At 42.7% G+C, this 144,179-nt stretch overlaps 1 protein-coding gene and 1 non-coding gene across 2 annotated transcripts; one reads left to right on the top strand and one right to left on the bottom strand.

Annotated features, from left to right (window-relative positions):
* The first annotated feature begins 29,625 nt into the window (after positions 1-29,625).
* On the top strand, positions 29,626-143,967 carry CREB3L2 (cAMP responsive element binding protein 3 like 2). The gene is made up of 12 exons (XM_069461286.1): positions 29,626-30,073; positions 98,895-99,111; positions 110,661-110,836; positions 112,288-112,375; positions 115,264-115,448; positions 117,438-117,584; positions 119,348-119,406; positions 121,021-121,089; positions 134,270-134,369; positions 134,655-134,781; positions 136,497-136,713; positions 138,547-143,967. Exons 1-12 carry the CDS (start codon positions 29,972-29,974, stop codon positions 138,620-138,622), a joined length of 1,563 nt encoding a protein of 520 aa, XP_069317387.1. The 5' UTR covers positions 29,626-29,971; the 3' UTR covers positions 138,623-143,967.
* On the bottom strand, positions 83,728-83,834 carry LOC138377672 (U6 spliceosomal RNA). The gene has a single exon (XR_011231837.1). It is a non-coding gene; the product is annotated as a U6 spliceosomal RNA (small nuclear RNA).
* Positions 143,968-144,179: the final 212 nt, after the last annotated feature.

Raw genomic sequence — 144,179 nt, 5'->3', positions numbered from 1 at the left:
TTTTTGATAGAAACAAGTTCTCACTATAATGTTCAGGCTGATCTCAAACTTCTGGCCTCAAGTTATCCTCCTGCCTTGGCCGCCCAAAGTGCTAGGACTGTAGGTGTGAGCCACCACACCCGGCTCTTCAGTTGTGTTTGTGCATACCAATAATGAATTATCCAAAAAGGAAATTGAGAAAACAATTCTATTTACAATAGCAAGAAAAAGAAAAAATAAAAATTGGAATAAACTTAACCAAGAAGGTGAAAGATCTGTACATAAAAAACTATAAAACATTGATGAAATAAATTGAAGAAGACTTAAATAGATGGAGAGAGAGCTCATGTCCATGGATTGAAAGAATTAATATTATTAAAATGTCCATACTGTCCAAAGTGATCTATAGGTCAATGCAATCCCTATCAAAATTCCAATGGCACTTTTCACAGAAATAGAAAAAACAATCCTAAAATTTGAGTGAAACTGGCTGGTCTGAATACAGTGGTGTTTACAACTAATTGATCACAACCAGTTATAGATTCCTTTGTTCCTTCTCCACTCCCACTGCTTCACTTGACGAGACTTAAAATACAAAAATAAAAAAAAAATTTTTAATTTGAATGAAACCACAAAAGAAACCAAATAGTCAAAGCAATCTTGAGCAAGAAGAAAAAGGTAGAGGCATCACACTACCTGACTTCAAAATATACTACAAGGCTAGGCGTGGTGGCTCATGTCTATAATCCCAGCAAAGGCAGGAAGATCACTTGAGTCCAGGAGACCAGCCTGGGCAACATAGTGAGACCCTGTCTCTACAAATAATAAAAAAATTAGCTGGATGTGATGGCACATGCATGTAGTCCTAGTTACTAGTGAGGCCGAGGTGGGAGGATCACTTAAGCCCAGGAGTTTGAGGCTGCAGTGAGCTATGATGATGCCACTTCAATTCAGCCTGGGCAACAGAGCAAGACACTGTCTCAAAAAATATATACACAGGGAGTCCCTGTGTTACAGACAACCCAAATTACGGCGTTACACACTTACCAATGGGCTCCCAAGGCTCCCCATAAGGATAATTATAGTTTAATAATTAAATTAATAATTCAGGAACTAATTGCTTCTGCACATGTAAACAAACCCACATGGCATAAGCAGTTTGTTGGCACAGCGTCTTTATGCTAGCGGTTAGTCTCTCTCACAGATAGACAGAGAAGCAGCTGATAGAAATAGAAGAATATGAAGAACCAGAAGATCCAGAGCAAAGAAAGTTTAGGCCAAAGAATTAGCTGAAGCCATTCGTCTCACTGAAGCAGGATTTGCTAAGCTTGAGGAGCAAGATCCTAACACCGAGTGGTTTCCAGGGGTTTACCGTGCCGTTAGTGAGAACATCAGCTGCTGTAAGGTCATTTATGATGAAAAAAAGAGAAAGGCTGTGCCAACAACCCAAGATACCTTTTTCAAGAAACCAACGTCGGTAGTAACCTCCGGCAACAAAATCAAATCCTGATTCTCCGGCACCCGCTACATCATGATCTTCCAATTAATGTTAACCTACCTTCTTGCTTCAAAAATGTCCCTTCTAGTAAGCAAGAAGGGGCAACACCAGGTGAATGTTAACCTTTAATATTCTTTTTTGAGATTTCTCTTATGTCCTCGCTAAACTTTTTGTATAAGTTTGTTTTTATGTTCTGTTTGTTTGAATTAAAAGAAACAGCACAACAGTTTCTGTAACTTATTATTACAGTATAGGGGTATTATTATAATTATTACAGTGTTACACTGTATTATTATTACCACATCTAAGACATTATAGTACTATTATTATTATTATCATGTATTGTTCATCAGGGATCCCAGTTAGATACAAATCTAACCTAAAGACATTCTCAGATATGTATCTCATCCATAACCTGGGGACCGCCTCTATTACAAAGCTGTAGTAATCAAAACAGCATAGTATTAGCCTAGCATGGTGAAATGCCCCTGTAGTCCCAGCTACTAGGGAGGCTGAGACAGGAGGATCTCTTAAGCCCAGGAGTTTGAGGTTACAGTGAGCTATGATTGTGCCACTGCACTCCAGCCTGGGTGACAGAGCAAGACCCAGTCTCTAAATAAATAAATAATCAAACAAACAAACAAACCAACATGTACTGGCATAAAAGCAGACAATGAAAAGGATTAGAAAGTACAGAAATAAATCCATGCATTTACCGTAGATTGATTTTTGACAAAGTTGCCAAGAACACAGAATGGGGAAAACACAGTCTTTCAATAATTCGTGTTGGGAAAATTGGATATCCACTTGTAGAAGAATGAAATTGACCTTTGTGTCATATGATATACAAATACCAACTCAAAATGAATTAAAGACAGATGAAAGACTTGAAATTGTAAAACTACTAAAGGAAAACAGGGAAAAAGCTTCTTAACATTGGGCCAATATCAAGCCTTAAGGCCACGTGTGAACTTCTAGGTCCTGAAGATGTGGCCTTTTGGTTGAATCCAAATTTTACAGAACAAATCCTTTTATTAAAAGGGGTGCAGCAGAGAAAAATGAAGCTTTTCTTGCCTCCTTTGGTGGTTAAAAAAGAACAATCTTGAAATCAGAAGGCTGCAGGTTCCCCACCCCTGGCTCTGGGCAATGATTTTTTAGACATGACCCCAAAAACACAGGCAAAAAAAGCAAAAATAGACAAATGGGATTTCATCAAACATCAAGCTAAAAAGCTGTGCAGCAAAGGAAACAAAGAGAGAACAGATAACCTATGGCATGGGAGAAAATATTTTCAAGTGATACATTGTTAAGGGGTTAATATCCAAAATATATAGAAACAAATAATAACAAGAAAACAAATAACACAGTTAAGAAATAGGCAAAGAACCTGAACATACATTTCTCAAAAGGAGATATACAAATGACCAAAAGACATATGAAAAAATGCTCAACTGTCGCGCCGCAGTTGCCAGCAAGTACGACACGACCAGTTGGAGTTCTTCCAGCAGTAGTTTAATGAGGCATCTACAACAGTTACATGGCGAGAGACCTCGAACAGGAAATGCAAGCTGCTTTTATAGCCCCGGATAGGTGTGTCCCACAAGCGTGTCCCACAGGGATAGGTGGAGGGCCTGACTATGCATGTCCTGGGCGGATACACTAGGAGGCCTAGACCGCTCCCCACAGCTCCCCCTTTTGTTTTTGCCTTATGGTGAACGGAAGCCCCAGTCCGGATCTAGGGTCACAGTTCACCAAGGGGCGTATGGTCACCACTCTTCAGTGCAATGAGCGAGAGCTCATGAAGGTGCAAGGGCTGACCACAAAACAGGGGTCGCGCGCCCTTCCCGGTGCAATGGGGACAAGCCCTCGGGGTGCAAGGGCCACGCCATGCTGTCAAGGGGAAAAGCGGTAGTTGCCGTCCGTATGTAACATGCTTATCCACACTCCAGGAGGAGAGCCCTCATGAAGGGCAGCAAAGGCTTGAGCCATGACCACTCGATCCCTTTGTTGCTGCCAACGGACACGCATGAGCATCCAGAACACGAGGCCAAAAGCAAGACATCCCAGCAGGCCCAGGGATCCAAGACCTGCCCATTCCCGAACCCCGTGTAGAAGCGACAAAAAGGTGGGGAGGAGGCCATCAGTAAGCATAGGATCTAACCGGGTAGAATTAATATGGGTGATTTCTAGTTGTAACTGAGTGGCTAGCTTGGAGAAATTGGCAGACCAAGAGCCCTGTAACAGCCGAGAAAGCTCTTTAGAGAGATTGGCCGCCTGGGAAAGGTTAGAATATGGGATCGAAGTAATACACAATCCCGGCAGTCGTCGCTCGCAACCAAGCTGGGCGAGCTGTACCAAACTGTCCACCTGTTCTTGAACCAAGTCCACACGTTGATTTAGGAGCATAATCCCTCCCGCCAGGTGTGAGTTGATAGAGCTTTGTGTGTCCAAGGCAGTTGCTACCGTTGCTGACAGGTTATTTAGGACCTGTGCCGTTTGTACGGCGCCCGCCGCCACGATCGAAGCGGCGGTAAGGGCCGCAGCGGAGGCCGCTGCAATAGCAAAGACAAGAGCTATCACGCCAAAGTCCCTACGATGTCGAAAGAGAACCAACGAATCCGGTGCGTCAACCGGCCAGGGGACGTACCGGGGCATGCGTGCAACCACGGCCATCCTGTGTTCTGAGGCATTCCAGCAACGTGTATACGTGCAGTTTACGGTTGAGCAGTTAAGGGTGGCCGTATGGTTTTCCAGGCGGGCCACAATCCAGATGAATGGAGGCCAGAGACAAACAGGCGTGGGACCGAAGGTCACGTTGGAAAACTGAGCGCCTGACGCAGCGGTCTCAAATGTTCACAGTTTTGTGTAACGCAGGCCACATCCCTGTCACAAAAGTCCCATTAGCAAAGGTCCCGTTGCGGGGACGCGGCCTGTCCACCCAAGCACCCGTCTGGTTGGCAAGAAGTATACAGGACAGGTTGCCGTTAGTCGGGATAATGGTAGTAAAGCACAAGGACCCAGCAAGGATATAGGATTCATTGCCGGGAACCGCTCCAGACTCGTTGGACCACGGGAGGTAGGGAAGTCCTAGGGAAGCATTGGTAATAAAGAACCGTGGGAATATCTGCGAATCATGAGACACCGGCAGGGGTCTCGGGAATACAGGCAGGATGGCCCAACGACGTTTCGCCCTGGACAGCACTCCCAGGGCGAGGAGGGTCATGGTCAGGGAAAGCAGAATCCGCCACAACAGCATCGTCGTCAGGAGCCGGCGAGGAAGCAGCAGGATGACTGAGGCGTCGCGTGAGGCGTGTCGGAACCCAGATAGGGTCCGGGGCGTCCTGTGGAAAAACACAAACAGCTCCCCTGGATCTGCTGAGAATCAGATCCGGTCCTTTCCATTGATTACAAAGCACATCTTTCCACATCACCCGCTCGGAAAGGGGGGGGCCAGGATCCACATGGCGATCTGCCGCCGAGCGACCACGGTCATCCAGCAGCAAAAAATTTAAAGTATATAGAGTAAGAGATAGGGCAGATTTGGGAGACCTGCCACCGCCCAAAGCCCCAGCCTCCCCCTTTTGTTTTTGTAAGTAGACTTTGATTGTGCCATGGGCGCGTTCTACAATGCCCTGGGCCTGGGGGTTATAGGGCAAGCCAGTGCGATGGGTAACGCCGAGATGGTGGCAAAATTGTTGAAAGGCCCGGGAAGTATAGGCCGGGCCGTTATCAGTCTTAAGGACCTCACGCTTGCCCCAGGCAGCCCATGCTTCTAGACAGTGCGTGACGACATGACAGGCGCGCTCTCCAGCTAAAGGAGTGGCGTGGATAATCCCAGAACAGGTGTCTACGGACACATGAACATAAGACAACTTACCAAACATGGGAATGTGAGTGACATCCATCTGCCACACCTGGAGAGGCCGAAGGCCCCGCGGGTTGACGCCCACGGAAGGTTGTGAGCGGAAAGGTGCACAGTCCGCACACTGGAGGACCACTTCCCGCGCAGAGGCGCGGGGGAGACCAAATTTAAGGCGTAAAGTACAAGCTGGGACATGGTACAACGAATGGAAGTTGCGGGCACTTTCCAAAGGAGAAGCAAGCCAACATAATTTCGTGGCCCGATCCGCCAGGGCATTGCCGGCAGCCATAGGTCCAGGCAAGAGCGAGTGGGCCCGAATATGAGTGATAAAGAACCTCGCACTGCGCGAGTGGATGGCTGACCGGACAGCACAGAATAAAGAGAATACCGTGCTCCGTGGGTTCAAGGCATGAGACACCTCCAACAACCGAACAGCCTGAACGACATAGACAGAATCAGAGACAATGTTGAGTGGTCCTGGGAAAGTACGGAGGACCAACTCAACGATGGCACATTCCACATGCTGAGGGGAAGAGTAAGGAAAAGAAGCGGTGAAGGCCTGGCCATTGACAACATAACTACCCGTACTATTAGAGGACCCATCAGTATAAACTGTAGTAGCATTGGAAAGAGGGTCAGAAGACGTGACACGGGGGAAGATAATCTGATGTCACAGAGCAAACTGAAGAAGAGGGTGCTTGGGGAAATGATTGTCTATAACACCAGAAAAAGAGCATCGAAGGACTGCCCAACTGTCTACCGAGGCACAGAGAATCTGTACTTGAGCTCTAGTATAGGGGCAATGGAGAACTGGTGGGGGAGGGGCGGAGGCATACGGAGGCGGGCGATAACGCTCCGCCTCATACGCCGCCACCGCCTCCTCCAAGTCCGCCTTATCGGCCGGAGAAAGCTCCGCCTCCCTCTCGCGAGACGAGGAAGAAGAGCGGGACAAAGAAGAGGAAGAAGAAGAAGAAGACGAAGACAGATGGAGGGCGGCCATTTTACAAGCCACGTCCTCCCTAGATAACGGGCCGGGCAACGGGCGTCCCCATTGCCTTCCTGAGCACCCTCCCTTGCGGGCGGCTCCCCGCTTTTCTTCCGACCGGGTTCTCGAATGCCCCGGCCGGTCCGGACCACCCTTATCCCTTTCTGACATACTATCTTGATAGTCACTCAGAGCTTGCTGCCCCTGCTGCACTTGAATACTACAAGGAGAGTCCTCTAGGCAGGTGTGCACCAATGCCCAAATAGGAAGGACGCACTCTCGAAGGAGCCCAGTAGCATGGGCACAGCGAAGGTCCTTCTCTAATTTATCCCAGCTCGGAACAGTGAAAGAGCCCGAGTGGAGAAACCATGGTGCCACACGATCTACTTCCTGCATAAAATGCCATAAGACACGCTCGGGGATTTTCAACTCTCGTGCAGCCAAAAGCTCCTGTAGAGCACGGAGCAGCTGGGTGCTCGGGGAATTTCCCATAGTGAAGCACGATCAAAGGTGGGGGTCCAACTCTACCTCTACTACTGCGGTTCTGAACTCACCTCTAATGAGGTCGTCTCCGCCTGGTGCGAGAGTTCCCGGGTTTCGGCACCACTTGTCGCGCCGCAGTTGCCAGCAAGTACGACACGACCAGTTGGAGTTCTTCCAGCAGTAGTTTAATGAGGCATCTACAACAGTTACATGGCGAGAGACCTCGAACAGGAAATGCAAGCTGCTTTTATAGCCCCGGATAGGTGTGTCCCACAAGCGTGTCCCACAGGGATAGGTGGAGGGCCTGACTATGCATGTCCTGGGCGGATACACTAGGAGGCCTAGACCGCTCCCCACACTCAACATTACTAATCATCAGGGAAATACGAATCAAAACCAAAATGAGATACCACCTCACACCTGTTAGAATGGCTGTGACCAAAAAGACAAAGAATAACAAGTATTGATGAGGGTGTGGAGGAAAAGGAACATTTATATCCTATTGGTGGGAATGTAAATTGGTATAGCCATTATGGAAAACAGTGTGGAAGTTTCTCAAAAAATTAAAAATATGATCCAGCAATCCCACTTCTGGATATGTATCCAAAGGAAATAAAATTCTTATCTTGAAGAGATATCTGCACTTCCATGTTCATTGCAGCATTCTTCACAATAGTCAAGATATGGAATCAGCCTAACTGCCTATCAGTGGATGAATGGATAAAGAGAATATACACACACATACACACCCTGGAATATTATTCAGCCTTAAAAAAGAAGGAAATCCTGTTGTTTGCAGCAACATGGATAAATCCGAAGGATATTATGCTAAGTGAAATAGGTCAGACCGAAGACAAATACTGTATAATCTCACATATGTGGAATCTTAAGAAGTCAAACTGATAACTAGAGAGTACAGTGGTGGCTGCCAGGAGATGGGGGGTGGCAGAAGTGAGGAGATTTTGGTCAAAGGATACAAAGTTTTAGTCATGCAACATGAATAGGTTCTGGTGACCTAGTGTACAGCACAGTGACTATATTTAATAATATTGTATTGTATGCTTGAAATTTACTAAGAGTAGATTTTAAGTGTTCTCATCAAACACATAAAAAAGATAACTACGCAAGATGATGAATATGGTAATTAGTTTGATTGTGGTAACCATTTTACAATGTATACATATATCAAAACATCACATGCACCTTAAATATATACATTTTTTTTTTTTTTTTTTTTTTGAGACAGAGTCTGGCTCTGTCACCCAGGCTAGAGGGCCATGGCATCAACTTAGCTCACAGCAACCTCCAACTCCTGGGCTCAAGCGATCCTTCTGCCTCAGCTTCCTGAGTAGGTGGGACTACAGGTGTTTGTCACCACACCAAGCTAATTTTCTATTTTTAGTAGAGACAGGGTCTCAATCTTGGTGGTCACAAACTCCTGACCTCAAGTGATCCTTCTGCCTTGGCCTCCCAGAATGCTAGGATTACAGGCATGAGCCACCACACCCGGCCAATATGTACAATTTTATTTGTTGATTATACCTCAATAAAGCTGGAACAAAACAAAACAAAACAAAAAACAAATCAGAAATTTTAGAAGACAACAGAAAAGCAAAGTTGGAAAGATTTGAAATATATTTTTACATTATATATACTGTTATCCATATGCAATAATTCTTTCAGGGTTCTTCTCAGGTATAGTAAGGGCAAAAAGTAATTCTACGTTGTTGAAAGAGTGACATTCATATAGCTAACCTCTGAGAATGCAGACTGACAATTTCATCAGGCATTGTTAAGAAAAATTATCTAAATTGGAAATCAAAAATCATACATGTCATAATGAGATTTTGTTTAATAAACTCATCTAATGATTATTTAATTCTCTAATGCATTTTGGTATTTGATAAAAATTTACATACTAGGTCTGACACTGTAGTTAGTCCCAGCTACTCTGAAGGCTGATGCAGGAAGGTCACCTGAGGCCAGGAATTTGAGGCTGTAGTGAGCTCTGATGGTGTCTGTGAGTAGCTACTGCGGCCCAGCCCAGGCAACATAGGAAGACTTTGTCTCTAAAAACAATCTACATACCGAATTTACATGTTAACTTGTAGATTTTGTCTGGTAGAAAAGATAACCTCAAAAGTTATATTGTCCTGTGGGGCAATAACCAGTTTTGTACCTAACTCAGCAATTTTTCCCCGTAATTTTTTAAACGCCTTCCTGCTGGATTACTTAAATCTTTTTGGAACTAGCTTTAGTATCTGTCTTTATCAATGGGTTAAATATTAACAGATCTTTGGCGTTTGTTCTTTTATATGAATCATCTTTTTAATGGTTTGAAAGTTACAATTTGACAGGGTATTTGAAGAGAGTTGTCCTGTCCTTAAATAAAAGGCCAAAATTTCAGGGTAAATACGTCAGGGTACATTTGTTTTAAGTAATCTAGTCAAAGGTCACTTATTCATTATATAACTCAGATCCCTGCACATTGTGAGAAACCTCTATACAGAGCAAGATTTGATGGCAGTAGAGTTTTTGAATCTCTCCAAATACCTCCATACCAGAGAGGGAGCAACTAGGAGGGCAGAGGAAAAAAGATGTCTGACATCTTCAATGCAATTGGGAAAAAGAACCCTCCATGACACTCAGGACACCAGGGGGTAGGGCCAAATGGCCTACAAAAAGCAGGATCCTATAGAACTCACTTAGATTTAAAGTCTACACAGAAGTAGTGGATGGAAGTGACAGAAGAATTCTGGGTCCACAGAGCTCCAGAACACAGAAGTGCTCTTCACTCCTATCACCAGGGGGGTGTGTGTGTGTGTGTGGTGGGGGGGGGGCGGAACTTCTCTGACTAAAAATACGGAAAGGCACATTTAAAGATGAACAGAAAAGAGATTTCAATCAAACCCTATATAAAGATGTTGAAAGGAAAACAAGAAAAGATGCAGGCCGGGTGCGGTAGCTCACGCCTGTAATCCTAGCACTCTGGGAGGCTGAGGCAGGAGGATTGCTTGAGCTCAGGAGTTCAAGACTAGCCTGAGCAAGAGTGAGACCCCGTCTCTACTAAAAATAGAAAAAATTAGCCGGACATGGTGGTGCACGCCTGTAGTCCCAGCTACTCAGGAGGCTGAGGCAAGAGGATCACTTGAGCCCAGGAGTTTAAGGTTGCTGTGAGCTAGGCTGACACCACGGCACTCTACTCAAGGAAACAGAGTGACTGTGTCTCAAAAAAGGTACTCGAAAGAAGGATGAAATCCATCAAGGTGAGTTAACAGTAAACCGAAGAGTAACTACAACTTACACAGGATGAGATAGAGAAATAATAGTGGCAGGGTCATTACAGGTGACTCACATTCAGTTCAGCACCCCAATGGGCTGATTCCTAAGGCCAATGGACAGGAAGGCAGGTTGGGAGGACCCAGGTGTGCAGAGTGAAGTACACACAGGGTTCAAGTGCACAATGAACCATCTTACTGATCACTCTGGAGAGACAGGTTCATAGGGCTCAGGGCATTTGTCCTAAAACTTTTGTGGTTTGGATGCTTCAAGGTTCACATCCTGTGATGTGATAATCATATCCCAAATGCAAGCCAGAAACACAGTTATCAAACCTATGGCTTTTGCTGGCTGCAAAAGCAATTTGTTTTTCATACTCCCCCAGAAAGCAATTTTTTAAATGTGATGCTTGCTTTATTGTAGTAGCCCCAAACTGGAAACATCCAAATGAAATACTCCATATCAATAAAAAAGAACGCACTACTGTTATATACAACATGGATAAGTTCACAGAAATAATGTTAAATGAAAGACACTAAACATAGAAGAGTACATACTATATGATTCCATTTGATTGACGTCCAAGAACAGGCAAAACTCATGTATGGTAATAGTAGGTGGAGTAATGATCCCTTGGGCAGAGGTTCATTGACTAGAAGAGCCTTCTGGGTGGCTGAATATCTCCCATATTCTTGCCTGGGTGGTGGTTACATGGATATGCACATTTGTAAAAGCCCATGAACTTGTAAAAGCCAAGTACACTTAAGATCTGTGTACTTGACAGCATGTATGTTAAACTACAACAAAAATATTTAATGAAAGAATTAATAAATACTGAGCTTGCATACAGGCACGTCTGTTTGCTTACAGATTGTATTGTGAAGTAGAAGATGTTATTATATTAGTTTTTTAAGGAGAGGGATCCTACTGCAACGTTCTAAGGTTGCCACACCTTTTGCCATGGTAAGCACCTATTTCCCAAAAAGGATTTGGGGTCCGTATGTTTCTGCTTGGCCTTAGACAATACAGAAGCTGGATTGCAAACCTGGCCGGTGCCAGCACAATTAAGTCCAAGTGTAACGGTATTCCTCAGGCAAGCAAGGGGGTATTGAGGTGCAGCGGTACAAATGGAGCATGCTTATTTGGTCCTTGCTTCTCTCTCTCTCTCTCTAAACAACTGGGTTTCTAAGTACAAGGTGCCCCTCCCGTCAATGCTGTCTCCTCAGTGTTCCAAAGCAAAAGTTTGTAAGATTAGTAACATTATCAAACTGTCTAAAGTATGTAAAATCTAGCCATGTAAATTAGAAAATCCTTCATTTTCTTCCCTATTTGTTCTGCAGTGGTGTAAATGTAGCAAATTTTTCATTAAAAAAACAAAGACTTGGAAAAATCATGAGGTTTTCAGTTGTACCATCTGTTGGATGTAGTATTACCATGTTTAAGAATCTGTATTCTTGAAAAATGCTGAGAGTAGATTTTAAATGTTCTCACCACAAAAATAATTTTGTCAAGTAATGCATATGTTAATTAGCTAGATTTAGCCATTCCACAATGTATATATATTTCAAAACATCATGTTGCACATGGCAAATACATATAATTTTATCTGTCAATTTAAAGGAATTAAAAATTTTTAAAAATTTAAAAAATTAAAAATAATTTGTGTCTTTTTTTCTAAAATATTTTAGCTGTCTGTTACTTTGTGTTTTTTAAATGATGGCTTTCTTGAAATATAATTTACATACCATACAATTAACCCAAAGCATACAATTCAGTGATTTTATGTATATTCACAGGTATATGCAATAATCATCACATGCAATTTTAAAATATATTCATCTCTGCACAGAGAAACCCTGTACATTTTAGCTATCACTTTCCCATCTCCCGTGCCCTTCAATGCTAAACTATCACTAATCTACTTTCTGTCTCCATAGATTTGGCTCTTCTGGATATTTCATATAAATGGAATCATACAATATGTAATCCTTTCGGTCAACTTCTTTCACTTAACATAGTGTTTTCAAGTTTCATCCTTATTGTGGCATGTATTAGTACTTCATTCTCTTTTATGGCCAAATATTATTTTGTTGTATAAATATATCATATTTCGTTTATCCACTCATGCATTAATTGACATTTTGGTGATTTCCACCATTTGGCTATTGTAAGTAGTGCTGCTATGAATATTCATGGACTTGTATTTGTTTGAATACCTGTTTTCAATTCTTTGGGGTATATACCTAGGAGTGGAATTGGTTCACATGGTAATTTTATGTTTACCTTTCTGAAGAACTACAAAACTGTTTTCCACAGCAGCTGCACATTTCTGTCAGCAATGGAGGAGGGTTCCAATTTTTCCATATTTTATCAACACATATTTTTCTATTAAAAAAATGTATAGCCATCCTGTGGGTAGCAATTGACATCTCATTGTGGTTTTGAATTGCATTTTCCTAATGGTTAATGATGTTGAGCATCTTGGCTTGTGCTTCTTGAGCATGTGTATATATTTTTGGAGATATGTCTATTCAACCTTTACCTATTTTTAAATATGTTTGTTTACCTTTGTTGTTGAGGTATAAGAGTTCTTTGTATATTCTGAATATTAGACTCATAAGATATATGGCTTGCAAATATTTTCTCCAATTCTGTAGGTTATATTTTCTCCTTTTTAATAATGTCCTTTGAAGCACAAAAGTTTTAAATTTTTTTTTTTTATTTAATTTTACAGAATCAAAGAGTCTAACAGTATATCTTGTTAGATACAGTATGTCCTCATAATGTATACATTATTTCTTGTACAATGATATGAAATAATATGGGAAATATTCATGATAAATTATTAAGTGAACAGTGCAAGTTAAAAACAATAGTTTCATATTTTTTTCCCCACCCCCCCTTTCCCGAGTCAGCACCTTCAAGTGTTACCACTCCCCAAACGGTGCGCAATGCACTCATTGTGTAGGCATACCCCCACCCCTCCCCCACCCCCCACCTCAGTCTGATGTCCAATTGGTGTCGTTCCCAGATTTGTATTTAGGTGATGTTCAGGGAAACCAATTTTCTGGTGAGTACATGTGATGCTTGTTTTTCCATTCTTGGGATACTTCACTTAATATAATGGGTTCCAACTCTCTCCAGGAGAACCATAGAGATGTCGTATCTTCATCATTCCTTATAGCTGAGTAATATTCCACGGTATACATATACCACAGTTTACTAATCCAATCATGTATTGATGGGCATTTGGGTTGTTTCCACATCTTTGCTATTGTGAATTGTGCTGCTATAAACATTCGGGTACATGTGTCTTTGTTACAGAATGACCTTTTTTCCTTTGGGTATATGCCCAGTAATGGGATTGCTGGGTCAAATGGCAGGTCTACTTGAATCTGTTTAAGATACCTCCATAATGCTTTCCACAGGGGTTGCACTAGTTTGCAGTCCCACCAGCAGTGTATGAGTGTTCCTGTCTCTCCACACCCACGCCAACATGTGTTGTTTTGGGTTTTTTTGATAAAGGCCATTCTCACTGGGGTTAAGTGATATCTCATTGTGGTTTTGATTTGCATTTCCCTGATGATTAGAGATGTTGAACACTTTTTCATATGTTTGTTAGCCATTTTTATATCTTCTTTTGAAAAATTTCTATTCATGTCCTTTGCCCACTTTTTGATAGGGTTGCTTGATTTTTTCTTGCTGATTTTCCTGAGTTCTAAATAGGTTCTTGTTATCAGTCCTTTATCTGATGTGTAGTATGCAAAAATTTTTTCCCATTCTGTAGGTGGTCTGTTTATTCTCTGGACTGTTTCTTTGGCTGTGCAGAAGTAAAGCAAACTTTTAATAACAGTCTCTCTTTACATATGACTTAAGGAACTTATATATAGATATTAGTAACATTTTTTTCTACTACTTGTCCCTAATAAATCATACTTGCTCATATATACCTCCAGCCTCTTTCTGTTCTAGTTAGCCAAAGTGTGTATATATAAGAGCACACAAAATTCAACTGAGTTGAAAAACAGTTGAAAGATTAAATAATCTGCCTATTTAGTATAAGATGGTCAAGTAGCTATAAGTGAAAGGAAATATTGCTGAAGAGAGTGAGAAATGGATAGTGGATTGACTATCAAGATGACCTCAAACTATTTTTAAATATTTCAACTTGCATGAAAAATCTTGGTAATTTTTTACATATATTGTATAATGTAAAAATTTTTTACATTTTTTACATATTGTATAAAAATCTATACAGCTACAGATTTTTAAATAGGATTGCAAAGATTAATTGAGATAATGTGTTGACACAGTGCCTGGTCCATGATGAGTATTACATTTTTGAATTATACTCAGTAACTGATATAATGTAGCAGAAAAGGCTCTAGAGTCAGACAGACCTGGATTTGAATCCCAGATCTGTGATTTATATACTATGACTTTGGACAAGTTAGGGAAAGAGCCTAGCATACTACCGAGACCTAAGTAGGCTTCCTGTAAATGTTCGGGACCTTTGTCCCCATTGTGAGGACAGACTGGGCATAGATTACTCCACACTAGAAATAATCAGTCAACAGTCCATTTGATTTGGCCTTCAATGTGGAGTACTGAGCTTTTTTCTAAAAGTGCTAGTAAAGCCAGTCTTCATTAGAATTGTAGTCAGATGAATCAGCAAAGCAACTTATTTCAAAATTTGAAGAAACAAGAGACAAAAGAGAACTTTTTAAATAATGCTATAGCTGATGAAGATTTAGCAATTGGCAATTGAAAATCTTGAACTTTATCATTTTTCCCTTAACCGTAAGTAGTCCATCTTCAAGGAGAAAGGATTGGAGAATTTGACATAGGTAAAAATGAAGAGGTTCTGAAGAATCGAATTATTATTGCTTTCTTTTCAATAAGCCACACTGTGATATTCATTTGTTTGGCACGTGTTTGCACACGTGTGTTTCCTAGGTTAGGCATTTAGGAAAAACATACATTCTGAAAGATGGCATAAACACAAAAAAGTTTATTCAAATGTATTTGTTGAAAAAGAGAAACACTGGAAGGACAAACTAGAAACAAATAAAAATAGCTCCATCTGGTGGAGATGATGGCGATGTGCAAAGCCACAGTGGAAGGCTTTGGAATACAAGCAAATCTGAGTATGTTTTTTTAACATAGTTTTCACCTTAAAAGTACATATTTTACATATTTTAAAAATAAAATTAGATCATAAAAGGAAAAAATTAAGTCTTAAAATAGAAAACAATGGAAACAAATTAACTTAACTGTGTGTCAAATTGGTAGCTGCGTATAGGAAAAACAGTTTTCCTCCATGCTCTCACTCGTAACACTCGATGCTTCCAGAACACTTTACTTCTGACACCAGTTGTGTGGGCGATTTTTCCACATCAAGAAATTCTCCAGTTCTCTGTGGATACCAACTAGGTGTCCTACAACGCAATTCAGTTCTGATGCTGTCTCCCTGGAGCTGTTCACGTGCCCCCCAGGTTACGCTTCAGACATCAGTCACAAGTGGTGGGTCATCAGCTTGTGCATAACCTCTGTCTGACCGGGCTACAAATCAGAGGTTCCCCTGACCCACTCTTCAGATTCACTCATTTTCCAGAGTAGCTCATAGAACTCAAGAAAACAGGGATGTCTACCAGTTTATTATAAAAAATATGATAAAGGATGCAAATGAACAGCCGGATGAAGAGATACACAGGGCAAGGTTTGGAATGGTCCTGAGAGCAGGAGTTTCTGTCTCCATGGAGTTGGGGTGTAACACTCTCCCAGCACATTTATGTGTTCACCAACTGGAAGCTCTCTTATTTTTTTTGGGACAGGGTCTCGCTCTGTTACCCAGGCTGGAGTGCAGTGGTGCAATCACAGTTCACTGCGACCTCCAACTCCTGGGGTTCAAGTGATCCTCCTGGCTCAGCCTCCTGAGTACTTAGGACTACAGATGCATGCCACAACACTTGGCTAATTTTTTAATTTTTTTGTAGAGGCGGGGTTTTGCTATGTTGCTCAGGCTAGACTTGAACTCCTGGCCTCAAGTGATGAATCGCAAGGCTTTTAGAGATTTTTATGGAGGCTTTATTGCATAGGTATGATTGTTTATTAACTCAATCTCCAGCTCTTGTCTCCTCCCTGGAGGATGGGGAATGAGGCTAAAAGTTCTAAGCTTCTAATCATGGCTTGGCCTTTCTGGTCACCAGTCCCCATCCAAGAGCCCACGAAGAGTCACCTCATTAGAACAAAAGATGCTCCTATCACCCAGGAGATTCCAAGGGACTTAGGAACTCTGTTATAGGAACTGGAGTCAAAGACCAAATATTGGAACAAAAGATTCTTCCATCACCCCAAAGGTTTTGGGAGCTCTGTGTCAGGAACAGGAGGCAGAGATCAATGTATATATATTTCTTATTAATTCACAGTAACATAAGCTCAGAGAATAAAGAATTTTTCAAGAGACTTTCGGACACAGAACCCTGTACATCATTAGTGAGATATAGATTAAGGATTTTTTAAAAAAGGAATGCAAGAGAACTATAAATAAGTCTGACTCTTCATTCAGTAGTTTTACTTTTAGTAGTACTGTTGGTATTGTAGGTTTGAAAGTATTTTAGCTAGATATTTTCACAATTTCTGATCAACATTGTATTGGAAGTCTTGGGCAATATGGTAAATAATGGTATAAAGATCAAAAAAGAAGAATTAAACTGTCCTTATTTTCTGATGATAAATATTGTTTATATATGCTTTCTTAGACCACTCCTGTACCAACTGTCACGAGACAGAGGAAGTTTGTTGAAGAAGGCTCGCAAGAACAACACCTGTAGGGAAATGCAGATGGGAACATCAGACAGAGGGAGAGCTGATGTGCCATGCAGTCTTGCCAAAGGCCTCAGTTGAACCAATGGGGAACCTTGGGGCTGGGATAAGTGTCCAGAGTTGTCCTGAATTGCAGCAAGAAGTCTGAGTCTCTACGCATCCCCACAGACTAGTCATTGGATATGGATTGTCCCATAAGAAGGGGTGTGAACTTGAGTGAAGTGACTCTCTTTGGCTGACAGATAGTCCTGGAGAAGAACTCAGCTGAGAGCTGGTAGCTGCCAAGACTTCTGGCGGCTGTGAGAATGACTGTTTCTCTCCTGCATGAAGGGGCTGGGGAGGGAACCTGAGCACCACATGGTGGTATCAACTACAGAAGCAACCCTCTTCTGTCTGCAATATATAAATGAAATGCACACTTAATGCCATTTTTAAGAGTAAAATATTGAGCACCTTTCACCCACAATTGGAAAGAAGAGACAGGATGTTTTATCATTTTGATTCAATATGTTTTGGAGGCACTGGTCAATGCAACAAGACAAGAAAAGGAATAAAGTTGTCTCAGTTCAGGCTGCTATAACAAGACACCATAGACTAGGTTGCTTAAATAACAAATATTTATTTCTCCCAGTTCTGGAGGCTGGAAAGTTTAAAATGAAGGTGCCACCAGATTTGGTATCTGTTGAGGGCCCTCTTCCTGTTTTTGCAGATAGCTGTCTTCTCCTTGTATCCTCACATGGTGGTGGGGGGGCGGGCATGGGGAGGAAGCAAGCTCTCTCCCATCTCTTCTTATAAGGGCACTAATTTTATCATTAGGGCTCCACCCCCATGACCTAATTACCTCTGAAAGGCTCCATCTTCAAATATCATCACATTGGGGTTTAGGTTTTCAACAAGTGAATTTGGGGGAAACACAAATACTTAGTTCATAGCAAAGATTAAAAAAAAAGTTTAAAAGGAAGAAACAAAACTGTCATATTTGCAGATGATATGATTATGTACATAGAAAATCTAAAGGAATAAATAAGGAACTAACCAGTGGCACATACCTGTAATCCCAGCTATTCAGGAGGCTGAGATGGGAGGATCACTTGAAGCCAGGAGTTCAAGACCAGCCTGGGCAACATAGCAAGACCCCCCCATCTCTGAAAAAATAAAAAAAATTAGCTGAGTGTGGTGATGCATGCCTGTAGTCCTAGCTACTTGGGATACTGAGGTGGGAGAATCACTTGAGCCAGGAGACTGAGGCAGGAGGATTGCCTGAGCCCAGGAGTTCGAGGCTGCAGTGAGCTATGATTGTGCCACTGCACTCCAGCCTGGGTGACAGAGCAAGACCCCATATTAAAAAAAATAATAATAAAAACAAAAACCAAGTAGAACTGACAAGCATTTGGCAAGTTTGTAAATTGATAAGGTCAGTATGCAAAAATAAGTTATATTACTATTGATACCAACAAACAGTTGAAAATTAAGGAAAAAAACATCAGTTACAATAGCATTAAAATACAATACACTTAAGGATAAATTTTAAACATAAGTAAAGATGTTCGTGGCCTCTATTCTGAAAATCATAAAATATTGCCGAGAGAAATTAAAGGAGACCTAAATAAAGATAGGTATATTCCATGTTTATGAGTTGGAAGACTCACTGTCATTAAGATGTCATTTTCCCCAAATTGATTTATAGATTTAATGAAAACCTCAGCAGAATTTTAAAAGGATGGATAAGAAGATTCTACAATTTATATGGAAATGCGCAAGACCTAGACTAACCTAGACTAACCTAGACTATCTTGAAGAAAAAGAATAAAGTTAGAGGAGTTACATTGCCCTATTTTAAGACTTACGATAATACTACAGTAATTAAGACATAAGGCATAAGGATGGATAAATAAATGGATGAAAGAGAATAAAGAGTTTAAAAATGAGGCTGAGAAGTCCAAAATCTGCAGGGTAGGCTGGCAGGCTGGAGATCTAGGGGAAGAGTTGATGTTGCAGCTTGTGTCAGAAAGACTGTTTGCTAAAAGAGTTCCCTCTTTCTTGAGGCAGGTCAGTGTTTTCCTTAGGGCCTTCAATTGATTGGTTGAGGCCACCCACATTTTGGAGGATAATCTACTTTACTCAAAGTCTACTGATTTAAATGTTAATTTCGTTTAAAAAAATAGCTCTGTAACCAGCAACATCCAGACAAGTGACCAAATATCTGAGTACTGTGGCCTAGCCAAGCTAACCCATCAAATTAACCATGAAAACATCAATGCCATTTAATAGGGAAAGGAGGGTCTTTCAGTACCAGAGCAATTAGATATCAGTTTAAGAAATTGACTTTGATTTCTCCTTTACATGATACAGAAACATTTTTGAGATGGATCATATACTTAAATGTGAAAGGTAAAATTATAAAGCTTCTAGCAGAAATAGGAGAATGACTTCATTACCCAGGAGTAAGCAAAGAGCACTAACCCTAAATGACAAATCAGATTTAATAGACATATATGACTTCTACTCATCACAAGTCACTTTTAAGTAAGTGAAAAGGCAAGCCACACACTGGTAGAAAATACTCATGCTATATGTCACAATACATATATTCATTTGACAAAGGACTCATACGTAGAATATATGAAGGACTATAAATCAGTAATAAAGATAAACACTCCAATTAAAAATGGACAAAGACATGAAAAGTTACTTAACAAAGAAATGAATCCAAATGGTCAATAAATGTATGAAAAGTTGTGCAACATCATTAATCATCAAGTAAATGCAAATTAAAACCACCTAGTATACACCCACTAGAATAAAGACAATTAAAAAGACCTGTCAATAGCAGGTGTTCGTGAGGATGCGAAGCAAATGAAACTCTCATATTGATGAGAGCATAAAATACCACCACTTTGCATAGTTTGAAAAATTTGCTGGAAAGTTTCTAATAAAGCTGAACATGCACAGTAATTTTACACCTCAGTATATATATAATTCAAGAGAAATGTGTGCAGATTTCCACAAAACAGCTTGTACAGGAATGTTTATAGAAGCTTAATTCCTTGTGGCTCTAAATAGGAAGCAAACCAATATTCCATCAATAAGTGAAAGAATAAACAAATAGTGGTGTATACATACAATACGACATTGCTCAGCAAAAAGAGAGAGAGAACAAAGTACAGATACAGCTGATCCTTATTCACAGATTCTGTATTTGAGAATTTGCCTATTTGCTAAAATTTATCTGTAACCCTAAAATCAATACTGACAGTATTTTCATGGTCATTTTTGGACATGTACAGAGTGGTGAAAAACTTAAATCACATGGTATACACCACCACACCCCAAATTTGAGTTGCCCCAGTGAGGTTGAACAAAGCCAAGTTGTGCCTTCTTGTTCCTGCTCTCACACTGCAAACCAAGTGTGTGTTTACTTAGTGCTGTGTCTTCCACATTTTTATGCTTCTTTGTTTGCCAATTTCACTGTTTAAAATGGCCCCCAACCATAGGGGTAAAGTGCTGTCTAGTTTTCCTAAGTGCAAGGAGGCTGTAATGTGCCTTTCAGAGGAAATACGTGTGTTAGGTCAGCTTCATTCAGGTATGAGTTAATGTTAGTGCTGTTGGCCGTGAGTTCAACGCTAATGAATCACCAATATGTATTAAATGAGGTGTCTTTAAACAGATACACATACAAAACAAGGTTATGTGTTTTTATTTTGTTTGTTTATGTGTATCGATCAGTTGATACATGTTTTACATATAATTATGTGTTTATTTCTTTTTATGTATTGATTGTTGATGAAATTCACATGACCAGAGGCTTGCAGGAATTTAACCCCTATTTTCCCTAGGAGCATTGGCTCAGTATTTACTAATTCAGTGTTTGTGGTGACTTTACAGAGCACAGCTACCGCAAATAATGAGAATCGACTGTGCACGCAACATCCTGGACACATCTCACAGACGCTGTGAGCCAGACACAAGAGTGTGTACCGTAGGATTCCATTCAGACCATGCTCCAGGACATGCAAATGGAGTCGGAAGAGCAACGACCTCTGGGTGAGTACTGACTGGAAAACAGCATGAAGGCACTCTTTGGGTTGACGGAAATGTTCTCTATCTTGACCTGGGGTTGGAAATTAAGACTGAAAGCGAGACTTGGTTTTATTTTACAGCTTCCCAGTTCTTCCAATCTATGCCTTTGGGTTTGCTAGCTGCATTGTCTTTTTACAGCCACATGGTGGCAGTGTTGTAGAAAGGAACAAAACGCTGAATTGGCAGTTCCAGTCCTTTCTAGTTCAGGTGTTTAGTTTTCAGTGGCTTGCTCCATCCTCCTTTAAGGAATCTCTGGCCTCCACCACCTCTCGTACAACACAGTGTGAATAATGTCCTAAGGTGAGGGCGTGGCAGAGGATATCCTTGAGGCCTCTCTGTCCCTGCGGCCTCCCCAGACATTTCGGTTCCCTACTCCTTTCTGTCCCCCGCCGGCCCACCCAGCCTGGCTCCTTGAGCTCAGGTGCGCTTAGGATGTCGAATTCGACACCGGAGCCTAATCTTCCGTTACCGGGAGAAGGTCACATGTAGGGAAATTCAGAAGAGAAAGCATATGATCCCATGTCATATAATTGATGTTTCTACAATAAAACCTGCGAGTGAAGTAAATGTTTATTACTAGGGGAATAAAAAGTGCTTCATCCTTTTTCAGTCAGCTGTTAACAAGAATGCTTTAGATTCATAGTGGAGGACTTGGGGATTTTTAAGAGCTATTGTTAAGTGAGGAGAGCAAACTTCAGGGAAGTGCAGGTAATAAAACAACCACCAAACTTCCCTGTATGTGTGTGTATCTGTATATGGTTATACGAGCATAAAGAAAAGTGTGGAAAGGTACATAGCAGGCTGTTACCACCATGTGCTTGGGATGGGATGGCGGGAAGGGGATAAACAGTGAAAAAAGACCTTCACTAAAAAAAGATTCAAGCTAACAACAACATGTATAATATTTTAATCTCATTTGTTTAATTATATGTCATGTGTAGATGTATATCTGTGTGTACATGTATGTATACATACATGCACATATATATATAAGTTATAGGTTTTCTGCCTTTTTTTTTTTAAAGAGGTAGGGTCTCACTCTGCCACCCAGGCTGCAGTTGAGTGGTACGATCATAGCTCACTGCAGCCTCAAACTTCAGGGCTCAGGCAATCCTCCTGTCTCAGCCTCCTGAATAGCTGGGACTACAGACCCATGCCACCACACCAGCTAATTAAAAAAAATTTTTTTTTGTAGAGACAGAGTCTCCTCATGTTGCCTAGGTTGGTCTTGAACTCCTTGGCCTCAAGTGATCCTCCTGCCTTGGCCTCCCAAAGTGCTGGGATTACAGGTGTGAGCCATCATACCAGGCTTCTGTCTTTTACATTATGTCTAGACCTTGGCCACACCAAAATTCTAAAAATATTTTATCTCTAGTTTCTCTGTATAGCTTTTCCCCCATATAAGTTGTAAGGTAGGGGTTTAATATAATGCAATTTATTTTCAAATGATTAGTCAATGGACTATGATTTTTAAAGAAGCTGTAGTGTATTTGTAGGCCCCATCTCAGTGGCAAGTTAGTGTGAATATAAAATCAGAATGTGATTATGAAGCCCAGTGGTGGCATGGGGAGGGTGCAGTCCAAGATCTCCTGAGGTCAGCAAAGGTGGAGAAGGACCAAAGACATGTGGCTGCTCTGTGCATGCCTGTGGCTCTTTCTGTTGTCCTGGTGACTTCTGCTATCTCTGCCAAGATGGGAAGAGGTCTCAAAGGGTAGCCTGCTCCCTACGTCTTCATAGTCCCACTCCTCCAGAAATGATGAGCCAGACCCAGACAGACATGTTTCCTTGGCTGCCGGCAGAGTGACTCCATCCAGCACCCCCCTCAGGGACTATATTCTATCAATAAGCAATCTCTATCTGAAGCTCGGGCACCTGTGTCTTCCAGCCCTTTCCAGCTCACTGTCTACCCAGGGTGGACTTCTCAGAGGTTGGCAACAATCTCTTCTCCCCTCCTTTTTCCCCTCTATCTCAGTGATCAGCGTTCTCATTACCAATGTTTTCAGACTCCTGAGGCCTAGCCTAATATCCTGGATTTCCTAGGGAGAGACTAGATTCTCCCAGACGTCTTCTCTCCTCTCTGCTTTATTTCAAGAAAGAATAATGCTATCAAGTGAAGGACACCATTTCTGATTATGCAATCATAATTGAAAGAAATTCCTCTAAGCTGAAAAATTTCTGTTATATTGAAGACTGGTAGAATAGAAAGAAACAAAAGAAAGAAGGTCAAGGGATAATAAATGTTTGCTTTCTCTCCATGCTGTAATAGAATAACAGAACATGTTAAAACAGAAAAAATTCTCAAAAGATGGTAGAAAGTGAAGAGCTTTGAGGAGCAAAATAGACACTCACATCTTCAGAATTCATTGAAACAATATTCAGAGATGAGACAGGCAGGATTCCATGGTTTGTTATACTAACAGGAAAAAACTGCTCAGGAGCAATAAGAAGTTCTCAGAAATGAAAAATCTGATTGTGTCATCACAAATGGTTTCAATAAAGATGACAAGAGGGCTGTCCTTGGAGAACTCAGTGTGTTTGTATGGCAAGTGGTGAGATGAGCTCTTGAGTGGACATGTACAAAGGGAAGAGAGGAGGAAGAGGAACACAAGAGGGTGGTATATACCTTTGAGAGTCATGGCAGGGATGCTAAATCCTAAGTGTAATGAGGCCTGTGTTTTCTTTTGTTTTTTTAAGCCTGTGATAGTTTTATCAAAGAATATGTTTTGGGGCAGTAACATGATCAAGGAGGGATGTGCTTGTACTGGGAACTCATGTGGTAAGGTTGATGGTGGCATGGTAGGTGTTATGGGCTGAAAATGTACCCCAAAAAGGTTGAAGTCCTAATCCCCAGTTTCTCAGAATGCAACCTTACTTGGAAGTAGAGTCATTGCCATTGGAATTAGGTAAGATAAAGTTATACTGCAGAGGAGAGAGAGACACACAGGACAGAGAATGCCATGTGAAGGGACAGACACACGAGAGAAGGTGCCATGTGGCAATGGAGGCAGAGATGACAGTGATGCAGTGGCAAGACAAGGAGCTCCAGGGACCGACAGCCACCACCAGATGCTAGGAGGAGGCAAAGAAGGATTCTGCCCAGAGTCAGAGGGAGCATGGACCTGCCGACACCTGGCTTTGAACTTCTAGCCTTGAGAACTGTAAGACAACACATTTCTGTGGTTTTAAGCCACTCAGTTTGTGGTACTTTGTTGTGGCAGCCCTGGGAAACCAATAGTGTAGGTAGCCCTTACATGATGCCCTCTCTTGCCTGCCTCTCCCCTTCACATAATCCTCACCATTCCGAGAGAGAGACCTTGATGAGCCAACTGCTGTCCATCTCACGCACATTCTCTGGCCCACAATTTCTCTTTGGAAGACCAAGTCTTCAAGGCTTGTGTCATGTATGGGTGTTAGGATGTGGCACCAGGGATGCTTTTACTTATTATTTTGCACAGCCTCTTCATGTTGTGGGCTTAGGCAGGCTTTTCCTCTCAGCAACAAAGGCAACAGGATTGCCAATGCTTTCTCCAATTCAAGGGCTAGCTGCACTGAATCTCCCAGAAAGATTCCAGTTGAGGAAGAACCACCAAGATGATCACATCTTTCTGACCATACCAACTTCAATTTCCTTGGCTGCTGTGATGCTCATTTGGATAAGTCTTGAGGTCAAAGTTCAGCTCCAACTCCAGGATATCCTGAGAAATGCCAGACTGGAATGCATCTGTCTTTCTGCCATTAGCTTCCAAGTCTTCATACCTAAACTGAATATGACCTTTTTTCTCCCCTAAGCACCATTCTAGGAAAAAGATGAGTGACAGAACCCCATTTTTTTCTTTAAGAGAGTTTTAAACCTGGAAAAATGTAGACACAATGGTGTCTGGGATTGACCAGATACTTAAAACAAATCCTTGTGGATAAACTGAAAAAAATCTTAGGACATGAAAAAGAAATATTTGATAGATTGATATTTAATTTATTTGAATAGTCAAATAAAAAGCATGCTGATGAATGGGGCCAAGTCAACTTGGAAGGTGGATTCTATTTTAATGATGTTAGGATCTGTGACGTCCCCAATTCTGAATACATTTATCTTAATAATTGAGATGAAGGGATAGAAAGCATGTTTATAAAAAAAGCAAGTTTATAAACAGGTTGCCACATGGAAAGATAGCAAATCATATCAGGAAAAAAATCAGAAAAACATCTTGGCTTATGCATCTGATTTTGGTGTGGGGAAATCTGACTTCCAATCATGCAGGTGCCATTAACCTATTGATAGCAGACAGGGGAACAAATGCTGCCACTTCTTAAGGGATGCCAGAGAAGCTGGAAAAAGAGTCAACTACATTGCTAAGTCCTAAGAAGGAGTGGGAAAGGGAAGGACTTTAGTATGCAAGATGAAAAACAGGAAGATGAGCTGGTGAGAAGTTGTGTGTACATTTAACAGAAGTGGACACGAAACAAGGGAGGCTGGAGAAACCCTGAAGGATCATGACATTATTATTAGAGTACACACAAACTTACCCAAGCCATTTAGTGTGCCAATGATTGTAATATCTGTTTTACAAAGGAAAAACTTAATGGCTTAAAATGATGTACATTGGCTACTTCACAGTATCTGCAGGTCAGGAATCTGAGCATGGCTCAGCTGGGTCCTCTGGCTCCAAGTTTCTCATAAGGCTGCAGTCAAGGTGTTGGCTGGGGCTGTAGCCATCTCAAGGCTTGCCTGGGGAAGGATCCACTTCTATGTTCACTTACATGGTTATTAGCAGAATTCAGTTGCTCATGGGCTGTAGGACTGAGGACCTCAGTTCCCTGCTAGCTGTTGGCCAGATACCTTCCTCAGTTCTCTGCTCCATTGACCTTTCCACAGGGAAGCTCACAACAGGGCAGTTGGCTTCCCTTGGAGCAGGCAAGCCTGAGAGAAGGAGAGAACAAGCAAGTCAGGAGCCAGAATCTTTTTGATATCCCCTTGCTTTTGCCACATTCTGTTTGTTAGAAGCAGTCGGCAGGTCTAGCCCACACTCAAGAGGAGGGAATTACACCAGGGTGTGGGCACCAGGAGGTGGGATCCTTGGAAGCTATCACAGAAGCTGCCCACCACAGGGGCATGACCAGGATTAGACTTTGTCAACAGCAGAAAAGCTTGGCAAATAAATGTTTGCATTCCTCTATCAAGGAGGATGTACAGATGCTCTCGACTTAAGATTTTTCAACTTTATACAATACCATGAAAGAGATATGCATTCCAGAAGAAACTGTACTTTAAATTTTGAATTTTGATCCTTTCCTGGTCTAGTGATGTGTGGTGTGGTGCTTTCTCGTGATGCTGGACAGAAGCAGCGAGCCGTAGCTCCCAGTCAGCGATGTGATCGTAGGGGTAAACAACCAGCACTCTGCAGTATATGGTGCTGCCAGATGATTTTGTCCAACTGTAGATGAACATGAGTGTTCTGAGCATGTTTTGGGTAGGCTAGACTAAAGTATGATATTTGATAGATTAGGTGTGTTAAATGCATTTTTGACCTACAATATTTTCAATTTGTAGTGGGTTTATCTGGACGTAACTCTATCATAAGTTGAGGAGCATCTGTCATATTACTAACCTCACTTGCTCATGTTGAATGCTGTGTTAAAAAAAATTAAGAAAGGTCTTTAAAAATTGAAAGGGTGATGTATGGAAATAATGGAGTGAAGGAGGCAGCAGGTTGGAAAAGGGAAACCAAGAACCTAAGAGAAACATGAGAAAACTATTATATGAGAGGACTCTAAAAAGTTCATGGGAAAAATGGAATTAAAAGATAAAAATAAAAAATATGAATTTTATTTCTCAACATAAGCTCCATCAAGTTCAAGACACTTTTGTAAGTGATGATACCACCCATTTAGTCCATCAAGAAAGAACTCAGGATTCTGGGAATTTAACCATGTTAATGCAGTCTTTTTCACATTATTAACTGAAGAAAATGGGTCCTTTAAAGATTTTTTAAGATTAGGAAACAAAAGAAGTCAGAAAGAGACAAATCAGAACTGCATGGTGGATACCTAATGATTTCCCATTGAAACTCTCACAAAATTGCCCTTATTTGATGAGAGGAATGAGCAGGAGCATTGTTGTGGTGGAGAAGAACTCTCTGGTGAAGATTTCCTGCGTGTTTTTCTACTAAAGCTTTGGCTAGCGTCCTCAAAACACTCTCATAATAAGCAAATGTTATTGTTCTTTGGCCCTCCAGAAAGCCAACAAGCAAAATGCCTTGAACATCCCAAAAGACTGTTGCCATGACCTTTGTTCTTTTAATCTGCTTTCGCTTTGAATGGACCACTCCCAGCTCTTGGCAGCCATTGCTTTGGTTGTGCTTTGTATTCAGGATCATACTGGTAAAGCCATGTTTGATCTCCTATTACAATTCTTTGAAGAAATGCTTCAGGGTCTTGATCCCACTTGTTTAAAATTTTCATTGAAAACTCGGCACTTGTCTGCAGCTTATATGGGTGCAATGGTTTTGGCACCCATTGAGTGGAAAGTTTGCTTTTAATTTTTCAGTCAGAATTGTGTAAATTGAACAATTGAGATGTCTGTGATGTTGATTATTGTTTGTACTGATAATCATCAGTCCTCTTCAATTAGAGCATGGACAAGATTAATTTTTTCCTGGAATATAGATGTGGATAATTCTGTCACTGCGGGCTTCATCTTCAACATCATGTTACACTTTCTTAAAGCAAGTTGCCCATTTATAAACTACTGATTTCTTTGGGGCACTGTCCCCATAAACTTTTCCTAAAACATCAATGATTTCAGCACTCTTCCCTCCAAGCTTCACCATAAATTTGGTGTTTGTTCTTGCTTTAATTTTAGCAGAATTCATGTTGTTCTAATAGGGGCTCTTTTCAAACAGATGTCTTATCCTTCTTGGTGCCTCACACTAGATCTTGTTCAGACATGTTACAGCAAGTCAGTACCAGTTTATTTGGTGCAACAAAACTTGAACTCCATGAAGTTTTTTCATAGTACACATTTTCCATGAACTCTTTGAAGATCATTCATATAAGGAAGGTGTGTGCATAAACTAGAGTTTCTATTTAAGCATTAAGATGATCTCAAAAGACCCCGGGAGGTAGGATCAGGCAAATGGAATAGTTTATATGATAAAATTCTGCTTAGAGACAACATAGAGTTCTAACACATCTGTCCCCACCCACCAAAAAATACTTGTCAAGGGGACAAAGCAATACCTAACACCCGAATATGCCATTGTAAGAAACCTCTACAGCCAATTGGGAAAGAGTCCTTTATATTTAAAATGGGCAAACTATGTTTTCCAAGACTGTTAACTAAAAGGAGGAATCAAAAAGGAGGGAAAAAAAGCAAATGTTGTGGATATTACTTTAGAATAGACCATCTCCTCCCTAATCTGGGCAGGCCTGGTGCTCTGGCTCCTGCCCATCTCTCAGGCTTCTCCCCACCACTCACTGCCTGGTGCCCCGTGCTGCAGCCACACTGACCTCCCTGGCAGTCACTGAAACACCAGCTCCTTCCTAAATCTCATTTACTTTAGGTAGGTCCTCAAGTGTTGCCTACCCAGAAAGAATTTCTTTGACCATTGTTTAAAATAGCATTGACCTGCCCCATCCTCTTCTCCTGATTATATTTTTCTTTACAGCAATTACCACTTTCTGAAATTATATTATGCATTTATTTCTTTATCTGTTTATTGCCTGACTTTTCCATGGAGATAAACAGCTCTATGAATTCAAGGACTTGGCTCACTTCTTTAGGACCTAGAAAAGCATGTCATTGGCTTTTATCAATAATGTCTGTTCAGTGAACAAAAGAAACAAAATAGAGTAAGTGAAGCCCATAAAAAGCATCTCAGGAGAAGGGCCTAACAGAAAATGGTGAAAAATGTGAAGAAGAAACAATGACAGGTTGCTAGAACTGTGCTAATACAAATTTATAAGCAAGGGGAATATTTATATTTGCATATAATATGTAATCCCTTAAAAAAAATACCGAGAGACTCAAATGAATTGAACTACTTGCAAATATTTTGGACAGTATTTAAGTCTGCTCCATTTCTCTTTTTTAAATTTTTTATTATTTTTTATTTTTTTGCTTTACTATATCTTCTAAACAACAGTCTCTCCCATTTCTCCAGCGAAATTCTGCAGCGCAGCAACTCTTGCTCTAAATCTCAGTGCGCTGGTTAATTTCTGGGGATTCTCAGGGAAGAGACTAAACTCGCCCTCCCTCTTTAATAAAATGTATTCTTGTCTCTATTTGATTGGCTTTCCCTAGCAGACACCCCTTTATCATTGGCCAAGCCTCCAGTCCATCACTCCCTTATTCAAGGCTTCTATTGGTCCGTTGCAGCAGAGAGCCGGCAGCTGGCCGCTCTCAGGCAGGAGGAGTTCCCCGGTGACGACAAAGGCACTCCCCGCCCACATTCCAAGGCCTGGGCGGAGACTTCCCTCGGCCCTGCCTTTGTAGGCGGGACATAGCAGAAAGAAAGTCTTCTGATTGGGTTTGGCGGGTGAGGCTGGTGTCCGGTTGGCCACTGCCCTGGAGGAGGTGGGGTCGCTGCTGGGTCCTGGGGCCGAGCTGAGGAGCCCTGGGGACTCTCAAAGTTTGTGTCTGGAGCAGTAGTGGAAAGCGGGCTTATTGCGAAGGGAGTTTCCTGGGACGAGAGCTGATCGCTCGCCTTCATTTTGGGTGCACATCCCGCTTTAATCCCTGCAGCCTTCGGTCCGAGCCCTGGACGGCCTGTGTCCCCCGGTGATTCTCAGATCTCCGAGGACACTGGACGGGAGCCCGTAGCCCTTCTCTCTCCGGCAAAGGAGCAAACGTTTTCCTTCCTAAGTGCACAAGCTACACACGCACGCACACGCACGCGGAGGAAGAGGAATCTCGCCGGTCCGAGGCGGCTCTGCGGGTCCCCTCCTGCCCTCCGCATCCTCGCCCCGCGCGGCTCCGACCACCATGGAGGTGCTGGAGAGCGGGGAGCAGGGCGTCCTGCAGTGGGACCGCAAGCTGAGCGAGCTGTCAGAGCCCGGGGACACCGAGGCCCTCATGTACCACACGGTGAGGACTCGGTGGGGCGGGGGCAGGGTGGCTTTTAAAGCGGGGAAGTGTCATCGGAGGAACAGCTGGAGACCTGGGGACTGGGAAGGCGGTATTCGGGAAGGGCCATGGCCAGAATCCAGATGTCTGGGGCGAGGTGGAGTTTTTCTATCTGAGCAGATGAAGGTGGGCAGCTGGCCCTTTTAAACTTTTCATTAGAGTACTGTCACTTTGTATTCCTTTAGCAATTTATACTCCCAGCCCCCTCAGGCTTTTTCTTATCTGTAGTATCATTTCCTATTGCTAACAGTACAGTAATGCAGGAGATGTGTTTGAGAATAATATGCCTCTACCTAGTTTGCTGTTAATTTTTGTAAGTTTTTAAAACTGGACAAGATTAAGTTGTGTTTTCTTTCCATCTGTTTCATATTCTCTCTCTCCCTCTCTCTCTCTTCCCCTTTCTTATTTATATGTTAAAAAGTACGTGTGTGTGTGTGTGTGTGTGTGTGTGTTGAAAAGGCTCCTTCACATTATGCAGAAAGCTGCTTTATTTGGCTTCTTAAACTGTACAGCCAAGAAATATGCTTCCTCCCTCTTTAGAGGAAAGAGCAGCAGAGGAGTATGGAAAATCTGAGGCAGTTGCATATTTCGGAAAGGCTTTGGGGAAGGTGGGACAGCTCACCAGTTAGTTCCTCGTTCAGCCTCACACCATGCTTCAAGACCTCTTTGAGCATTAAGCTGTCACAGGGCATGCATATTTCTTTTAAAGTTTTAAATTTCAACTTTTTGGTATTAAGTTTGCAAAATAAAATTTTGTTTCGTAACTGCCAGCACTGATAATTTGACTTTGTGCAAGATCTCTTTGTTTCTTTCTTACACATGTAGACATTTGTAATGAGGGGAGGGGCACTAATGAGAAAATGAGAGACTTGGCTCTTTCCTCTTCACGGTTCTTTTAATGGGGTCAGTACTGGGATATTTGAAACTTTAGCAAAATGGCCTGCAGGCTCCTCCTCTTTGGCCTTTGACTCTGGCTGACGTTATTTTGGGACGAGGGATGAGGGCTTCCCTGCTGATTCCCACTGAAGCATTTGTGGTGGCTGAGAATGGCTTGTTTAAAAAATGCAGAGTGCAGGGCCGAGAGGGAGTGGTAGTTCATGCTGGGGCAAAAGCCAGATGTTCAGCGTGATCTTCTGGGCTTTGCTTACTGAGCCTGTGCCGAGGAGACCATGTGGGCTGCATTTGGATTGGGGGCCCAGATGTGCTTCCCGTCCTCAGTAAAGAACGTGGAGCATACTGGCCCTTAACTATCTTCTGATTGTTGGGTGCTGCAGATGTTTCTACTGACATGGGCTACATTTTAACCCTCTGCAGAGGGGCCCCTCTTCTCTTTTGTTCTTAAACATCTTTTATTGTGAAAATGTGGCATCCAGCAGCTGTAATGGCACAGTGGGTGATGAATTATGCACAGGCATCTGCTTTGCCCTTCCTGGGCCCTGCAGCTTGTATTTGTGAGATCCCAGGTCAGGGTTTTTGATATGCTACCTGTGTGACTGTGCCATTGACTCCAGGAAGAACAGCATGAACTGGCTCTAACTAACATCTTTACACAAATTTCAAGGGTAAGACATGACATTCATTTTGATATTAACAGCTCAGTTTTTCTGTCATCATAATAAAACAGTAATGCCTGATTATTTTTCTTCTAATCCTGTTTTTAAAAAATGATTATGTCTTCCACTTAGGTACACGTCTCTCTTCAGAACAGCTCACTCATATAAAATGCTACTACTCATTGCTGCAAGTCAGTGCAACAAACTGTGCATATGAATTACTGTTGAAAGAGGTATTGGGTTTAGAAGCACAGACAACTGGATTATATTCCTTCCAAACTCAGGGAGGTTTGGTAGAGATTTGAACGTAGATAACGTTCTCATCTGTTTCTTGAACTCTGTTGAATATCCAGTGGCAGAAGTGAATATTATTGCCTTTTGTCCATAATGGGGGATAGCCTGACCTCCAGCTGACTCTCCATGTGGAAGAAGGATGGCCTGATCATACATTCCTTCAAAAATATATTTGTTCTTTCAATTAGTATTTATTGAATATCTTCTGTGGGTCAAACACTATTCTAAACGACAAAAATTCATGACCTCTAGAAGCTTACATTCTTTTGTGTGTGTGTGTGTGTGTGTGTGTGTGTATTTTGTGTGTGTGTGTGTGTATTTTGTGTGTGTAGGGGAAAATAATAAATGATAAACATAATAAGGAAGTAAGTGGTATTGTATATTAGACGATACAAATGCTATGGAAAAAGTAAAAGTAGAACAGGGTGAGTGGAATAGAGAATACAGGATGGAGAAAGGGCAAAGTAAGGGATTGAGTTGAGCGGCTGAGTAAGCCTCTTGTAGAAAATAGACCTGAACAAAGATTTGAAGGAGGTGAGAATGTTAGCTCAGCAGGGTGAAAGCCAAGGCAAAGGCCCCAAGGTGGGGGTGTGTTTGGCTTCAGCCTTTGGTAATATCATTTTCTGTTTTGGATTCCTCCATTTGGGTGAGTTTTTTTTTTTTTTTTTTGATAACGGAAGGTTACTTCTGAGAGACATCAGTACCTGTTTTTGGAATGACCCAGTAAAACTTTCCAAGTTGAGGAGAGCCTGCAGGGAGGGTGAGGTGTAGATGTAAGTTGGGATAGTGGTAGAAGGTGATGACAGCTGCCATCTATGGAGAGTTTACCATCCGACAGGGAGGGCCTGCCACCTGTGCTGTGCCACAGGGCCCCACACTTGGTTTGATGTTCTGCTGTCACCATCTTTTTTTTTTACGTTATTTTTTTAAAATTGCCAAATGATAATTGTACATATTCATAGGGTACATAGTGATGTTTCGGTACATATAATGTATTGTGATCACATCAGGGTAATTAGCATATTCATCATCTCCAACATTTATCGTTCCTTTGTGTTGGGCATGTTCAATATCCTCTTTCTAGCTATTTGAAACTCTATATTATTGTTAACTATAGTCATTCTACAGTGCTATAGAACACTAGAACTTATTCCTCCTATCTAACTGTAACTTTGTATCTTTTAACAAATCTCTCCCTATCCCTCCCTTCCCTCTACCCTCTTGAAATTCTTATTAATTTTTGAACAGGGGGCCCCCATTTTCATTTTGCATTGAGTCCCACAAATATGTAGCTTGTCCTGCTGGAAGACATCATGTTGACTGCTTTACAAAAATTATACCATTTGAGTCTCTTAATGACCCAACAAAAAGAACCATTTTTATTATTCTCATTTTACATATAAGAAAACTGAGGCTTAATATGTTTAAGCAACTTGGCTTAGGTTCCACAGCTAATTAGTGACAGAACCAGGGTTCAAATCCAGGTCTGCCTGCCTCCGAGGCCCGAGTTCTAGCCCATCATGCCGTGTGGATGAGGCATTCTGACTTAAAGAGAAGGAACTGAGGGAGAGGTTGAGAGAGAATAATTGGGGGACAGAAACTGCTGAGCCCAAAAGCAGCTAATGTTTAACTGAGCCTGCCAGTGGCAGCCACCAAGCCTGCCTAGCGTGATCACTCTTGTTGCTCTAAATAGGGATTTAGTTACCACATGCATGATTGCTAATGCCCTGTTTTATCAAACCTGTCACATACCTGATTTTAAAAATTTAGAATGTTCAAGTTGCCTGAGGCTGGGATTATAACATATCTCAGGCACCTTCTGTTAGCCATCCAGAGCAATGTTTTTCTCATTTGGTTAGCTCTGAAGACTTCTTGGTCCAGAAGGACAAAGGCTTAGGAGAAGACAGGCTCAAAGTCTACAAAATAATGAAGCACATGGATAGGGTGAATATGGACTTGCTCATTAGATCCTGAATTACCAAAGCTCTGGGCTTCCTCTTGAAGCTTAAAAAATAGTTTCCCTATACATGAATGAAATAACATTTTAATTCAGTGAGTAAGTGCTTTTATGAAAGCTGTTGCTTCAGGATGGGATACAGGCTAAATGTGGGCTCAGAAAAGATGGCGAAATCTAAAAATGAGGAGAATGTCTCTTAGGGTTTGATACCATTGGTACCTTGCTTCTTTCCACAAACCTGCCTGGATGTTGGGCAATTCTAACATTCATGTTGTGTTCCTCTAAGATTATGGGCAAATTACATTTCTGGGAATTCTCTGTCGGCTTTTGCAATTTAGAAAAGCAAAATAATCCATGTATATTATATATGTACAGATGGTGTCTGCTCAAGAAATGGATAACTGTTTCTGGGAAGAGGACTTGGGGTAGAGGTCAAGAGAATGGGGAGACTTATCTATACTCTATACCCTTTGGGACAATTCAAATTGTTACGTGTTGGATGTGTTTAGAAAATGAAGAATCACCACTGGAATGCACTGTGTAAAACTGAACTAGAGCTGATTTTCACCTGAGTGTCCATGGGGGGAAAGGGGGGTTCATTGCTATGCTAAAGCTCAACATGACTCAGGTCAGTGGAGGCCTTGGGTGAAGAATAGGGTAGGCGGGAATGCTCGGTGGAAATAGGCTCTAAGGGTGGAGGTGGACAGTTGGTTTCTGTATGATAAACCTTACAACCCTGGTAACTTTCTCTCTTTCTTCTATCTCATTTTAGCCATCTGGAAAAATAAAGATTTTTGTCAATTTTTGTAATGAGTATACCCTTTTAAAAAGGCATATGATAGGAACTACTAAGTCTTTGCAAAGATAACAGAAGTTCTGCTTGTTTTACATGCAAAATTCATATAAAGCCAGTTATTTATAAAGTTATTTGGTTATGCTATGAAAATTTATATCTGCTTGGTTCTTAAAGTGAAATGGCTGATCGCCGTTAGTGGTAGGTAGGGAGTTAAGGGAATGTTCAACCTGCCTGGTGTCCAGATGGAAAGGCCATCTGGCTTCCACATCTCTCACTGGTCGCTGAAAAGGAGTTGGCTGATCTCACAGGCTAGGTGGTTTCCACTTCCTCCTGGCTGGCCCAGAGACTGATAGGGTTCCAATGGGATATTGAAGCTTTTGGTTTGATGTTCCACCCTGAAATCAACTCCCATGGTTGACCCCTGGCCAGGTCCTGAAAGGGGATCTGGGTCCTCGTTGGCTGAGAATGTCATTACTTATGGTCACCTACCTAACCCTAACCCTAAACCTTATTTGCCCTCCACAAGCTGAATAAGCGTAATGAGTTCTAGCAGGAGACAAAATTGGGAAGTGAGTACAATTTGTCTTCAAGGCCCTCGCTAGACCTTTCTACACCCTTTCTTCACCACTTTAATGTTCCCCTCCCTTCTCAGCCTCCAAGTGCTCACTATAATTGATGTCCTCTTTCCAACTCCCCCTCCTCAAATTTTGTTTTCAGGAAAGAGTTTATAAGCTTACACTAAAAATTTAAATATTAGTAAGGCTTAACGTGTCACTCGTAAATGGGCATCTATATTTAACAATAATAACTTCAGGTCAAAAGAATGAATCTCTAAATGGGGACCATAAAGCAATAGGGAGGTAGTAGGAGAGGAATATTTGGGGACTAGGAAGGAACCTCTCACTACCCCTCTATTAGTCCACACATGTGGCCCTTGTCCAAAAGGCAGCCTTGCTCATCTGTTGCTTATTTGTCTAAGTAATCTAGAGGATTTCCATTGGCTTGGCAAAAAATCTTTGACTCATTATTTATTAATAACTGTCTCTGAAATTGTTCTCATGGTGTTAACATGGTTTGGGGGGAAGATAGATGCAGCATAGGCTTGAAAGGGGACAGGACAGTACAGAGTTTTGTGTTTGCCCTCCTTGCAAGGTCCCTGAGTTATAGTGTTCTATGCAAACAGGAGCTGTGATGCAATGTTTCTTTTGCAGGAGAAATGAGGCATTGCATTTAGATCAATAATGGAATTAATTACAATGTTTGCAGCTGCAAGCAACTGAAAACTGACTCAGATTGACTTATACAATAAGTAAATTATTCTCTCATGCTGGAAGAAACTTAGCAATATAACTCCTTGCTTGGCTGACTGAGCAGCTCCTCAGAGTTCCCGTGGACCTTGTCTCCTGGTATCCATGCGCAGTCTTCATCCTCAGGCTGGAGGCATGATGGACGTGTGAGGTGCAGGTGTTGCATTCAAAATGACAATATCCAGAGGAAGAGAGGTTGTCTCTTCCTTGTGTTCCTTTTTTAGGAGGGAAGAAACTTTTCTTAGTCACCTGCCAGCTGAGTTTATTTAGAGCTTTGTTGATAAGGTTTGGGTCACATGACCATTCTTAAACCAATGTCTGGAAAGGGGAATAGGATTTATATTATTGGCTTAGCTTAATCATTTGGGGATGGGGGAGATATTGGAACCTCAACCAGCGTGACCATTGTAACGATCATTAGTAAAATAATCTGAGTTAACTGTTCTTTCTTTAGCCAAAAGATGTGTTAGTTTTTTCACAAGCATGGGCTAGCAACTAGAAAATGTTTTAAAATCCACAAGAATATGCCCTGGGAGCAAAAGAGCAAACCCAAGTACGGTGCCACTTGCAAAATTCTAAGGACATTATTCAGTTCTGCTACCAGTGCCCAATGAAGGAAGACTGTAGATGTAGGAACAGCCTCTCTGAAATGCATGCAAAGGCTCGTCATGGGGTGGAGGTCAGGAGGAAAGTACGCTGTGTCTTGACTCGCTAACTAGGACATGTAGAATTAACTATGTTATCTGGACTGTCTGCATCAGGGTCAAATACCAGGGCTGGAGGGAGCTAGCTGAGCCTGTAATCACACTCACCATGCAAGACAAGAATGACTTGTTCTGTTTGAGGTCCACAGCGGGCCGAGAGCTGAATGCCATTTTTCAAAGAAGCTATTTTTCCAGTTGCATATGGCTATTCAAATATTGATAGGCCACGTGTGCCTGTTTGCAGTTTGACTGCCTGCCTCAGCCTGGCATGGCTCTAACCTGTCTGTTGTCTCTCTTGGGGCAAATGGTTTTAGGCCTTGGCTGGGCATTTGGTAGGGTCGAGGCCTATGCAGAGAACCTGAATTGTGCAAGTGAACGACTATGAATGAGGGAGTAGTGTCCACGTTCCCTGCTTGCGTGGAGTCAAAATTGAAAGGAAATGATGAGACCCACCATCTTTGGATCAACCTTGAGCCTACTCCTCCTTCTCCCTGCTTACTGGATGCTTTCTGGCTCTTTCAAAGGAAGTTCTAAGCAACCTTGATTTTACCCTGACTTGAATTGTATGGATTACTCATTAAGCATTTGAGAAGTATTGATCCATTTTATCTATGGAGAATCTGAGATGCAGAGCAGTAGAAAGACTTGCTTAGCTGGAACATAAGCTCCTTGAGGACAGGAGGCATGACTTTGTCTTTTCTTTACTCCCGTGATGCTTAGTCAAGTGCAAGATGCTCAGCAAAGCATAATAATCATTTGATGCATGATTAAGGGGAGTGAGGCAGTAGTGAAGAATGGATAAGTTGGGTGGCCGTGGCTTCTTTTGTTAATGTATTTTTAAAATTGTGGATTCTTGTAAATGTATCTGCAAATGTGAAAATTTAGTATGATAGTGACTTGGGTAATTTGATATCTTTTCTTATTTTTTTAGAAAACAAGATGGGGGTGGGATGGCTGAATGACAGTCCGATTTTCGACTGGAAGTGAAGTTGAGGCGTCATTGTGAATGCGCTTTTGAGCCAGGCAGATTTGGTGTTGAGGGCCACGGATTCTCTGGTGACCTTGGGCCTGTTACTTTACTTGTTTAGCTCTCAGTTTCTTCACAGGTCACTGCTGGCCCATATTGATGTACTTTTCCACCTTGTCCCCTTAGTCAAATGTCTTCTCTTTGAGAATGAGGTGTTTTGACCTTAGGAGTCGAACGTCACTCAGGAAGCAGAAGGGGCCCGTAATTATTCTCTCTCATGCATCTTTATTTCCTCTCCTCCTCAGCTTCTACCTTCTGCTGTAAACACAGGTCTGTACCATGAACACGTTTGCCAGATGCCCCTTCTTGCGGATTTCTTTTCTCTTGTCTACTGCCAAGCTTTCTCAAACAAGTGGTCAACAGCTACGGCCTCCATTTCCTCTCTCTCCTCCTGTCCCCTCTATGCTCTGGCTCCTACAGCTGATCATAGGTCCTCCAGCCTCTCCCTAACTGCTAAAACCAATAGTCTTTTCTCTGTCTTTACCTGCTGGGCCTTAGGGAAATATGTCACAATATTGACCACAGGGTTATCTCCTAACTTGTTTTGGCTTTGGTTTGCATGACACTCTGGTGGACTTAGTTTTTTCTTCTTTGCTGGCTTCCTTACCACCTGTGAAATGGGAGCATTTGGTACATGGCCTTCTTTTCTCTCTGTATGCTCCCCTGGGCTCCACTTTCAACTTCAATGCAGCTGGTTCTCAGATCTTTGTTATTTGTCTATTGATGGAAAGCAGATCTTTGGAGTATGACTCAGGATTGTTCTGGGTCCACTTTGGCAGCAGAACAACCCTGGTTGGGTAACCCTTGAATCGCTTATGATGTGCTTCTCTGACAGCAAAGAGCTGGAGACACTTTGATCCCTCTTATCACTCTGCACCCATTTATCTCAGGGAATGTTTAGTAACTCAGCTCTCTTGCAGTGTAAACCCATGAGGGGCTCCTGGGTCGTTCCTGGGACACGAGGAGTCAATGCCACCCATTAGATGCAGGCTGCGTTTTGCCTAGACTTTTGCTTATACTTTGGCTTAGGAAACCCTCTGTGGTGTTCTGCAGGGCTATTTCTAGTTTTTCAAGTGTGTGGAAGGTCAATGCAAAAGTCAGACATAACTTCCTAGATCACGTACCATCTGTCCCTCTGGTGTGTATGGCTGCTGTTGGGCCCGGTTACAATTGCCTCATGCTGAATTGCCTGCTTTTGAGTTGCTCTATTCAGTTGTAATTTATTTACCTAAATTTTACTGACATTACTGAAGAGCTTTTTTAAGAGTTGAGATGAGTTACTCTGAGCCACCCAAATCTCTATTCCTCCCTCTCATTAGAACTTTCAAATGGTAGTTCTTGGAAGAGAGTTTTTCTTTGGAGGATAAAGCCTTTTGATGTGTGAACTCATACAGTACAATTAACTTCCCATCTTTATTTATTTATTTTTTTTGAGACAGAGTCTCGCTTTGTTGCCCGGGCTAGAGTGAGTGCCGTGGCGTCAGTCTAGCTCACAGCAACCTCAAACTCCTGGGCTTAAGCAATCCTACTGCCTCAGCCTCCCGAGTAGCTGGGACTACGGGCATGCGCCACCATGCCCGGCTAATTTTTTGTATATATATATTTTAGTTGTCCATATAATTTCTTTCTATTTTTAGTAGAGACGGGGCTCTTGCTCAGGCTGGTCTCGAACTCCTGACCTCAAGCGATCCACCCGCCTCGGCCTCCCAGAGTGCTAGGATTACAGGCGTGAGCCACCGCGCCCGGCCTACTTCCCATCTTTAGTCTTACTTTGTCCAGCTGTAAAATTCTGCATTTGTGTCACATGGTCCCAAAGTCCCATTGGTATTACATGTATTGTGCTTCTACTGTCAAAAGTTTCCCATCTTTAAAAAATGGGCTATTTAAAACAACATCAACAACAACAACAATAGTCAGTTGATTGCATATTTCATCTGGGCAGCTCGATTAGCAAGTATAGTCTGCATTTTGTAGTCTCTGTTTTCTTCCTTAAAACCTTGCTTAAGTGAAACCCAGACAAAATAGAGAATGGAAAAACAGAGAGGCACAGAGGTAGGAAACATTTTTTTAACATCAGAAAAAAAAAAAAATCTCTTCAGACTTCTTGGCAAATAAGAGGACTCTGGGGAAAAAAAATCCACAAACAGTTTCCTAGTTGTCTGAGTGGAATATTCTGGTTTTTAACATTTCATATCTTGGAAATGTCTGAATAGTTTTTGTTTAAAGGGAAATTCCTTTTGGCTGAGAAAGAGCTAGCAGGATTCAAACTGATAGGATGGTGTTTTTAGAAAACTTGGAGGAAATAGGATTTGTGATAAAAATGCTTTCTCATTGGCTGTGTTGAACAGAAGTTTAAATCCAAGGTTACTCATCACAGCAGTTTAAAGGTTCAGCCATTAACTCCTTCCTTCCCCTCGCTTCCTATCTGTATATCCTGGGGAAACATCGCTCATAGCCGGTCCTTCCTCCAATTTGAGGAACTTAATGAACTGCTTTTGAAAGCATGTGCATGGAATTCCTTCCTAGGCAAGGAATATACATGCTTGAGAGCTTGTTTGGAGGTTCTAGCAGGGGAGCGCAGCTACTCATATGCCCTTGACCGAAGAATGGTCCTCCTTTTTGGGGAAGGTCATCCTCTTCGACCAAGCTTGCAGCTTCAGGAGAGAACACGTGGAGCGGTGAGGGAGGCAGGGGACACCCACCTAGCCAGCCAGATCAGCTGAATCAACCCTGGCGATCAATGGGGTGACAGATGTTGCAGCCAGATCACCCTCACATCCTGGAATATACATTCTTGACCTTGAGGCTCTCCCAGTAGAGTGGGATGGAAGATATGTAAACAAGCCATTAAATACCTGGTATAGGTTTACCATTAGAGCTGTGTTCAAAGTATTTCTGTAGCAAGGAGGATAGAATGACAAATCTAAAGGGGATGAAGAGTTGGAGAACACTTCACAGAGCAGGTAATATTTGCAGTGGGTGCTGAAGTATAAATAGGAGTTTTCCAGGCAGTGAGAGCAGCAGGTATAGAGTAGGAATGTGTAAAAATTCATGGTTGATGCTAGGAATCCCAAGTAGTTTTATGTAGTTTGAGAGTAGGGTGCTCTGTGGGGAGTGCTGGGAGACATGATAAGATCATGAAAGATGTGCATGCTCTGTGAACCATTGGGGCATTCTTCTGTAGGCAGAAGGGTGGAAGGCTTTTAACAAGAGAGGAACAGGAGCAGAAATGTGTTTGAGAAAGGAAAGCCTAGTGGGTATAAAGGATGGATTTGAGGGCAGAATTGATGGTGACAAGCTGATCTGCTGGGTGGCTCTTTCAACAAGACCCCATGGGGGCCTGAACCCGAAGGGAGGAGCAAATGAATGCAAGAAAAGATCAGAAGCCGGGCCTGGAGACCTGGCAATTGTGGGGCCTGAGAGAGGCACACTGGGAGACTTGCTGTTGTCTGACTTGGTAGGCTGAGTTGATGGTGTTGTCGTTGACCTAGAACGGGAATATTTGGAGGGGGAATGAGTTTGGCAGGAAAGATAATGAGTTCAATTTGAGACACAGTAATTCTGATGTATTTGTGGAACATTCATAGGAGCAACGCCTGAAAGGCATTTGGAAACTTCGGTCTGGAACTCTGGAAAAGGTCTGGACTGGAGTTGTCGATTTGAGTGTTGGGATTCTGGTGGGGGATTAGAGAAGCAAATAGTCTGTCTTAAGAGAGTCCAGAAAGGTCACAGTGAGTGGGAGGAGAAGGAAGGAACGGCTGAGTGTGGAGCCCTAGGGGCACTGGAAGGGCTGGCCGGGGAGAGGACCCTGCAGATGGAACTCGGAAAGAATTGGCAGAAAAAGTGGAGAAAAGCCAGGAACATTCCACCACAGGATCCACAAGAGGGGAGAGTTGCTACAGAGTGGTCAAGATAAATAAGGGCTGAGTGTGTTCTTCAGCTGACCACCACGTACTCCCAGGACTCACTGGTGTGTTAGCTCAGGGTGGTGCCCGTGTCTCTGCAGGGCTCACTGTAGTCAGGGCCTGTGTGCACCGTATGTGGCATTCTGTTGGGAAGTGGAGGCCTGGTTTCCAGGCGAGAGTACAAGCTGAAGAAGGGCAGGAACTGATCTGGGTGATATGCACAGCCCTGACTCTTGCTTTCTTTTTCTTTTTTTTCTTGAGATGGAGTTTCTCTCTGTCACCTGGGCTAAAGTGCCCTGACATCGGCTTAGCTCACAGCAACCTCAAACTCCTGGGCTCAAGTGATCCTCCTGCCTGAGCCTCCCAAGTAGCTGGGACTACAGGCACATGTGCCACTGTGCCCAGCTAATTTTTCTATTTTTCTGTAGAGATGGGGGTCTCGTTCTTGCTCAGGCTCCTCTTGAACTCTTGATCTCAAGGAATCCTCAAGGGATCCTCCCACCTCAGCCTCCCAGAGTGCTAGGATTACAGGCATGAGCCACTGTGCCCAGCCTTCTCTCTTTTTCTTATAACAAGATTAATGTCAATTCTCAAAATTGGCCTTGGAGACTGTCAATGGTGCTTATGTAATTTTATGAGGGTCCTTTCTTCATTCTTCTCTGTAAACTGAGTCCATCCATCGCTGGATGCCCTTTGCGTTGGCAAGCAGGAGTTTGTGCATGTGTCTCTTTTGTGTGTGTACCATTTCTGCTTTGGGGCATGCAGAAAGATGGCCCCTGGACTCATTATACCTATGAAAGAGTGTTGGGATTTCCTAAATGACTCTAAGGTCTGAGGCTTTTTCTTTCTTTATTTCTTGTGACTCTTCCACTGAGAAGGCATCAGATGGATCTACTGAATACTAAAAATGAGTTTGATCATGGGGGCATCAAGAGTATTTAAATGGTAGAAACATAGGGAAAAAAACTTAATCTGTTCCATTTTTGTATGAAATAGTAATAGGGCAGGGGAGGACAAATGGCTTTGTAATAAGAATTTGAGCCTGTAGAAGGAACATTAGTAGGTGATTGTAGCTTCAAAGAGAATGTGCAGCTACAAGCAATGCCTGGGTTTCAGGACCTACACAGGGGCGGTGGTGGGACACATTCCTGCTCCCCTCCTGTGTCTCTCCTGCTGCTGCTGCTGGATTCTGCCCTTGCTGTCTACTTTGCTGTGTCCTGAGGAACAGAGATGTAAGGAGGAAGCTCTTCAACCAGGCAAAGTTGGACATAGGAGGGCTGAGGACAGAGGAGGGTGAAGAGTAAGGAGAATTCTGCTTCCAGACTGCATGGGGAGGGAGGGGGCCCCTTTGCAGTCCTGGGCAGAGTAGGCTCTTTGCTGGAGACACAGACTTTAGGATTCACCCCTCAGTTCAGCTGCATGGTGAGTTAAGTGGGTTTCTCTGGCCTGACTGCAAAACAGATGACTTTTACCATAATATTTTAATACGAAAATGTCTTGTGAGTTTGAAACACGTATGTTAAAAACTTTTTTAAAAAGTAGAGTTTATTTTTTAGAACAGTTTTAGGTTCACAGCAAAATTGAGCAGAAAGTGCAGAGAGTTCTGCCATACCCCTTGCACCCCCAACACAAAACCTGCGCCATTGTCAGCATCCTGCTGTTGCAGACTCTTTGGCATATGGATTCATAAACTGGGGTTACCTGTGGCAGCTTTTGATTTTAACTTTGTTTTTAAAAAATTAGTTGCAGATAAGCTTCCTTTTGTAGTTTGGTAAGAAGCCAAATTGGCCCACAAGAGACTTGGACGTGTGTGTATATGCTGTTTTTGTTTTGTGTCAATAAAAACTTATTACAAGCAACCAGGCACAGACCTATAGATTTAAGTAGAATACAATTAAAAAATTATTAATAAAATATGGTGTGGAATTTTTCCCCTCTTTCCATTTACAAATGACTTGGGCACTAGACACTGTCCTTTTGGAGAGGGGTGGGATCTAGCAGGGAAATCCTGTATTTTTTTGTAATCAAAGGACTTGATGCTGATCTTTGTAGTTATGACTTTTAACTTCCTACCCTGGGATGGTATTCATTTCTGCAGCACTGCCTGGAGTTGTTTTTCTGGTTCTAGTCTGGGTTTGTGAGTTTTCTTTCCAGATTCCCCTGCAGCCCAAGACCCACATTTAGGAGCCCTGGGAGGCCTGGGAGGCCTGGGGCAGTGGGCTCAGGGGGCCAAGACCAAACCCACCTGGAGCAAACCTGCCGCCCTGGGGCTTAGGGCATCACGTCCTCCCTGAGGCACCCTGTGACCCCGGCAGTCTTAACAGACCCATTTTCTTGTGCAGTGTGAAAGACAGGCAGAAAAGTAGCTGCCAGGAAACCGTTTGGTTTTTCAGCTGTGTTTACAAGTTGAGGAACATGAGGCTCACCGAAACCCAGTGTTTCCTTTTGATTTAAATACAGACTTATAGGAGGAAACTGAAATTAAGGCTGGCCCAGCAGAAAGGTGGGATGGTGGAGTGGACTGAGCATGAATGAGGAAGTTTCAGCTTCGTATTCCTACCCTTCCTGTTTCTGTCGTGGGATCCTAAATGTCCTGTTGCCTTCTGAGTGCTCAGACACTGGGGACAGGTTGGTAGAAGGAAGTTTGGCGTCAGCACAACCTCATAGCCCTCATCACCACTGACAAATGATTAATTTAATGCCTGAGCCCTGTTGACTTGGCGTTCACGGAAAATGATGACATCTGCATGGTGCATTGAAGTAATGGATGAGGCTGAGCGCAGTGGGTGGATCCATCCCAGGGGCGCCGTCACTCTAGCCTCTGCTGCCACCTGTACCCCTTCTTCCCAGTCACTAGGAGCTGGGACACCCCATGGCACACTTGTTGGGAAATGCTGCTAACTGTGCTTGTCTGTCGTTTGTCTCCTCCAACATGTAAGCGCCACGAAAGCAGAGATTTCACCTGTTCTATCCACTGCGGTGTTCCCAACTCCCACCACAGTGCCGGGCACATCGTTGTGAAATGTTTGGCAAATGAATGGACTCTGGGCTTATAATCTGGTTTTGGTTTTGACTTTCTTTACTGAGGCTGTTTCACAAGGCCATGATAGAGGATGAATGAATGATGTAAATAAAGTATCTATCCCAGCGTCTGGTACATAGCCACTACTTAGGAGATACTAGATTCTTTTCTTCCATTTCTCCACTTCAGTAATTTCAGAGGGGCATAGGAAGAAAACTCTTGCTGAATCCTGAACTTATGGAAAAAATTAGTAAATAGAATAAGACCTCTTTTTATTGTGGCCTGACTGTGAAAAGACATTTAGGGAAAAAGAACCTAAAAGGTTTTTTGGTTCCTGTCTGATTCCTCTTCGGCTCAAGGGCTGGCATGGATTTGCATGACTGAATTTGTACTTCGATTTTTCAGGCACCTGCTTCTGAGGAACTGAAATTCTTTTTAAGTTTTCGGGGCTGGGTTGGCAGCAGGTGTTAGCATTCTTCAAGTTACAAGAGGGAAGACAAGAAGGGGATGACCCATTCCATGTCTCTGCTATGCTGAGAAATACCATCTATCATGGGACATTGAGATCATTTACACTGGTTTTTCTAATATAAAAAGGTTTTCTGGGGCTGATTGTGGTATATTTAGGAATCCATTAACAGGAGGAGAATGGGAAAGGGACAATAGGAATGGCATTGGGCAGCTCTGGTGGGGCTGCTGCCCACAATGTCAGGGCCACTCTGAAGGTCTCTCCATGTGCCTGGCACTGCCTGTCCCCTGGGGCTTCCCAGTGCAGCACCTCTGTAGTGCTGTTGGTAACTCCAGCAAAGGCATTTAAGCCACATGCTCTCCCTCTGACCCATGGCTGGAACCGCATCCAGCCTTGAACATTCCAAAGCAGTTGATGTACATAGAGTTCAGGGAGAGACTCTCCCCTGAGTCCTGCTTTCTTGGGAAGCAGGGTTCTGTGTTGGTCTTTTGTGTCTTTCTTTTGTCTGGACCAACCAGCATTTTAATAGAAGTTCCATGTAGAACTGGCATATGAATGGACCCCTTTCCATGATGTCTGATTACTTTAACAATTTCAGTAGGGTTTTGGGAAGGAGCTGTTAGACGCCTGTTTCCAAATCTCCATCTCCTCTGGAAGTTATAAATTTTTATTTTAAGCAAAAAAACCCAAAACAAAAACAAAAACAAAAACCACACTGCTGTTAGTGGGGTTGAATGTGACACAGAGAAATTGCTTAGCTGTGGAGGCTAACAAGTTTTGATGAGTTACATGATGGTTCTTCTCTACTGGGCTACATTACTGTAACATGTTTGCAATCTAGGGTACTTTTAAAGATCTTCGGTCTTTCAGAAAATGCAGGTGCCTTTCATGAGGTTTGTTCTTTGGTATTTGCCAACTGAAAGAAAAATATCCTATCCTGGTAGGTAAATTGTTTTTCCCCCATTGCCCAGTTGAGCCAAGTTTGCTTTTTGAAAAACAAAACAAAAAGTAACAACAAAAAAACACAAGAACAAAAGTATCAGGAACGCAATTATCTATGTCACTTGACTTGAAAATACAGTAATTTAAACATGTAAGGGCTACTTTCTCATGAACCAAGAAATCTTGAGCGAAGACCTGCAGGGCTGGTGTTGTGGTTGAGCAGAGCCGGTGGAGCCCGGGGTTTTCCCACCCTTTCTTCCTGCCGTCTGTAGCAGACAGACCTTTATCCTCAGGACTGCAAGATGACTGCTTCCCCTCCAGCCCAACACAAGCCTGCCTGGAGGAAGACAGAGGGAGGGCGAAGTGGGAAGGGGCAGTACCTTTATTAGGGAAGCCAAAGCTTTCTTGGAGGCCTCCAGCAGAATCCCTCTTAGGTTTTACTGGCCCCCCTCCCACCCCTTCCTGCAGGCGAGGCCAGGATGGTGAGTGCTTTAGCTGGATACCGTGCTAGTGGGAATAAAATTGATCTGTCTGATAGTAAGGAGGATGGCAGCAGTGTCGGCCACACCACAAAGTAACATTTTCCCAAACTTACAGAATCCTGGGTCTGGTAGGGACCTATGAGATGGCTGAGAACAACCTGTTCATCTCACAGGTAAGGGAACTTCTGTATTACCTTCAACTTCTGCTCAGTGTACAGAAAACCTCAAAGGCACTTTTTGGCAATCCTTGGCCAGGACACTCATCCCCTGATCTGCAAACTGTGCCCGGAATGTGAGTGGGTGTTGAAGTCCCTTTCACTGGAGAGGAAAGTGTCGGGGGAACAGGCAGCATGTCTATGGGGATCAAAAGACCTGATTATGCTTTCCCAGGAAAGGCAGCCAACAATAACTACTGACTGGGCCGCCTCTGAATGCAGGACCTGGACTCCAGCCCCTTGGAAAGATCACAAAAGCCATGGAAGACTCAGCCCTGCCCTTTTAGGAACAAATACCTAGTAGGGACGGCAGAGCAATTGCATGGGAGAGACAGAGCAGAGACACGTGCTAACAATGGAGAAAGTCCATGGCACACCAAGTAGCCAGGCCGAGAAGGAGGCTTAGTGGAATTGGCTTTGACCAGGGATTTGTAAAGGTCTGTTATTTGGTAGAGAGCAATGGTGTGTGGAAATACTGATTGAGCGTAAGCAGTTTTGCCTGGTTGGAGCAATTTAACAACACCTGCCTGAAGCCTGGTGTGTTTTCTTTAGAAGAGCAGCCTGAGTTGACAGTGTTTATGGACTCCTTGCTGTGTGCAGAGGGAATATTAAGTTCGCCAGATTTATTGGAAGTTGTCTAAAAGACCACTAGCTCTGTACCAGTGTTTCCTTTGAATTTTTGACTTTTGTCTTCCCTTCCCTCCCCCATCTCTGGTACTGCCTGGTAGCTCTGACATTGCATTTCTGCCCTTGCTTCTCCTGGTTAAGATTCCTTCTTTGGGGGCCCAGCCAGTCTCCTCGGTCCTGGGCCTGTGTGCTAGATAGTGCCCTGGAGGCTGTTCTCCCCCAGGCCTTAGGGCTGTGTGGCAGGGGAGTTGAAAATGAGGTGGCTAGTGCCTCAGCGCTCCCATGGCCCACAGTGGTCCAGGGGCACTGTGCTTTGGCATATGGTGCATCTGGGTGTATTAGCCTGCTTGGGCTGCTACAGCAAAATACCACAGATGGGGTGGCTTAAACAACAGATGTTTATTTCTCGCAGTTCTAGAGCTGGGAAGTCCAAGATCAAGGTGCTGTCTGATTCTCCTCCTGGTAAGGGCTGTCTTCCTGGCTTGTGGATGGCCACCTTCTCGCTATGTCCTCACATGGTGGAGAGAGAGTGATCTCTCTTTCTTCTTGTCAGATCTTCTTCTTATAAAGTTACTGATCTCATCATGAGAACCCCAACCCCTCACCTCATCTAACCCTCAGGCTCTGTCTCCAAATACCATCACCTTGGGGGTTAGGGCCTTAACATATGGATTTTCAGGGGACACAATTCAGCCCATAGCCCTAGGGATTCACTAGAGTTTCATAAGGCTCCCAAATGACACATGGCAGTGACTAGGCAGTGTATCTTCTCCTGGAAGAAACCTGCAGGAGTTGAAAATCTATAGAGTTGGAGTTCTTAGGCTTTGTCCGTGGATTCAAGAGGGTATGGGAGCCTCTGGAAATACTCTCCAGAATATCGTATGGGTAATGCGTATGTGCACCTTTTATCATGACATTTTCAAAAGGTACGCATGACCTAAATAATACTAAGAGGTACTGTCCTGGAGACTGTACCTCTGGAATAGAGGACAAGAGGGTACAGGTCTGTGCACAGTGGTGTCCCCCACCAGCATCCTGTGTGCACTGGCCAGGCCCCAGCCCATTGTGCTGCCCTGTCCCCCAGAGCATACGGGGCCCTGCTCCCTCCTGCTGCTGGGCACCTGCTGACAGGGAGAACTAAAGGGAGAGCCCTCCCCCAGAAGCTGCACTGTGCATCTGCACCCGAAACCTAAACCTTTGTCCTCTTTTGTTTTTTATTTTTGGAGCAAACCTTATTTTTGGAGGCTACATGAAACGAGTGGCTGTCTTACATCATAAGCCAGAAAAACCGTTTTGCTTATTAAAGACATTTCAGAGTATTCTCAAGAATCTGACACAAAGAAGACAAAAGTAGAAGTTGACTATTCTGCCCATAAATGGAGGGTTCTGGCCCTGAAATTCATTCATTCCCTCCCCGAGTTAAACCATCGCCTGCCCTGCTGGGCGTCCTGGTGCAGCTGCCTCTCCCAGTGAACTGACCCCAAGAGCAGAGCTGGGGCTCATGGGTACACATTTTTGGTCTGTGACGTTGTTTCCCGGTTGATTTCTGTGGGGGCTGGAGTGCTTTCCAGATCCATGCTTATTTTTTTTTTCTTCTCTACTTCCTGGTCCTCCCACGTTGCTCATTCTTCTCTGCACCCATTTTGAATTTTATTTGACCTCGTATTATATGTTTCCTTTCAGTCACTTCAGTCCTTTTTGAAACATAGTAGACATAAATAGATTTAAAAAGCACAGACCCCTGTAGAATCTGGGCTTAGCCTAGGGCTGGGTCACTCCTACCCCTAGTCCCTGAAAGACACCAGGCACCTTTGCCAATGTCCCGCTTTGCCTTTCCCCACCTGGGCTTCCTTTTCCTCATCTCCTTTCTGTCCTTCTCTTTCCCTTTTCGTGTCCTTTGCTCTCCTCTTTCTCTTGCTCACTAAGGTCTTTCCCTTTCCCTTCTCTGGGCTCTAACCGTGCCATTGTTCCTGGAGCTTCACTCAGCCCTGACAGGTGTGAGGACCTGAACTCAGGGCTTGTTCTTAGATTCCCCTGCCTTATTGCAAGGACTTGGGGTCCCCAGAAGGTGATGGCATCAGGAGGGTGCCACATTAATGGTGTGCATCTTTAAGGGTCTTTGGGGAGATTTCTGTTTGGCATTTGCAAACTGCAGAATTGACTTTCTAAATGTATAGAGTAGAGGGGGACCAAGGAGGGGTCACATTGTGGAGGAACAGGGGTCAATGTACAAATAAACAGCATAAATAGAGAAAAGATGGATGAGGAATTTTATTAGTGGCCAGGGGAATATTTATTCCCTATTTTCTCTTTCTTGCCTCCTCCCTCTCAGTTGAAATACTGAGGACCTTCATTCGGTCTATAGCTCTACCAGTTCTGGAGCCCACATTGAGAAATCACATGTCATGTATTTTAGGAGCCCACTCCACCGATTTGGGAAATCTGAAAGTAGGTTTGCTATTTACAGGTGTCTGCAGGACTTGGGGTAAGCCCCAGGCACCAGCCAGCCTCCCCTCCCTCTTTCTCCTGCTGTATTTGTCCATGCCTAAGGCTGCTCACCTGCCTGTCTGGGACCTTCTTAAATGAGCCTCTGGTCACCTCCTTGGCTGACCCCACTCTTGAGCTGCTCCAGGCCAGATGAAGCCACTGGAACTATGAAGCTCCTGCTCTGACCATCCCCACTGTCTAGTGCAATGAGTCCCAATCTTGGCCACACATTATACTTACCTGGGAGCTTAAAAAATATTGATTCCTGGGTCCCAGCCCAGGAGATTCTGATTTAGTTGGCTCTGGGATGAAGCTGTCACATCAAGAATTTTAAGAGCTTTCCTAGTGATTCCAAAAAGAAACCCAGGTTGAGAACCACTGGCTCGGGGCATTGCTACTCCGTGGACTGGCCCATCAGAATCACCTGGGAGTTGGTCTCTGATACAGAATCCCAGGCTCTACTCTGGACTTTCTGAGTTATAATCTGAACATTGACAGATCTCCAGCTGATCCAGGTGCAGAGTAAGTCAGATAAGGCCAGAATGTTCTGCCTTCCCTCTCATGAGGCCGACTGCACTCCCTACCCCCTGAACTGCACCAAGTACTGCTGCCAGATCGAGCTAGGTGGACTCCAGGAAACTGACGTGGCCCTTCAGCACCCCTTTTTGGGGGCAGTTCTGTATCTAGATTAGGCAGCCTGCTTCCTCCATTCTGACTAATCCCTTTTATACCTGTCCACTCAGAAGTCCCAGCATATTTCAACACCAGGGATGCAAGGATCTGGGGAATGTTCTCATTTTGAAATAAGGGGCTGGTTGCAACCTGTGCTTGTTGCTCTCTTGGCGTGATAGCCTCCCCTCACTGTGCTTTGCCTGGTCAGCCTGGCAGTGTTTGCCCTGTCCTGACTCTGGAGGGTGGAAGCAGCAAAATCAGGAGACAGGAAAAGTTTCACAAGAGAAAATGGGTACAACATGCTAGAGCTGGGATCAATTAGAACAGAGATGACAGGCACAAAGCTCTGTGTTTCTTCTGCCCTCCCTGAGCCTCCTGCAGACGCGTTTTTCTGAACACAGCACTTTCCTCTACTGAGCTGGTTCCTCTCTCAGTAGGGCACTGCAGACAGATGTGGCTGGTTACTCAGATTTTGCACTTCAGATGCAACTATTAGGAAATTTCTTTTCCCCAGAGTAGCACCATTTACTACTCCCATTGTGAATATCGAGTTTTGTCCCACGACTTCTGAGCTCTCAGATTGCCTCTGAGATGCCATCAGACCTTTGCCTCCTCCTGCTGTGCGTGGGGCCACTCTCTAGGTCCCCGTAGGTGGTTGGTGAGGCAAGTGCGTATTTCTCCTGAGAGGTTTTCCTCCGTAGCTCTTACACAGGTATTTGTCGAGCGGCTCTCCGTGCCCAGTCCTGCAATTGGCTGGTTGTCATGGGAACACAAGCTTAGTGGGGACCCAGCTGCCTGCCTCAGCTGGGTCACCTGCTGCCCTAGCTGTAACAGCCTCTTTTCCTCTGTTCCTTATCACTCAGTGGGAAAAACAGTGCATTGGGTCATTCAGCTTCTTGACCCCCAGTGTCACTGCCTGACCAGTGTCTTAGGTTCTTTTCCTACTCACTATTATTTGAAAACAATATGACATGACTTACCAACCTTTAAATTGCACTGGGATGGCCAGTACCACCTTCCAGGGCCATCTGCCATCTTTACTGACTTGAGCTCAGGAGTCAGGTAGACAAGTGAAGCTGCCCACAGGGAGGGCGAAGGGAGGGGGAACAGAGGAGCTCAGGACCTGCTTAAAGGAAGCAGCAGCCACTCAGCTCCAACCCACTGTGGCCATACTGGAATTTGGACCCAGTGTTGCCAGATGATCTGGCTTCAACAGATGCTATAAATACAGATTTGTGTGTGTATGTAAAATTTTCTGCTTTTTAAGAGTTGCCTCCTATGCTCTGCCAACAAATTAAGGAGAAACCATGAAGTAAATGTCATATAGGCCATCCAGAAATAAATCATGGATTTTCCCCAAATTCACAGAAATTTAGCAAATACTGTAACCCCTGTAAACTGCACTGAGATAACCTAGGCATAGACTGCATTTTATCTGCGTTTCATAAAAAGATGGCTATTTCTGCAACCATCTGAAATGCCTCTGGAATTAGAACCAGAAATAACACCAGAGCATGCTATTTGCTTTGTCCTGACTGCTTTGCAAGCTCATCTTTTCATTGGGGTGGGGAACCTGCAGCCTTGGGACCACATGTGGTCCTCCAGATCCCCAAGTGTGGCCCCTCGACTGAATCCAAACTTCACTGAACAAATCCCTTTATTAACAGAATTTGTTCTGTACAATTTAGATTCTGCCCAAAGGCTGCACTCAAGGATCCAGAAGGCCACATGTGGCCCCAAGGCCCCAGGTTCCCCACCCCTTTATTAAGCTCCATAGTCTCTGATTTAAATTTTATTTATCTTGGCTTCATTTGCTTCATTTGTAAAGTGAAATGATAATACCTATTGATTTCACAAAAGTGGTATTAGGACGAAGATTATTTATGTGGACTCTCTTCTGAAAAGGCTTCCTAATTGTAAGGTATTAAGTTCACATTATAAGGCATTGCTGGAAACTGCTTCTACATTTCTTTTTAAACACAAAACAACAAAGTTTGTTGTTATATATTATCTATCTTCTCTGTATCACTTATTGCCTTCAATATGAAATTAATTATCCAGGCCTTTCCGAAATGGTTACTAATTATTTGGTTAGATGCCTAGTAGGTTATGCCAACATTCTTTTCTGAGCCACTGTTTGTCATTCCTTTTTCTGAATCCCTGTATCGTCTGTCCCCCCAGTTTTATTTTGTAATCATTGTGTTGTTGCATAACCATTTCACATATGTGCTCTGGGTCTCTCAGAGGACAGAAATGGAGATGCTGCTGCATCCATAGCTTCTGCTACCTAAGCACTTTGGTTTTGGTTTATCTGAACTAGAAAACTTAGGCAGGGTTTATGCTAATCCTGATTTCTTCCTTTTGCAAGATCTTGAGAAGCCCTGCAACCTCACTTCCATGCAGCTTTCCCCTGTGGTTGGGAGGCAGTGTAAGGGGGGAAGGAAACTGGCCAGGAAGGAGGGAGGCCTTGGGGCAGGGGCCATATTCAAGGTGGAAGCTCAGGGAGTGTCTTTAGACCTAAATTTCCCCTGCTGCAGCCTCAGTTCTCAAGGAATAAAGGGAAGTCTCTGTCTTCAACCCCCAGCCCTGCTCCTTTGCCTTCGCATTGTTGTTTGTTGATGGTTGGTTGTGTGTCTTGATGTTTACATACAAGAAGACTGCACACTGCAGGCTACGTAGCATACAGCTATGGTATTCTTCAGCCTCCACTGTCCAGCATCTCCCATGCCCACTGGCCAGGGCTCATGGGAAGCAGAGACATTCGTACCTATCCCTTCAGCTGAACAGGTGGGTTCCTTGGGGAGATTTTTTAAAAATACTGATGGCTGAGCCCCACTCAAGACTGACTAAATAAAAATTTCTGGAGATGGGGCATGCAAATTTTTGAAGTAGTCCCCAGATGGCATTTGCATTTATACTGAGGTTGGCAATTTACTACGTAATGCTTAAAAAATAAAGTGGAATGATGGATGACTGTATCAATGCATAGATTTGCGATAAGCAAACACCGATATATTAATGGTAGAATTTAGGCAGTGGCATATGGTATTCATTATAAAATTCTTTCAACTTTGCTCCAATTTACATTTTTCAAATTAGAATGTTGGGGACACACACACACACACACACACACACCCCTGCAGGTGATGGTCATATGCAGCCAGGTTTGAGGGTCATTGAACTAACAGATAAAATAGTGAGTGGCCACTACACTGAGATGCTTAGGGAAGGAAATTTGGGGGTGATGCCACCCAAGGCTTGAGGGCAGACATGAGTGGGAGAGACAATGTCAGTTCTGTGGGAAAAGGGTGTCCGGTCAGTGGGTCTTAGCCCATGCCCCGTGGCTGGGTGGCCATATAATAGGAAAGGAACCCCAAGAAGGCCCTGGAGAGAAAGTGAGTAAGAGCAAACTCCTGGCTGATATCTATGTTGAACCCCAAATGTGGTTAATCAGAGTTCTGAGTGCCGTTGGTTCACATATTAGCAAAGAGAAACTAGATGTTTTTGAAAGATGCTGCCTCTTCAATCGGAGATGATGTCTGCGGAACATCTGGTTCTTCCATGTGCAGCAGGAGAAACTACTGAGTGTCCTCTGGCCCAGCCTCCCACTCAGTGAGCGTCTTTCCCAGTGGCCTGAGCTGAATTGCGTTAGATTTATGCAGCTGGATGGAATGATTCTAAGGTCACTGTTTTGAGGGCGAAACCACTTTTAATTCCACCAAATGAATGTAGTTTAAAACAGTTTTCCTAAGAGAAAAATAAAAGCTGTTTTATGCAAAGCTTGATTGCCTCTCTCTTTCCTGCTATTTTAAAATTGGGCGTTGAGATGCTGGGAAATTGAGAAGTGTGTTGTGTGCTACTTGTGTTTTACTTCCCGTGGAGTCATGGGTCCTGGTCCTCCCTGAAGTGGACAGAATGAAGCCTCTTTCTAATGCTTTTACGGAGTACAGAAGCAAAGGCCCTTCTGTCCTGCCTGGGAGGCTGGGGAACAAAGGACAAAGGGTGTTTAAGGAGGGAGAAGGGGCGAGAGTTCTACAGATGTGAGGTTACAGTGTGTTGGCTGCCTGGGAGCTGCAGCCGCCGTACTGCAGAGGCCCAAGTATGGGACTCATTTGTGGGTTCTGGAAAAGAAATACCCTGCTGATTATGAGTAACCCCAACCCTCCTTCCAAGAGCCACTTGGCCTCACAGAGAGCTCAGTCTGTTCTCTGGGACTTTTTGAAGTTTTGATATGGATTAAACTCCTGCTGAGTTCTATATAACTAATGGCCTTGTTGAGCCTGATGTGTAACTTTCTTTATCAGTCTCTATACCTATAAAATATGGAGAAATATTAGTCTCCAAACCCTTTCAATTTTTATAGTAACTAATATTTTTATAATGCTTCACGGTTTATAAAACACATGCATATACATGATCTCTTTTGATTAATACAACCTAAAAGCTTTGAGTATCTCGAGGCAGAAATGTCATCTCTTCTCATTCTGTAGTTTTTCCTTGGGCAACTTCTGTCACTTCAGTTACTATCTATATCATGATTTATGTCTTTAACCTGGATCTCTCTCCAAGACCTAATTATCCAGTTGCTAATTTGTCTTTCCACTTGGTTATCTCAAAAGTTCCTCAACTAAATATGTCCAAGCCTGAATTTATCGTGTTTCTGTTTCTCAGGCTCCACCCCAAAGCTTTCCCTATCTCAGCAAATGGTGCAGCCATATATCCACTTGGAACAGTCCAGACATCTAGGAGCCATCCTTGGTATCATCGTCTCCCTAACATCTTGCATCCAATCTGTCACTCAGTCCTATGAACCTTCCCTCTTGAATGTCTTGACTTCTTTTCATCTCTTCGATCACCTCAGTAGGACAAAGATATGCCCATCTTTTGCCAGGACTATTGCAGTAGCCTGTTAACAACTTTCTTCACATCTATCCTCCCATTTCTTTCCTTTCTGTCACCCCCAAGTTTAGGAGAAATCTTTCCAAGATGCAAATATGATTATGTCACTATCATTCCTTAAACCCCTCAATGTCTTTATATTGTTCTTATGATAAAAACACAATCCCTAACAAGACCTACAGCCCCTCTAAGGTTTGACTTCTGTATAGCTCTTCTCTGGCAATCTGTGCTCCAGTCATAAGAGCCCCCTTTCCCGTTTTAAGTTTGTTAGATATATTCTTTCCTGCCACAGGGCCTTTGTACATGCTATTTCCTGTCTGGAACACTTTTCCTTCCCTTTTCCCTTTGCCCAGTTAACTGATGCTTATCCTTCAGATTGAGCTCAAGCCTTAAGAAAACTTTCTGTGCTCTTACAGATGTGGTTCCTTTATTTCAGAGGAGTTATAACATTTCATATTTTTGGTTCATTATTTTGATTATTTGACATTTTCTCTCCCAGTAAGTGGAAGTTTCAATAGAGCAAGTATCTGTTTGCTTTTTATCAACATTATATCACAGTACCCAATTCTCAGAAATATTTGTTGAATGAATGAAACCAATGGGGTAGGCAGGACAAGTATTTTTTAACACAAGGACGTTGATTTTTTTTCTTAAAAAGCAAACGTTTGACATTATTTCTTTTATTTTTAATTTTATAATATGGATATTTCTGCCACAGATATATTCCTTCCTCCATCACGTCTAATTCCCAGCTGGCTCCAGATTCACCCCAGCAGTCAATTACGAGCAATCATTGGGTTGGAAGTACTCCTCAGAACATGCAGTGCCAGCCCATAAAATGTTTTCAGATTGTTGGAAATCTTGTGCAAACTTGCGTAGTTAACTATTGGAGAATTTACCCGTAAATGTGGATAGGGGAGTCACTAATCAGAAGCTCTGTCTGGATAATTAATGTAAGTAGATTTTTAAGAGGAGATTCTCAGTTTGCAGACTTACTTGTCAAGCTATGGCTAAGATCTCTCTTGCCAGTCTCACTTTTTGCCCTGTGGCATTAGGCATTAGGCATTAGTGTCTCAGATCCTTCATATTAAGTCTCAGGGCATAATTTATGTAGTGCCAGATGGGCCCTGTGCTACTACTTTCTTGACTTTAGGACACTGCTTTTACCTTTTGCTGCTTACTACCTCTGAGGAGCACAGTGGACTGCACCTTACTCTAGGTGTGCTTTCTTCTAGCTCCCAAAGGCCGTGGGGATCTCCACTGTGTTCAAAAAGAATAGACACCTCTGGACCATTGTCTAGGAAACCCTGTGTTCCTTGCTGCAGCACTAAACCTGTTTAGTTAAAGGTCGTCAACTTTGAGCACACCCCCACTGTGAGCTTGTGGATTCTCCTTAGGACCTAAGTCTTCTGCACAAGGCAAACAAGTTGGAATAGGAGTCTCTACGTGCAAGACCATCATTAGTTGAGGGATTTCAAACCATTTTAATTTTTCATGCTAGCCTATTTCTTCGGCTTTCTGTGGGTTTTGGGGTGTGTGTATATGTGTGTTTAGGTGTGTGTGCCTTCTCATGTGTAAATATTTTCATAGTAGCACTGAAGTGTCTTCCCTACATTGGGATTTGGGGACATTCCCCAAGTCAAACAGGAGGACCCTGTTATCACGGTGTGCTTGCTGATAGGAAAATACTCCCTGTGTCGATCCACAGTGTATTTATCCATGAATGTTACAGATACCTTAGAGTTTAGTTCCCTTATATGACTATGGAATTTAAAATAAGAAATCTGCCCTTGTTCTGGATTCATTGTTTTCCTTTTTCTTATCAAGAAAAAAATGCAGTTATAATTGTTCATTACAAAAAGAGTATTACTTCATTACAGAAACTGAAAAACAAATAAAAAAGACATCTCTCAGAAACTCATTCTCCACTCTCCCAACTGCTGTTAATTTCTGTTGCATCAGGGTTCAGATATTTTTCTACGAATATTCCTTTTGCATAGCTATAATTCATATTCTTCATATAAATATTGTGTCATGCTCCTTTATATTAAATGATAGACATTTTCCTATTTTAATACCTATCCAGCATATTTTAATGTCTATGTGTTATTTATTGCATGTGTGGTTCGTAGTTTCTTAACTAATATCCAATTATTAGAATTTTATGTCATTTTCCATTTTTTCCCCTTTTAAATAGACTGGGTTAACTTTTAGTAATTTTAGAAAGGTAGAAAGAACGAGAAAGAATATGCATTAGAAACATTCGTGGCTTTTTATGACTATCCAGAGAAGTTTGTGGTTGAGATAAGAATATATGATAAGGTGGTTGGCCTCCGGGAAAGACAGCTAGGGGATTATGATTGCACAGAGCAGGGACCTGAGTTCTGTGTGCACTCACGCATCACAGCATTGCTGCAAAAAGAGTGAGTTCTGCAATGTCTGCAAGATCCCTTAGTGTCCTGTGTAACAACTTATGTCTCCCCTCAATTTTTTAAAATTTTATTTTAATAGATTTAGGGGGTACAAGTTGAACTACAACACATGTATATATTGCATAGTGGTGGAATCTGGCCTTTTGGTGTATCCATCACCTAAGTAGGGTACTTTGTACCCATGGGTAATTTTTCATCCCTTACCCCTTTTCTCCCTCCCCCCTTGTGAGTCTTCAATCTTCATTATGCCACTCGTGAGCCGTAGTTTAGCTCCCACTTATAAGTGAACTCATACAGCATATATTTTTCTGTTCCTGAGTTACTTCACTTAGGATAATGGCTTCCAGCTCTGTCCAAGTTGCTGCAAAAGACATTATTTCATTCTTTCTTATCCCTGAGTAGTACTCGATGGTGTGTGTATGTACACACACACATACACACACACACACACACACACATTTTCTTTAACTCATCAGCTGATGGGCACTTAGGTTGATTCCATATTTTTGTAGTTGTGAACTGTGCTGCAATAAACATACGAGTGCACGTATCTTTTTGATATAATGATTTCTTTTCCTCTGGTAAATACCCAGTGGTGGGATTACAGGATTGAATGGTAGATCTGCTTTTAGTTCTTTGAGAAATCTCTACACTGATCTCCATAGAAGTTATACCTTTTTTTGTTTGTTTGTTTTAACATAACTCAAATTCAGAGAATAAGCTGGCAACTTTAAGCTCTGTGTAGACTTGATTTTCTTTTTTTAAAGCTTATGTGTATCTCTTAGTATTTCTGCTAACTTAATTTAGGGACTAGGTTCGTACTGATATTGGAAGCATGCCATTCTCCAGGCTTTTTAAAAATATGGATATTCTTAAGTATCTCACACTGAGGCACACAGTTATAAAGTAACCGTAGTATAGGTGGATGTACACCCTGCATAAACAGTTCTGTAAACTGGAGAAATAGCTGGAGGAGAAATCTGTTCTTAGAACAAGGCACATGCTGTTGGTTTCAGACATTCTTTTTGCTGGAGGATACAAAAGTGGTGTTTAACGGCTGCTGGCCCCACGCCCACTCTCCAGCCTTGTGGAATGTGCTCTGTCTGGGCTACACTGCCGGTCATCAAGGCGGTTACTGTGGGGCGGGGAGAAGCCGGTTCTCCAGTTCCCTGGCCTGAGCTTTTCCTGCCAAAAGAAGGAATCTGTTTTGAAGACTTTGGGTTTCCCACCTGGCCCCTGCCCCCTGGTTCTGTGAACTGTCCTGCTCACACAAGAAGGTGCATTTTTATTTCTTACAGTTGCTGTTTCTTCATTGCAAGTGATTCACCCTGAATGTAAAGTTAAGAAACAAAGTTTATAAGAGTTTGTAAAATTTGGTAGAGAGGCGTCACCCTGTTCTCCCGTTAAAAGATGGGATGTCTGGATTCATTCCAATTTCTGTGGTTTTTGGCACATCCCATCTTTCTGAAATTGCTTCTCCTGTGTATTATATAAGAGGAAGAGAGAAAAAGAAAGTTCTAAAACAAAACAGTCCATTTATTGTTTGGGATTCTATTTGGGCAATTTAAGTGAGGATACTATTGTAGATTCTGTACTTTTGCATATCAACAATAATGACAATTTTTGTGAATTATTTCATTAACTTTCACAATCAACCCTTTGAATTAGATACCATTTTTGGCCCCATTTTACAGATGAGAGACTGAGGCTTGACAAGTTTAAGTAACTTGTCCCTTAGGTGGTACCTCAGTGCAGGCAGTCTGAATCCAGAGCTGGTTGAGCTTCTGACCCTCATAACAATACTTTCAAGATCAGCAGGAGGAATTTTTTTGGCAAATGAAAATACCCCGAGCTTTATGGAAGTGTTTGGTTCTTAGGTTGGGGCTAATTTATAATTCTTTCCCTAAACTTTTTATTTTCAAAAAGTTCAAACCTAAGAATAATTATAAAAATAATATAATCCAGACATATATCCTTCAACTAAATCCACCAATTGCTAATATTTTACCACATTAGCTACTCTATCTTTCTGCATGTGTGTGTTTGATGACTGCTTGAAAGTTAATTGAGACATGACATTTCATCCCTAAATACTTCAGCAGGTATCATTGAAGAACAAAGACATTCTCCCAAACAACGATGAAAATCATAATTCTTGAAAAAATTTTACATTGATCCACTACTATTATCTAATATGTACATGTTTAGATTGCCCCGACTGTCCCCAAAATGTCTTGTATAGCTGCCTCTTTTTTTGATCCAGTATCCAATCAAAGATCAAACATTGCTTTTATGCACATTCTCATCTCAGACTAGGAACAGTTTGTTTGGTTTAGCTCGGAAGACTAGGGATCTTGCTACAGTTCCAGGTTTGAGCTCCCTGTCCCTCTTGACTACGTGGCCTCTCAGTGTCCTTACTTGATGCATACTGTTTTACTGGGTGCCACGTCTTCTTTCTTCCTTCTCTCTCTTCTGCTATACTTTTTTTCTTGACCATCCTTTCTCCTTTTTTTCCTTCCTTTCTCTTTTTTCTTCCTCATTTTCTTTTTTTGTTTGTTTGTTTTCTCCCTCCTTTTCTCTGACCCTCTATAACACACACAAAACTTGTTTTTATGTGCTGTAATTATTTTATGCTGCAACTTGGAAATTGATGGGTGGCAGGTGGGAGCCACCAAATTGGATTCATTTATGGGTGGGGACAGAGACCCAGTGATGGGCTTGAGGGGGTGTTGCACTGGGGAACTGATCTAGCTGTAGACCCTGTGGGAGGAGGCTCAGCCGGCTTGGCACAACATGAGGCCGAGAGGATACAAGAGTGGCCAGCTGCAGTCCAGGGGAACATTGGCCATGGAGGACAGGGAAGGGGTAGGGTGTGCCGAAAGAGGGTAGAAATGGCACTGTAGTATATTGGAAAGAGGGTGGACTTTAAAGTCAGACAAACAGGTGAAAAATAGCAAGCCTTTACTAACTAGCCACATGAACTTGGGAATGTTATTTAACTCTCTAAGTCTTGTGTTCTTTTCCCCAAAATGTGAGGACTAATATCTACCTTGCGGTGTAGTGTTGAGGATTAGGGATAACACACGTTAAATCAGAGATCCTGGCGCATAGTGGTGCTCAGTAAACAGGAGCTGTTAGGTCTTTACACGGTTTCCCAACAAGTGGATGGAGCATCACAGTGAGGGGAGCCCCAGGGAGGTGATGGTTGGAAGTTGATGCGGGTGGCAACCTGAGGTGAGCTTCTCAGTGGGTAGAGGAAGGACCTTTGGGATGAAGTTCAGGGCAGGCCTCCTGTTATTGGGAGGGAAGCTGGTGAGGCAGGTTTCAGTGATCAGGAACAAAACTCCGGTTATTAATAGAAAGCACGGGGCTTGGCATCTGGGAGAGAATCGCAGAGCCTGAACCAAACTGTCCCATCAAGTTCAAGTGGATGGCAAGGGCGACTTGCTGCTGAGTCATCTGCAGCATCTCTTGTTTCGAGTTAGCGTTAGCGAGAAACTGTGGCGGGAGGAGCGATTATGGGAGGAGGGCTGGGACTTGGACTGAGCCAGGCTTTATTCTCTTTTTAGATCTATTAGTGGTGTGATGACCATGATTACATTCCAGAGGCTCTTTTCTTCCTGCATTCTTGGCTCCAAGTTAGGTAAATTGTCACTAGGTAGATGATGATAACTAGATTACGAGCTCAAAGTCCAAACTGCTGGTGTGATCTAGAATCACTTCCCCTCTGTCCTAGTCTGCTTGGGCTGCGTTAACAAAGTACTGTAGACTGCGTGGCCGAACAGCATTTATTTCTCACAGCTCTGGAGGCTGCAAGTCTGAGATCAGATGGCTGCCTTTTTGCTGTGTTCTTACATGGTGAAGAAAGAGAGAGTAAGGGTGGGATGGCGGGAGTGGGGGGCAGAGAGAGAGAGAGAGAGATCTCTAGTCTCTTTTTATAAAGTCACTAATTCCATCATGGGAATCCCACCCTCATGACCTCATCTAAAGCTTTCAAAGCCTCCATCTCCAAATATATCACATGAGGCATTAGGGCTTCAAGGTATGAATTTTCAGGGGACATAAGCATTCAGTCCGTGACACCCCCCTTCCGTGGCCCCATTCCCAGACACTTGAGAGCCCGTAGGTAGTGAGAGTATTGCCTTGAGGTGTGTACTTTTCAGATGTATCATATGGAAGCACAGACATGATTCAGAACCACAGTTTGATCAGCTTGTCAATAAGCCTCTGCAGGGGAGCTTTGGTGACTCTCATATTGCATCAGTCTTTCCTTTCTACTCCAATTTTTAAAAATAATTTCCTTATGTTTATTATTATATTTTATTGTAGAGGCATGAAACAGAGACAAAATATGTTATTGCTTGCTTTCTGTAAAATCTCCAAATTGACCTTTCTATAGCTAAAAGTGAAGAATTCTTCCCTTTTTATCCAAAAGATCAACTTGTTCCAATCTTTCCCTCTTCTTCCTGAGCCATGGCTACAGTCACTGCGCTCTTCTTTGGTATTCAGATCGCACACAAGGGTAGAGCTCCTCCTCGCCCCTGAGCGTTGCTGTGCCCGTGTGTTTCCAGCTCTCTCTGTTGACTGAGTTTGCTTTTGTTTTTACCTGCTTTCTGAAAGAGCATCACATCATCCAAGCTTACTAGGACACAGTTTTTTAAAGTATTTAAGCAAGCTATACAAAGTAACATATAATCTATTTTACAAATTATACAGTAAGACATTAGGATATAATTTAGGAAGCTGCAACTAGCCTTTATTGTTCTACTTTCTGGAAGAATTTCATGGCTGCTCTCAACTGCACCTCCTTTCTCTGATCTCTGTCTTCTGTGGCTTCCTGTCTTGGTGCCCTCCCATCCTCTGTTCCCCTAAGTCCCTGACCCCATCAGTGAACAAGTCCCTTCCCTGGAGACCAGTGGTTCTCAATGTGTGCTCCATGGACCAGCGGCACCATATGAAAACTTGTTAGATATACAGATTCTTGGACCCCACCCCAGTTACTGAATCAGAAGCTCTAGGGGTGAGACACAGCCATCTGTGTTTGAACGAATTCTTCAGGTGATTCTGACACACCTTCAAGTTTAAGAATTCCTATCCTAGACTATGAGGCTAGATTCAGTAGGTTTATCTCCCAATTGCCTTTTTTTGGCATAAATAATAGCACTTTATTTTGCTCCCCCTCAGACATAGAATCGGATGTTGTTAAGTGGAGTGAGATTTTGAGTGGCGATCACCCAGTCAATTCACTTTACCACAGAAGAGAGCTTGTGCCTTGTGCCAAAGCTTTGCAGATAGCTAGTTGCAGTGTTTAGCCGGCAATCCAGGGCTTTCTGTCTCTGGTTCCTTGCTCATCCTTGCTCATGACGTGGCCCATGTCCACTTCTCTGAGACTGTTTAATCAGTGCCTCCTAAGACTAGGGTTCTTTGTAAGGTGGCCTAAGCAAATATTCTAGAAGAACCAATATCAGGGCAGGGGGAACCTGTGGCCTTAAGATTACATGTGACCTTTTGAGTCCTTAGGTGCAACCTTTTGACTGAATCCAAATTTTACAGAACATATCCTTTTATTATTATTAATACATTTTTGTTCTTCTCATATTTTTACCTTATTTTTAAAATGAATGTATTTAAAATACCAAAGAATAAAATAAGTTTCAATGAAATAATCCTCCTAGATTGACGAGCACAATTAGAACATTAGTCGGCCATAAGGGCTAAATTGACAGCTGTTATGCTCATGATTTAGTTCTAACTTCTCCCACCTGACTGGTGCCACTACTGCACGAGGCTGGTTGGTGAGAGTTTATGGAGGTTGAGTACGCCAGTCTCCTATCAGCTTTTGACAGCAGTGTACTGCATTTCTGTTTGAAGTGGAATTTGTGAATAGTTGCACAGCTGGACAATATTTTTAATTCTGTCTGCTTAACAGCCCCTCATGTCAAAGAAGACCAAGAGAATGCTGAAGGAAGAAAACAGATTTTTTAATAAGGATTGGGAATTGCAATATTATCTTGTTTCTGCTAAAAATAAGATGATTTACTTGCTTTGTGATACTGCAATATCAACTTTAAAAAAATTCAATGCTCATCAGCATTATAACACTCATAGAGACCAAAAATATTTTAAATTAGAGGGAGGGGAGTGAAAGTTTGCACTGAGAAATTAAAAGATGAAAAGCAAAAGCAAAGACAATTTTTTTCAAGCAGCAATAAGACATTGAAATAATGCCACTGTAACAACTTATAAGATAGTTTATATACTCTGGGAAAAAAGGAAGACATTCAGTGGTGTAGAAATTGTGAAAGAATGCGTTGCTGAAGTTGTAGGTTGCTTAGACTCTGATAACGTTTTGAAGTACAAACAGCTGCCTTTTCCAAGGAGAACCATAACTGATTGGCAGCATAAATTGGCCTTCAACTTAACAGAACAACTTCATGCAATACTTCAAAAGGAATATAATATATTAATATTATTCAATTGCCTTGGATGAATCAACTGGTATTACTGACTTGGCGCAGGTTTTATACTTCATTCAGGTCATAACAGAGTATTGTCTTTGCTACAAAGAGTTGCTTGCTTTGGGCACTCTTTGGAACAGAACATGGGGAATAGATATCTTCAACAACTTGCAAGATAAATGTCATGAAGTTGTATTGAATTTGGTAAATTTAGTGAATGTGTATGTACAGATGGTGCGCCTTCCATTACAGGAAAACTGGAAGGGTTTATTGCACAGATAAAAAAGTATTAACTGATCCAGATGCTCTCATTTTTTTTCGTTGTATCTTGCATCAGCAAAAACGTCTGTGCTAAAGCTACTATTTTAAGTGATACTTTGCAACAAGTTATAAGTATTGTTAACTGTATCGGTGCAAATGCAACACAGCATTGTCAGTCTTGTAACATGCTCAAGTTGAACGATGAGGTATTCACTGTGGATTTGCCATGTCATTCTAAAGTGTGTTGGCTATCTCAGAGACAGGTCTTAGCCAAAATTTTATCTCTGTAAGAACAGATAGTTAAATTTTATGAAGAACAGAATCAGCAATGTGAATTTTTGAAAGAATATTTCTAAAGGAATGCAGCATTTCTGTGTGATATAATGTCAAATCAAAATGGCTTGAATATTTCTTTGCAAAGCAAAACTCAGTCCATATATGATATGTGGCAAAAAATCCAAGCATTTTGAAAAAAGCTATCTTTGCAGCTGTTACAGACCTATTATTTGGAGAATACAATAAAAGTTTCACTGACTTTGAGAATCATGACATCACACTCAAATTAACATTTCAGGCTCACCTAGTTGATATCACCAAGGCACCTTAAGAACTACAGATGAAATTAATTGAGCTCTCAGTAGATGACATTTTAAAGTCATTGTTTGATGCTAAGAAAGATCCAATTGAAATATGGAAAAATGGAGTAGAATACCCACGCCTTTGGCAGCATGCCCCCAAAATGCTTTCTTGCTTTTCAGCCACTTATTGCTGCAAATCTACGTTCTCCTACCTAACCCACATCAAGATGCCCTTAAGGTCACAAATGGCCAATACCCATCTAGAGGGTCAACTGAAACTGTGGACCTCCATGCTGCAGCCAAATATTCAAATGCTTTCCAACAAAAATCAGACAAAACAAAGTGATTAAAAAGTTAGTTAACTTTAAAATTAACAAATAATTTTCATTTTTGGAAATTATTAAGTACCTAGGAGTTAGATTTTTATAAAATAATGTACATTTTAAAGTATATCTAATTGAAGTTGCTTGAATGCGGACTTATTTGATTACAGTTAAATTAATGTAGCCTTCCAACACGAAAAGTTTCCCCACCAATACCATTGGCCTAATCACCTGTGGGTTCTCTTTTTTTTTTTTTTTTTTCTGTGGGTTCTCTTAACATTTTAACGTTCGTAATGGCTTCCAAAGCCTCATAATCAAGTGGCTTTGTCATTTTCTTGGTTTAATTATTCTAGGGTAAAAAAATTGAATGCCTAAACTAGCAAAATTCCACATATTTCTATTTTTTTTTGCTTTTTTCTCTCCTACAATAAGCATAAACATATTTGTGCACACATGTGTACACTGTGTGTTTGAAAGACAGAGGGAGGGAGGACTAAATTTCTGTTTTCCCTTAGGAAAATTGTAAGTAATCTGAGGAAGGAGTGATTACTGGAGTTGGCAACAGTTTGAGCTAGTTTGAGCGCCATAGTGTCCCCTTGATCTAACTCTGGTTTTGGAGATTGCTGCACTTACAATGTCGTCCCATAGGCCCGTTCCTTATCTATCTTGTTTCCCTTACTGGATAACCTCTGTGGTTGAACTAGATTTTAGTCACTACTGGCTTGTGACTCTCTACAATCTAAAGAACATGGTAGAATTTGAAAACAGTCAGCGCAGATAACTCAATATCTGACTACCTTACACATCACACCTGTCCCCTCCTCCCCATCCTTGTGGGGGTGCAGAGGGCACAACGAAAGCTTTACCTGAGCGATCCGGTTTTCTGGATGGCTTAAAATTCTTGTATTTAATGGGTCAATAGCCTAGGGTGCTGCTGAGCGCTCGGAAAGGATAAACACATGAGCAAAACATATCCCTGTCAAAATACATGATTGATTTGGTAGTGATGAATGTTTTGGGAGCCAAAGACTTGCTGGTGGGTTCAGGGAGGGTTTCTTTAATCTGACAATTTTAAAGGAGACAAGAGGGACTATTTAGACCTTCTAGGAATTTATATATGCTGAAAACAGATTGTGATAAATTGTTACTTTGGTATTGTCGTCATTTGTTCATTTTTAATTTTCATTTATTTCTTCAACAGATATGCCAAATAGTGTCCTAGACATTGAATAAAATAAGGTTTTTAAAAGAACACAAAAATAAAGAGTGCAATAACCATTTTTATTTTAAGTTTATAACAACAAATCAAGTAATGCCTGGACATAATTATCCCTGAATCAGCAATTTAGGGAGGAGGATTTCAAAAGATTCAGGGGAAATATTATATAAACTTCATGACCAAAGACTCTAATATAAATATGGTTCATGAAAGACAAAGTTAGAAGAAAATTTAAATTTAATCTATAAAAAACGTGAATAATAAAAGATAGGGAGGAGGGGATCATGACACCAGAAGGTGACTAGAGAAATTTCTGATAAGCTCAGAATTCAAAATAATGTATCCAGAAGATAGAAGGATTGATGTTTATCTTAGGGCAAATACAAAAGTGGCACGGACCGTTAGAAACCAGTATAGGGAATACCAAAGTCAAGTATGAGGTACCCAAAAACTAGAGAGAGGTGAGTACAGTACTGAATTTTGAAAAGTGAAAAGCTTAACATTAATACCTAGAATACTCTTGGGGCTGGTTATTAAATAGATCCTTTGTGAATAGGAAGAAAACAGTGCTAAGTGATAGCATGGATTTGCTAAGGGGTATTCAAGAGCTGGCTTAGAGCCGCAGGAGAAGGAGATCTTGAAAAGTGCTCTGTTTGCTTTGCTTCCTTCTTTCTTATCAGCAAATTGAAGGACAACGACCATACACTTATCCAGAACTTCGGTGTGGTGGCAGGTTTGGGAGCAGGAAGGAAGTTAAGGAGGGGGCTGCTGTGAGTGAGTTAAGGAAGGAAGGAGAAGTCTTCATGAAGACCCAAGGGCCCCAGAGCAGAGAGGGACTGCTTGGATGTCAGATGTCAGAATCAGTATTCAAAATCGCCTTGCTGGCTAGGAAGGCAGGATGTGGAAGCCATCGCGACAGAAAGCAGATGGGTGTGCAGGTGGGGATGGGTGTGAGGGTGGAAGGGCGTGGGAATGCATTTATTGAATGAACATTTACAGAGCACCTGCTTTGTGCCAGGTGATGGGTTCTGGGTGCTGGTGTTCCAGCAATGAATCAAGCAGATAAACGTCTGACTCTCTCGGAGAGAGATGTGTAGCGAGAGAGATAGGGAGCAAACAATAAATATGTGATTTCTCACGAGGTGGTTGGTGTTATGGAGAATTATAAGCAGGATGGGGAAGGAGAATGCTGGGGTGAGGGGGGAGAGGCCTCTCTGATGTTGTGGCATTTGATCCTGAGGACGGTGAAGACTCAGTCCACCCAGATGGCTAGGCTTGGCACATGCAAGTGGGGGGCAGAGAGAACTGGGAAGGGGGAGGGGAAGGGGGAAGGAAGCAGAAAGAAGACTGGGGTGAGAGGGCAGAGAAAGGGGTTTGCAAACCGGCTATTCCTCCTGATGAGATTCAGGATTTTGAGCAGAGGAGGGACAAGGTCTGAGAATAAACACTGAGTCCTTCTTTATGACGGTCTTCAAATGCTTAAAAGGAACAGTTCCAAAGTCAGAGCCAGGACCATCCAGCAAAATTATAAACAGGCAGCTTTTAATTCACTAGGTGACAGCTTTATAATTCAAGTCGCTCAGCAGTGGTCCAAGCTACCTCATGAGTTTAGTGTCCCTGGTTTTGAATTTAAGAATTGCCAAGGTCCCTTTCAATGTGAACATTCACTAATTCCTCCCCCTGGGGGAACAAGTGTGTCCTGACTTTGGTCCTGATTTCAGGTGGGGGCAGACAGGGGAGCAGGGCATGGAGCTGAGTGGGGTGCTAGGAGCAGGGATGCGGGGCTGGGTTTAGGGAGACACAGGGGAGCAGTGTGAGTTCCTAGAAGGAACTTCTAGAAGTGCCTGTGGTTCAGGAAAGTGAGGGAGCCTGAGCAGGGTATGAGGCTGGTGCAGGTCATGAGATCAGATGAGCGAGGCCTGGGGTGGGGTTGGGGTCTTCCAGGAAACAGCAAGGGATGAGTCTGAACTTCCAGGGACAGAGCATGGAACTGAGTGGCCAAGGTGACGATCCAGAGGCTTGTGAGGTGTGCCTCTGGGCAGAAAAAGAAAAAGCTTCAGTTCCCCGGGGACCACAGGTGCCTGAGAGAAAGCTGGAGGACTGTCTGGTATACAAATGGGCAGGGGACTCCGAAAGTGACAGCAAGACTTGGGGCCTAGGCCAGGCATGGTGGCTCACGCCTAGCACTCTGAGAGGCTGAGGTGGGAGGATGGCTGGAGGTCAGGAGTTCGAGACCAGCCTGAGCAAGAGCGAGACTCCGTCTCTACTAAAAATAGAAAAAAATTATCTGGACAACTAAAAGTATATATATATATAAAAAAAAATTAACCGGGCATGGTGGTGCATGCCTATAGTCCCAGCTACTTGGGAGGCTGAGGCAGGATCGCTTGAACCCAGGAGTCTGAGGTGCTGTGAGCTAGGCTGACGCCACGGCACTCTAGCCCTGGCAACAGAGTGAGACTCTGTCTCAAAAAAAAAAAAAAAAAAGAGTTGGAGCCTAGAGGCTGGATCCAGGGAAGGAGTGTTCTGTGTGTGGGGGGTGGAGGAAAGGGCTCCACATGAGAGGGCAAGGTGGGTAAGGCTGAGCTTACTCCAGGGTCTGGCCCCTTGGGTGGGGCGAGGGGAGTGACAGCCGACTCAGCAGAGACCCTGACTCAGCCTGTGCTTTGGCTGTGAAGGGGGAGGGCCCCCATGGAGTTTTAATTCAGAGTGTTTATACACTTCCTCCAAAACTGCTACTTAATTATTTGCTGGCCTGATTTCAAGGACACTGAACTAATTGATTTAAATTGAGAAAATTGGGGACAAATGAAACATTTAAAAATTCTCATCTCTCTTCTCCAGTTTGTAATTTGGAGGCAAGAAGTGAATTTAATGCAGAATATAAACATTTAATTAACAGTTTAAGTTTCTTACTAAAACAATAAGTTTGCTTTGAAGCCCACATTTCTTTTTTGAGAAAAAGAACTAATTCACTTTTAAGTTTAAAATAATTGATAAATAAGATTCTATTTATTAATTTAAATGAAATAAAGCACATGCTTTACTTAAGTGGGGGTTGTATTGTGGCAAAACTGTTCACAAATCTTCACAGTCGATTGAATTTCAGATGGTTCCCCCCCTGGTGTCTTCTCTTAGGTACACTTTAGGTCCAGAGATAATAGATCCGATGATGTCTTTTATTATTAAATAGATATTTCCGGGCTAATATACCACTAATCCTAACCATTGTATATTCCTAGTTTTCTCTCTCTCTCTAAGTCTTGGAAAGGTTTTGGCTAAAATCAATAAAATTCCAACTCTTTTGGCAGAATTTCAGTTTTCACAGTTACTTCTTTTTGTCTTTTATTCTCTCTCTCTCTCTCTCCACCTGTGTGTGTATGTGTGTGTGTGTGTGTGTGTGTGTTTGTACACATGTGTATTTAGTTTGCATTTGTTTATAGTCACTGTATTTTAAGGCTGCATTCTCACGAAAAATCTGTGTTATGAGCTCACCACTTGGTATTCCTCAGAGGTGGTGTTATATAATGGAAATTTCATATGTGTATAACCAGACAGATGGTGGTTTAAATTCTAGCTCCAGCACATTCAAACCACATAAGATTGGCAAGTTACTTAACCTCTCCGAGCCTTGGTTTACTGCTCTATAAAATGGGTCTAATCATTATTTACCTAATGGGATAGTTATGAGAATTCACGATATAATGTGAATTATATTTTTTACTGGGTGCTAAAAGCACCTAGTAAAATGCCTCCATGAGTGGAAGTTACTACTGTTCCCCTTTTTGTTAGAGGATTACAGGAGGGACATGAAGTAATGGGAATTATAAAAACTAGGGAAAGGGAACATGAGAGTAGACTTCTGAGAAATAAAGGGGGGGAGAGTGCAAATGAAAAGTCACAGAGGTAAGCAAATATTTTTATTACTTTAAATTACTTTAAATTTTCTAAATATTGCTCTTACTGTCCTCACTGGATGACAAAGGAGGCCATTTACCTAGGATAATTTAATTTGGTCTCTATGATTTTTCCTCATGAGTTCTTTCACTCTAGTTTGTAGAATATTTGAGAAATCATTGGTCTGGCTCACTGTCTTCAAGAAGTTGAATGTCATTTGAACATGTGGCTGTCTCTTCTCCTCCAAAAAGTTTTTGAGGATGGTGTTAAAGGTTTTGCTGCATAACAAATCACCATACAACTTAATGGCTTAAAACAACCACCATTTATTTAACTCACAGTTCTATGGGCCAGCAATTTGGTCTGAGCTCAGATGGACAGCTCTTCTGCTGGTCTCAGCTGGGTCCACTCATGAGTCTGTGGTCAGTTGCTGCTTAGCTGGGCAGCTCTGCTTCTAGGGGATGGAATCAGCTCAGGGGACGGAGGAAGGGAGTGGTGGGGGCTGGACCTCAGGTCTCTCCTCATGCAGCAGACTAGCCCTGGCTTGTTCAGATGGCGGCTCAGGGTTCCCAGAGGGAGACTGGATGTGCCAAGAACTCTCGAGGCCCAGTTTCAGAACTTGGACAGTGTCACTTCCAACACATTCCGTTGGCCAAAGCAACTCAAAAGGCCATTTCAGAATCAAAGAGCAGAGAAATAGAGACTACCTTTTAATGGGAGGACCTGCCAAGTATTGGGGCATTTTTGCAATCCTCCTTAGATGGGGACGCTGTAGTCTTCATTAACAAGTCAACTCTGATCCCTTGGAGTCAATATATTCTTTCTCAAGTCTATTGTAGTAACTTCTGCTTTAATTTTAGTTGTTCCCCCCCACCGCCGCCCATGCCACAACTTGGCATTCTGAAGACCGAAAAGAGGTACTTAAGTTCTTACGTCCCTTGTACTGCAGCCAGATCTCAAGTTTGTAAAGTGCTGGCGCCAGAGGATTGAGCCTGACCCCACTGGACCTTTCTTGGATGTCATGTCTGACCAGACCCACTCACCCGTGTCTGAGCAGTGTCCAGGCAGAGTCGGGAGGCGTCAGCTGCGTGGCCCTGGTTTAAGAGCAGCTTAGTCATTGTCTTTGATGTAGAAAGTGTGACAAGGGAAAGAGCCTCCCCCTAGTCCAGTGGATCTCTTGGACCATTTAAACATTGCTTTGTAGCAAACGCTGCAGATAAGTGAGTTCCTCAAGTACAGTTATTTGAAACTCTTTTCATCCATCAGACGATCTCAAGCTGCTTGGTTTGTTTGAAGTTGCCAAGGACTTATTTTCTGATCATTTTGAGGGAATAGACATTCCAATTATTTTCCTGAGACAATAGATTTAGGATCTGTGGTTTACCTCTGAATCCCAGACTAAATGGGGTTTGTTTTTCACATGAATTTCATCTCAGATTTCTATCTTGGGTTGGCCCATCAAGTCTGTTACCCATAGCCCTGGCCTTGTATGCCTTGTGCAACGTGAACTTTCTGCATTGCCTTCTGGCCTGTAAACTCAACTCTGTTCCCACTGAGGCCTGACCCCAGGGGATTGCATGAGCCAGGAAGGAAGGAGAGGAGTCCAGGCTGCCTGTTCCCCTCAGTGACCATGAGTATAGGGATGACCTGGCCTTTGGAAAAACTAGAAAGTGACTTGATTCAGCCTAACAGCTCCTCAGGACTTCAGTGGGCAGGGCCTAGAACAAAATGCACCAGAGAGGATGTTTGTGCCTTCCGGGAAGAGGTCCTACACTGCAGCCATTGGGACTAAACAGCCTTTCACCCTATGATGCAACAAACATTTGTAAGAGCTCATCTGAAGTATTTGTGCTTATTGATCAATTAGTAGCTTGACAGAGGAAAGAGGTAAAGGTCTCTGCATTTACCACTCTCCTTACGCACCAAGTCATCTTTCTTACAGGTGTGTTCTTTGAAGAAACTTGGGAGGCAGGTAAATTGAATGGAGGGAGTAGGAATTATTTGGGTTACTGAAATATTCTTCACTTTCTAAAAATGAAGACGAATCATTCATCTTCTCTCAAGGGTTCTTTACTGGTTGAGGGACTGGCCTGGTTGTTTAAGTTGCAGTTGCTGTATTTTTTTTCTAGGGGAAAGTGTTCTGGGCCACATGAAGATTTTGGCAGCTCTGTGGATAGTCAGGTTGCCACACAGAGGCAGGTAAAGCAAGAGGGTCATGACATTCATGGATTTATCAAGAATTTGTTCGGCTTCTGCCACATCTAGGCACTGTAGATCCTGTAGTCCTTGAAGAGGGGGAAATAGGTAAAAATGCACCAAGTAAGTGATAAATGTGGTAAGAGAAGCAAATGTAAGAGTTTTGGGTGTACTTTGGGTGCATAGTGGAATGATTTCCTGGGTGAGTGGAAGAAGGTTGGGTCATGAAGCAGGAGTTTTCCTACATCCTGCTAGACCAGACTGGGGGCTGTGTGGAGTGGAGAGGCAGGAAGAAGCCAAGACAAAACATTTTGAGAATTTTAATGTACATTGGGGGAAAGTTGATTAAATCCACACACACTGCTTTTAGAGAGACCTCTGTTTGACAAAATGAAATGCTGTTAACTCTAAAAGCAGCTCTTCAACACTGAGTTAATTGAATTTGGCCACTTTCCTGTAAGCAGCAGATCCCTTTTTCAGAAAAAGGTGAACAGATTCATCTAGCTCTGTGGGGAATGTTGTTTCACCTGTTTGAATGGTCTTTTTAGGTGAAGCCTTGTGTAATGTCAGCAATCACAAATCTTTGCCCAACTCAAAGGGTTCAGAACCTGAATTGTGAAATACAAATTAAAATTAAGTAACTATCTTCAATGCAAGGAACAGGATTCTAATAGGTAAAAATAAAAAAAATCATTGTTATTTTGTGCTGTTTCAGTATGGTGTATCTGGGCTGTGACTTCTCAAAAAATATTTGACATGGCACTCGGTGTGCCAGGGCCGGGAAGATGGGAAGCGTAGAGTGAAATGGCAGTTTGCAAGGGTCTGAGGTGGACTTGAGAGCTTTTGTGAATAAGAGAGAGCTCAGGGTTGATTGAGAGGAAATTGACTTTGAAATTAATTCTATTACTGGCAGCCAGCACCGGGGAGGAAATCTGAATGATACTGTCCACAGCTAACACGGAGGAACGATTTTCTTCTGACAAGAGTGGTTGGTAGTTGGAGTTTAAGCCAGACACTGACCTGAGATGGTCTCTAAAGTAAATTGACTAAGCAATTATATGAAAAATGTTCTATAATGCAAATGTTCAATTATGCTGAAATTTGACTCTAGTAGTTACAGCTTATTCACTTTCCATGATTACTGCCTTTTAATTTTATTCCACTTGTAAGCAGGAAACAACTGTTTATAAATAATCATAAGGCCTTTTGGGTCTTCTCTGATTCGAAGTCTTACATTCCTGAGGCGAACTGACTGTTTCATGTCGCCACCAAATACCTGGTACCTATTAGCATACCTGGCAGCAAAATCTGAGTCTTGAAATCAAGTGTCCTGGTTAGTGTTTTAAGCATCCAATTAGAAGTGATTTCAAGTGAATTGAAAGGCATCCAGTGAGAATAGAGAAATTTTACTCCCAGCAGGGAAGGCTGGGAGTTGAATGTGCCCAGTGATTGTCCCTCTGTACCCTGGGGTAAGTTATTTTATCTTTCCGAGCTTTAGTTTCTACCCTTGCAAAAAGGAGATGAGGATGATTGGACCTGCCTTGTTGGGGAAGGGTTCTAGTTTTATCGGTAACATTTCAGCTCTTTTTTGAAAGTCCGAGGCCAAAATAGCAGATTTACATTTTAAAAGTCTGGGTGATAGATTTTAGGGGTGTCTGGTAAATTATTTACTGAATTACTCTTTATTTCAAATTGTTTTCTAATTGGAACAAAATTTTAATCACAAATTAGAAGTGAAAGTGCCAAGTGTCCTCAAAGAGTGTTTTCGAACCTGGCATTTATCTTTGGCTTTCGGGGCTACAGGGAAGATGAGTGCGGTGGCAGTGCTGAAGAACTCGTCGTAAAACTGCCATTGTCACATGCTCCTTATCCCGCAGTGCTTCGCAAACCAGGATGCGACTAGCTTTGATCCATCAGGCCTTGGTGCTTGTTCCTTAAAGAACATGTCTGTGAACAGGCTTTTTCTATGCCTGTTTAGTGGGTTCTTACTCTTTGAAGATGGAAATGCGCAAGGATTTCTGGAGGTTTCTAATGATGGAGCGGTAGTGTATCTAGCGCCACTTAGAAAAGGCTGGCCTGCTGAGGGTTAGGGGTCAGGAGAGTGACTGATTTATCATGGCCATCGATTGTTTACTTTTAAATGCATGTTAAAATGGTGGAAGAATGGTGTTTCTACCCGTGGCTCTGTCCGAGGAACTTTTGAGTTTTCTTTTATGTTACATAAGAATCAAGACCCCCAGCAGCTTGTGCAGGGTAGGGACACTCCCACCCTGGCTGGTGGCAGTCTTAGAGCAGGGAGATCCTGCAGCAGGGTGACCAGGAGTGCTCAGTGACTACGTCTGTGCTCAGGCAGTATCTGCCATCTTCTTTCTATTCCTTTGTAGGCTGAAAAATTGTCCCAGTTTGTCTGGAACTGAGGCGTGTCCCGGGCCACAGGACTTTCAGTGCTGCAACCAGGAAAGTCTGGGGTGAACTGGGGTAGCTGGTCTCCCTACCTGCTAGCCTCCTTGACTTCCTCTTCTCTGTCTTGCAGTCTCTCTCATGCCCAAACAATACAGTGAGCATTCCAAACTCCTTTGTTCACTGTCACGGGTAGACTTTACACGTGGTGGACCTGGAGAGCTTGGTAAAACAAAACGATCTGTTTTTAAAGATAAAGGTGGTTCTTGGGTAGTTTGGATTTAAGATGAGCTGCCTTTGTAGAGCTTAAGTATGAGCTGCCTGTGATGCTCCCAGTGATTTCTTTGTAGTCCTTTTCCTTTTGCTGAAAGTTCTCTGAAGATAGAAAGCCTTGGCTATTGCAATTAGAACAGGGAGCCAACAGCCTGGTTCCATTTCTTCCAAAAGGTTAGTTCTCTGCTGTTCGTGCCTGCAAGTGCAGGAGTATTTGTAAGCTGTGCATTATGTCCCTGGAATTACTAGTCTTTTCTTTTCAGGAAAAATATTATGTGATTGGAGCAAAATGTAAGTAAGTACTAAAATCCTACACTTTCGTCCCCAGTGATCATTAAATGCTATGAGTCATTTCACAACTTCGGTTGTGACTTTAGTTATCCTTCATGTACAAGCAGAACAGGTACAACCTGTATCTCACAGTCAAAGCCCTGAAATTTAGTTACATTTGTGGAACTTCGAAATCCCACATAGAAGTGCATTTGTTGCGGGGGGGCCTCTTGAGATTTTGCTCTTGTCTCCAGGGAGAGTGACAGGATTTCTCTCTCCCTACTGGTCATCCGGACAGTGGCTTTTATTCTCCCAGGCTTGCAGCTCACAAACCCCTGTGTCTTTTTCCTTCTGGTGAAGTGACATGACTGTGTGATCTTACTGGGCTGTGTGATCTTACCCGGCTGTGTGAAAAACCCATGATGACGTTTTTCCCTTCCCAATTCCTCTTTGTTTGACTACCTGTAAAAGTGTCCCTCTTTCGCTTGGTTATCTACCTGCTAGCTGTTTATAAACTAGTTTGCGTCAAGCAGTTGCCTAGAAACCATCATGAAAATAGGATTAGGTCAAGCATTTTTCCTATATTACAGCTGCTTTCTCATTAAGGCTTGGCATTAGGAATAGCTCGCATAGACCCCTTCACGACCTTAAAACACGTGCACTCGAAACAAGGATTTTTCAACAGAGATGAAATGATTTCTCCACAGTCACATTCTGAGGTGGTCACCACCAACTCAGATCTCCCCTCCTCCACCACCCCACACACCCCTCCTGTTTGGGAGAGGCATGTGTTGGGGATTGCTGGCTCTTTTTAAAGAACGTTAACATAAACCAACAGCAAATCTCAGAAACTATTGTTCATCCACCAGTTCCTTGGCCTCAGCCAGACTGGAGAGTGTGTAGAGAGACGTTAAAAGGCGGTGTCAGTGACTGGGGCTGAACAAGGAGGAACAGTTAATCAGATAAGCAACAAGCAGGTTTTCAGCAAAACACCACCAGGAGCTAATCCCACTGTAAATCAACTGCAGTGACTTGGAAGGAACAAACTCTCCAACCTGAACCCTGATTTTTCCCAGGAGATGAATCAGGATAATGTCAAGAGACATCAAGAAATAGACACTAAAGTGTCTTACTAAATGATTGACATATTCTGAAACTCCTTCTGGAATAAGATAGGTAAATAAATGAATATGCCTGAATTTGGGGTCAGTGGAGAAAGAGGAATCAGGAAAACTTGAGAGTCAGTAAGTCAGCAAATATTTACTGAGCACTTCCTGCATGCCAGGCTGCCCCTGCAGGTGGGGTGGGGTGGGGTGGCCACCAAACATTGAGCAAGACAGATAGTCCCTGTATATTCCAGTGGGGTATGGGGAGGAGGAGTCAGATGATAAGAACTGGAGCAGGTAGGTATGAATAAGCTAATTTCAGATAATGGCAAATACAATGAAGATGATAAAACAGGGTTGGTGGCTACAGTTGGAGGCAGGTGATATTTGAGTTGAGGGGCTGAGAATCTGAGGGTGTGGGAGGAATATCCTCTCAGCAGTGGTGAGGTCGGGAAGGAGGCTGAGTATATCGTAGAGATAGTTAATAGAAATCCAAACACAAAGAGAACCTTCAATGTTGTTAGATGATAAATCAGGTCCATATTAGGAAGATCATGTCCAAGTTTCTCAGAAAAGTGAATCAAACCTCACCAGTCCTCCAGATGGTTTTAATTATCTTTTTGGGGGGGATGCCTAAGAGGGTATTAGTCATAAACTTGACAATAACGACATCTAGATTTTCCCAGAGATATGAATGGATGGGAGTTACTTTGCATTTGAAATTTTATTTTTAAACTATGAAAATAACATCACCAAAGTTAGAGGAACAAGAAAAGAAAAATTTCCTATGTTCCAACTATCCTAACAGTACTCTTATGTATTTTGTGTATTTTTTCTCAGTCTTTTTCATGTATATGATTTTAGGCAGTTAATATTTAGCCCTTTAAATGCATGATAGGCATTTTGTCCTACTTCCTCAAGCCTATCTATCATACTTGCAAATTTTAATGACTAAGTACAATCAATTCTTGTTATTTGCAGTGGTTATATTCTATTAAGTCACTGCAGACACCAAATCAGCGAATACTGAACCATTGCTCCTAGGGGAAATACAGGGTTAGGTTCCTGAAAGCCTCTGATGACATTTTCACCACTAATCAATACATAATCTTCTTTTCTGTGTGTTTCTGTTTAAAGACACCGTGTTTAATATATATTGCTGATTTATGAACATTGAGCTACAGACAAGAGTGCTGTAACCCATGCTTGAGCAAAGTTTTTCTAACTTATGGATTTTTTCCATGAAGCACATCACAGCCTTCTTGCACTTAGGGACACTAGACAGCACTTGATGCTTGGGGGACATTTTAAACAACAAAATCACTAACAAAAAGCACAGAGGTGTGAAAAACATGGCACTGAATAAGCCATGAAAAGGACACTTGTTTACAGTATGAGCGCAGGAACAAGAAGGCAGAGGACCCTCTGGTTCAGCCTTTGCTGGGAAAGTGCACATCTGGTGACTCGAATTTTTTGCTGCTCTGTGCAGATTCCTAAATGACCGTGAAAGCACCACAAGCATTGGTTTTGGGGTTGCAGATAAATTTTAGCAAGTAGATGAATCCACAAATGTGGAATCTATGAATAATGAGTATCATGATATTATTCTATTGATGGGCTATATCATGATTAACTGAATCCGAAATGGCTCACCTTAGAAGTGTACACAGACATACTTCTACTCTGGTGTTTGTCGAGCCTTTGTAATTCCTCCTCACTCCCCACCCCAAACAAACCAAATCCTCAAACAGCACTACTGTGGAGTAGCTCAGCAGCATGGCGTAGGCGGGAAACAGTCCTCTGTGTCTCACTGGGGGTAATGGTACTAGTAATAATGCTACCTTACATTTATGAGGGGCTTCAGCGTTTGTGAACTTCTTTGATGTGCTCTGATTTTCCCAGAGAAAGACACAAATGTGAATTGATGGTAATCATACCTGACCTCATCTGAACTACCAGGCGTTTTGTCCTTCACAGAAGCCCAGAAAGTCCTTGATCCTTTCTTTGACCAGTGCCTGCTTGGTGAGAATAGACATCCCATTGCAGAACGCAGCACCCCTCATGTGACCCATGAACGCTTGACAATATCCACCCACATTTTCCCCATTGAAGATGAAGAAGCGCATGGTATAGTGGAAAGAGTGTAGCTTTTGCAGTCAGAGGAACTGATTTTGATTTCCTGGCTCCACTCCTTCCTCAGCTGTGCAGCTTTGGGCAAGTTATAGAACTCTCTGGGCTTATATTTTCTCACTGATAAAATGGGGATAATAGTGACCTAACGCATGTCTATTGTGAAGATTTAATAAAATAATGTATTTAGCCACTTCTCTCAGTATACTTCTGATAAGACCTCTGTTGACAAGGAGCTTATCGATGGAGCCTTAGAGTAAATCAATGAATAATCTTGACAGTGACCTTTGTTTCCCAGCAACCAGCAACTCTGCTTGGAGATGATCACTCAATAGCATCATTCTCAAATAACCAGTGTGTATTGGCTTTGGTATCAGTGACTGAGCTAATGTCATTATTTGCCTTTATTCTTCCCAAACACATTATTTTTTCCTGGTGTGAGAAATGCACATGTTCCAAAGTAAACATTAATGAAGTGTCCCTTGGGTTTTTTTTTTCCATCTTTATTGGGGTGTTGACAAGCTTTGTATACCTGTTAGCTGCCGAATAAAGTGGCGGAAGAGGCTTACTGAATGTCACAGGTCAAATAAATGGGGTGTGGGAAGAGGCTGGAGCAACACTGGGGCTCATTGTATTTATGGAGAAAATGAAATACAAAGAAGTGACTTGCGCAGAAAGATCCCAAAAGTAGATAAGGCATTCCTAAGCTTTTGAATTACTGGGGTGAAGAAATAGAACGATCCTCTTTCTCCTGACAATTTTGCAATTAAATGAGCATATGTGGGTCCTTTATAAAATGTTTTTTGAGATGCAGCTTGCACCTAACAATGACACAGTTTCCAGCATGTTCTTTTTAAAAATTTTGTGTGGAGTTAGCAGGGGAAGCCCGACTGCCAGAGTGCTCTTGTAAGTTCATTGTAAACCTCGCAATGGCAGGGATGATGGGGTCAGCAGTCTGAATGCTAAACTCCAGGTCCAAGTGGCTATCTCTTTTTGAACTTTGATAGCTGGTATCTGCCTGAGAGAAAACGATATTTGTCTGTGTTGGCTTGGCCTTCGAGATTGCCCTGAGACCAGTGACCTCTGGACCCTGATGTGAGCTCTAGACTTCTCCACTAGGTAGAGGAATGCCTTCGTGTATAACGTGTTGGGTGGGGACTTTTCCCCATTCTTGTGTGAATGTCCAGTTATATTTGTGATGACTCATATGGTGTGAGTTGGTTAACACACAGTCGTCCTTACGCATAGGACAGAGTCATAAAACTGACTGTCCAGCCCTCAGCCATCCTGCTGGTTTTCATCCTTGTCACTAAAACTCGTCTGAATGGCCAGTTGCTCTTTGTTATGCAGGTCCTAGAACAAAGACAATTAAAACCTATCTGATGTGCCTTCTAGGAGCTTGCGGTCTAAGACAGATATAGGGATAGGGATAGTCAGTTTATTTTCATGAGGCTGTTTTTTTTTTTTTTTTTTGTAATATGCTAATGCTGATGTTGTGGCTTCCATAGGAAGACTTAAACAGGGAATTCTTGTATTGAGCCCAGACTACTTTTGAATAGACACTCTTAAAGGTTAATACTTGCCTTGGCTAAGGTGAATCAGTATCCTGTTTCCTTCTGTTACTTGCGGTGAGTATCTGCAAGTAAGCAAGCAATCTGGTTGTGAGCAGTCTAGTAGGGAGATGGAACTTAGACATTGAAATTCTAATAAATTTGTTTTATTCCAACTTTACAGAATTGGAAAGTTGGAGGAAATAGAGAAGCTGCAGGTAAGTTTTGGTCCCTGCCATGATGTTTCTCTGGCTACTAGCGAGATGAAGCTCAGGTGCAAGCTGAGAAAAATACTTTGATCATGAACTGAATTTTGGCATAATGTGGTATAAGCCTCAATAATAAAGGAGTGAGCCTGTTTGAGGTAGTCCTAGTAGGCCTTGAGCTGTAGGACAGCATCTCTGCATCTCCAGAATTTGGCACAGTTGCCTGACACATAGAGAATTCTTAATACAGCTTAGCTGGATTGAAGCCAGAGTAGTCAGGGAGCAAGGGTAAGACACAAGAGCAGAGAACCCTGAAGACAGTGAATAAAGTCAAAGTGTTGTCTTGTAAGGTTCCCAGCTTTAGGCCTAGGAGAGGAGTTGCCGAGGTCAGGTAGAGAAGTACCTTATTCATGCCGGGAGCCAGAAACAGAGCGGGGGGGGGGGGACCTGCTGGGGTGCCGCAGAGTGGAAGGGCCTGAGGCTCCAGGACCAGCCAGGGAGCTGACTTAAATGCCAGTGGGGCCAGAGGGAAACTGGCACAGCTGTAAGCCTCCTGCAGAGGCTGGGCAGAGGAAGGAAGCGGTTGTGGAGATGAATATTCCAGAAGCAACACCAGCCAAGCGAGGCTGTGACTAGTCTTTAGTTAAGTTAGAGCAAGAAATGTCTCTTATGTAAATGTGTCTACTTAGTGCATTTCAAAAATTCCTCCTCCTTCCTCCTCTCAGTTTTCTTGTAAAAGTTTCTTTGAAAAAAAAAAACCAACTTGGTCTTGGCTAGACCACCTGGGGGAAAAAAAAGATTTACCTAAACCTAGGCCAGGACAGAACAACTGGTCTGGGAGGTCTGGGAGGCCAGACATGAAGTTGCAGCTGCCATCTTAGCCTGACTTCTCAGAGGCTGTGAGCGGAGGGAGGGAGGCAGATACCAGGTTCAAGGCACCGGGGTGGAGAGACCCAGAGAGCCCAGGGAAGCCAGGGCAGGGCCACACTCCCCCTTCTGAGGCTGACGGAAAGGCTCACAGATTCTCCAAGTCTCACATTTGTCTTTAGAATACATTTCTTCTCTACATAAACATCCTCAGACAGTTGACACAAGGAAGTGAGAGTACAGGTGAGGGAGTGGCCAGAGATGTGCCTATCAGTGGGTATATTAGTTTTCTGTCACTATGTGTGTTAATCAGCTTGGGCTGCTGTAAAAAATACCACAAACTGGGTAGCTTAAGGAATGGAAATTTATTTCTCATGGTTCTGGAGGCTGGAAGTCCGAGATCAGGGTGCCAGCACAGTAGGGTTCTGGTGAGGGCTCTCTACCTGGCTTGTAGACAGCTGGCTTCTTGCTGTGTCCTCACATGGTACAGAGAGAGAGGGAAAGGGAGAGAGTTAGGGCGAGAGAGAGTTCAGAAAGAAAGAGAGAAAGCTTTCTGGTTTCTTCTTATAAGGGCACTAATCCCATCATGAGATTCCCCACCCCTCGTGACCTCATCTAAACCTAATTATCTCCCCAGGGCCCCATCTCCAAATACCATCACATTTCTGGTAGGGCTTCGACACATGAATTCAGCAATTCAGTCCATAGCTCCAGATAACAACTTACGACAATCATAGTGGCTTAAAACAACATTTATGATCTCACATTTTCCATGGGGCAGGAGTCTAGGTGCTGCCTAGCTGGGTCCGTGCTTAGGGGCTCACCAATCTGCAGTGAGGTATCAGCTGGGGCAGCAGTCTTGTTTGAGGCTGGAGGTCCTCTTTCAGGCCACGCAGTTGTAGGCAGAATTCTGTTTTTTGCATCTGTATAACTAAAGGGGGCTTGCTTCTTCCAGGTTAGCAGGAAGAAAATTTTTCTGATTTCTAGATCTTCTTTTTAAGGGATAACCTGAGTAGGTCAGACCTATTCAGGATAATCTCCCCTTTAATACACTCAGAGTCAACTGAATTGGGACCTTAATACATCTGCAAAATTGCCTTCACCGTAACATAAGCCAGCACTCACTGGAGCACCACCTACCATGTTCATGTGTTGCACAGGCCACGCTCAGGGAAAGGGGTGATTCAGGGCTTGGGGGTCACCTTAGACTTCAGCCTGCTACAGTGGGCAAGAGAGAGTGTGTGGCCAGTGCTTGTCTGTTCTTTCTATAAAAGCGGAGGGATTTAGCAGACTGTAATTCAGAGGAGGGTACCTTTGGAGAGTACGACCAAAAGTATTATTTTAGGTATTTGTGGCTGGTGGCCTCAAGTCTTGAGAGACCAGATACTACTGCTAAATACAATCTAAAGGTAAAGCTTAACTGTAGCAGCTATGGGTGGAAATTTGGATTTACAAAGGAAAAAGAGTTATCGATAGGGCAATTCATCGGAGATGTTTCAGAGCCTGCCCTGGTGAGGAGGGGTGAAGAAAGAAGGCTCATTTCAAGGGTTTGGGAATCTCTTGCATCCAGGGTTCCCCAGTAGAGCTGCTTGTGAAAATAAACCCTCTGCATTCACCTGCAGGTAGCTGTACTTGTTGGAGAAAGGCTCAGTTCTTGTAAGTCCTACTTGCTCTCAACACGAGGGGCAAAATTAGAGAGGAGATTTCTGTCTATGCAACATTTAAAGTGTCAGAGGAAAAAAAAAAATCTGTGATTTGGGATATTATTGCCCTGCAAAGTGGTCTTTTAAGCTTGAGTCTGTCAATGGGTTATTTTTTAAAACAGACACAAAATATAGAATATCCATTTTCAGGGCAGAAAATATTATCTCTAGTTAGTTGTCCTCATTGTTCTTTGTTCCCTGAGGCATATTTAAACCAGATCCCACCTAATTCGATTAAATGGAGTCTGTTTTTTAAAAACAAATGCTTCCCCCCCCCCCCCGTTATAAACTATAGGTTTTCATTGTAGAAAATACAGATAAGAATTTTAAAAATACCTGTTACACTGTGCAGAAGTATATGTATGTCTCTTTCTCTTTTTTCTTTTTTTTAAATATTGAACGCTTTGTGAATTTGCGCATCATCCATGGGCAGGGGCCATACTAATCTTCTCTGTATTGTTCCAATTTTAGTATATGTGCTGCCGAAGTGAGCAATATATCTGTCTTTATATCTGTTTATACATTTCTACATTCTGTCATGTATAGATAATTTTCTACTTTATAATTAAAAGTTATAAATTACAAATTAGATTGTAAATTATAAATTTGTAAGAAATATATAAATGCATTGCCATATATGAATATATACCAAAATGTATATAAATATATAAAGACAATTATAAATTAGAGAATTCAGTTTTTGCAGTATTTTTTTTATTAAGATATATATTGTAGACATTTTTATATATTAACAAACAGCTTTCTACAATGGCAGTTTTAACAGTCACTTAGATGCACTTTATTTCAACACTCTTAATACGGGCTACTTTAAATTTCACATAGATCAGTGGATAGCGATTCAGGGTTATCCACCATGGATGAGTAAGCTAAGCTGTTCTTCGTGATTGCAATCCTGTTGTCTTCACCCAATGCATGGATATGTATTAAAGAATATTGATACAGCGCTTGCTGCCTGCAAAGGTAAAACTGGTGCTTTAGGTTTACTTTTTCTCTGGTCGGTTCCCAAGGCTACATGCAGAGTTTTTAAATACCTCTTTTGTGAGCTAGAAGCCCTAATAAACAAACCACTTTGTTGAGACTGGGAGTATTAGCACTGGCACGATTTCCTAACTTTACTGCGCGTTGCAGACATCACGAGGCAGCGAGGTGGTCCAGCTGCACCTTAGTTCTACACACAGATTCTGTGTACAGCTTTGTGAATTGCTGTTTTTCTTTCCCTTTCCCTTCTAAATGGGCTGCTAGTAGCAAAAATCTGTTTAAACAAAGGTGTGCAAAGGATCAGTTGAAAGCTCAAACTTGAAGAGTCCAGTTAGAGGTTTAACCTATTAGAAGCCTGAGCTTTGCGAATGTGAAGACTATTAGGATTAATGGGGAATGGGGCACTTGGATATTGGTGGGTGGTTAGGCAGTGGCGGCAATACAATTCCATGGCAGAGACAGTCATCAAGAGAGACTTTTTACACAGTGCTGAATTTCACGTGAATAATGAAAACAGACCCATGGAAAGAACCCAAATTAACATATCAATCCCTTGTGATCCAGCCGAGTCTACATTTTGAAAGCACTTGTCCGGCTTCAGGAAATATATGGTGGCATTTGTGGTTGTCCTCATGATGGGGAGGGGGCTGCTATTAGCATTTAGTGCCCAGGGGCCTGGAGCGTGCTGGGCAATCCTGATCAATGAAGAGCCATCTCACCTAAAATATCAACACGTCTGGTGGAGCATCTCTAACCCTGCGGAACTTTTGGTTTCTTCTGAGGAATGTGGCAGAAAACATGAGATTATGGCCTTGAATCTTTCTGGGGCTTCCTAGAAATTGTCTTGTTCCGTTTCTCATAGAGGTTCTGTGTAGCTAAGGCTAGAAGGATGTCGGTCCATGGCGAGGGATTTGGGTCGGGGAAAGGAGGTTAGTTAGCGCTTTTTGAGTCTGATATTTCTCTCTGTCTATACTTGGCCCGTACAAGTTGAGTCATTTTTTTCTGATAAAAGCCTGTCTGGTTGTTTGTCTCAAAGACCAGCTGTTGAAAGGGTGGAAATCATCCAGTATTGCCCAGCTGTGAGCTCAGCCATCCTCAGGGGAATGAATTCTTTGCCAAAAGAGTCTCTGAAAAGGCCAGAGAGGGGGAGTTGCAGGGAACACTGACTCAGGCTTAAGATTTGTTTTCAGGCTGTTTTATTCCCCTAGGTGTAAGTGGAAGCAGGGGCCACCTACATCACAGCTGGTCTCAGAATGTCAGAGCTGCAGGGAGTCTGGGGGACCATCTGGTCCTATTCTTTTTATATTTCACATTCTGAGAAAAGAGACCCAGAGAGGTTCATTGACTTGCCTGAGGTCACAGAATCAGGTAGTGACAAAACTGAGTCTAAAACCTAAGCCTTTTGATTCCAAAGCATTCTTCCTACTACACCAGTAGCTACCCCTTTGATTCCTTATATTATTTATTTATAAAATTTTGCTGATTTACTTTCTAAAATATTTCCCCCCCCACCCCCCACCGGAGCATTGCATCATTATTACGGGCAAAGTTTATATACTTTCTGAGACCATTGGCTTTGCGGGTAACAGAAAAGAATCTTTTATGACCAAAAGGCAAATGCTTCCTACTCATGATGCAATAAGCAGCTACCCACCGTTGTTCTATCATGAAAAAAATTCAGAAGCATTGCTCTATTTTTTGAGGGGAAAATGCTCAATTAAGCTGTTTGGTAACAAGTTTTAACATATGGTTGTTGCATGTGTTTTGCAGTGGCATTCTGCAGAATCTCTCTGTTTGCTTGTTCTCATAACAACCTGCTGAGATCACTAGATTCCATTTATGTTCTTTCTTAGAAAGAGAATATTATGGCCTCTTTTTTCCTCCTTCCTTAGACATTCTTCAACTCTATTAAGGTCTGACCGAGAGGAATGGCAGCACTGTAACTAGATGACAGTGGTCTGCCCGAGGGCAAAAGCACTTACAGGCATACCTGTAGGAGTACCTGGACCCCACTTCCAGAGAAAGACTTGAGAACCTGAAAATATCCATCTGTTGGAAACGATTTGGCTGGCAACTGCTTAGGATCGGGATAAAGAATCTTTGAGCATATCCAGGATGTTTTCTCAACCAAACTGCTCTAGTTTGCTTCCTCTCTGTTGGTGCCCTCTCATGGATTCTCGGTTGCCTGGTGGGTAATGATCTCATTCTTCGTACTGTTTTACTTTGGGTCTTCTGGGCCTTTTTTGTCAGCAATGCCACCACAGCAGAACTTGGTAATTCAGTCTAGCTCTAACTGTAATATTTCCTTCATAAAAGTTTGGGTGAAAGGTTTGCATAAAAATTATAATTGCTGGTTCAAACAAAAGGGCACTGAAGAAACATGGATGTGATCAAAGTGTTGTTGATAATCAATGGAGGAATCACAGGGAATAAGAGAGATGCTTTGAGGCTGGAGATATGGGCCCTATTTTCTGAATGGGAAAAGGAAGATTTATCAATTAGGAATTAATGAACTGAACATTGAGCCCCTTAGTAAGCAAATGGGCAAACTAGAATCTAGTATGAGTTCAGTAAGAAAAAATGGTATTCATTAAGCCTGATCATTTTGTATGGTGTTGATAGACTGATAGATAAGAGAAAGGCTTAATAATTTGTCACAATTTTAGCAAAGCATGTAATACAAACAACAATAAAATAGCTAACATTTAAGTAAGTTCTTACTTTGTTAAAGGAATGATTCTAAGTGAATAGACAAACATAAATTCTGCTTCTTTTTGGGGGTCATGGTAGGGGTTTAATGTATTCTACCTTCAGCTTCTTCATTTACAATGATAAAGCTTGTCTTTCTGATCTCTCTTAGTCTAGAATTGCGACTGGAGTTAATGGCTTGTCTGCAAGCTAGCAGTATGGGGTAACAGGGAACCAACTGGTGGCTCTTCACTTCCAGCCACTTCAAGATACTCTGGCCCATGCAGGCTGTTAAGCTCTTGGGTTCTAGTATCATTTGGAGATAGAAGAGGGTTCATCACCTTAGCTGGTTGAGTTTTGTGAGAGGAAGGAACACGCAGGAGCAGACAGCCGACGGCTGCTGCCCTCCCAGTGACTGCCATCGCTACCTGCCTAGCCAAGGTGGAGGTAAGAAGGAACCATGTGGATGACTTGTGAATTAGTTTTTCAAGTTTATAGCCCACACATGGCTTTCTCAGGCAATGTTCACTTACCACAGCACCATGTTATATCTGGATTAGACTATTGATGAATTCCTTTTGTCTTCACTATAATTTTGAAGGCCGGATTGTATTTCTAATTTTCAAATGGAGTCTACAGCATGAATGATTTGACCAAGGTTACTGCTAGGAATTACAGAGCTGATTTAGAATATATGTCTTCTGACTCACAAGTCCAGTACATAAAACACTGCCTCCAATGGCTACGATCCCTTGGTATGTTTCAGCATGCCTCATTCCAGAGAGGTGGGGCATACATGTGAGGTCTGACAGAGCTAGAGCCAAAGTGGCTGGAAGCCAGCACCTGGCTGAGTCTCCCAGCTTGATGACCTCTGGGATTCCTGTTACTCTTATCTGGGGTGAAGGGGCACCTCCTGGCAGTGAGTCACTCCTTGTGCATTTAAACAAGACAGATAGTGCTTTGTGCTTCTGAAGCACTTCCCCTTGTCCCCAGTGTGGCCCTCTAGGCATGAGATTATCTCAGTAATGCTTATGACGTTATTTCACTCATAAATAAATTATAAGTTTCTAGGAAGCATGCCTGCCATTTGTTTTTTTCCTGCAAACTTCATGACTCCTTTAGTTTTTCACACCTGATGTCTTTGGCATTGGATCTTGATGGAGAGGCAGAATTGTTCCTTTGCAAAATGCATGTCCTATTCAGAGAATTCTATGGGATTAGCCTGTGCAACCCTCTTCAGTCACCTGCTTAGTGATCCTTATGTCTGGTCACTGCTTCTCTTGGTACAGAGGCTGTAGTGTAAAGAGTTCATCCCTGAACTCTTTGATTTCATGTACCATTTTGGACCTCAATTTCCTCAAATTAGAAAGACCAGGTTGACCCAGATGATGTCCAACGTTTCTTCAGGCTTCGCTAATCTATGATTTGGAGCCTGCTGTCATAATCCAAATGTTTTCTGAAGTGGCAAAATAGTAGATTTTGTTCTTTTAGGGTAGGACCCAAGAGAGCAGGAAGAATGAGTATCTTAGCTTGTGCCTTCACTGAAGGATATGAGGAAGTGCCGTGGGTATTCCCTAGCGGAGGAAAGACTGAAATATTGATAATGGAAAGTGTGTGCTGGGGGAGAGGGAATGGGGCTGCTTTCTGTTTAAGAGAGTGGAAGGAACCAGAGGGAAGATGCTTATGGCCACAGAGAGGGCAGGAGATCCAATAAGACGATCCTGACCAAAAAAACCCTCCAAATTTATTTATATAGTGAGAATGTAAAAGGGTTGAAAACTGCAAATTGAAGGATAAAAGATAGAAGGAGAGGTGTCAACAAGGAATAAAACACCAGTTAGGAAGAGACTGTAGAGGTTTAACTGTATGAGTAAGAAATCTAAATCTATTTTAACTCTAACTGTGGGGAGTTTGGACTTGGATTGAGTTACATGGGAGGCTCTTAAGTGTGGAAGGGTTAAAAGCAGATGTTTTCTTGGCCTTGGCATGTAGGATAGACCAGGTAGAAAGTTCTGCTTGGACACCTGTCCAAGGGTGTGGAGGTCCAGTGTGGAAGTCCAGTGTGGAAATCCAGTCTGAACTTGGAGATAAAAGTGGAGAAAGGGGAGAGGGAAGAAGATGGCTGCTGCTGTCAGCACCCCAGGTCTCTGTAGCTCCTCACCGTGGATGGAGAGAACAGAATCACAGGTCCTGTGCTGCCTCAGCCTCAAGTGGTTGACTCCATCGTGATTTTGACGGGCTTTCGAAAAGACAGGCTTTCAAAGACTCGGTGGATAGTTTGAGTTTCTCGCAAGAAATCAAAGAGAACTCCTCCATCTGATAGGAATATTTCTGGAATAGCTCTGCCAGCTCTAAAAGGATCCTAAGAATTTCCTCCATTAATGTGAGCAGATTGCCCTGCTCTCAGGCCCAAGTTAAAATTCACAACGTTATTATTTTTTTTTTTTAACAATTAGGAATCTGAGCTCTGAGTTCTTTGTGTTAGTGGATTGGGAGGCAGCAGGGGCTGTACTAAAAGTACATGGGAGGGAGAGTGGAAAACAGAGGTCCTGCTCTACTCCACACTGCTCCACAAGCCCCACCCTTGGGATAATTCTTAATCTTGCGACAATCAATCTTGCCACGATCAGATACAGTAATGGCATGGAAGTATTTTGTCATATGTAAAGCACTGTGCATTGAACATGGAAGGTGATATTATTGTATTTTCTTATTATTACTTTTATTCCTATGAGTATGCATTGGATACCTTTGGGCCATGGAAAGAGAGACCCTACCAGGCTAGAGGGCAGTTTGTTCAGAGAGATCTAGGAAGTGCATTTTGGGAGCATTTGCAGTAATATATGTAAACAAGTCTAGAAGTAGACAGATTGAACTTTTTTGTGCTTGCTAACTCTAAGTCTCTCAGCTCTCCTCTGCCAGTAGGAGCCACCTCTGAGGCATTTCTCCTGTCATCTCATTAACTGATTTATTTGTATTATGAGTAGATATTCTTAAAATGAAACAATGGACTTTTTTCACATCACATTCTAAGAAGAACTGTTATAGGCCATTTGGAATTGGATTGTATTTTGAGAAGGTGCATCACTACTTGTTTTAATGATGAAAATTGTGTTGTTTAAAATGAATTAGTATGGGTGCATGACCCTTGAAGCAAATATTATATGTAAAAATTCATGTTTACGTATTAAGTATATTAGGGGTGACTTTTAAAAATAGACTTTATTTTTTAGAGCAGTTTGTGGTTCACAGCAAAACTGAACAACAGGTACAAAGATTTCCCATATAACCACTGCCCCTACACATTCATAGCCTCCCCCATTATCAACATCTCCCATCAGAGTAGTCTGTTTGTTACAGTTGATGAACCTGCATTGACACATCATTATCAGTCAAAGGCCATAGCTTACAAGAGGGTTCACTGTGGGTGTTGGACCTTCTATAGGTTTGGACAAATGTATAATGACATGTATCCACCATTACAGTATCATATACAGAATAGTTTCACTGCCTTAAAAATTCTCTGTGCTCCACCTGTTCATTTCTCCTTCTCCTAGGGCGACTCTTTTTACAAAAAATCAAATACACCCTACCAATGGATTTATAATAGGTTTCCTTTAAATAGCATCCCTTAATGCCTTTATAATTTGATTAATCTATTTCACTTACTTCTTTTATAAAAAAAAAGGTAAATCTGGATACTACCAAAGTATATTTGTTTTGTCACATGACCCTTTAAAAACAATTTCTGTTACTACTTGTGAAATTTCAGGAAATCAAATGTCACTTCAAAACAAAACCCCCAAAACAACTCCCCAACCCCCAAACCTCTGGTGTAATAAAAACAGATCCAAGGCTCAGCCCCAATTTTTTTTCATTTAGAAAATATGTAATATACTGAAATTTTTGTGCCAGAAAAGAATTGTGTACCCTTGAAATTTCAGTATAATCGGGTTTGACTTATGAGCCATTTTTTTTTCCTTGCGGGTTTGACAAGGTCACCTTTTTCCTCCTGGTTGGCATCTGGCCCTTTTCTGTGTGTCGTGTGCAGGGTCCTTGTGTAAGAGCCACTCAGGCCTAAGGTGCTCTGTCCTTGAAGGTGGCTCCCTGGGAAGCAGACCCCTTCTCTCCCTGCATGGGGAGGGCGGAGGGCGCCCAGTGGCTGCCCAGAGCCCAGGGCAGCTCCTCCCTTCCTGAGTAACACAGCAGACCCTGTGTTTGCTGGAGGGAAGCCCTGGTTTCTGAAGGGAATTTGAGGTGTGTCCTCTAAATGATTTCACGTGGGGACTGTCAGTTTACCCCCACCACACACCCTACTTCTGTGACTCCAGTCTTTGGGGCATCCTGTGCTCTAGGCAAGGCTCCTGGCCATGAGTTTCAAGTACAAAGGCTTCTTCCTCTGCCTGCCTGAGAGCGATCCTTTCAGCCAGAGGCAGCAAAGGCCTCGGGTTCCCAGCGGGCAGGACTAGAGAATAGGCTGGCTGACGCTTGCTGCCAGCAGAGGGTTCTGCTTTCTGAGCCCCATTACCTGCTGGGCCACCGCTTCACTGCCCTCGGGCAGGGGTTACAGTGGCAAATCTAAACAAACCCATGAAGCAGAACAGGGTGTTTTCTCTCCTCCTTTTCCCAAGTTGAAAAGCTTTTGTAGCTCTATTTTACATTGCCTATAACATTTTAGAAAATGATAGGGTATTATAGCCGGAAAGGTTGTTAGCAATGACCTATAAACATTCTTGTGTTATTACTACTTTCTTTGCCGGCAGTGTTTAACCCTGAGTCCAGGGAATCCCCCTCCCATCTGCGGACAGAATCAGGGGCGGGGGCGGGGGCGGGGGGGGGAGGGGCTCCTGAAATCTCTGGCTGCATCTGTGTGTATCTGGCTGTGGGCATTGCTCGAGCAGGATGGTCTAGAGTATTCATTAGATTCCCAAAAGGGTCCAACGAATCAAGAAAAGTATGACAAACTACTGTCCAAGTCTAAAGCATATTCCATCACCCCCAACACACACACACACACACACACACACACACACACACGAGTTGGAGTGACTGCCAGTGACGTGCAGGACTGGAACCAGGACCTGGGTCCTTACCAGGTCTAGTCCCACACTCTTCTGTTAAACTGTGCACAAAAGGGGCCCTTTTGGCCAATGAGGGGATGGCAAAACTGCTGTAGTCCATGCTCTATGAGCACTTTGGACGATGGGGCACAGGACATACTTTTGGGATAACCCATTTTGCACCTCAGGACAGTCCTCTCTTTGCAAGACCTACCTTTGTTCATCTTCCTGCCCATCTCTCACCCAGCACAGCCTTGCTCAGAGGAGCTGCTCACTGCGTTTGTTCAATGTGTGAACCTCAGTGGAGAACATGGGAAGGAAGACAGCTTAGTAGCTTTATGTAGCTGGTTATTTGAACTCAAGAATTGTGACTCCTTCATTTTCCTCCCACCTTATTCCCCTTTCCTTACCCCCATGACCTCAGATCCTGGGGCAATTCTTAGCAGCAGGAGGTGGCCCCAATCAGAAACCACTCCATCCTTGCAAGCTATTTGGACAATTTGTTAGTGACCTGCAAACTCCGTGCTTTCAAGCCATGGTAATATTTTTTAATAAAATAAGTAATTCTTGTAAGGATAAACATTTCTACTAATTTACCTGATTTGTAAATTTGGGTGTACATGTTAAACATTTAGTGGCACTTATTTATAACTGTTGAGATGCTCAGCTTTAATTCAGCTTTATCTTCTATTTTGCTAGGATGTTATAGAATGATAATAGATCCAAACGAGATAGTTGTTCAATGTATATGATCTGTGATCTGGGCTAGGCTCAGAGGGGGTGGGTAGAAAGGCTTACATCTGGGTCATAGAGTTTATGAGGCCTAATGATAAAATATTTAAGTAAGTTGACGATGAAGGAAACAACAGAGAAAAGTAAAAACATGTCAAATTAAGAGATACTTATTCAAGGGGCTTTAGTTGTTCAGAGTAGTGAAAGATCAATTCAAGCTGTGTCCGTCTAGGATGGCTTTACTGAGAAATACATTTGTCTTGTCTCAGATAGTTTCCTGATGGGTAAAGAGGAACGAAAGAATATTCTAGGAAGAACATTGTGAGAAGCTGGTGTGCAAATAGAAAATGGCAACATTTTATTGTTTTAATGATGTTAGGGTTTTTTGTTGTTGTTTGTTTTTTAACAGAGCTTTTTAAAAGATTGCTGTGCCAGAGAAGTATTAGGTGCATTACATGCATTATTTAGTTTAATCCTCACATCCCAAGGCCAATACTATCATTAACCTCACTTTACAGAGTGAAGAAAACAAAGTTTGGAGCATGAAAGTATCTTGCTCAGGCTTGCACGGCTGGGAGTCAGATTCGAATTCAGGGCTGTCTGGCTCCAAAGCTGTTAATATGTTGCCACAACATCACACTGAGACCATTAGGATTGGAATAAAAGTGTCACATATAAGAATAAAAGGAGACAAGACTTTATAGGGTGGTTGGAGGATATTAAATGCAGGAGAATGGACAGACAAGAACTTGACACAAATTCTCAAGGGAAGTTGCCAAGTGTCTTCACTGAGTTGGCTGAAGAATATCCTGTGGTGAGGGAGGGGTTTAACCCTGCCAGGAAGTTTCTTCCAACACAGAGATTCTGGGATGTTACTTTGAACCTTTGGCAGAAACATACATTAAAGGCAAGTGAATATCTTCATCCTTATTGCTGATGTGCCACAGAAAATGATACCGAAAGCCTTTCTATCTGACAAATCCCTGGCATGTTTCTACAGTTTCAATGCAGAAGACTGCATTGAAATGTGTTCAAGGTGGATGATGGCCTGTCAGTCTGTGTTTGTCTAGCTTCAAAGGCGACGAAAATGAGGCAGCACACTGTAGTAGAGAGTTCACGGGGTTTGGGACCAGTTGGACTTGGGATAGAATCTCAGTTTCACCTTTTATCAGCTGTGCAACTCTTGGAAAAATACCTAACTATTCTGAGCTCCAGTTTTCTCATCCATAAATGGGGATGTGTCTATCTTATAGGCAATCACCCCGCTCATTTTCTGAAAATCTAATATGTCAAGGACTTAGTCCATCAGACCACCCTAGCACCTAATCCTATCAACATTATCATCAGTGATCACCATCATCATGGTTTTATACTTGTTAGAACCTCTCTGTGCAGTTGGATTGTGAGACTCAAATACTTCTTTCCCAGGAGAAAAAATGTAGGAAAGTTCAGTCACTTTGAAATAAGAGGACCCTGGTTCAAGGTCTCTCAGCAGGTGACAGAGATCTTGGACAATGTGTTTAAAGCCAACATCACGGGATTATTGTGAGCATTAAGTGAGGAAAAGGCTATGAAAAGTACTTTGTAAGCTTATAAAGCTTGATTAAAATATTAGGCAGAATGGTATTATAAAATGTTATTATGCCATTGTCTTTGAAAGAATTAAGCTAAAATTCCCTAACCCTTGGGTTCACATGAGTAGTACTTTCCTAAACTGTCTGCAGGATCCAGAAAGCTCCCTCTTGGAGGCTCACTCTGCTCCTTTCTTTGGTTTTTGGCCTTCAGGACCACATTCCCCTTTGTAACTGGCTGGCATGTATGATGGGCCCATTCTGGCCTGATCCCTGCACCAGCAGTGGGAGGTTGACCTGTCTGCTGTGCCTTGGAGCCAACAGCTGCCAAGGAGAGCCAGATGGAACTAACTTGCTGGGCTGAGTCATAGCATCTGGTTGGGACTGGTTGGGCATATCTTTGCCATCAAAAGTGTCTCCCTGGACCTTCTGAGTGCTCTCCACTTTGCTAAGTTCCTAGGTGTGTGTGTGTGTGTGTGTGTGTGTGTGTGTATGTATGTATGTGTGGTTAGGCACAGTTGGACTTCCGAATAGGATCCTTTTCCAGAAGGAAAGTTATGATAATGCACTTGATAACAACTGTGAATTCTTCAAAACTGCCTATCATTAGGGCTAAATTGTTTGGTAACATGATAATTACTACATAATCCAAAGTACAGGGAGTTCATGGAAGGTTAACAGAGCTAGAGAGTTTATTGTTGCTTATCCAGGGGATGCTTATGAAAACATTCATTAGTGCTGCTCAGGAGAAAGAAAACGGAGTGTCAGCAGAGTGGGCCAACCTGGACAACCTCCATGGGAAAGCACAGGCCATCAAAGAGAGCCTTGCCTAGGATAGAATGGGATTCGAGAGCTTCAGTGAGCCGGCGCAGCTGGCCAGAGTTGACTTTGTAGTTCACAACAGAACTGTGGCTTGGAGATGCAGGGACTGTGAGCTTCGCTCTTGCGTTTGCATTTTACATTTTCTGTTATTTATTTCTCCTTTTGTTATCCTAATTTTGGTCTTGAAAGGAACTCTGTCAAATAGTTGCAGAATATCACCATCAGGCAACCAGTAGATTTGTCCTTGGGGAGCTACTTAGGGAATCAGGCGCTGACTTCAGGTTATCGTATAATCAGGAAATCTGGTTCTAATCTTAGCCTTGCTGCTGTTCTGCTCCTTGCTGCCAAGTGTGGTGCGTGGACCAGCAGCATTACCTGGGAGCTGGTTAGAAATGCAGAATCTTGGGCCCCACTTAGACCTGTGAATCAGAATCAGAATCTATATCTTAAAATGCGCAGGTAATTTCATATGCACATACAAGTTTGAGAAGCACTGGCCTGTGGTAAGCTCTGGGAAGGCATGGGCTATTTCCATTTTCTTATTTATTATTTTTTATCCCCAGTGCCTATCTAAAGTCTAGCATGTGGTAGCTGCAAAATCCTTGAATCATCCTCCAACCTTAGGCATCTCTGAACTTCTAGGAACTTGTAAACTTCTAGGGACTTAACTGTAAAGTGGTGAGGGAGAGAGATGGTGAGTGGAAATGGACTCGACCTGCAGTGATGGAGAAACTGGAGAGTGCCTAGAATCACAGGTGGTGGTGATGGTGGTATTAATATAGCAGCCTTTGACCTACTGAGTCATAATCTCTGAGGGTGGGTCATAGTATCTGTATGTTTTTAAAAGTTTCTTGCATGTTAAAGAATATTTAATACAATATAACACATAACAAAAGAAAAGCCCTTAAATGTTCCTCAAGAGGAAATGGATTGATACAGTGGGATACAATTCAGATGTTTAAATCAATGAAATACAATTACATGTATAAACATGCATAAATCTGAATTTTTTTGTAAAAGAAAGTTGTAGGAGGATGTATGAGATATGGCGCTATTTATTTAAAGTTTAAAATCGTCATATACATAATGGACACATGCATATGTGGTAAAAGAATAAAGACCTGGATGAGAATGGTAAACACCAGGTTCTGGCTAGTGGTTCACTTTGAGAGGGATGAAGGGAATGGATGGAAGGGAGGAAGCTTTAACAGTGTTTCATGATTTATTTCTTAAAAAAAAAAAAAGAAAGAAAGAAAGAAAAAAGCAAAGAAAAAAAGGTTGCAGCAGCAAATATGTAAAAGATTTTTTTTAAAGGAATGACTACATAATCGTTCATTTTGTATATTTATAAAGGGCTGTCCAGAAAGTCTCCAGCCATGGAGCTGTTCTTATTATATTGACATGGCTGCATACTTTCTGGACAGCCCTCATATATACTTTTTCTAAATGCTTAAAATATTTCATCATGAAACGACTAACACAAAACTCCCTGGTAATTGTGATGCAGGCCGTTGGCATGTGGGAATTACTGCCTTAGATACTCCCGAGGACCTTCCGGTTCTTTTTTTTTTTTTTTTTTTTGAGACAGAGTCTCACTCTGTTGCCCAGGCTAGAGTGAGTGCCGTGGCGTCAGCCTAGCTCACAGCAACCTCAAACTCCTGAGCTCAAGCGATCCTCCTGTCTCAGCCTCCCGAGTAGCTGGGACTACAGGCATGTGCCACCATGCCCGGCTAATTTTTTCTATATATATTTTTAGCTGTCCATATAATTTCTTTCTATTTTTTTTAGTAGAGGTGGGGTCTCGCTCTTGCTCAGGCTGGTCTCGAACTCCTGAGCTCAAACGATCCGCCCACCTCGGCCTCCCAGAGTGCTAGGATTACAGGCGTGAGCCACCGCGCCCGGCCGGACCTTCCGGTTCTAAATGTGTTTGTGCTCAGAGAACTGCCTCCCAACCGCCCTCCCTTGTTCTCACAGGCAAGCATGCCTGTCAGACAGTGTCCACAGCCGGCAGCTTCCCGGCGTTCTGTCCTGATGAAATGTAGCCATGTCCCATGCTTGTGATGTCAGTGAATCCCACTGTTCTGACTCTTCAGGAACCCAGCCTGCAAGGGCCTCCTCTCTGTTGTCTGCTTCTGTCATTTGTTAAAGGAGGCATCATGTCCTGCAACTAGCCTAATCTTAGAGCTCCAGCTCCAGGGGCATCTCCTACCTTCCCCTTCTGAGTTCATTTTCACAGCTTCTTCACTGACACTTCAGTTCAGTGGTGGGACTTAGGCGTCGTGAATCCCAAGAATTTTCATTGCCTACCCCCGAGCCTCCCTATTTGCAATCAGTTTGTTTATTGCTGTATCTGCTTCCTTAACTTCCTTTCTATACCACAAGTGTCCCCAAGTTTAATCATAAGAATGACACCTGTTGGTCTGTGACTCAGGGAACGTTTCAGGAAACAGAAGTGGTTCTAATAGCTGGTACCAAAGTGGACTTTTAAATTTCATTTTATTATTGTTATTGTTTCTAATAATGGCAGCCAGGGTTTCTAAACCAGGGGTGATTTTTTTCCCTCTAGGGACATTTGGCCACATATGGAAACATTTTTGATTTCACAATGGGGGAAGTGCTACTGGCATCTAGTGGGTAGAGGCCAGGGATGATGCTAAATACCCTAGGATGTACAGAACAGTCCCCTCAGCCACCCACCCACCCTGCCCTTCACAAAGAATTATCCAGTCCAAAATATCAGTAGTGCCAAGGCTGAGAAACCCTGCTCTGCAGACCCTCATACCGTGCATATACCCTAATTAAGCAGGGAAAGTAGAGGGGCCTGCAGCTCCTTTAGAGTGGGACAGTGCAATAAAGGATATGTTAATAGGAATCCCAGGGAATATTCCAATGTCATGTCCATGGCATGATGTGGGCTGGAAAGTTCGTGGTATCAGAGATGGAGGACAGAAGAGATTAGGGAAAACCTGGAAAGGAAAAAAGCCCAGGCAGTGGGGAGAATAGAGGGAAGCTGCCTGTAATGCCTTTGAACTTGGCACCCTCATGCTATAGAAATGCAGGATGGCTGAGTTAACAATATTGCCAGTGCAAAATGTGTAGGTCATCACAGTAACAACCCCCAGTGACTCACACTGCCTCCCATCCACACTCATGGCAAGGTGATTCTGCTGTTCCTCTCGTCAAGAGGTGCAGTCTGTAGTTCCACTCGTGAATCTGGGCTGGCCTTGTCACTTGCCTTGACCAAAAGCATGTGGAGGGTGTACTGTTGTGTGATTTCTGAGGCCATACAGCTTTGTTTTTCTCCCTGGTGGAATGTTTCTGCCGTCGTGAGGAAGCCCAGCCTGATTCGCTTCCTTGAGAAAGAGGCCCAGGTGTGCAGCCAATCTTCCCACACAAGGCGGCCGTGTCAGGGAGCCCACGTGAAATCAGCTCCCCGCCCCCGCCAACCCACTGAAGAGGGAGAAATAATAAATTGTAGTAATTTTAAGCCACTGAACGTTGGGGTGGTTTGCTACACAGCACTAGATAATTGGATATTGTACATTGAGAGACTTCATATGATGAGACTGGATATTGTACGTTAAGAGACTTCACAGTGGATGATGTATTTGCCTTGGGATATGTGTGTAAATATCAGATCATGGTTAAGAGAAACTGAGTTCTTCCTCCTTTGTTTCTTGTAGCACTTCTCAGAACTTCTGGATGAGTTTTCCCAGAACGTCTTGGGTCAGCTCCTGAATGACCCTTTCCTCTCAGAGAAGAGCGTGTCCATGGAGGTGGAGCCGTCCCCTACGTCCCCGGCGCCTCTCATCCAGGCCGAGCACAGCTACTCCCTGTGTGAGGAGCCTCGGGCCCAGTCACCGTTCACCCACGTCGCCTCCAGTGACAGCTTCAATGACGGTAAACTCAGAGCAGGGGAAACACCTGGGTCCTCGTTACTTTTGACTCTGAGCTCCTTGAGGGCGTGGAGTGTGTGTCGTGTTATTGTCAGCACCCACTTTAGCCAAATACCGACAGTGTGTATGGCCTTGTGCTTGGGCAGTGGGGAGATGCAACGAGGCGCAGGACACACTTCTCTACACCAGACTGTCCCCTGGGACCTTGCTATAACTGAGTGAGAGTAATTACTTTCTTTGACCCTGTGGCTTGGTCAGCGAAGCAGCCTCTTGCAAGCCAGGCTGGTCTGCCTGGCTGATAATCCCTGCCAGTCCAGTGAGTCCGTTGTTTCAAGAAGTCATGTCATTTTTTCTGAGAAAAAAGTTTTATGGCCACTCTTCTCTATAGAAGCTTCTTGAGCATCCTCTTACTTTCAGCATGTTACATTGATCATGTAATCTGGGATCTTGGTGGACATTCTTAGACTCTCTTGCTCGTTACCCTTTCATGCCCATCGTCAATGCCATGAGTATGGTATTTGTGGAGGTCTAGTTTTTCTGGCCTTAGAGATGTTAAGATGTTTTGACCATTATAGGCAGTTTCTGGGTTTTGGACAACCCGACTTGTGGTGTTCCTTCCGTACTTACCAGCGGGCTCCCAGGGCTCCTCACAGGGACAATTTGTAATTAAATAATCAAATTAATAATTGGGGAACTAGTTTCTTCTGCACGTAAACAGAGCTGTGGTGTAAGTGGTTCATTGTCACATCATCTTCATGCTGGTCTCGTTGTTGACACAGTGCCTTAGGCACAGCATAACTTTCATCTTAACTGTTTCAGTCGATTTTGTGAGTCCATGTTTACCCTTTTGACCATGCCTCCAAAGTGAAAGTCCACTGCAAGTCCAGGTGAGCCTGCAGCGAAGAGAGAGGTGATTACAGTGGAAACGAAAGTAGAAATAATTAAGCGTTTGGAGACACGCCAGACACCGTCATTTGTTGGGAAAGCGTTAGACTTTAGTCATTCGACTATCAGAACAAATTACAAAGGATAAAGTGAGAATAATGGAACATGTGAAAGGCAGTCCTCCAATGAAAGCATCAATTATTACTAAGCAAAAGGTTATCATTGCTTTGGTTAGAAGATCAGAGTAAGCGTAGCATTCCTATTAGCCTGGTGTCCAAGTGTTAACCTTTGATATTCTTTTTTCAAATTTCTATCTCATATCTAAACTTTTTGTATGAATTTTTTATGTTCTGTTTGTTTGAATTGAAAGAGCACAATAGTTTCTGTAACTTATTACAGTACAGGGGTATTATTAATATTACAGTATTACACTATATTATTATTACCACATATATGCCATTATAGTCTTATTATTATTATTACCATAAGTGCATTGTTCATCAGTGATCTGAGTTACATACAAATCCAACCTGAAGACGTTCTCAGGAATGTATCTTACCCGTAACCCAGGGGCCACCTATACTCTATAGGCCCTTAACTGGTAAAAGCTATATTTTCCAAACTCTCCAGGGCATATATACTTTCTAAATTTAATTTTTTATATTTTGTTTTCCTAGGGAGATAACCAGCGATTTTAGTACTTTAAGTTTTAAAACTCTATTTAGTGTATTCCCAGTCCATCACATGCCTTCTTCACAGGAGGCTGACATGGGGGAGTCCAAGTGCTCTGCCAAAGCACATAATGACCCTGATGGAGAAGGATGGTTGCTCTTTAGACAATGCATAACTATGCAGCATTTGAAAACAGCTATTTGCATTTAATTTAATATGCTTTATCTCTTGCATTGTGATAATAGCCTAAGCAAAACTAGGGATCCTATGTCTAGTGATGGATAGGGAGTGAATATTTCATTGTACTTGAGGAAGCCAATGACTCACATCTCCCTGTCCAATTTTACTTAGATTAAATACAATTCTTCTGCAGATGCTTCTAAGCCTGAAGAAAAGTTATAAAACTCACAGTTAAGTAGCTGCTCTCTCCTAGTTTATTAGGATTTTCCTCTTTTTTTTTTCTCCCTCTTCCTCCTTCCTTCTTCCCCCTTTCCTTACTCTTCCCCAAACTTTCCCTTCCCCCTGCCACTCCCCTACCTTTCCCCCAGGGCAATTACATAGGGCATGTGGATGTTCTTTTTTTTTTTTTTTTTTAATAGAGACAAGGTCTCACTCTGTTGCCCAGGCTGGCGGGCAGTGGCCAATCCTACCTCACTGCAACCTCAAACTCCTGGTTTCAAGCAATCCTCCCACCTCAACCTCCCAAGTAGCTAGGACCACAGGCAAGCACCACCACACCTGGCTAGTTTTTAAAAATTTTTTGTACAGATGAGGTCTCGCTGTGTTGCCCAGGCTGGTCTTGAACTCCCAGTCTCAAATGATCCTCCCATCTCAGCCTCCCAAAGCGTTAGGATTATAGGTGTGAGCCACTGTGTCTGGCGAGATGTTCTTATCCTATTAGTCCTTCATGGACCTCAGATGGGCTGTGGACTCCTGAGACTCTGTACAAAAATTTGGGCTCTCCACATTTGCTAATTTTTCTGGTGAGAGCCATTTTAACTTTTTTTGGATTCTCAAAAAATTCTATGCCCAAAATGGTTAATAAGTACTGGTCTAAGATTACACAGGAGTCATCTGTTTCAGGACTGACTTTGAGTGTAGACTTCTCTGAAACACTAGAGCTAAAGAACTTCATGTGGTTCAGTAACCGCAGGAGCCACCCCTAGAAATGTGGGCTGAGCCTTCAAAACCACCAGAAAGACAACCTATATCCAGCTCAGACATTTCTCCCCATGATTAAGGCCGTTAACCAGATGCTCAGCAGGGTTTTCTCTTTTCTACCAAAAAAAAAAAAAAAAAGAAAGTAAAAAAAGAAAGGAAGAAAGAAAGAAAAGTAGGGAGATTAAAAGAGATAAGCAGAAGGATCCCAGTAAATGTTTGTGGATATTTTTATGCTTTGAGAAATAAAAGCTTGTATTTGAATGATCAAGTCTTACGCCTCATCACATGGAAGTTATCTTTACAAGTACTATATTTTAGTCATGTTCCTTTGCAATTAAATTGGGAAGCTAGGTATGCATTTTTTTTGTTCTTTAATTTCAGTGCGCTTCCTAAAGAAGAAACTTCATGGTGCCTGAGTAGGACTGTTGAGAGAGGCCCAGACATGGCATCTGTCCTCCAAGATGATCCAAGAACAATGCTTAAAAATAATGTAAAATATCTAACAGGCCTTGGCATAAAATATACTAAGACAGAAGCAGTCTAATACCCCATGTACACCAAGCACAAATTGAGATAACTTTATTTAGGGTGGAATAAGGGACTTTATGTAACTATGGCTGTTCCAGGTCCACAGAGTGTGGGCCAGGAGCATAAATAATAATCATCTTCCTTCCGATGAATCTGTTGGGAACCTGGGGTTTGCAGTGGCGGGGATGGCTGGGTAGGCTGGCTTACGGATTCTCTAAATTTATGGAGCCATGTTCACAGGTGGGAATGAAAACAACAGTTTGTGAGCTAAAGGTGAGCAGATGTTGCTGGTGTGAAGTCACAGGCGGGCAATGGGACAGTCTGGGAGAGGGCAAGGACGCAGGGTTTGATCGCTGTGTGATGGGAAGCAGGGCCTGAGAAAAGTGAGATGGCATTTTTTTGGAGATTAGAAGAGACACTAATGTTTCATGGCTGATGTTGTGAGAGCAGGAAAGGTGTGCATGGATATAGTTATCCAGGGAGAAATGGAAAGGTGTATAAGATAGATGGCAAAGAAAAAATGGATTTTGAAACGATTTGATGACACCCACGGCAGGATTAGCACAGAATCGAGTATGCTGAGGAAAGGGCAGAGATGAGTCAGAGATGACTTAGGTTTCTGGTTTGCAGTGTTGGAAAGATCTTGATGTTAACATGTTACAAAGAAGTGGGACCTGAAAGAGAGTCACAGAGATGAGATGCATAGCTTGTGTCTTCATCACATTTAGTTTGAGCTGGTGATAAGAGCATCAGTCTTGAGTTATCTTATGGGGGGTAGATTCAGGGGTAGAAAAGGAAGATGTGTTCACCTGCCCACAGAGAGTAACTGGGTCCTCTGCCATGCATGGCTAAGGAAAGAACCTGATTGTGGTTGGGGAGGACAAGCAGAGGAGCAGCCGTCGTCTCCTGTCTGAAGCTTGGCCTTGTGATACATGCTATTTTGCTATTCATCACCTTTTTTCATGTTACTTTTTACTTGTTTTCAAACAGGTAAAAAAGATATTGATGTTTTCCTTTTTTTTAAGTGAAATAATTTGTCTGCTCAGCCATTGCAATGTTAGATCAGTATAGAAAGCAATATTTACCTCTATCCAGCAATTAAAATTACTATGGACACTTACAAAGGAGAGTCATAACTTCAATGAAGAAAATAATGTGTGCAGGAGAGTTTTGTGTGTGTACTAAATAAGTCTTTTGAAGTTAATCATTTGTTCCTCAGAGATTTATTTAATGCATACTCTAAACACAACATCCTACAGGAAGACTGAGATGCTAAAAGCAGAACGCTAATTAGATATAGTGGTTGGTCTTCGGAGTCACATTGCCTGGATTTGAATCTGGGCTCTGCCACTTACTGATAGTGTGATCTTGGGCAAGTTGTTTAACTCTTGTGTCTCACTTTCTTGATCCTTAAAATGGGAATAATAATAATAACTCAGATCATTGATATAGGGAATAAATGAGTTATACTTTTTGAGCTCTAGAAACAGTACCTGGCAGTTAGGAGGCACTAATATTAGCTATTACTGTTATTGCCTTTACATGGGTCACTGCATAATGAAATACAAAATTTACCGAATGACTACAGTAAGAGTGACAGAAGCTGGAAAGCAGTTCTGTACACACAGAGAGGACACGGAGTAAGGGAAGTATTTGAGAGCTATTGTATTGGTCCCAGAGGTCCGTCTAATGAGTGCCTAGCATATAATAAGCACTCAAAACATTTTGGTATTATTTATTGTTCTTAAACTGGGATTCTTCCTCTCAGGAACATTGGATTTTAAAAGTCTAAATAAACCAAGGTGAGAAGTGTAGAAAGAACCAATATGGCACCTTCTGCAGTGGCTAATTATGGGCTCAAAATAACATTAATTGAAGAATAGTCACTCTTGGCTAGGGATCTGTTTAATCATTGGCCTTTTAAAAAGCAATATACCAGCATAGCAAAGAGCATAGGCTGAGGAGCTAGTTTGTCTGAATGTGAATCCCAGCTCTGCCATGTACTGGCTATGTAACTTTGGATGAGTTATTTAATCCCTAAATTTCCTTGTCTGTAGAATGGGGGTAATGGTAGTACATGCTCTACGTGATTACTCTTAGGATTAAATTAATTAATGTAGGTAAAGCACTTAGAGCAATAGCTAGCACATAAAATATACTCATAGTGAGTGTTTGCTGTTTTTACAGTTATCACCACCTCTTCATGCCATTCAAGACTGAAAGTTATTTCAGGGTTATGATACTCAGGAAGGAGACCAGGGGCAAAAAGGCTTTTAACTTCCATTTGAACATAGAGTGGGCTATAGTTTAATATGAGATGAGACATGGTTGACTGAATTCTTGCTCCTTGTCCCAGCTTCCAGAACCCACCCTTAGCATTTTTCCTTTCAGAGACTTTTACAACAAAAATTGGTCAAGATTGCCAACTCCTCTGAAGATTCTGAAAGGGCAAACAAATCAAGTGCTGAATGATTTAGCTGAGGCATATTTATTTAATTTACAAAGTTTCCTTTTTACTTTAGACATGTCACATAAATAGTAAATGGATATACAGTCATCCTTCTGTATATGTAGGTTTTGCATCCCACGAATACTGTATTTTCAATCTGCATTTGATGGGGAAAAAAAATCCATGTATAACTGGACCCTTGCAGTTCAAACATGTGTTGTTCGAGGATCAACTGCATTTGTGTTTTTATCACGTAAGTGGCATCTGCTCCAGGTGATTTCTCTTTTTAAGAATAAATGCCCACTGTATATACACATGTATGTGTGTATATGTGTGTGTTTAAATATATATGACATATTTATAAAGATACTGCCAACTCTCAATTTAGGGTTTAATTTTTTTTTCCTTTCCCATGAATCAGTATCTATTCAATGCAGTTATCTGTGTGGTACATATGGAAATGACTGAGGATCTGCATTTTGGTGTTGCTGTTACCTTGGCTTTGTGTTTATGTCTTTTTTTTTTTTTTTTTTTTTTTTGAGACAGAGTCTTGCTTTGTCACCTGGGCTAGAGTGCGGTAGCGTCAGCCTAGCTCACAGCAACCTCAAACTCCTGGGCTCAAGTGATTCTCCTGCCTCAGCTTCCTGAGTAGCTGGGGCTACAGGCGCATGCCACCATGCCTGGCTAGTGTTTTCTACTTTTAGTAGAGATGGGGTCTCACTCTTACTCAGGCTAGTCTTGAACTCCTGAGCTCAAGCGGCCTCCCGCCTTGGCCTCCCAGAGTGCTAGGATTACAGGCGTGAGCCACCGCGCCCGGCCCCATGTCTTTTTTACTCTGTCAATTTTGATATTTCAGATATCTTGGCGTCCAGCCCCATTACTCATAGCTGCTCCATTTTGTCCTTGGTTGTAAAGGACTTGCTTCCCGCCATGAGACAGTGGCTTGTTTTTGTTTTCTTGCTGATAGGTACATGGCGATGCCAAGGAAATGTGCCAGTTTAGTTCGACCTCTGACAGGAAGCTGTTTAAATGAATCAGATGATGTGGGGTTGTTCTTACTCTCCACAGTATGCACAACTAAACTTATCAGGGGATGTTTTTCATCTGAAACGAAACTTAAAAATCGTATAAACACAATTTAGGAAGAACATTTTTTTTCCACTCAGTATCTGAGCTTCAAGTTTTAGAAATTAGAGGGTGTAGAGTATTTACTGACTCTTGTTTTTGTAGTTTAGCCAATAACTAAGACATCCAAGGATAATTCCAGTTCTAAGCCATGGTGGCCCTACTGATCTTTTTGCCAATAAAATTAAACTACAAAAATAAGGTCATGTAGAAAAACTGTAATACATATTCCATTCCTTCTCTTTCACTCTATCCTTTGTTAACCCCTACTTCATAGGTTTGTCATCCTGTTTTCTCTTGATATTTATTTCCACTGAGGGACAGAGTACAAGCCAACACCCAGTAGTTCAGAATGAAAGCTCTTTTCTCTAATTTCAACTACCACGAGAATGTTGTTCTCACCAAACTACGTACTGTCTGATTTTTTTCATATGAAGTCATTTATTTTATGATATAACTGGTAGGCCAATCTAATCTAATCAGCCAATCTATAAATATTTATTGCTATGATTCACAGTTGATGCTTTAGAGGAATTATTTTGGAAATGAATGCAATTATTTTGTTATAATAGATTCAGATGTAATGAATTTAATTTCTTGTGCATGCGTTCAGCTATATTATATCTGCTAGCTATGTTGCTGAATAACAAACTACCCCAAAACTTAGTAGCTTAAACAATAATCATGTAGCTCATGTGTCTGTTTCTAGGCTGGGGGTTGGCTGATCTGCATGGAGGTCAACTGAGTGATTCTGCTAGTTTCATCTAGACTTACATCTCCAAGGCTAGCTGAGAGTTGGTTGATCTTGGCTAAGCTCATCTGCAGGTGACTCTATTCTGTGTGTCCTCTTCCTTCTCCTGAGATCAGTAGATTATCCTGGAACATCCTTCTCATGGTGAGGGCAAAACTATAGATTCTTAAGTCCAGTCCTGCAAACACGTTTCAAGAGTTAAGAAGCTAACATGCCATTGGTATAAATCAAGTCACATGGCCAAGTCCAGAGTGGGGAGCAGCCCACAGTGGGAAAGCACCCCAAAATTACAAGGCAAAAGACATGGATGGTGGGAGGGTGAAGACCTGGAGCCAGGAATGCAACTTGTTTACATATGCTAAGGTACTCATTGACTTTAACTGAGTCAAAGGAGCCACTGGAGCCTCTATCCAATGATTACCATCCTAAGGCATAAAATAGAGCAGGCAGAAGCAGGCTGTGTACATGTGTGTTCATCTAAGGACAACAGTTTCCCAGTATCAGAAATTTGGAAATACTATAAAATTTAAAGAAAAAGAAATCAGTATCCAGATATCTGCTTACTATTTGGCCTATTTCCTTTTTCTCTAACACTTTCTTCATTAATGGTATATAAATTTATATCTAAGTTTTTTTCTTAATATTCTATCATAACCCTTTCCTTTGTTATTAAAAAGGCTTTATAAATGCAATATTAATGTCTGCACAGATATTCCACTGTATGGATACATCATCACTAACTTAACCTTTCCCTTGCTCTTCAATGTTTTGGTTACATCCAGTGTTTTGTGGTTACAGATAATGCCTCGGTAAGCATATTTGTGCATAAATCTTTATCCACATGTTGAGCTATTTCCTTAATGGAGAGAGTCCTGGCTGGAGTGCAGAGCTCTGGGTTCTGCCACTAGTTTGTGGTATAACCTGGGCCTGCATGTCATTTTCCTCATCTGTAAAATGATGTCTTTGAGCTTGGTGGCCTTCAACGTCTTTCTAACTCTAACACATCTGTCAGGATAGAGGACTGAATTGTTGTGCTGGCGTGGAAACATGAAGGCAACACCGTTGTTTGTCCTCAGAAAAGCTCAGGGGAGGAGAGGAAGCTCCCTTGGGCTTCTCACTTGGAAGTGTTCAGTTGTCTTTGAGAGAGGAGGTTTCCTTTTGCAGTTCAGGTCTCCACTCCCTGAGACGGCAGTAATGATATTTATTTGTTTTTAAAGAGGGCTATGGGACACGAGCATTAAGAATATAAACTGTCCTGACCCGTTTATGGTGTGCACGCTTTGAGAATGGCCTCACTAGAGCGGAAGAACTGGTTTCATTATCTGTCTTCATTGTGTCTTGTAATTTTATATTCCCTTTTTGTATTTATTTTTGCCTTATCTTTTGGTTGCCTTGTAAGTTTCTTCACAGTTACCTTCACTGCACAGTCAGGGGATCTGGCCTTCTGCCACAATTTCCTGGTACTTGTGTATAACCTTTTTCTCCGGGGTGCCTCCCTACTGTTCATTTCAATATGGATCGAGGCTATATTTCATCTCTCTCTCTTCCAGCCTCTGCCAGGAATAAATATTGCTCAATTTGGGCAGGCTTTAAATGTTGACTTCAAAAAGCAGAGGCATCAACATGTCACTGCTGAGTGGAGACAGTGGGATCTATGCGCGTTCTCGCGAGCGCGCGCTCTCTCTCTCTCTCTCCCTCTCTCCAACTCTTACCCAACTCTGTCCTAAGTGGGTCTTTCTGGCAGGGGACAGAGTCTTCTAGTTCCTAAGCTCCTTTCGAGAGAGGCATTAGAATCTTGGCTCTTGGTCCAGTCACTTCTTTAGGCTGAGCTGGGGCACCGTCTGTGTCAAGTACAGAGTGGTCTCCCCTCTCTGGCCACCATCAGAAGGGCCTTTGTGCCCCGGCTCTGCCCCTCCGCCAGGATGCTGCCCACACCCCGTGAATGATGGAAATCCCCCGTCACAGCACAGCCCTCAGCAGCCTCGCTCCAAAAGCAAAACATCTTCCACCAACAGAAGCCTTGCCCATCTTTATTTTACCTCTGGAAATAAATTGGGGCTGGAATAATTCATCAAGTCAATTATAAATTGAATTTAGGGGAAAAATCATTTTCCTTTGTGAATGTGAACCTAACTTTTTCTGTGCTTGGAGGAAGTTGCTTATGAAATGCAATTTTAATAATTGTGAACTTTAGTTTTTAGTTTCTGTGTCCGCCCTTTCCCCCCCCCCACCAAGCAATTCTGAATGATTTCCCTGTAGCTTTTCATAAAAAAACTGGAGTCAAATGCTTAAGTGTAAAGTAATTTCATAATGTGGATGACTTTGCTTCCCTGAACAGTAACGGGTCTCTAAGCAAGTGAAGAATGTGGTGTGTGTGGTTAAACATTTTCATAAAGCAGAGGAACATATCTTTGCTTATTTTAGCCTCATTTTAGTAAAACTGGTATCAAGTAAGGAGTGTGGATTTGGGGACCCACAGGCTTGTTTTTTCTTGCTCTGTGCCTGTTTCCAACCCCCTGTTCCTTTCCTTTCCTCCCCTCCTTCCTGCTTTTCCAGGGCTGTGCTGAGGTGCTAGCCCTGAAGTAATTTGGTAAGAAAAACATGGCACTGCTTAGACCTTAAGAAGGATATGCATTAGGTCAGAGGTCCCCAACCCTTCTGGCACCAGGAACTGTTTCATGGAAGATAGTTTTTCCATGGATGGAGGTGGGAGGTTGGGCGGGGTGGGGAGTTGGGTGTGGGGAGGGTTTCAGGATGATTCAAGCACATTACATTTATTGTGCATTAAAACATCTCTGCTAATGACAATCTTATTTGCAGCCGCTTCCCAGCACTAGCATCACCGCCTCAGCTCCACCTCAGATCATCAGACATTAGATTCTCATAAGGAGCCGCAACCTAGATCCCTCACATGCACAGTTTACAGTAGGGTTCACGTTCCTATGAGAATCTAATGCTGAGGCTGATCTGACAGGAGGCGGAGCTTATGCAGTGATGCAAGCAATGAGGAGTGGCTGTAAATACAGATGAAGCTTTGCTTGTTCACCTGCCACTCACCTTCTGCTGGGCGGCCCAGTTCCTAACAGGCCACGGTACAGGTCCACGTCAGCATTAAGTGACAGACGGGCTCTGTCTGTTCTGTCTGGATGCTTGGTTGTTATCTAGCCCCAGGCCTGGTGATAATCAGGAAAACCTGTGACAAGACAAGACCCAGACTCACCAAGCCTCAGCCCTTTTCCCAGGACAGGTATTTAGTCCATTTCAGCAAAGGGCAGATGGTTGTTACAGATTCTGAAGTCTCCCAAAGCGCTGAGTGAAGTCTCTGAAAGTCTAAGTTAGGTTTAAGGCCTTAGGTGGCATCACAGGGAAAGCAGAAGAGGACAAAAAAAAAGAAAAACCTAACCACCACTCAAAAAAAAAAAAAAAAAAAAGAAAAAGAAAAAATGAAGTGAGAAGGAAGAAAACCAAGAAGCCAAATAACTTTCCACTGGGGAGGAGAGAGATCTACTCACCCTTCTTTCCCATCCTCTCTCCTGGGCCCTCGGTTGCCAATCATTTGCTTCTTTCATTCTTGTTTTTAAATGTGCTTATTTATTTATTTTTGAATAGATAAAACATTCTCTTGGTTTGAAAACCAAAAAGTCTAACTCATTGCACATTCAACATCCTCCGTCCCGTCCCGTTCCCCGGGGCCCAGTCTCCTGCCTGCCCAGGAAGCCAGTTTTCTTTCTTTCCTAAGTGTTCCTTCCAGAGTTCCCAAATACATACTCATGAGCAAGCGAATGCCAGTGTAGATTCTCACTTTGCCAGTCATTTCCTTATCCATTTATCTCCTCTCTCACATGCTCACTTTATTTCCTTTTATTCCACTCTCAATGATGCTTTGTTGAGCTTTTTTCGAGGAGAAAGATCAGTGATCCTTTGTTCTGCTTATGCCTGATGCCCTGAACAAGTTCACATGTGCTTTTTTTTTTTCCCTCAGATGAGGTGGAAAGTGAGAAATGGTACCTGTCTACAGACCTCCCTTCAACAACCATCAAGACAGAACCGATTACGGATGAGCCACCCCCAGGACTTGTTCCCTCTGTCACTCTGACCATTACAGCCATCTCCACCCCTTTCGAGAAGGAAGAATCTCTTCTGGAAATGAATACTGGGGTATACTCAATTTTCTTTCATTTAAACAGGCTGGATTAAAAGATACAGATCTTCATTGTCTCATAAGGCTTTTAATCTTTTTGGAGTTAGTGGCTGTATGTATTTAAGGACATATAACTATGTATATATTTATGTATTTATCAAGGGTATGTTGATTTTTTTTCAGCTTAATTTAAAGTCATTGTTCAGAAAAATTGGTAGCAAAGCTGATTTCATTTTTCCTTTGATTACTATTACAAAATATAAAACATAGATGAATATCCATGGTAAAACAAAAATTCCCCATGGCACTGATTTTTGAGCAATGGAAAGGAGGTGGTTAAGACGGTGATGCAATCCATGGCTTAGCGTGCCTGGCTACTGAGAGTGCTAGCTCCTGTGTAATGTTTTACTTTACTTTCCCAGTACAGTGCTGAGCTGCCCTTACTCAATGTGGCAACCTCCCACCTACTGATTCTTATGTTACCTGTGGAAAGCATAAGAAATCAGGAATTTCTTCCTTGCTTAATTCCACGCCTGCAGCAAATTGAATTTAATTTTATTTCACCTTCTTTCTGAGTATTTCCAGTGTCTGGCAATGGACCAGAATCATACTTGAGCATCTTCTTACAGAGGTGGAAGCCAGTCTTAACTTTCCTTAAGTTTAAAGCCTCGGGTTATAAACAATAACTCTGTCAACACTTAAGTCAGATTTTCAATGAGCAAGGTCGAGGGCCTGCCTGGTCAGAAAAAGGTGCCATGGACTTAGTAGAGCCACAGAAGCATCACTACATACTCACTTCTTAGTCCTTTTGTGTAGAAGATGAAGGGTTGTAGACAGAAGACCTCAGCAGCTGCCCAGTAGGGTTCCTGTCTCCATAGCACCCTGAGTCTCTTTATTGGACTGGCCTCCTGGAGTCTGTATTAATCTCCTTAAGATTTGGGTCCATAAGATTTTAGTTCAGTTGCTTTTTAAGTATGTAGCTAACAAAGCTCAGGGTCATGGCCTTGCTCCCTGTGTATGGGGCAGATAACTTTTCTCTGTTCCCTACCGGCTATTTCATGGCTAGATGTCAATTGTCAGGGAGCTGGAGGAAAAGGATGCCGGTTGATGCACAGTCCTTACCACAAACAAACTAGTGGAGCCTGGTGACCCTTTAAAAATTACCAGAATATTTCGTGATAAAATGCCTTTATAGCACCACGAAAACAATAGAAAGAAGCACTAAGTGAGCCTTGGGCTTTTGATTTTCAGGTTCTGAGGGTTCCATCAGCTGTAATATCAGGTTTGGCGATGAGAAGAAGGTTAAGAACTAAAATGACTCCCTGTCAAAGAAGCTACCTATGCTCAGCTGTGCTCCGGAGAGGCAGGGTGGTCCCAAGAGGAAGACACAATGACAAATAGCTCTCCTGTATGTTTCTTCAAGGCTGTAATTGGTTTTTAAAAATCGTGTTTGGAATTCTTTTTTCAGGTGGATTCCTCATGCCAGACCATTATTCCTAAAATTAAGCTGGAGCCTCATGAAGTGGATCAGTTTCTGAACTTCTCTCCTAAGGAAGGTCTGTCTACTTTCCCTGTGTTCCTTCAGGGTTACCAGGTGTAGCTGCCCAGTCTAAAGAGAAAGGGAATATGGGCAAGGGTGCTGGGATTAGTTCGTACCACAAGTGTAGCTTGCTTTATGAAATAGCTCTCTTCCTACAAACTTTGCTTCCAAATAAAAATTCTGGAGCCTAAATATTATGTTCCCATATATGCACATGCCTGATTTCCAGCTAAATATTCCTGTACCTTTGCTCCCAGCCAGGCTGATTTTTCAAAACCTGTATAGACTGCTACGATGTGGGTGCTGACATACAAGAGAACGGCAGCCCTTAAGCCTTCTTGGTATGAACATGATACAGCCCCACATATAAACAGCAGTCCACAAAGGGGCCATGCTCGTTTCAACCTTTTGTAAAGTGAATTCACAGTTTATCTGTCTGGCCAATTCAGTGTTTTTGTTTTTGTTTTTTTTCTTAAATTGTGTCTTTTGAATCATAAAATTCAGTGTTTTAACATGTTGACTTTGGATGACAGCAGTTGCAAGGAGCCCCCTACCTATACTGTAATGTCCGTGGCCCCTAGTGATGCATCTCATTGGGCTTCTTGCCGTCCATTTAGAGCTAATAGTGTCAGACTCAAAGGTGTTATACTTTAACATTTTTCTTTCTCTATGTTAGTTTAAAGGAAAATAAGAGGCCAACTCTGATTAAATTGGCTAGAATCTATATTGAGACACTATTTCTTTGCACTGAGTGATAAACATTAGAGCCTTTCAGCTTTATGTACTGCTGTGCGGTAATTCCTTTCATTTTTATGTACCAGATATTACCATCAAATGCATCTTGCTCTTTTAATTTATGTTGCAATATGGTTCAGAAAGTGTCATAAGAGTAATAATGAATCCCATAGTGGCTTCAGAATTCAGGGTCACTGGAGGAGAAATGTTTCAACAATACAGTAAAGGGCAGTCTTTCCTCATTATCCTGGATAAACAGAGATAAGGAAATTCAATATCCTTGAATGCATCAGAGTTTCTAGGCAAAGTAGCTTGTTGTCCCCAGACCTTGCAGTAACCCAAGAGCAGCATTTCAAATGATATTTAGAAATACGATACTAAGGCACCTGTGGCCAGATCAGTAGCTCTCAGTAGGTAGGAAAGATGAGATTCAAGTTTGTTTCACTCACTTTTCTTGTCATTCCATTTCTGGGTTTTGTGGTGTACCCTCTGCTTGGAAAGAGCAGTGTTAGAATGATTTGGCCTGTGCCAAGTGAAAGGGGCAGGGGAGCTCTAGGTACTCTTGGCTAATTTTTAGGAATGTAACAGCACAGAGTGGCAGGAAAATGGAGCCTCTAACAGGTTAGTGTGCTGTCTGGTGTGTGTGTGTGTGTGTGTGTGTGTGTGTTTTACCATAAAGTGCCATAGTATTCACGGCATTAGAAAAACCTTGGTCAACACTCTCAGGACTCCTACTTTCTAGCAAGCACATACATATTCAAGGCACATGCTCACCTTTAGCTGCCTGCAACTGTTGCCTGGAGTGTTGGGAACAGAGTACATAGGATTATTTTAGAATATTCTTTAGTTTTAAGAGTGCACATAAACACTAAAAAGCCAAGGGAGCTCTTTGGTAAGACTTTGGCAGAGAAAAGTGCAAAGAGGAAGCATCTAGATAAAAGTAGTATGTTGAGAGAGAGAGAGAGAGAGAGAGAGGAATGAAAAGTGTGCTGGGGTGGGGGTGGCTGAGAGCTACGTTGCCTGTTGTCACCTTGGATATTCAGGTCTTTCAGTAGGAGAGAGAGCTGCCTGACTGCTGCCTGTCATCTCCTAGGGCAGCTGTGGGTCAGTAGTCGTGTCTCAGAATGGACAGTCTCCGTGTGCAGGAGAGAAAAGATGAAGCGCTGAGGCTCCCTGCGGCCCCCAGCAGTTCTCTGGCCGAGCAGACCCAGCTGTGCATGAAGCACCCGGGCACCGTGCCCACCACAGAGCTGCCATTCTAAAGGCTCTATTGTCCTGGGGGCCCCAAGAGTGAAGGGGTCACCTGAAGTTATCTCTCTTGGCTCAGTAACAGCAGCTGGCACAACAGAAATACCCGCTATTAAATCCACATCGGATCCTTCCTTCAGAAACCCCTCCCTGCTTCCTGGAGAGGCCTGATGGACGCCGACTAGGGCTCCGCAGGCCCTGGCCGAGAGGGGCGTGTGGCGCCTCCCTGAGGAAGGGCAAAGGGTGGACGTTTGCAGCTGGGGGGCGTTGGAGGAGAAAGCCCACCATTGCCCCACTTATTTTTCCTGTGCCTACTCATCTATCTAAAAATGGTTAAGTATTTTCTGAATGAAGAATGCTTGGCACCTTGCCCGCAGGTCCTACCAGCACATTCCTCCAAAAACAAATGAGCTTTTCTCAGAGCAGCCATTGGGAACCCTCATGGGCTCCTAGGTTTTGCTATCTTTTAAAAGATTTTTTTAAAAGTGTATAATACATTGACATGGTTTACAAATCAAACTATAAACTATCTGAAAAGAATACAGCGAAGCCTTATCAACACCCTGTCTCAGTCTACCCCGATTTCTCCCTGCCTGCCTTGGGTCACACCCTGATTGGTTTCTTGTATACACTTCCGGTGCTTCTTTATGCCAGTGTAAGCAAATATGAGTCTATATTCTTTTTCTCTCCTTTTTTATACAAAAGGAGACTCCTGTATACACTACTGTATACCTGGCTTCCCTCCCGCTCCTCTACTTAGCAATGCTCCTTGGAGATCTTTCCACGTCAGCTCATGAGGGCCCCTCATGCGTTTATTAGACCGTCAGAGTGCCGCTGTGCGGATGCACACAGTTTGTGTCACCAGCCCCAAGTCCTTCTTTGTGGCTCTGGGATGGATGAAATGTGCTTTCTTTTCTTCAGCCCCTGGGGACCACCTGCACTTACCGCCCACCCCTCCCAGCAGTCACGGCAGTGACTCAGAGGGCAGCCTGAGCCCCAACCCGCGCCTGCACCCCTTCGGCCTGCCTCAGACCCACAGCCCTGCCAGGGCCGCGCCCCGGGCCCCCTCCGCCCTCTCCAGCTCCCCGCTCCTCACAGCGCCTCATGTAAGTATGCGCCGGGCATCTCTGGACAGTCGCCAACCCCCTCTGTTCTGCCCCGAGGGGCTTCCAGAGCGGGGCCACTCAAGGCTGTTTGCTTTTTACTCTTGTCTAGAAGTTTCTGGCTAGTGGCTAAAGCAGGGGGATGACCACCCTAAAGAACATTTTTTAAGAACTGCTCATAAATCTCACCTCATACCACAATTCTCTTCCTTTTCACGTGTCCACTTTCCATTTTTATTCGCATGTTTATTTTACAGAGCTATAGACATAAGGAATAACAATTTTTGTTATTTTCTCCTCAAAATTATACCATAAATATTTACCATTCTTCAGTGGTCCTTATAGCCTATAATAGAAATATATTTTATATTTTAAATGAGCAGTCTTTGGTGAACTTAAAAATCACTCTGAGATTAGATTCTTTGGTGCCTAAAGCTCAAAAACATAGTATAGCCTTTTATGTATGTGTGTGGTATGATTCCTAACCCAGGAACTCAGATCAGAAATCATGAGACACTGTTCATCTCTTACGTGCATAAGGACACCATTTTCCAATCAAAAAAGTGGAATAGATAATTTTTTATTGTTCTAAAGGGTGAATTGATTTCTGTGGCCTTAAACATTATAATCAATGTTTTTGAATTTACAATATCATGACTAGCAAATTTAAATGAAATATTTAAAAATTTTGTAAGAATCATTCATCCATTAGCATAACTTTGAAAATTTGGATTGGTTGTGTCCCAGAAAATTCTAGATCTGTATATTCTTATAGATCACCATTACGAAGAACAAGGGAATTAACTCTTTCCACTCTTTCTTTATCTTCTCTGCTTGAATCTGACTTTTCACTCCTTGGATTACTAGAATAGCTTTTATCCTGTATGTCTGTGTGTCCTACTATGATTAATGTTCTACATGCTGACGGAGGAATCTTCCCCATGTCATACTCTTGCCCAACAAACGTGTTGTTTCCCTGTTAAGCCCTAATACTCATTATCATGTGCCCAACACTCTGCAACTTCAAGAACACCTTACCTATTCTAGGCAGGGTGGCATCTTCAGTTACTTTTCTCAGTCCTGCCTTTTGCTTGGAATGCCCTTCTTTTTCTGATGTAAGTCATCTCCTTTCTTTCAGGAGGCCCAGTTCAAGCCTTATCTCCTACCCTAAACCTTCCCTGATCACACAATTTGTATGAATGTTCTCTTTCTTCAAATTTTTAATGTACCTTCAGTTAATATTACAGTTTAGCATTTAATTACTCTCATTCTTTAATGGGTATCAATTCAGTCTTGGTCATGAGCTACTTGTGAGATGGGGTTTGTTTGGAGTCCTCCATGGCATTTAGTATGGAGCTAACATGCTGTAAGGACTTGGTTTGTTTGACTAAGTAGAAACACATGAATCTATTATGGGTTAAATGAGATGAGCTACAGTTCTTATCTTCATTGAGGATGCACAATCTGGGACTACTGAAGCCAGAGGCTTCCCTCAACAGTGCCTGCAGGTGTGCCCCTGGGAGCTATGGCCCCTTAGCTGTAAGTGGAGGTGAGAAGTGATTCCTGCTGTGTAGAGAGCACCTCATAAAATGGCGTTTTCACAAGGAGAACAACAAAACTCTTCCACAAAGCAGAGGTGTATGTGAATCCTTCATCACTCCAAGGCCAGGAAATATCCAGGGATGTGGGAAATGAATTCTCTACTTTTGTTTTTCACCTTTTGGCTAGTGGGGTGCTTCCTGGGAAATAATGGTGGTGGCTTCTTTATCCTTGCCCTTGAGCTGTAATCCTTGGGTTATAACACTCACATGGGAGTGTCTTCCCCATCTTTGCTTTCACTTCGAAGTGCCAGTTTCTCCCTCAAAGCAGATGGGGCATCCTATTCTCTGAGTCTTCTGTAAGACAGAATGGATCCTCACCACCCCACTAGGAGGTGATTCTGCAGTGTGCCTACTTCTTCTTTGACCCTTTTCTGCTCTTTGGTCTACACAGAAACTGCAGGGATCAGGCCCACTGGTCCTGACCGAGGAGGAGAAGAGGACTCTGATCGCTGAGGGCTATCCCATCCCCACCAAATTGCCCCTAACAAAATCAGAGGAAAAGGCCCTGAAGAAAATCCGGAGGAAAATCAAGAATAAGGTGAGCAGAGAGAGTGGGGGGGGATTGAGTGAGCAGCACGTTCCCCCCCCCGCCCTTCCTCTTCCCCTTCCACTGGCCAAACATGACACATTCAGAGGTGGGAGGAAGATATTAGAACTTCCATCTAAGTTTATTTTTTTAATCTCAGGCTTTTAAATTTCAGTTTTATGATGTATGTAATAGTTTCCTCTAGAATATGTGTGTGTAATTTATAACTAAATAAAAATACATTGGAGGTGCTTGCTTACATTTTTTTTCTTTTTTGATGTATCTTTTATTTTTATTAATTTTTTTCCATTTTTAAAAATTGCAATAGATTTAGGGAGTACAAGTGTTTTTTTGATACATGGATGAACTGTATAGTGGCTTTTAGTGTACCCATCACTTGAATAGTGTACACTGTACCTGGAAGTGATTTTTGATCCCTCATCCTCCCCCCACCCTCTCCCCTTCCGAGTCTCCAAAGTCCATTATACCACCCTGTATGACCATGTACACCCATTGTTTAGCTCCTGCTTATAAGTGAGTATATACGGTATTTGTTATTCTGTTCTTGAGATACTTTACTTAGGGTAATGGCCTCCAGTTCCATCCAAGTTGCTGCAAAAGACATTATTTCATTCTGTTTTATGGCTGAGTAGTACTCTATGATATATACATATATATATATATATATGCCACATTTTCTTTATCCACTCATCAGTTCATGGGCACTTAGGTTTATTCCATATCTTTGCAATTGTGAATTGTGCTATGATAAACATTCAGCTCAGGTGTCTTTTTGACATAATGACTTCTTTTCCTTTGGGTAGATACCCAGTAGTGGGATTGCTAGATTGAATGGTAGGTCTACTTTTATTAGTAGTTCTTTGAGAAATCTCCATATTGATCTCCATAGAGGTTGTACTAATTTATATTCCCACCAATAGTGTATAAGTGTTCCAGTTTCACTGCATCCACACTAACATCTATTGTTTTTTACTTTTTAATAATGACCATTCTGATAGGCGTAAGGTGGTATCTCATTGTGGTTTTAATTTGTATTTCCCTGATGATTAGTGATGTTGAGCATTTTTTCATATTTTTTTGGCCATTTGTCTATGTTCTTTTGAAGTGTCTGTTCATGTCTTTTGCCCACTTTTTAACGGGATCATTTTTTTTTCTTGCTGAAAAATTTTTTTTCTTTGTAGGGGTTTGTGATAAAAAAGAATTCTGCCATTCACTGGCTCAGCAGTCTGCTAGTCCTGGGCCCCTCAGTAGTGCTGAGCAGGGCTGCTGAGGCCCGGGGGCATGGCTTAGGCACAGGCAGACCAGGAGGGAGGTGGCAAAGAGAGGAGGAAGGCAAGAGGTTAGTATTACTCGTCATCCACGTTCAGAACCAGCAGCAAGTTGATATATAACCAAGCGCAGCTGTCTTATTTTATATACATTGTTGAGCCAATGGAGGTCCAGAGAGTTAAACTCATTCATCTGAGACTATACCAATGGTCTGTGACCCACATGTTCTGCTGGGTCCTGGTCCAGTGTCCTTTCCACGGGGGGCCTAGTTTGTTGGAAAGTATGTGAGCACATAGGCTGGAAGAAACCAGCAAAGAGGAGATTAGCAGATGAGCTGGCAGCTTAAACAAATGGAAAGCGGCCACAAAAGTGAGCAGGGCTTTGGTGATTTCTGTGCTAATGGCCTCCTGTCTCCAATTTACAGATAACTAGTTTACTTATAGAGTTGGAAATTCATCATTCTCTACCCACTTCTTATTTCTCAGATTTCTGCCCAGGAAAGTAGGAGAAAGAAGAAAGAATACATGGACAGCTTGGAGAAAAAGTAAGCTGCTGCAAACTGTTGGGTTTATGGGACGATGTGCACAGAGAAATGTGAGTGTGCTAAGAGTGGGTGAGAAGCAGTTGAGTTCCTCTTTCTGGCCACCTTAGAAGCCGGGTGGTTTATCAACCATATTTTGCCTGCCACCTAGTGGTTATTTGGAGGGGACGTTAATAAGCACAGCAAGAAGTAAAAAGTACACTCAATCTTATTAGGCATTTGAACCACACTCTTTCCAGGCAAGCATCCCCGGGTCCTTGGAGGCTGCCTTTCAGACAAGTACAAATATTAACATCCCTGTACATTCCTGGAACTTCTCAGAGGAGAAGCACTGTTTTGGCAGAAAGGGGCAGTGCTACTTAATCAGTTCCTGCTGGCCACGCACCCTTGCGCCCTAGAGAGAGCACACAGGGAATGCAATAAGTCAGGGTGACGTTATTTTCTGTCCACTATAATTCATGCTATAGGTGAGTGACTTTTTGCAAAAATACTTGAAGTCACCCTTCGTTCTTCTGAAAAACCTGGAATATTGAAGGGCTGTTAGAAAAATATGAATTAAATACAGTTTTAGAATAGCCCTAGAAGATAATTTCTCCAGTTTACAAATTAATATCATTTTACGATGGGCATGAGGCCTCAGACCCAGAAATAAATCTTCATGTGTATATGGGGAAAGGAGTGGTCGGTGGATCCTGACTAGTTCTAGAAGTTTCTATTGAAAGTTTAGTATTTCTATCACCTGTTTTAAGTACTGGTACTTTAGCATTAAATACAGTCAGCTCTCCACATCCAGGAGTTCTGCAGCCTCGGATTCAACTGATCATGGATTGAAAATATTCAGCAAAAAATAATAAAACAATAAAAATAATATAAGTAAAAATACAGTATAACTATCTACATAGAATTTACATTGCATTAGGTATGATAAGTAATCTAGAAGTGATTTAAAGTATATAGGAGGATGTGTGTAGGTCATATACAAATACTACACCAGGGACTATATCAGGGACTTGAGCATCCGTGCATTTTGGTACCCATGGGGGGGTCGGGGATTCTGGAACCATTCTCCCCTGGGTACCGAGGGATAGCTGTAGACCATTCTGTTCCATCATTTTCTGTAGGCATCCAGGGTCAAGATATTTCTATGAAAATCTCTTTCCTGCCTCTCGGGCTTGCATGCTCCAGCATTGGGATTCCTCGTCCTGGGTTCTTGTCCTCCCGCTTGGCCCCCTCTCAAGCCCTTGGCTTCTCATCAGTCCTTCTGGCCAGGAGCACGGCCAGTAGTATCCACATCGCTGTCCTATAGAGGGAGAAGTATGATGTGTATTGAGAGCAGTAGGGAAGAGGTGAGAGAAAACAAGGTGGTAACACACAAAAGAGGTGCTTATATTTTGTACCATGCTATTCATCTCTCATTATAGAGGGACCTGTTACTCCACTCCTTCTGTTTGTTTTTTTCTTTAGTCTCTTCATCCTTCTTCCCAACTCTGGCTGGCCATGCTCTGGAATAGCGATCCCCACTTCTCTCATGGTCTCCACTTACTTCCACCTGAGCTCCTGGCTTAGCGTTTGCTTTACTAATAATAATTAATTTTATTCTTTCTCTCTTCTTCATAGAGTGGAGTCTTGCTCAACTGAGAACTTGGAGCTTCGGAAGAAGGTAGAGGTTCTGGAGAACACCAATAGGTAGGAGTTGCTGGAGTGCGAGCTGACTGAGCTGCCTACTGGAGGTGGGGAAAGAGGGGGCAGAATCTCAGGCCAGAGCTGGGAGAAAAGTGGAGGAGATCACATCAGAAGTTTAGTTGTTCCAGGATGCTCAGGATGGCTGACCTCCACCCACCTGTTCCTGCTACCCACACATACGCACGTGCACACGCACACATGCACTCTCATATACACACATGCACATATACGTATGCACACACAGGCACATGTGTACACACACACATACATGTTCTTTACTTTCCTAAATGATATAGGCTTGAAGAAGAGTCTGATCACTACAAAGACTATTACAAGGGGGTTAAAAAAGAGGCTTCAAGGAGAATAAGGCCAATAAGTCTGATTCTCCTAAAAGTGACATCAAACTTTAGAGGTGGATAAGGAGACACTGGCCACTTCATTGTCACCTCATTTTAGTAACATATGGTGTTTATTAGTTTAAAGAAGAAAATCAGTTTGTTTTTTAAATTATCTTTTAAATATCAATTATATTGCAACCCTACGCCCCATCCACCCATTTTGAAAAAATAACTATGGGACTGAGTTAATGAATTCCTCTAGCACTTGCTGTGCCAGGCACTGTTTTAAGCACTTTACAGCTATGAACTCATTTAGCCCTATGAGGTGGGGCTGTTATTGTCCCCATCATACAGGGGGGGCAACCGAGACTGGGAAAGCTTAGGTGATTTGCCCAAGGCCACGCAGTAAATGCTGCAGCTGCGTGTGAACCCAGGCAGTCTGGCTCTGCAGCCTTAATATGGGAGGAATATACTGAAATGTATGCCTGGGTCACGTGCAAGAAGGGGTTTAGGTACATGGTTAAGAAACTGGCTATTGGCAAGTTTCATCCAGAATGAAATGTGTTTGTGTGTCTACGTGATGTGTACCTACGCTCTGAAAATTATTTATTAGAGAATCCTGTCACCCTTAGTATTATAGATCCAATAAATCAAGCAGAGAAAAATGGACTTAGTGGGTAAGCCAAATACTGATTAATCATTTTAATGGTCAGCATTAATGCCTAATAACAATTTTGCAAATATTAAAGGATTGAGTTAAATCTCTTTGCATGTTATTTGATAATAACAGTGAATTTGACTCCCTTTTCCTGAATTTCTGTGGTTGGTTGCTCAGACAGCAGGCTGATAGACTCGCGAGTTATCCTGCTGACTTTCCCTCTGCCCTTCTGGGAACATGTGCTCCAATGGCTGGTCAAGGGCAGTTCACCTCAGGTGCTCTGTAAGACAGACAGCCCGCAGGGAGCAGACGTCACCAGCTCAGTGTGGCATTACCTTGATCTCCTGAGGCAAAGGAGCTGGTTTCAGATACCACTCTGTGATCTGGTTTCACTGCTCACCTTTGGCCACTATTCTCCTGAGGCTTCCTCCCTTTTTATCTCCCCCTTCCTTCTGTCAGAGGGGATTGCTAGAGATGCTTCTGGTTCTCTGGATCCTGCTCCCTCCGCCAGAGTCTGTACATCTCTTGGCACTTGCTGCCAAGGGAGCCCCATGTTCATGAGTGGGACAAGTCCTCACCACGAGTTGGTGAAAAGGGGAAGAGGAATCTATCAAAGATGACTATGGCATTGGCGTCCTGGTTTGGTTTCGTTGGGGGGCTCCAGTGTCAAGCGTCCCTCGGCCACATGGGGGCAGCAGAGGCACAGCAGGGCTGTGCTGGGGTGAAATGGGTGGGTGTGACTGGGAAGGGCCCACAGGGCCGCCCTGTCTGGGGAAGGGCCTCCCCTCCACTCTCCAGCCTCACTGTGCTGTTTGCTATTTTGTTTCTCTCTCTCTCTTTCTCTCTCTCTCTCTCTCTCTTTTTCTTTCATATTTTTGTTTTTGCTTGTTTGTTTGAATCAGACATCCAAATCAGGTCCATATGTTCAAATGGTTGATATGCCTATTACATATGTTTTTACCTACAGGTTCTCTTTCATCTCTTTGCTCGTTATTTAGTAAAGAACTGAGTCAGTTGTCCCCTAGCATCTCCCACAGCCTTAGTTTACTTATAACATTCTTGTGGTGCCATTTAGCCCAGTCCTGTGTTCACTGTAGACTATCCTTTGTTTTGTTTTTGATTTTTGGTCAGAATTCTTGATAGGTCCTGCTGCATCCTTCCACCAGGAGGAGTATAAAAACTGCTTGTCTGGTTGGCAGCAATTTATAGTCATTGCTTAGATGGATCAATACCTTAGGGGCTTGGAAATAGCTTTATCAAATTCAGTCTTTTCTCCTTCGATTATTAGCAGAATATTTTTCTAAAGTAAGACTCTTCTTCATTAATGAACATAGGAGCACAGATAGGAGCATAGATAGGGTGCTGATTCCCTTGCCTCTGGGTATGGGTAGGGGATGGGTATGGACCCTGGCCGAGGGAGCAGAGGGATTGCTAGGCCATATAGTAGTTCCATTTTTAATTTTTTGAGGGACTTCCACACTGTTTTCTGTAATGGTTTTATCAATGTACTACCAACAGCGTACAAGGGTTCCCTTTTCTCCATACCCTCGTCAAAACTTATTATATCTTGTCTTTTTGATAATAACCCTCTTAACAGGTGCGAGGTGATATCTCATTGTGGTTTAGATTTGCATTTCTCCAATGATTGGTGATATTGAGCACCTTTTCATGTACCCATTGGCCATTTTTATGTCTTCTTTAGAAAAATGTCTATTCAGGTTCTTTGCCCATTTTAAAATTGGATTATTATTTGGGGTTTTGCTATTGGATTGTGTGAGTTCCTTATATATTTTGGATATTAACCCCTTACGGTTTATATGGCTTGCAGATAATTTTCTCCTAAGCCATAGCTTGCCTTTTCATTTTGTTGTTTCCTTTACTGTGCAGGAGCTTTTTAATTTGATGTAGTCCTACTAGTTTATCACGTTTTTAAAACATAAAAGAATATGCACACACAAAATGTATTCATTGTAAAAAAAATTTAGCAAGTACAATTAAAAAAGAAAAAATATATATAATCCTTTCACCCAGAGGTATCTTTACATTTGGAATATTTTATACATGGGTATTTATATTGCGCATACTCCTTTGTTAAGAACTATTTCCATTTTAACAAAATACACCAGACATATTTTCATATCAGTAAATATATTTCTGCACAATCTTTATTCAAATCTACAATAAAAAAATCTACCTTGTGATGTTGGTATCTGAGCCTTCCCTAATAAGTTTCTGTGGCCAGGGCTAGCATAGGCCACCTGTTAAGAAAGGAACAGGTTTTTGTTTGTTTGGTTTTTGTTATCAGCTTTATTGAGGAATAATTGACAAAAAATTGTATATTTTTACAGTGTAAATGTGATGATTTGCTATATGTGTACATGGTAAAATGATTACCACAATCAAGTTAATTAACACATCTATCACCTCACATAGTTACCCTTTATTTCTCTCTCTCTCTCTCTCTCTCTCTTTTTTTTTTTTTTTGGTGCAAATGCTTCAGATCTACTCTCTCAGCATATTTCGAGTATGTCACACAGCATCATTAACTATAGTCACCGTGTTGCACGTCAGATCCCCAGAACGTACTCATCTTATGACTGAAAGTTTGTGCCCTGCGACCAACATCACCCCATTTCCCCCACCCCCGCCCTGGCAACCACCCTTCTGTATGTTTCCATGAGTTTGACTTTTTCTTTTTAATTCCACATATGAGTGATGCCATACAGTATTTGTCTTTCCCTGTCTGGCTTATTTCACTTACAAAGCAGGGAGATCTGTGGATGTTCTCCCTTGCGCTGCCTCCCTCCCTGTGCTCTGCTGGGTGCCTCCCCTCCAGCTTCCCACCAGTGGCCCTGGTGTGTCCTCCCGTTTCTTCTGTCTCTTCAAACTTCAGCTCTCCTGGTAGACAACCCTTTTATGGCGGTAATGGCTAACAATGGATTCATCTGTAATCTTCCCACAGATAATTTTATCAGGGAGCTCCTAAGGCCGTAGTATTTGAGACCAGAGGCTTTTAGTGTATTTTGGTTTGAGAGGCAAATATGTAAGAGCAGAGCTGCTCTTTCTGAAACAAGGGAGGTGGACCTATAGTTCCTCTAACTCCTCTGCCCCCTTCTCCTGCTGCTTGCCAAGGGCCTCTGCTCAGAGGATATCACACTAACCAACGTGACTGTAATGTAAACATTGGCAATGCCCTGCTCTACAGCCAGCCACAGGGAGTTGGTGTTTGGGGCACACAGTAAGGGGAGACTTTTGGACCCTTTACTCACATTACAGTGTGTGAGTGACCCAGTGTTTGACTTGTGTGCAGGGCTGGGCTGAATGAACGCACAGCTGTGTTTACGTTCCTGTTGATGCATCGCATCTTGTTATCCTTTGGATGCAGCTGGACGGAAGTAGAAATGACTCTGATAAGCGAACAGGCTCCTGGGTCACCAGAAGGTGGGCTGGGGGACGTCAGGGGCCATTGTTTCATATGGCATGTCATGGCTGGGAAGGCAAGTGGGTGTTTCATCATTGACCAAATTAAAGAAAAACATTACTTCTTTACAGTTTACCACTTCTATGCTGCACCCCACGAGGGACTTGCCCATCTATCCAGATGAAAATTAGGGCTTGGATTTTGAGTCAATTCTGAATCTTTTTGTTTGTACCAGACTCAGCAGCAACCATCTAGCATAATATTGGTTTCTAGGTGAAAAGACCCTTTTATCTGAGCTCAGGAATCTAGAAGAGGACATAGCTCAGAGAGGAGATGAGGAAGTTCTCTTTATTCCAGGAGCCTCTCGGAGAAGAGCCAAAGTGGTGTGAAAGCACCTTCACACTTCCTTTGCTAAGGTGATCCACTAATTGCACGCCATCAAGAAATGTGTAAGACAGGAGCGAGATGGTTTCCCAGGGGGCCCTTCTTCCTATGCTCAATCAGCAAATACATTTGCACTTGCCAGGGTGCAGGCAGTGCCTATGTGTGGCTTCTGGAAGGTCCCCCTGGCTTTCCTAAGCTTGTCATTCATCTCTCTAAGCCTTGAGCTCTCTGGACGGCCCCACCCTTATCTCAATCCTGAGAAATCCTGATCTTTTCCCCCTTGTTCTTCTGAACCCCTATGCCTGTATACTACACAGCCCCTCAGTTTTAAGTGTTTGCAGCTTGATTTTTTCCATTCATTACTTATTTTGTTCTCATGCATTTACAGGGCTAGGAGCTACTGTCCTTCTCCTCCAGCACGGCTTTGTAGAATCATAGGAGCTTAGATTTGAAATGCACCTTAGAGATCATCTTATTTAACTGCTAATTACTCTATTTTACAGAAAGAGAAACTGAGGCCCAGTGAGGTTAAAGTCATCCAAACATTTAGAGGTAGAATGGGGACTAGAATTCAGCCACTTAACCCTTAAACAGGTGCTTACCTTGATTTCTCTTGCTGCTGTGCCCCTCACTCCTCCAAGGACCACTACCTTGCCCTGCAAGGGCCAACTTAGACCTGGACATTAGCACTCTTGCTTTGGATCCAGTGTCTTAGAGGACCCTATGCTGGCTCTCCTCTAGCCATACCCCTCTTGGTGGGATAAGCAGTCAGCAGGACCAGTACCTTCCAGACCATACCCTGGTACCTGGGATTCTGGAATTTTTTGTCCAAAGGGCCTTGGTCCATTTCTAGGGACTGTGTACTTCTGCCCTAAATCTGTTCTTTGAAGGGTAAACCCAGTTACCAGTGGTCACCCCTGAAGCCGATGGGGCAGCCAAAGACAGCATGTTGTGATGGCTGTGTATGGAGTTTGAACTGGGGCAGGTGTGTGCATGAGATCCTTCCCAGTGTGCCAGGTCTGGGATTCGATTTGACCTCATTTATAGAAGACATGCAATTCCTGGGTCAGAGACAAAGGACTTTATTACTGAGCACAGTAGGTGGTGTGAGCATCAGCATATTTGCATCAGCTCTCCTTCCGCCAGGATAGACACAGGTGGATGCTATACTCTCAGGGGATTTATGTCACAGCTAAGGAACCCTGAACTCAGAGAATCTATTGCTTTTATAGCAAGCAGGGGAGGCTTTACCTCATCTGTCCAGGTCACCAGCTTCATAAACAACCCTGAGAAGTGGCCCATGTAAAAGAGCAGTGAGGGAACTTTCTGTCTTGACAACCCCAGCAGAACACGTGGGGGAGCATAAGAAGACCTAAAGAAACTGTCTCTCCCCAGCAGGGTGGGGTGGAGCTAGGGATGGGAAGAGAATAGGAGCAGGCAGTGGTCTGGGGCAGTTCTGCCCATGCCAACACATTTTGGTCAGGGGCCCTGAGAAGTCCAAGAATTCTAAGTTCAAACCTGGCCTTAGAGGCAGCTGGAAGGAGCAGGTGTTGGGGGCACCTTGTGGACAGTTCAGCTTGGAGTCAGGCAAGGAAAAACCTTAAGATGTGTGGTTTGTGGCTTCGTTTGTACTCTTTTCCAAGATTCCACAGAAGTGAGGGACATGCTAGTCCTGGCGTCTATCTCTATTGTTATCATAAATAAGAGTCCTTCTCTCTAACTCTACTTCTCTTATCCTTTAAAATCTATCTGTGCTTCCTGGTAAAGGTCTTTCCAGCTAAGTCCACTGGGCTTTGGCTGTCTTCTGGCTCTCTTGGTTTGTTTGTTTAGCCCACACAGCTGTGTCCATTTGCACAAATGTGTGTATTTGCTCTCTACACACTGTTTTGGTCTCTCTGTGTGAGTTCTTCTCTTTTTAGACTGACAGTAACTGGCTGAGCCCATTCTCTGATGTACACAGAGAAGCCATTTGAGGACTGATGAACAACCCAGGTTACTCTTCTGTGGACGTTTATCTTGGTTTAACTCACTTTTCCTTTCTCCATTATCTCTACCTTCTGGTCACATGAAGAATATGAGCTTTCTTTTCACATGGAAATATTTCAAACTTTAAAGGATTGTGGGGTACTAGACCAAATTCCCTAGAGAGATTAAAAAGGCATTTTAGTGTAATTTAGTGGTGAAGTTTGAAATTCCACAGCCTCAGAAAACATTCTAGAACTCTTTTTTGTGTTCCTGGGCTGGTAGGTAATATGGTATTTCACAAATGCTCTCTGTTCCCTGCAAAATAAATATACCTCCTGTGATGTAGCACTCACACAGAAAGAAAAAGGAGATAATTCATACTCTTCTTTTTTCATTTAGGCTAGCGCCCTGTGAAAAACTCTCAAAACTTAAGTAAAAGATTATCAATAAGTATTTACTCAAAGTTTAGGAGTTTTAGCTGATATGGTTGTCTTTTTTATATGATCCACGTTAGTATTTAAAAGTCTTTGAGATAGTTCATGATTCTCCTTTAATATCCTTATGAAATGTGTAGAACTTGTCATTGTTAACATTATATCCCACCACTTCTCCACCCTCCACCCCAGAACTTGGAGATAGAGCTTTTTGGCTTTTGAACACCCCCTCCTAAGCCTCAGCACTTCCCAGACACTAGCTCCAGCCAGATGACTCAGGTGGGGTGGAGCGGTGGGATTCAGGTGGGATTTTGCCTCAGAAGGACATGGATACTCATCTATTCCATCATGAGGCCGCCCGATCTTCCCCGATTTATATATATATATATATATATATATATTTTTTTTTTTTTTGCTTGTATGCACTAGATAAGTGACACTCATAATTTTTTTGTTTATGCAGTCATTTTGCATTTTATTTGGTATAAATGACATACCACATGAACTCATATGTATACATCGTGCACCTACTAATGTGAATATTTCACAAATTAATAGTTATTTACTATATTTGATGCCCTCTGATAACATGTATTCTATTTGATTCTGTTTCATTAAAAAAATGCACCAGTCACAACCCAATTGATTTCATAACCCACTAATGGTTCATGATTCGGAATTTGGAGATTACTGCACTAGGTACTTCCATAAGGATGTGAAAAAGTTCCTTCTTCTCTGAAGGAGCCCGATTTACCTAGAGAGTGGTTTATACACACACACTTTCACACACACACCATAGCCCAGACAGTCCTATTTTCGAGTAAGGTGTGTTCCAAGATTTGACGAAAGTATGTCTACAGAAAGGGCCTAGGTTGAAGCTCCCAACACAGCAAGTAATTGGGAGCCACCAATTTGTTCTTATTCCTGGGTCCTGGATTTGGACTCCAGTGGGAAATTAGGTACCCAAATGTTCACAGTTTAACATGCAATAACCACAGGACTCTTCTCACTTTCTCATAAATAAAGGAAAGAGAAGAAAACAAAATTAAACCAGATACAAAGAAAACATATGAGGCTGTTGATGCATTTCCCAGTTATTGTAAAATTGTGGCTCATACTCTTGGATGCTTCTGAATGTTTTGCCCAATTTCCTTTGATATGCCTCCCAAGATACAGGGTGATGGTTTATTTTGGGCAAGGCTGGCAGCTGCCTTCGACTGCGCTTTTGCAAGCAACTGTATGAGGATAGCCACTAAGTTTATTTTTACATTTCACCACAGGACAAAATCCACATTTTCAATCAAGTGTTGGACACTCCAATTTAACAAGTTGTGAAAAATCTGTTGGCCCAGATAAACGTATGCTAAGAGTATTCTTTTCTCTAAATTAAGATTTTGCTCCCGGAAGCCCAAGAATTCATTAAGCCGTAATTAGCCGTGATCACTGATGATTTAAAATACAGTAATAAAGAGGAGATTTATACTGAGCTTTAAAGACACCATTGGATGTGTCCTATGGTTGACTTTTTATAGCTTTAGTTTTAAAATAACTTTCCTATTTCATCTGCGGCCGCCTTTTCTCCACCCAGCTCTTCACACAAGCAGGGTGGGAGCTGTCTTCCAACTTCCCGATGCTGCAGGCAGTGACATCTGTCTCTGTGGCCTCAGACAAAGTGCCACATCATCTCAAACCAACATACCACTTATGAAGTCACAGGCTTTCCCATAAAAAGGGCTGGCTTCATCTGTCATCTAAAAAGAGACAGAAAGTATTCTTCAAAGACACATTTGCTGCAACAAACCCAAAGTACTCTAGGAGGGGGAATTCTCTCATTATTCTATTAGCTGATGTGGTCAAGGGAATTCATTTTGATTAGCTGCCTGAGCTCAGAAGGTAAGTAACTTGATTAAAGGCACATAGCAGTAGTACTTAGATCTAAGCTCAGATTTCTCTGCCTTCAGAGCCTTTCTTCCTGTTCTGGTACACACGCACCAGCTTAGCAGTCCTAAAGCCATCTCTTCAGCTTTTATGGTGTCTGACAGGGGGACATGTCTTATGTTTTTCATTTTTCTAAATAAAGCCCAGGTTTGACTTCCTGTTACCTGAAGTAGGGCAAGGAATACCCTTGATTCTTTTATCTCTTGTCTGAATTTTATTTTTGGCATATCAAGAAGTTTATTTGCCTTTATGGTTTTTATTTGTATGATTATTACTGAAATTTTGTTTGTGTCATTGCCACTGGAATGGGTTTTATTGTGGCTCCTTATTTGTGCCTACGTTTTACTGTGGCTCTTCCACCTGCAGCTTAGTCCCTTTTAAGAATAACATTTTTGTATCTCACAGTGGACATATCTTTCCATTGGGCTGTCATGACCGTGATGTTAGTGTTATCGGATTTAAGAAAAATCTACTGAACTAAATGTGTTTTGTGATTTTTATTAGGTTATAAACTAGGGTACCACATCATACCGTGTTGGAAAGCACACAAACTCTGGAGTCAGATAGGTTTTGGTGTACATCTTAGATCTACTTACTAGGTACATGACTTTGAGACAATTACTTAGTATTTTAGTATATGCAGTTCCTAGAACTCAATCAATGGGCACGCAATCCTCTATCATTGTTAATTTTCTTTTCCTATGTGTTGTATGAATGTGTATGAACTTCTCGAACTCTATTGGATCACAGAAATCTATTTAGGTTTTTGAGATGAATGAATTAATCCACTTTCCCCTGGTGAAATGCTTTGTGTTGCTGATGGGTGGAGCCTTGAGAATGTTGTTATTTCCACCATCAGTTCAATTTACTTTCTTCAACCCAAGTAGGAGAAGCAACAGCAAACAGCACATTATTAGTCACTGTTACTTTCCACCAAAATTTCAAACTAAAAATATGTATTTTAAACTACATGTTTGCTCCTCTTAAAGAGTTGGATTATAAACTGTTAGAAATCAGGGACCATTAAACAACCATTTTCATTTGCAGTGGATTCAGAATATAATCATCTTTGAGTTTGGAAAGGATGTGTCCGTGAATGCCAAGTAAAGTGCCGTACGGTTAGTAAATGTAAAGCCTTTCCGGCTTTCTCCAACCAGATTTAAATGGTTCTTCTTCCAAACCAGTGTAGCACTTTGCACCTGTAACTGGGGGTGGGGGAGATTCCAATTTGAGCCTAAGGTAGTCTATCAGTGGGCCTGCTAGAATCTGTTTTCTGGAGAGACCATGGAACCTCCTGGGAGACTATTCATCCTGAGGAAGGGGGTACCAGGCCCAGTGATCTCAACCAGAAATTGGAAGGGAGGAGTGATTGCAAGCATTGTGTGGAATTTATTTTCTTGGCCATTCATGACCTAAAGACCAGGCAAGGAGCAGGAAGGAAGTATGGGATGGTTGCAGGTAAATAGGGACTATTGGTAAAAAAATGGAAATGGTTGTTTCACTTTCCAAAACATCTTAAGAATTTGGAGCAAAAGTAGCATGGCGTTGGTGCCATCTAGGAAGGTACTGTCTAAATGAAGGCTGGATAGAGAAATGTTACCCACTCGTGCACAGAGCACAGCTAAACTTCAGCACCTCAAGTCCACCAGCACACAGGCAATAGGAGCACCTGGGAAAGCTGAGGTGCCCAGCAAAAGTGGCAGTCATCACTTAAAGAAATACCTCTTCAGAAGGCCGAGCGAGCAGGGAGGCCACTTCTCATAGCTTAGCCGGCAGCAAAGCAACACTAATCAATTGGTGCCGTGGAAGGCGGCCAGCATATGAGAGGAAAGGGTTTGTGCTGTGTATTCTTATCTGCAGGCTCCCCCTTAAATCTGCCCCAGGACTTTTGTAAATACCAGCAGGGAGAACCCAGCGAGGGCCTTGGGGCTGGCATTACAGATGGCAGTCCATCAAATACATGCTATAGCCAGCAAAATCCAAGCTCTGTGAGAATGCGTGCACACTCAGGAAGTGGCTATGCAGTAGCTCACTCAGCTCTCAGCTTTGAAAAGGCAGCCGTGCCGGTGGGTGGGAAGAGGGTGGTATGGGGAAGTCCTGGGAGAAGAGATTAAAGAGCTTGGTGAGGAAGAAAAGGTGCTGCCTCATAGAACCATGTAGGAGCAAACCATTTCTTTAAGTAGAGTTTAAAGTAATCATGCTGTCAGTATTTCTCAGCCTTGAGTAACATACTGAATGGTTTTAAAGAATATGGTACTTGAGTATATACAAATATAAACCAAGTCTAAACTACATGTGGTCATACTTCTATAGAACCAGAAACAAAGAATGTGCAAGTACAAAAAAACACCTCCACAATTAAATAGAATTTAAATTAATGATATTAACTAATGGGATGAATGATTTTGTGTTGCTTAAATTAAAATCACTGTGCCAGGCAAAAAGATGGGGTAGATGGACCCACACAGGAGGAGAAACAAGCTGTTAGTGAGAGAGAATTGTTCTGTGCACAAATGGTTTGCTGATGGTTTCCAGTGAACCTGTGTGGCTCTCTAACATTATTACATCGCAGCATGAATTTTCTGAAAATCCTTGAGACCCAGGACAAAGTGTCTGCTCATAAAATCTTTCACTTTGCCATGTGCACTGGGCTCGGGGATGAGGAGTGAGAACGAGGGAGCTGCCACTCTCTCCGCTGCTCACGCACAATTCATCCTGGTGCTCTAAGTCAGGAGGGTGTGTTGTCAGGTCCTTGCTATGCTTTGCAACATTCAGAATTTGCAAAGGATTTTACCATCTGCTTTTTCTGTGTCCTGATGTCACATAGAACAGAGTATATAAGACTATTCTCATCCTCAAACTTTTCCTTTTAAGGGGATCCACATTTGTCCAATTTTAGGGATTAAAAACCTCTTTTTTTGCTCCTGTTCTCTGTCTTTTCCTGGAGCAAGATGAGAGTCTGTATCAGAGGATGGTTTCCAAGATCCCTGGCTCGGGGCGTGAGGGGCCAGTTGAGCAGGCATCTTTGCTTTTTCATATTTGGCTGTTTCTGACTGCGGAGGTGCTGCCAGCCATCAAGAACCGCAGGCTCGAGGTGCAGGTGGCTGTTCGCCTCCCTGCCTAGACAGAGCTGTTCTTCATCTCCCCCTCCCTCTTCCAACCCACCTCTGAATGCCAGGTGCTCGGTGACACTACTGCCACTTCCAGTCACAGCTTCCACCTCTGGCAACTTCTTCAGTTGTTCTCTGCTGGTCATTGTCTTCATATCTTTGCTTTTCTCCTTTCTTATATTTTCATCAGTGTTTCTCATCTCAAGAATTAAGTTTATGTGAGTTCACCATGGTCTTCCTCTGTTCGGGCTGCTATAACAAAACGCCATAAACTGGGTGGTTTATAAACAACAGAAATTTATTGCTCACAGTTCCGGAGGCTGGGAAGTCCAAGATCAAAGTGCAGGCAGATTGGGTGTCTGGCGAGGGCCTGCTTTCTGGTTCATAGAAGGCATCTTCTTGCTGTGTCCTCACATGGAGGAAGGGAAGAGCTGTAGTCATTTCAGCTCCTTATAAGGGCACTAATCCTGTTCATGAGGGCTCCACTCTCATGACTTAATTGTCTCCCAAAGTGCCCACCTTTACTACCACCACATTGGGAGCCAGGTTTCAAAATATGAATTTTGGGCAAGCACATTCAGACTGTAGCCACCATCCGATCAGAATGTTCCTTTTCTTTGTTGTCGGTGACTGACAGATAGGCACGGCCTGTCAGGGATATTGTGGGAGCCTTCACCTCCTGCTTAGGACAGTGCAAGAACAGGACAAGCTGTCAAAGTATTAGGGCTGACTCTGAACCCCAGCAAGCTCTGTGACAATGGTGCTGGAAGGTGCTGGTGTCCATGTCTTCTCCCAGAGGAAACTGTACCTCCATGCTCTGTTCAAATGCAGGCACTAAGTCACAGCAACCTTCCTGGAGCACAAGGGGAGATCATCAAAAGCATCTCTCATCTCTCCCGGCTCCCTTCATGGCTGTTTTTTGTTATCGTTGGCAGAACCCTCCTTCAGCAACTCCAGAAGCTCCAGACATTGGTGATGGGCAAGGTTTCTCGCACCTGCAAGCTGGCTGGCACGCAGACTGGCACCTGCCTCATGGTGAGTTCCCCAGAGGGATAGCACAGTCACTGCCCCTGGCCCAGGCCCCTGTCTCCAGTCTCTCTCGGCTTGCCAAGGCCAAGTGCTGTGCGGTTGGAGAAACCACGTAGGTCATCCTGAGCTGTTCCTCTATAGGACATTCCAACGACGTGACCTGTGGGTGCCACCTGCTGGCCCAACAGAGGGGAGTCTGTCTCCCCAGCTGTCCCAGGTGTTGCAGGTCTTCAGCTTTGCCCCGTGGAGTCTGGAATCCACAGCTCCCCATGTTCTCTCCTCCCACTCCAGGTTGTTGTGCTGTGCTTTGCTGTGGCGTTTGGCAGCTTCTTTCAGGGCTACGGGCCTTATCCCTCTGCCACCAAGATGGCCCTGCCCAGCCAGCATTCCATGCCGGAGCCGTACACAGCCTCCGTGGGTAAGACAGCACTCAGCAGCTTGGGAAGTGTCTTGTTTTATTTCTTTAGAGCTGGGTTTCTCAGTTTTCCAAATAAAATCTTATGTGAAAATCCAATTTTTAAAAAGTGGTAAACAGGGAACTTCTCCATTGGAAGGGGAAGGAAGAGACATGTGGGGTTTCTGTGCCCAGCTGCTGCGTGCCCCTTGGGCCCCTCACCACTGGGCTCAGGCATCGCTGGGAATTCTCTAGAGCTTGACAGAGCCCAGTGTGCAAACTGCTGTTCTAGACTGTGTTCCTGGATACATCCCAACATTCCCTCTGTGGGTTTTGGTCAGGGGGAAGGAAGTAGATGAGGCTGGGGGGAAGAGGATTAAGCTTTCTATGACATTTTAAGAGAACTTTTGTGTTTCTGCCTCCACTGAGTGGAATTGCATGTGACCATAGTAAGAGTTTGTAAAATGAAATTAAAGAATCATCTGTATTACAAAACATTATGCCCAAGACTTAGAGAATTTGGATGTTCAGGTGTTAGATAAGAAGTGTAGGATATCCTTACCTAGATCAGTTACCTAAGTATGCAGGAAACAAACAGGTGGTGAGTAAGGAATACATACATGAGTACACACGTCTGCTAATAAGAACAAGCATGGAGTTAGGGGGTGTAGTAGTCTCCCCTTATCCAAGGTTTCCCTTTCTGTGGTTTCAGTTACCCATAGTTAACCAAGGTCCAAAAATAGGTGTGCACAGTACAGCAAGAAATTTTGAGAGAGAGACCACATTCATATTAATATAACTTTTTTACGGGATATTATTAGAATTATTTATTTTATAATTTATTATTAATTGCTTACTGTGCCTAATTCATAAACTAAATTTTATCATAGGTATGGATGTATAGGAAAAACCATTGTATATATAGGGCACGGTACTATCTGAGTTTCAGGCATCCACTGGAGGCCTTGGAACATAGCCCCATGGATAAGGGGGGACCACAGTATTGGATTTAGGGTAGGGACAATTTTGCCATTCTGAAATGTCCGTGGTCTTTACCAGCAGGTGCATCCTTGCCAGGTATATGACAGAAGTGCTAGCATTCCAATCAAATAATTTCAATGGCCTGTGGGGAAATTCTTTTTTCCCCAAGGGCAGGTATCTCCACATTTAATTGGAAGGCAAGAAGAGCACAGTTTCTATGTTGTATAAAACTGCTACAGAGCCATCTAGCTGTGTGACTATCCTATAAAACAAAAGAGACTGTCTCTGTCCTTTGATTTATGGCTCTGGCTTTGTGTCTTTTCTCCAGTTTCTAAATGAAAATGCCCTACACCTCATCTCCCTGCAAGACCCACTCACTGGGGATGCTTTCTTTTAGCTGGGTCTAGACATCTCCAAGTATTTGACTACCATTCCCAACAATTGTTTTCCCTAGATGGTTATGGGTGGGGAGGAGGGGGGAGTTTTATTTTCAAAGCAGTGGGGGTGGTAGTTTGCTCGGTGTTTATTTGCTTTTCTATTGTTCTTCCAGCACTGTATAATTGGTATAATTTTTTAAGGTACAAACTCTGAAACCCTGAAGCTTTTATAGAAAGCCAAATCCAGTTGGCATCTTCAGTCCTGTGCAATTGGAACACACACCTTGTCATCAGCCACCAGCCCTGAGCATCTGCAGTGAGGGGACCTGGTGGACCACTGTGGTCCTTTGCTAACACCTTGTTACCTTGCTCTGTTCTCAGTGAGATCCAGGAACCTGCTGATCTACGAAGAACATTCTCCCCCAGAGGAGCCGTCCAGCCCGGCCTCAGCTGGGGAGCTTGGGCCCTGGGATAGGGGCTCCTCCCTGCTCAGGGTGTCAGGGCTGGAGTCCATGCCGGATGTGGATCTTCCTCATTTCATTATCTCGAATGAGACCAGCCTGGAGAAGTCAGTGCTGTTGGAGCTGCAGCAGCACCTGTGAGTCATATAGATACAGATTCAACTCCTTTAGTGCATTGATAGTGGCTTATGAGTCAGCAACTTGGAATGTAGGGTACAGGCTCTCCCATAGGCCTAGTCCAGTCCCGCCCTCTCAGGGTCTATTTCCAGGACCTAGTACTGAGGAGAGTCTGCTGGCCGACAGCTGCCCTGGGCAGAGATGGGGAAAAGACCCAGCATGAGCTCCTCCATGCCTGCTGCATCAGTGCAAAGCTGACAGGGGTGGCCCCAAGGAGTGGGGGAGGGCTTCTGCCACCATCTCCATCCTCCCCTCCAAGCCACAAGTGTGAACATACAGCCCAGGTAGCAGCAGCACGCTTGCCATGCTAATGCACCATCGAGACACGTTCTCTAGCTTCCTCCCAACTAGAGAATAATATACATTATGCTACATGTCAATATATATTTATGATTTATATGTAAATACATGTGTTAATTATAACAATATACTTATATATTTATATCGAAGGTCATGGTGAGAGGTATATGTTTCCATATTGAACAGAACCTATATTTGGCTCCAATTCTCCATGAGTTGTTTCTCTTGGATAGTTATGGGGAAATCCTTTTGGAAACTTAAGGGTTTATATGACTACAAGGTGTAGTTATTGTGGTGGGGGAGGTCCCTAGGTGTGCCGGTCAGCACAGGACGGTAGGGCTGCGTGCACACTCCTGGTTACGTGTGTCGTGGCTGGGGATTTAGCTGGTCTGTGCTCCACTGCCTCACAGAAATGAGACTGTCCTAGTGTACGTGGGAAGGATTTTGGTTCAGATTCTTTAGCTTTCTTCCCTTAACCCTGCAGGGGAAGGGTCATAATTACATACTTTTATACATGTACATTATACATGTATGTTTCACATTTGCTAGTGCTTACTATTTTAAGCACTCTACAGATGTGATGCAGGTTGAGTATCTTTTATCCAAAATGCTTGGGATCAGAAGTGTTTCAGATTTTCGATTGTTTTGGACTTCAAAATATTCACATACTTACCAGTTAAGCACCCCTAATCTAAAAATCTAAAATGCTTCAGTGAGCATTTCCTTTGACTGTCATACTGGTGCTTAAAAAGTTTTCGATTCATTTCAGATTTTGGATTTTTGGATTGACAGTACTCAACCGGTATCATATAAATTCTTTTAACTACTCCAGGTGGTGAGGCATTATTATTATTCCCCTTAGAGAAAAAGTCCAGAGCTGCCACTGAAAACTACAGAAGACTGAGCTGCTTGGCACGACAGAAGTTTCTCTCCTCTTAGCTCAGTTGTTCATGGCCCCCTTCAAATCCTGCTTGTTCTGTGATGTCTCCCAAATAACAAAGCCTCCTAGTTCTCCGAATGCCTAGAGACTTTCTAGGTTGTTACGTAGTTTAATAACATTTATTTTTTGTTATAGATTTATTGTTATTTCAAATTAGTTCATTGTTAAAAATATTTGTCTGGATTATTAACTCTTCTAGACCAGAGATCAGCTCTCATCCTTTTATCTTCCTTCCCAGAGGCTAAACATCCTTAGTAAATACAACAATGTAATGCAATTCATAGGAAATCAGTACCAAGCCATCATGTTATCCTCTGGGTTGTGATGCCTCCTCTAGGTGGGGATAAAGGTGGGAATGTGGATGAGTGGATAGGCTGGTAGTGGGGGACTTTGGGAACAGAGAACTGCTCCTGGGAGGGAAAAGGACAAGCAACACGCCTGGGCCCATCCACCAAGTTGCAGTCATCCAGTGATTGTATCACACTACAGAGCACAAGAATTGTAGTTAACAGTAGGTGGCTAATGCTTCTTTTTCCTTTCAATGCCTTCACAGGGTCAGCGCCAAACTGGAGGGGAACGAAACACTAAAAGTTGTAGAACTCGACAGAAGAGTGAACACTACCTTCTAAAGAGGTTCTCTGCCCCCCTTCCCCCAACTCTACTTTTACATCCTCAAACCACCTTTGTCATAAGCTTTTCCTCTTTGCCACTGGATCTTGACAAAGACATGGACTAGCGTTAGTGGCTTCAGATGGGGAGCCAGCCTGGGATTCCCTGCAGTGAGAGAGCACCTTCCCCGCAGGCCATGCCCCTCCTTGCCGACGGGAGCCGCGTCCCTCCCTCCCCTGCTCTTACTGCCATAGGAAATTATTTTAGGGGTGGGGGTGGGACAAGCAGGCTTGTTTCCACCAACAGTGCCAAAAAGATACTGTCTGATTCACACCCGTGAGGTGCACCCTCCTCTTTGAAGAAGAAATGACTCTTATCCAATCTAGACCCCAGACGCTAGCCACAAAAATGCCACAACGATGCCTGTTGGGGTTTGGCAAAGCACTGACTCATGTCCTCCCTTGCTCATGGCGGGGTCTGCGGTGGGAACGCGCCTGACAGCGGCCCTCCGCCCACTCTGCCCCCTCGGAGCCCTCGCTGGATGGTCCCCGCACCGGCACTGGCAGGCGAGGGCTCCCCTCATGTTCTCAGGCCGCAAGTGCAATGCCTGAAGCGATCAGGCTTTTCTACTCCAGGCGAACCTGCCCCCTCTCGTTGCTTGTAGGACCTCCGAAACCTGGTCCCCACACACCCATAGTTCTGCCTCCCCGGCTTCTCCTCCCCATGTGTAAATAGTATTTATTAGCTCGCTGAGGCTTCTTGCTAGCAGCCACACTGGAGAGATTCCAGGCCTCCCCTCAAGCCAGCAAAGTCTTCTGCTGGCCTTTGGAGCTAGGAGGGCACCCAAGGCTCTGGGATCCCCAATCTTTCCAGACAATGTTTTGTTTCCTTCCTTTTTTTTTTTTTTTTTTTTCTCCTTTTTTACTGGAGGCTTGTAAAATAATTACTATTGAGAAATCACCTGGGGCATGTGTCTGCCTCTAGGACAAGCTCAGAGAGAGCTAGAGCAATGCCTTGCTCCATCCATGGCTCTGTGGCCAAATGCTTTCTCTATCCTGTTTCCACGGCAGAGAAGGGAAGCCCTGTCCCTGACAACAGGCGTGTGGGACAGCCTCGCTGGCTTGTTTTTCCTGCCCAGCCTCCTCCTCCCTCTGCACTTCCGCTCTGTCCTCCTCTTCCCCCACCTCGACACAGGGGGCCGAGTAGGTGACATTTGTGTATGCACATCCTGACCCTTTATAGTCATGTTTGGCTACTTTGCAGCTCACCCAAAGAGATAAAACCTAACCCCCAACCTACCTTTATTTTTTTTAATGATTAAAAGTAACTTTTGTAGTTTAAAACAATCTTTCCTCTTTCTTATAAACTAAGAAATGGAAATTGGTTTTTTTTATTGTATAATGTAGAAGACCCTCTCCTTATTTTTTTCTAGCTTATAAAAGATTTTGTGTAGGAAATTTGCTTATATTTTGTATTTTATTTTTAGTAGCAGCTGAAACGTCTTTAGTTTTAGCTTCTCTCTCTCTCTCTTTCTCTCTCTCTCCCTCTCTCGCTCTCCTCCCTCCCTCTCATGTCATCTACATTGTCATTGGAGCCCTGCTTACAGGGATTAAGCCCACACCTGGCCTTCCATTCCACATCAGATACAGGATTTGGTGTCATTAACATTTGTCGTCATACCTCATAAGTGGATCCCTGCTTTGTCTACCTACGTCCATTTGGGGCTCACTGTGAGTCAGTCCTTGCTCTCCCTACTGTGATGGAGAGGGTGCCAGACCGGGAGATGGCCAAGTTCATCTTGCCGTGTATGAACGCTGGGTTGGGACCGCCATGGTCCTGGCAGCCCTGCTGTCCGGATGGTTCTCAGTGTCCCTTACCTTGGCCAGGGCAGGCGGAGCCCGGGCTGTGCAGGAGGAGGGCTTGCTAGCGGCTCTGCTGCCGCTCCCTGTTCCACTCTGCAACTCCAGATCCTCCTGGGCCTGGCTGGTGTCTGCTGACCATGGGCCACTGCTGACCCTCTCTTTTAAAATGTCATGTCATTATCAGGCATAGGCAGCCTGTGGGGTCCTAAGAAGGTGAAGAGATAGGATTAACTCAAGGAATGTTTGTACAGTGAGCGAGGAAAGGTTTCATATTTAAGGGCAGAAGTAAGAGAATGGGCCAGCCCACGCACCTGCTACGGCTGAACCAGACTGGGTTTTTAAGGCTCCCGGATATAGCCAAAGTAGAAAACCTGCTCTTCTGAATGAGGAGGGAGAAGAAAAAGGAAACTTCTAGCCCTTGTCCTTAGGGCTTTGAGGGTTTTCTTTTCCCCTCCACTCTACTCACCCTTGCTTGACATCACTGTCTCCAGACCGCTGAACAGTAGAGCTCCTTCTCTGGGAAACTGTCCTTCTAGAGCAGAATCTGTATCTAGAGACATGGGACATTAACCAGAGAGCCCAGATGGCCCTTTTAAGGGAATTCCAAGAACCAACATTGCTGCTCTCTGAGAGAAACCTCTGCCCTCCACCCCTTGCTTGAGCGAGTAAAGGGAACTAACAGTTGTCCCTTTAGGAGGACAAAAATGAGGTCAAGAAGATACAAAAGGGTTGGATAACACCAGATTGGTTCCAAACAATTAACGGATGTGTGCACATTTTCTGTTCAAGAGTCAAGCCCAGAATACCAGTGGATTTGTTTTCACCACTGAGTAGCCCCATTAACTAGTCATTAATTCATATCAGCTCTGAGGATTTCAAATAGTGGCAGGCATTGGTGACTGAATTTATGTTTTGATAAATATGACACTGTTAGAGCAACCATAACCCATAAAGAATAAATCTGTTAATTATATTTTTCATCATGTAAACAAGTTTTCCTCTTCCTTTTCTTTCATTACACTAGAAAAGGAAATGTCTTGCAAAGATTCAGGGAACAACTAATTTTTCACCGGATGAGACCTGAGTAACCCCGACCCCCCAGCGGGTCTTTTCACAGCTCTTGACTGTGCACTTAAAAAGGGATATTATAAATGAAAGGCCTCAGTGCCAATTTTAAGAAAGAATTTCTGTGAAGTGTTAGGACTCTGGAGTGTAGCTCACATAAAGAGAGTGTTATATAAAAATCTGACAGCTGAACTAGGTGCTCCTTTCTGGCAGGGGGTGGGGATGAGATTTGACACCAATATAGGCAAAAATAGATAATGTTTTGGTTAATATAAATGATTGTGATTTGGAGACCTCATTTGTAGATTGTAAAAGCAGCTTTTAGTTCAATGTATTTACAAACCAACCATAAACACCATTTTTTTCTTCCTAAATCTCTCGATTCAGCTTGGATGCCAAAAGGTAGCTGTGAATCTTATGTGCCCATAAAGTGGGAGTGTTGAGTTGATTCTTCTTGATTCTGGCAGTGAGTCAGTGTCTGGCATTTTTGTCATAAGTGTTTTATTAAAATGCTTTTTCAGCATTTCACGGCCCCTCCCTCCCATGCCCTCAGACCAAGCAAAAGCATAAAGGCACAATCACAGGCCTCTCCAGCCTCTCTGAACACACATGTCCTGTCAGGTGTGACTTCGAGCATAACTCAGAAAGGGAGACATCCCACCCTCAGTTGAGGACTGGACCGTCCCTGCTGGTCCTGCCAGCACGAGGAGACTGGAGGTGTAAGAGGAGTCTTTTTATCTCCCCCTTGTCTGCCATGAGTTCCTAATTTGGCTCTGTTGAGTCCAGTCATTGAGAAACCTGAATTAAAAACACCAGCACTTCTGCCTGCTGGGCTGGCAGGACCTGCGAAGCCATTGGCAGGTAGTGTCCTAGTGAGAGTCATTTTATTAATATTTAACCGCTTTCAGCCGACGCAGTTATAGACATGTGATAGGATAAGCCCTGCTGGGAGGGCAGTCACAGGAGAGAGTAGGGGGGCCGTGGAATGGGGCTGTGAAGGTTCCAGAGACAGGTTTTAGACTTTTCATTTATTCATTCATTCAGTCCTAGAAATTTTCAGTTTTATTAAGGAAGAGTACCGCCTAAGGCCTGGGGGGACATTGAGGAGTGGGAGAGCCTGGGGAAGCTTGATTAACAATAGTTATTAGGAAGACCCTAGTGCTAACAAGGTGTCTCTCTCCCTCTCTCTCTCTGACACACACACACACACACACATTCCTCCCTTATCTTAGATACTCATTTGTGCCTTAAATGTGCCTTATATATGAATCCAGGATGACTGAGCAATGCCTCGTGCCTGGGAGATTTTATGTAGAGCTTTATAGTATGAGATTGCAATGGGTGTGTGTGGGGAGGGGGAAGAACTTTTTTCAAAGCCTCAAAAATGGTTTTCTAAAAGTGAGCCACTATCTGATTTGCTCATCAGGAGAAAAGAAATAGGGTTATGTCCATTAGGAAAATCCCATTTTGCAGGGGTGCAATTTATATCAGAAAATGGCCAGCTAGGATTGAGGGTATTATAAATCCTCATAGCAGAACATTTTCTCAGTGCACAGGGTCCTGGCCCTTTTGAGGGTTAATGTTTCGTGCCTCTGTGGCCAAAGCGTCAGCACTTACCATGGGAAAAAACTAGGAAGTGTTTTGTTTTGTTATTTTGGGCAAAATAAAATTCAGGAATACTTTATTTTGTTATGGTTTCTAGAAAGAAGGGAAATAGTATTTCTTAAGTGCTTACTAAGGTATTGGGTGCTGTTCTAAGTTTGAAGTCAATTTTATAGATACAGAAAACGAGGGTGACAATTTACTAGGAAATGGATAAAGAACTAAGTAATATAGGAAGTATACCAATTTGGGATTAGACTGAGCAGATTTCTTTGTGAACACACTGTAAACTTTTAAGGTTCTCTGGGCAGGAATCGTAGCCTCTGCCCCCTGCGATGGTCCCACTGTGCAATGTTCATTTGTTCACCCCACGCTGGCGCTATCCACCAGATGTCCATCTCCAGTCTTTGTTCCAATCTTCTGTGAGCTCCAGCTAGCAGGCTTCACAACATCGGGAAAACGGAAACCAGGGGTTTTGGCTCTATTTCTCTGTTTCTATCCTTTGTTCACCAGCTGGGTGAGAACATGAACTTTTTGCACCATGGACCGACAGCCTACACTACTTAGAAAATCTCCCTTTTAGATAAAATGCTTTCTGAGTCTATAAAAAAATACCAGCACTCTTTGACAAACTGTGAGTGACCCTTTTTAAACAACACTGAGCGGACCCTGGGCTGTAATCAACAGTGAGTTTGAAGTCTATGCTCACAGCTGGGCTTGCTTCTCTTTTGTAACAGGTTAGATAGACCAGCAGTGTTTAAATCTAAATACATTGTGAGTCTATTATCTGTCCTATTGCATTGTTTTTTATGGCTTTTATTCTTTATCATAGCTAAGTAAATACCAAAAAAAAAAAAAAAATGATTTGTAGGATACTTGTACTTAGTTTGAAAAAAATTGAAATTGTTATGCTTTTGTATTTCCATTTCTTGCAAATAAATATTTTTCTTAAATAGTAAAATGTTGCCCAGTCTTTAAAATCCTGGTAATGTGGTTTTAAAAGCATTTTGTTTTTTATGATCATGAGTTTGTGTATATGTGTCTACCC

The sequence above is a fragment of the Eulemur rufifrons genome, chromosome 29, assembly GCF_041146395.1.
Source record: "Eulemur rufifrons isolate Redbay chromosome 29, OSU_ERuf_1, whole genome shotgun sequence".
Classification (NCBI taxonomy): domain Eukaryota; kingdom Metazoa; phylum Chordata; class Mammalia; order Primates; family Lemuridae; genus Eulemur; species Eulemur rufifrons.
Note: the sequence above shows the minus strand (reverse complement) of the source record. Positions and strands in the feature narration are given on the sequence as shown.

Excerpts from the sequence above, each read along its gene's own strand:
- CREB3L2 (XM_069461286.1), top strand. The coding sequence starts at position 29,972 with ATGGAGGTGCTGGAGAGCGGGGAGCAGGGCGTCCTGCAGTGGGACCGC. Across the intron at positions 30,074-98,894 it reads AGGCCCTCATGTACCACACG|CACTTCTCAGAACTTCTGGA; the intron begins GTGAGGACTCGG and ends TGTTTCTTGTAG. Across the intron at positions 99,112-110,660 it reads CAGTGACAGCTTCAATGACG|ATGAGGTGGAAAGTGAGAAA; the intron begins GTAAACTCAGAG and ends TTTTTCCCTCAG.